This window comes from Salmo salar, chromosome 10, assembly GCF_965601325.2.
Source record: "Salmo salar chromosome 10, fSalSal1, whole genome shotgun sequence".
NCBI lineage: Eukaryota > Metazoa > Chordata > Actinopteri > Salmoniformes > Salmonidae > Salmo > Salmo salar.
This window is the reverse complement of record NC_138300.1, coordinates 65,960,344-66,104,522: the sequence shown is the minus strand read 5'-3', so window position 1 is coordinate 66,104,522 and position 144,179 is coordinate 65,960,344. Positions and strand designations below refer to the sequence as shown.

General features: G+C 42.5%; 2 protein-coding genes across 9 annotated transcripts; both read right to left on the bottom strand.

The window, feature by feature from the left end:
• Positions 1-11,655: 11,655 nt before the first annotated feature.
• phlda2 (pleckstrin homology-like domain, family A, member 2) lies at positions 11,656-13,196 on the bottom strand. 2 transcript variants are annotated; one of them, NM_001141526.2, is made up of 2 exons: positions 12,565-13,188; positions 11,656-12,000 (listed from the first exon to the last, which is right to left on the bottom strand). In NM_001141526.2, the coding sequence occupies exon 1, from the start codon at positions 13,016-13,018 to the stop codon at positions 12,602-12,604; it is 417 nt and encodes a 138-aa protein (NP_001134998.1). In that variant the 5' UTR covers positions 13,019-13,188; the 3' UTR covers positions 11,656-12,000; positions 12,565-12,601. The 2 variants fall into 2 exon arrangements, with proteins under 2 accessions (NP_001134998.1, XP_045543127.1); XM_045687171.2 differs by lacking the exon at positions 11,656-12,000 and adding an exon at positions 12,012-12,321 and having other exon boundaries at positions 12,565-13,196.
• A 49,352-nt stretch (positions 13,197-62,548) lies between these two features.
• nap1l4a (nucleosome assembly protein 1-like 4a) lies at positions 62,549-136,129 on the bottom strand. 7 transcript variants are annotated; one of them, XM_045688023.2, is made up of 15 exons: positions 131,380-131,403; positions 130,527-130,573; positions 120,247-120,319; positions 116,432-116,576; positions 112,352-112,438; positions 106,655-106,786; positions 106,419-106,490; positions 105,998-106,137; positions 104,231-104,376; positions 81,176-81,195; positions 76,553-76,672; positions 76,328-76,363; positions 76,184-76,228; positions 66,141-66,179; positions 62,549-64,325 (listed from the first exon to the last, which is right to left on the bottom strand). In XM_045688023.2, exons 1-14 carry the CDS (start codon positions 131,385-131,387, stop codon positions 66,174-66,176), a joined length of 1,077 nt encoding a protein of 358 aa, XP_045543979.1. In that variant the 5' UTR covers positions 131,388-131,403; the 3' UTR covers positions 62,549-64,325; positions 66,141-66,173. The 7 variants fall into 7 exon arrangements, with proteins under 7 accessions (XP_045543979.1, XP_045543978.1, XP_082813246.1 ...); XM_045688022.2 differs by having other exon boundaries at positions 62,549-64,295; XM_082957120.1 differs by lacking the exons at positions 66,141-66,179; positions 131,380-131,403 and adding an exon at positions 136,097-136,129.
• Between the last annotated feature and the right edge of the window lie 8,050 nt (positions 136,130-144,179).

Here is a 144,179-nt window from a genome sequence, read left to right as displayed (position 1 = left end):
AAGTGACAATGCATAGATAATAAACAGCGAGTAGCATGGGTGTTAATGCAAATAGTCCGGGTGGCCATTTGATTAATTGTTCAGCAGTCTTATGGCTTGGGGTTGAAGCTGATAAGGAGCCTTTGGGTCCTAGACTTGGCGCTCTGGTACCACTTACCGTGCAGTAGCAGAGAGAACAGTCTATGACTTGGGTGACTGGAGTCTTTGACAATTTTTTGGGCTTTCCTCTGACACCGCCTAGTTTATAGGTCCTGGATGGCAGGAAGTTTGTCCCCAGTGATGTACTGGGCCGTACGCACTACCCTCTGCAGCGCCTTACGGTCGGATGCTGAGCAGTTGCCCTACCAGGCGGTGATGCAACCGGTCAGGATTCTCCCAATGGTGCAGCTGTATAACTTTTTGAGGATCTGGGGACCCAAGCCAAATCTTTTCAGTCTACTGAGAGGGAAAAGGTGTTGTCATGCCCTCTTCACGACTGTCTTGGTGTGTTTGGACCATGATAGTTTGTTGGTGATGTGGACACCAAGGAACTTCAAGCTCTCGACCAATTCCACTACAGCCCCGTTGATGTTAATGTTTTCTTGTAGTCCATGTTCAGCTCTTTTGTCTTGCTCACATTGAGGCAGAGGTTGTTGTCCTATCACCACACTGTCAGGTCTCTGACCTCCTCCCTACAGGCTGTCTCATCATTGTCGGTGATCAGGCCTACCACTTTTATGTCATCAGCAAACTTAATGATGGTGTTGGAGTCGTGTTTGGCTACGCAGCCGTGGTGGAACAGGGAGTACAGGAGGGGACTAAGCATGCACCCCTGAGGGGCCCCAGCATTGAGGATCAGCGTGGCAGATGTGTTGTTTCCTACCCTTACCACCTGTGGGCGGGACATCAGGAAGTCCAGGATCCAGTTGCAGAGGGAGGTGTTTAGTCCCAGGGTCCTTAGCTTAGTGATGAGCTTTGTGGCCACTGTGGTGTTGAACGCTGAGCTGTTGTCAATGAACAGCATTCTCACATAGGTGTTCTTTTTGTCCAGGAGGGAAAGGGCATTGTGGAGTGCAGTTGAGACTGCGTCATCTGTGGATCTGTTGGAGCGCTATGCAAATTGGAGTGGGTCTTGGTTTTCCAGGATAATGGTGTTGATGTGAGCCATGTCCAGCCTTTTATAGCACTTCATGGCTACCAACATGAGTGCTATGGGTCGGTAATAATTTAGGCAGGTTACCTTTGCTTTCTTGGGCACAGGCACTATGGTGGTCTGCTTGAAACATGTAGGTATTACAAACTCTGTCATGGAAAGATTGAAAATGCTTTGAGTAAACGTCCTGGTAATCAGTCTGGCCCCGCGGCTTTGTGAATGTTGACATGTTTAAAGGTCTTGTTTACATCGGCTGATGCATGCTTCAGTGTTGCTTGCCTCGAAGTGAGCATAAAAAGCATTTAGTTTGTCTGGTCGGCTCACGTCACTGGGAAGCTTGTGGCTGGATTTCCCTTTGTAATCCGTAATAGTTTGCAAGCCCTGCCACATCCGAGGAGTGTCAGAGCCGGTGTAGTAGGATTCAATCTTAGTCCTGTTGCGGGACTTCTTATAAGCATCCGGATTAGTGTCCCGCTCCTTGAATGCGGCAGCTCTAGCCTTTAGCTTGGTGCGGATGTTGCCTGTAATCCATTGCTTCTGGTTGGGATATGTAGGTACGGTCACTGTGGGGATGACGTTGTCGATGCACTTATTGATGAAGCCGGTGACTGAGGTGGTATACTCCTCAATGCCATTGGATGAATCCCGGAACATATTCCAGTCTGTGCTAGCAAAACAGTCCTATAGCGTAGCATCTGTGTCATCTGACCACTTCCGTATTGAGTGAGTCACTGGTACTTCCTGCTTTAGTTTTTGCTTGTAAGCTGGAATCAGGAGGATAGAATTATGGTCAGATTTGCCAAATGGAGGGCGAGGAAGAGCTTTGTATGCGTCTCTGTGTGTGGAGTAAAGGTGGTCATGTTGGTAGAAGTTTGGTGAAACGGATTTAAGTTTGCCTGCATTAAAGTCCCCGGCCACTAGGAGCGCCACTTCTAGATGAGCATTTTCTTGTTTGCTTATGGCCTTATACAGCTTGTTGAGTGCTGTTTTAATTGGATAGTCGGTTGGTGGGTAGGATAGTCTTAATCGTAGATCATCCTGTTTTTTTTCAAATGATTGCACGTTGGCCAATAGATGGCAGTGGAATTTTACTCACTCGCCTACAATTTCTCATATGGCAGCCCGACCTCCGCCCCCTTTTTCTCTGTCTTTTCTTCACGCGGATGACGGGGATTTGGGCCTGGTCTCAAGAAAGCAGTATATCCTTTGTGTCGGATTCATTAAAGAAAAAATCTTTGTGCAGTTCGAGGTGAGAAATTGCTGTTCAGATGTCCAGATGCTCTTTTCGGTCATAAGAGACTGTAGCAGCAACATTATGTTCAAAATAAGTTACAAACAATGCGGCAAAAAAATACAAAATAGCACATTACTACTATTACTACCAGATTTAACGACATTCTAAACAATTCTGTGCTTCCAACTTTGTGGCAACAGTTTGGGGAAGGCCCTTTTCTGTTTCAGCATGACAATGCCTCCGTGCACAAAGCGAGGTCCATACAGAAATGGTTTGTCAAGATCGGTGGGGAATAACTTAACTGGCCTGCAGAGCCCTGACCTCCACCTCATCGAACACCTTTGGGATGAATTGGAATGCCGACTGTGAGCCAGGCCTAATCGCCCAACATCAGTTTCCAACCTCACTAATGCTCTTGTGGCTGAATGGAAGCAAGTCCCCGCAGCAATATTCCAACATCTAGTGGAAAGCCTTCCCAGAAAAGTGAATTTTTAAAAACTAAATATAGCTCTCTCTCTCTGTCTCGTCTCTCTCTCTCTCTCTTGCTTCTCCTTAATTTTAAATAAATGAATTTGTAAAAAAAATGCAACTCTTGCCTTTCTCTCTCTGAGTCTCTCTCCCTCTCTGAGTCAACTATTCACTTCTCTCCGAGTCAACTACTCACTGTTATAGCAGCAAAGGGGAGACAAACTCCATATCAATGCCCATGATTTTGGAATAAGATGCTTGACCAGCAGGTGTCCACATACTTTTGGTCATGTAGCACTTTTCACAAGGTCTCAAAACACTTTACAACGGGCTAACACAAAGATACAGTATATGAGGAAATCACCCCATCCACTACCCCACCCAAATTTAAAGCAGCCATTCTCTCGTCCCCCTATTTCGGTCAGTCAAGGACAGGCAGGGTTGGTAGTTGGTCCATGATGCACACGGTGATCATAACCCCAGTATCCCCCCATGGCAGTGTGCCTGCAGGGCAGAGGTGTGTGTCTGTGAGTGTGTGTGAGTCAGTGGAGGCTCCTCAGAGGAGGAAGGGGAGGACCATCATCCTCAGCAGTAGTGGTGCATTGTTTGTGCTTTAACCCATTTGTTCTTACGACACCCTGATATACAATAAGGCTGTGACAACAAAAAGACAACAGTCACACAGTGGCGGAATAAATTAAACTACACATACATTTCTTTCATCACAAAACCGGAAAGCAACATCTGTCCGGTGAAGTCCACAAAGCAAGTATTGCATGTAACAAACAGTTATATCATCTGCAGCATGGTCAAGCAAGTTATTTTTGACAGTTTACTAAGCAACTAGTGATTTAGAACCACAGAGTTACTGAAAGTCAGCGCAAAGACAACTGGAGCACTGCCTTCGCTATTCCAGCACCATTTACACTTAAACATTTAAACATCATCATATTAACAAGGCTATATACACTTAGTTAAATACACTGTAAACAAACGTAAAGATACCTAAAACGATTTAGTCCAATTAATGTTGCTAAATATCATGTGGCTGTCCCATGGTACTGATTTCTGTGTGTGTGCGTGCTCAAGTAAAAAAAAAATGTTGGGACTCACCCTACTTGTTGTTGAACGCCAAATACCATCCTCCTCTCTTTCATGTTTGGCAAAACGGTCTATGGCTCTGTCATACACTTTTAGTTTTTGTTGTCATAGGCTACCTAGCTAAAACACTTGCTAGCCTAACTTCCTCCCATGGGCATCAATGAACCAGCGAAGTTAGCTAGCCAGCTACTTAACTTGAGCATATTTGGCTACATATTGAACCTCAATCCTCTCAGGCCAGTGGCACAACATATTCATTTATGGTTAGATCAGAATTGCTGTCACAATCATTGGCGTGTAACGAGAACTAAGTCCAAATCCCCATCTCCATCCATAGCTTAGGAAAGGGCCAATTTAGCAAGCTAGTAACTGCAGGACATCAACACAAGCAGACCAGAAACAGACACATTTTTCTGAAAATGACATTTTGATTAGGAAGTGATTTGATTGGCTTGAAGCCAAATCCAATAAAACTAGACTAAATATATTTACGTCATCAAATAATTGATTAAAACACACTGTTTTGCAATGAAGGTCTACATTAGCCTCAACAGCACTCTTTTGGGTAGCACCATGGTATAGCCGGAGGACAGCTAGTTTCAGTCCTCCTCTGGGTACATCGACTTCAATATGGCAGGTACCCTAGCGGGGCAGCAGGTAGCCTAGTGGTTAGAGCATTGGGCTGGTAACCGAAAGGTTGCTCAAAAGGTTGATCGAATCCCAGAGCTGACAAGGTAAAAATCTGTCGTTCTGCTCTTGAACAAGGCTGTTAAACCAGTGTTCCCCGGTAGGGCGTCATTGTAAATAAGAATTGGTTCTTAACTGACTTGCCTAGTTAAATAAAGGTTTAAAAAAAAATACAAAACCTAGGAGGCGTATGGTTCTTACCCCCTTTTATAGACTTACACAGTAATTATAACAACTTCTGGAGGACACCCGCCAACCTATCAGAGCTCTTGCAGCATGAACTGACATGTTGTCCACACAATCAAAGGATCAGAGAATTAATCTAGTACTGAAAGCATAAGCTACAGATAGCTAGCATCGAAGCGCATAAAATGAAGTGAGTAGTTGACTCAGAGAGAGAAAGACAATAGTTGCATTTTTTTACAAATTAATTTATTTAAAAATTAAGGAGAAGCGAGAGATAGACAGAGAGAGAGAGCTATATTTAGTTTTTTTTTATTACTTTCACTTAGCTAGCGAATGCAGCTAGTTAGTTTAGCCTACTCAAACAGAGAGGGGTGCTATGGAAGCTAGCTGGCTATGACTATCCAACACTGGAACTCTTCCAAGTCACGGTAAGCTTTTGGTTTTATTAATTTATTGCCACCGTGGCCTGCCGGTGTAACTGCTAAACTGCTTGAGGACTGTACACTGTACTGCATGATTGTAGCAGGTTTACTAACGTGTTAGTTCTAGTAGCTGTGTTGACTATGACGTTACTAACACTGTTAGCTAATATTGTGACAACAATGTAGGTGGGTGTAGCGGTTAGTGGTTATGATCAGAGGTGGTACCAAGTCACAAGGTCCGAGTCTCAAGTCAAGTCCCAAGTAGAACAGGTCAAGACTCGAGTCAAGTCTAAGTCATGCATTCTAAGAGCACATCAAGTCGAGTCAAGTCACAAGTTTTCAAGTCAAGTAAAAAACGAATCTATACATGCAACTACAAATCTTTGTCTATTTATTGAGGCTACCAGATGTCCATTTTCATTATTTTGTCTACAACACATTTTGATGAGCCTATATAATTATAAAATAGGGACCTTGTAGCAGCTGTAAGGGCATGAAACCAGCAGAAGGCCAGGCAGGTTGATGTGCTCAGAGTGGATATTTATTTAATATTGATGATCGAATGGTGAAAGCACCATTTCATACAAAATAAAAAAATTGACTTAGAAAATCCACATGGGCAATTGCCCCAAAGAAATAACCTCTGTATCAGGCTTAGCCTGTACTGATAAAGGGCAAGACATTACACCCTCCTCTTGAGAAACCAAATTGAATCTAACAGGAGCTCAAACAGCTAGGCCTACTACATAATATAAACACTTGGCCCCCAGGACCATAGAATTACCCAATTGGCAATTACAACTAATAAACTGGTCCTGCAATGCAAATGGTAATTTCCACATCCATTGTTACATTGGTTCATTCGTCTTAATCAGACATCATGACTATTAATGATATTTCAACACTATTCATACATAGAACAATCCTTTTCTCTTATTCAGTGTTCTGACTCCAAAGCGTGGAGCGCAGGCCATGTAGCCCATTTCTATGCGGACTGGGTCGCGCGGCTCCTATTACACACACAAAAATGATAGAGACATAGGAGACACAGACATTACCCGGGAATTATGAACAAAGGAAACCATACATTGAATTAAATAAACAGAACTTATACCTCATGAGTCTCATCGCGCCCACTCAGAGCAGGATAATAAATGGTTGGCTAAATTAAAATGTATCTTGGGGCTATCAAACGTGAAACAGAAAGGTCTACGTGTTGCAATAAACGGTACGGGGAAGGAATGATGAAACACTAGCAAATATTGTAGTATAGGGCCTAGGCATTTAAATGTGTGAAAACAACAGCAAACATTTCAACAAGAGAATAAAAGCACCCTCCACTGGAGAGCGCAAGTAAAGAACAGTGACTGTGGTGCGTCTTCGCCACAGTAATAATTCATTATAACGACAAATTCCAAATCCTAGCTTGATAAGTAAATGATCAATTTCAAGCAATTGTTACAAACCAGAAGAACAGTAGGCCTAAGTTAGTAATTGTTGCCCCATTGCTGGTTAGCTTGCAAGTAAACAGTTAATATTCTTGATCACCTGCATATTTATTATGGCAATTTACAATTTTATGTTTGTGCTGCACCTGATCCTATAGCTGTACAGCAAATCAGCAATCTGTTCTCTAGCTCACTCGACATGTATTGATTGACAGTTTGCTGGTCCAATCAGCGTTTCACTGTTGCATGTTTTTTTACAAGGGCGATGCTGCAGCTATGGTCTCTGGTTGCGTGTAGAATAATGCACGTAGACTCAGTGCCACAAAATGAATGACAAAACATTACCAAACCTGGCCAGATTATTTCAAGTCAAAGTTGAGTTCCAAGAATCGAGGCTCCAAGTCAAGTCTCAATTTATATTATTTTCTATCAAGTCTCAAATCATCAAATTTGTGTCTTGAGTCAGACTTGAGTCCAAGTCATGTGACTCTAGTCCACAACTGGTTATGATAAGAAGGTTTGGCTTGGAAAGTATTTTTTTGCCTGGTCACAGACATCTGATGTGTTGTGCACTGAAGTCCACAAGCGAAGGGAAAATTGTGAGAGGAGGAGAGTGCAAAGATGCGAGAAGGAATTATAAAACGAGCAAAATGTTCATGCTGTTTGTATGTGGCTGATATTTTTTATTTAAGCTTTATTTTATCGGGGATCTTACTGAGATCAAGGTCACTTTAACAGATGAGCCCTGAATTACAGAAATTACAGAAAATACACACATCAATATAAGTACAAAATGCAGAAAAACACGGTCATAAAATACAAACACATTCATCAGTAATAAGGTTTTCAATCAGCTTTCTGAATTCCCCTAGAGGCACCAAAACATCAAATTTAAGAACATTTTGAAGATTTTTCCACAAAAATGATTTATCTAACTCAATAGAGACCGAAGGAATTGCCACAGTTAACTATCCCTGAGACCAGGTGTGGTAACTAGTACTGTATCTGTAAAGTTTAGTAAAAATGTTAGGTACAGTGGGATTGTTTGTAAAAAGGCTTTATAAATGAAAACAGCAATGTATCAACCTACATGACGTCAAAGAAGGCCAACCAACTTTCTGGTAGAGAATGCAGTGATGAGTACTAAAATTGTTGCCCGTAATAAAGTCTAGTGTGATATGATAAACTGCATCTAGCGGCTTATATGGCAGCAGCTGCGTTCATATAGATGATGGCGCATAGTCTAGGGCTGACAGGAAAGTCGACTATGAAAGTGAACTGTGTTTGCGCGTGACCAGGGGTGCCACCGATTCTGTTGAAAAACATTTCTTAAACAGAAGCAAACAGAACAAAACGGGGATAAACATACCTGAATTTGTCCTGTAAAAAAATTGGTTTGCAACTGTTGGACTAATGATTACACCCTAAATCAGCTAGATGCCGACGGTGTGCAAGTGTGCAAGGCGGTATTGAATGTGTCACTGCCTGTCACCTTGATTACTCAAAATGTTCTCTCGACCTGTGCACCGATGTTGTAAACTTTAATTCATAGGCTAGGTTATAGCAACCTCATGATGGGCACAGGGAAAACGAGTATCACGTAGTAGCCTAAACCTATCGATGTTACATTGAGCTGGGTGAATGGAATATAAATGACAGTCATCCAATATACTGTAATAGAAATAAGGCCACACTCATAAAAAAAAAAAACTTCCTCCCTCATCTTAAACATCACCGACTGCCACTGGTGTGAGTGAGATTAAAGTGGTGCCAATTTGTTGAGAGTGGTATATTTAGGCAGGAAGCGGCTGGTTCCTGGTAGTACTCCTTAGATCATTGTGTCCTTTGATGTGGTCATTGCAGTGTGATCTGGCTTCAAAGCCCCTGGAGGACCGACTCCACTACCAGCCATACTAGGCTCTGGGAGGCAGCGTGGCCTGGGTCTCGGCTTACACTCACCTCTGACCCCCCCCATAGACCTATGTGCTGTGGATGTACAGGGCCCGGAACTGTAGAAACAGAAGGGGTAGAATAGGCCTATATACAGTGTATTCGGAAAGTATTCAGACCCTTGACTTTTTCCACATTTTGTTACGTTACAGCCTTATTTAAAATGGATTAAATACTTATGTAAATGTGATATTCCAGTTTTTTATTTTTAATAAATTAAAACTTTCTAAAAAACAGTTTTTGCTTTGTCATTATTTGTTATTGTGTGTAGATTAATCAGGTAAAAAAACGATTTAATATATTTTAGAATAAGGCTGTAACGTAACAAAATGTGGGAAAAGTCAAGAGGTCTGAATACTTTCCGAAGGCACTGTATTACACTGAACTTCAGGGTAACACGTTACCACTTCATCCTGGTATAATTCTTTGTAAATTAGGCTCATGATGTTATGTTTCTCTAGGCATACCTTTTTCAACTGTCTCAAATTGGCTGTTATTTAGTCCTGATCATGAACAAAAAGCAGGTGCGCTTCCTGAAACAGGTGTGGTTCCTAATTACACAATTAACATATCATCATGTATAAACATACTGGGCAGGCCATTATTTTAGACCATTATTTTGGCTACCATGGCTATGCCCCCATAGGAAGACAATGCGCCTATCCACAAGGCATGAGTGGTCACTGAATGGTTTGATGAGCATGAAAACGCTGTAAGCGAAATGCCATGGCCGTTTCAGTCACCAGATCTCAACCCAATTTAACACTTATAGAGATTCTGGAGCGATGCCTGAGACAGTGTTTTCCACCACCATCAACAAAACACCAAATTATGGAATTTCTCATAGAATAATGGTGTCGCATCCCTCCAAGAGAGTTCCAGACACTTGTAGAATCTATGCCATTGTGCGTTGAAGCTGTTCTGGCTCGTGGTGGCCCAACACCCTATTAAGACACTTTATGTTGGTGTTTCCTTTATTTTGACACAGGCACACCACAAACATTTACACAAGTGTTCCAATTTACACATATAGGGTATGGGAGTTTGGATAAAGACTGAATAACTCCCCTGTTTATGGCTTCTTGTGAGTCATTGTGAGTCATTCCATAGCAGGGTGTCTAACTCAACATAATAACCATGGGCAGGTCACTTTGTGTATAGATAACAGGGCAGTAAAGTGGGCCTTGTTACACATCCCTGTGTTTGCCCTGTCCTGTGCCCATAGCTTAATGATCTGTGTGTGTGTGTGTGTGTGTGTGTGTGTGTGTGTGTGTGTGTGTGTGTGTGTGTGTGTGTGTGTGTGTGTGTGTGTGTGTGTGTGTGTGTGTGTGTGTGTGTGTGTGTGTGTGTGTGTGGTGTGTGTGTGTGTGTGTGTGTGTGTGTGTGTGTGTGTGTGTGTGTGTGTGTGTGTGTGTAGGCATGTGTTGGGTAAGGTATGGCTAGAGCAACACGAGCATCTTTGGGGAGGTTCTCTTATTACCTGTACAACATTGTCCACACGTTCAACCATTAAAACTGTAATTATTAATATTCTATATCAATATTTGCTTTGGTTTAATCATAAAAATAGAATCTCATTCTAGTTCTGAGGTTAATCCCCGGGTATGTTTGATTTCCACACATGTCGTTAGGTGATTCCACCCCCGCAGATTCCTTCAGGCTCCGGGTACAACACACCCTGGCTGTAAAGGTATGTGTTCAAAGGGCCCGTTGATACAGGTGTAGTGAAACCACAACCCTTATCAGTCATAAAGAATGTATAATAAAGCATGACAACCGGAGATGACAAACAGGGTGCAACCTGTGATAAAAGAAGAGAGGGACTTTCCTATCATACACTGCTCATAAGTGTGGTATCTCAGGAAGCCATTGTGCTGTCGGTTATGATTTGGCATAATTTAACAGCATGCTGTAACTGAAGATTTCATTGGTGGATACATAACATAAGATATAATTTCTAGATCTTTTCATTTATAGTGCTCTCATCTCAATTTGTACCTCAATACAAATTGAAATCTTCCAAAGGACTTCACGGATAAAGGCTCTGATTAATAAAGAGAATTAGAAGGGGATTAATATAAAGATCTGTATTTTTGTCAATGTAACATCACTCAAAATTTTATCTATAACATTAATTGACCAATATATGAGAGAAAAACATAGGCTATTGCAGTGGTTCCCAACATTTGTTAACCTTGGCACACCTTGATGGGTTATAAAATTGCTCCCGAGTGGCCTAAGACACTGCATCTCAGTGCAAAAGGCGTCATTACAGTACCTGGTTTGAATCCAGGCTGTTTCACATCCGGCCGTGATTGGGAGTCCCATAGGGTGGTACACAATTGGCCCAGTGTCATCCTGGTTTGGCTGGGGTAGGCCGTCATTGTAAATAAGAATTTGCCCTTAACTGACTTGCCTAGTTAAATCAAATAAAATTCAGCTGTATACCTAAAATGTCCCTCTCATCTTTTCCAAACTGAAGAATCATACATTTTCTGTGACGTGTTTTTATAGATGAATAAGGATTACTTGATAGTTAATCAAATGTTATTTGTCGCATACACATGTTTAACAGATGTTATTGCAGGTGTAGAAAAATGCTTGTGAAGTCTGATTAGGCTTAGCCAGAGTCATGTATTTCTTATGGTTCTGGGCGTAGCTATACCACTGCCTCTGCCATAGAAAGATAGCAAGATAGTTCATTTGTGTTTACCCCTTTTCACAGACAAAGTCAAATTAAACAAATGACTTTGCTTGTGATGTGCGCCCCTCAAATGATACAAATGTACCAACAGCCTGAGCACACTGGACTTGAAACAATGATGCGAATGTATTATCTATTTAATATATTATCTTGACCAGTAGTAGTGCTCCCAAGTCAAAATGCCATGTGCATTCAACAGGTTACGTTTACAAGTGAGTGTAAAAAAAAAAAAAAAATCAAGATCAGGAAAAGTTTGCGGTGTGCCTGAGAGTTCCTGTTGAACACCGGTTGGGAACCACTGGGCTATAGGACCACATTTTCTTCAAAAATGTATGAATATTTATTCAAATAAATACACACTGAAATAGTAAATAATTTAAACAACATAAGCATGTATCCAAGAAAAACATTATCTTGACAAATAAATTAACACATTTTTGCAATGTCATTCTTTAGGCATCCCTCCTCAGAAAAGCGCACTTTGAAATACTTGAAAGTTCAATGATTCAGTCTTGAGTTTTGAGCATTTTAAATTCTCTTTTAGAAGCTTATCAGGACAGAGGTCCCTAAGGGAATGCGCTGATCTGTCCCGAACAATCCTTCATCCACGGACCGGGTGACGTCTTTCTTTGGTCCAAGTTCCTGTTCTTCATGGTCCATAACTGACTCTGAAGGAGACGAAAGCAGATAGGATTAAAACAATGTTTTACCGCCCGAATTTTAGTCATTCTCAGTCAGATATCATTAACATGGCATAAGTTGTGTAAAATTGTGTAAAACTGCAAAAATGTCTCGCACTACGTGGCAGAATGCGTAGACTTGTAGGACATTTTCTGTAGAACTCCCCCAAAAATTCTCTGCCCCATCAAAATGTGTAGAATTGAAGGAAATTAACTTAACAACTGAAAATGTTCTCTTTGATGTCAAGAGGAGGGCGACTAAAATGTTTAGCCAGGGCTAGGGCTGGGCTAGGCCCTGATTGTAGGCATCTGTCAAACAGTAAAAGTAGGCAAGTCTAACATGGTTAAAACCTTTCATAGGCCTGTGTATATAAGGGAAAGATCACATGTGTTTTTTTCTTTCATGAGAGTACTTTAATAATATATCTCCACTCAGGTGTATTTCAATAATTATATAAAATAGGCTATGCTGAATCATTTTTAAACATTTATCCCCTCACCATTGTTTAAAACCGCTCTATTGTGCGTAAGGGTCCATGCTTTGCGTCTTACCATATTCGGAGTGTGGTAGCTAATCTCCCAAAGCCATTCAGGGAGCTCTGGCCATGCGGCTCTCGTGCTGTCCCGGGGACCCGCTCTCGTCGTCCTGTCGCGTTTTAAAGTCCTGAATAGCCTTTCTGTTCTGGAAGTCAATCAGTGCCATGGTGATCACTGCATTCCAGCAGTTATCGTCACCGGAGCACCGAAAATCTATCTCCTTATTGTCCGTGGTAACAATGGTGAAGTAGACAAATTTGCCGGTGCGCTCAACACAGTCCACTTTCTTGATAGACTGGAGTTTGAGCTCCTTGCTCTTGGTGCGCTTCTGTGTGTCGGCGTAGATGTTGAGGCTATCCGTGGTCAGGACACATGTCTTCCTTTTCCAGAACTGAAGGAGGTTGTCACTCCTCTTCTCCAGCTCTCCCTCTTTTAGGACCTCGGAAATCTGCTCTGCTGACATTTTCATGGTTTTAGTATCAGTGATACAATTCTGGTTGTGTTTTATATTTCTTTTGAGAGAAGCAGACGCTGGCAGAGGTGGTCGTTTCCTCAGTTGTTTCTTCCGAAGTCCTCGGAGAAGGAGCTTCTCAGCGGAGGCTTGATAATCCAGAGTTGCGTTATGAATGAACAGAGAGTGGTGGAGTTAGTTATATATATATATATATATAGCAGAGAGTCCGGGCCCTTCCCACTTGACGTCAGTCGGTTTAGGAATGCATCAACAGTTGCCTGAGTAAATCATGGTGGGCGTGGGGTCGGAAGTCCTGGCGCTGGGTTTAGCTAACTTGGAACTAATTACATCTCCAACATGTTAATTAGTAACCACGCATCCTACTTGAGTGCTGAATCCAAACATTGACCGACACAGTAATGACTTTGACTCATGCTTTGAGAAAAACGGTCTTATTACCAGAATACCAATAGGACAAGGCAATTCAGTCCATAGCAAAATCACTTCTGATCATAAACATTCTTTGTGGGATAAATGTCATTAGAAATGCAGTATTATAGCCAATCTGTATTTATGGTAAAGGTCTGTTATTAAATATATATTAATCATTTATTTGATATGTTTCCATTTTAATTCCTCCCTTGCTGACTCTGCAACATGTGTGTCTGGGTGATGGGAAAATGGCAGACAACGGATTTCCATTCTAAACAAACTGATAATAAAGTGTATTATATTATTTTCTATCAGTATTCTACCAGTTACAGTTGAAGTCAGAAGTTTACATACACCATAGCCAAATACATTTCAACTCAGTTTTTCACATATCCTGACATTTAATCCTAGTAAAAATTCCCTGTCTTAGGTCAGTTAGGATCACCACTTTATTTTAAGAATGTGAAACGTCAGAATAATAGTAGAGAAAATTATTTATTTCAGCTTTTATTTCTTTCATCACATTCCCAGTGAGTGAGAAGTTTACATACACTCAATTAGTATTTGGTAGCATTTCCTTTACATTGTTTAACTTGGGTCAAACATCGTTTTGGGTAGCCTTCCACAAGCTTCCCACAAAAAATTGGGTGCATTTTGGCCCATTCCTCCTGACAGAGCTGGTGTAACTGAGTCAGGTTTGTAGGCCTCCTTGCTCGCCCACGCTTTTTCAGCTCTGCCCACACATTTTCTATAGGATTGGAGGTCAGGGCTTTGTGATGGCCACTCCAATACCTTGGCTTTGTTGTCCTTAACCATTTTGCCACAACTTTGGAAGTATGCTTGGGGTCATTGTCCATTTGGAAGACCCATTTGCAACCAAGCTTTAACTTCCTGATTGATGTCTTGAGATGTTGCTTCAATATATCCACAAAATGTTCCTGCCTCATGATGCCATCTATTTTGTTAAGTGCACCAGTCGCTCCTGCAGCAAAGCATCCCCACAACATGATGCTGCCACCCCCATGCTTCACGGTTGGGATGGTGTTCTTCGGCTTGCAAGCCTCCCCTTTTTCCTCCAAACATAACGATGGTCGTTATGGCCAAACAGTTCTATTTTTGTTTAATCAGAACAGAGGACATTTCTCCAAAAAGGACAATCTTTGTCACCATGTGCAGTTGCAAACCGTAGTCTGTTTTTTTATGGCGGTTTTGGAGCAGTGGCTTCTTCCTTGCTGAGCGGCCTTTCAGGTTATGTCAATATAAAACTCGTTTTACTGTGGATATGGATACTTTTGTACCTGTTTCCTCCAGCATCTTCACAAGGTCCTTTGCTGTTGTTCTGGGATTGATTTGCACTTTTTGCACTGAAGTACGTTCCTCTCTATGAGACAGAAGGCATCTCCTTCCTGAGTGGTATGATGGCTGCCTGATCCCATGGTGTTTTTTCTTGCGTACTATTGTTTGTACAGATGAACATGGTACCTTCAGGCGTTTGGAAATTGCTCCCAAGGATGAACCAGACTTGTGGAGGTCTACTTTTTTTTTCTAAGGTCTTGGCTGATTTATTTTTGATTTTCCATGATGTCAATCAAACAGGCACTGAGTTTGAAGGTAGGCCTTGAAATACATCCACAGGTACACCTCCAATTGACTCAAAGGATGTCAATTAGCCTAACAGAAGCTTCTAAAGCCATGACATCATTTTCTGGAATTTTCCAAGCTGTTTAAAGGCACAGTCAACTTAAACTTCTGACCCACTGGAATTGTGATACAGTGAATTATATTATATAATCTGTCTGTAAACAATTGATGGAAAAATGACTTGTGTCATGCATAAAGTAGATGTCCTAACTGACTTGCCATAGCTATAGTTTGTTAACAAGAAATTTGTGGAGTGGTTGAAAAATGAGTTTTAATGACTCCAACCTAAGTGTATGTAAACTTCCGACTTCAACTGTATCTATTCTATGAGTATTCTACCGGAATTCTACAGGTATTCTATTCTCTGTTTCTCAAAATAAACAAACAAAACACCTATTGGACCAGCTTGTCAGACATGAGTCCTGCTATTTCAGTGGATGTCACATTTCACTGAAACACCCCCAAACATCCTCAGGGCAATATTCAACTGTAGAGGAGGACGCTTAATCAGGCCATACGTCAGCAGCTCCCCAAGCAGAATGGGTACCAAGGGTCAGCTAAAGTACCAGCAGAAACAGCAGATACTCAAAGTGTATCTCTGGTAGACACAGTTGTGTGCTGTAAGGGGAGAGTTGATGGCCCCTCTGTATCTGTGCTATGGTTTTGCTAAGATATGGTTGTGATCTAAGATAGGAGTTGTTGGTTCTGAATAGGGTTGTAAAATTCCGGTAACTTTCCCAAAGTTACCCAGGTTTCTGGAATCAGGAGGGATAAGTAAGAAATCTGTGAATCCTCTAACCAGGATTTCTGGAAACCCAGGGAATTTGAGGAAAGATAAGATGTGTTTCCTAGACCTTATCTTTGTTTGTAGCAGGCTTCAGCCCAATATATGGTAGAAAACACAAGTGTCTTCCGGGTGGGTCGCAGACAAAAGCAGAAAAAAAGACACGCATTGGCCACATGGATGTTTCTGCGCAATTCCCATTTTTTTAAATGCTGCATGAAAGTATCTGCAACCTACCAGTATGACACTTGTCTGTTGGGTTTTAGATGGATGAAGGCTTAGATTGCTGCAAATGTACCAAGTGTCTGAAGCTTCTAAAGAGTGTGTGTGTGTGTGTGTGTGTGTGTGTGTGTGTGTGTGTGTGTGTGTGTGTGTGTGTGTGTGTGTGTGTGTGTGTGTGTGTGTGTGTGTGTGTGTGTGTGTGTGTGTGTGTGTGTGTGTGTGTGTGTGTGTGTGTGTGTGTGAGGGGCAGAGGAGGAAGGATGGATGAGGCAGAGATGGGAGGATGAAGTGGGGATGTCAGCAGCTAATAACTCTCCAGGTTAGCCCTGAGGCCAATGTCACCCAAATGCTAACACCAGTGAACGAAATGTGAACCCCTGTCCAAAATCTTTGTGTGTGTGTTTGTATTTGTCTACTCAAGTGAGTATGGTGATCTTCAACCAAATGTCATTTCTTTGATGGATGTGTTCCCAGCACCCACTTCAAACTCTTGTGACCAGTGAAGAGGTTTCTCTATCAGCCTCTTTTCAGACTCCTCATGGAAACAACAGAGGCACTACTTCACCAGTCCCCTCTCTCACACATAGAAAACTGCATTCTACCTTCTAACACATACAAACACACACCAATCTTCTTAAAAGCACAACTCTCCCTCATTCCCCCACTGAAACCCAGAGAAAACTGTCCCACATACAACCTCAAAAGCACACAATTGGCTTAGGGTTGTTGAGGTCATCTTGAGTCATTCTCAACACTAAACAATTGCTTATTGACGTTCAGAACGTAATTGTGTGACTTGATCACGGTTAGGAAAAAAGACTACTATTACTTGACATAATACATAGTTGTAAAGCAATTATAGCAAATATAGTCAAACTTGAATGTAATTGTTAATTCCTTATATTGAATAGAGATGTGTGATGCACTTTTATGACCTCTGACTATACATTGCCTTCAGAAAGTATTCATACACCTTGACTTATTCCACATTTTGTTGTGTTACAGCCTGATTTCAAAATGAATTAAATATATTTTTCTCACCCATCTACACACAATACCCAATAATGACAGTGAAAACATGGTTTTAGACATTTATTGAAAATGAAATACAGAAATATCTAAATTACATATATATTCACACCCCTGAGTCAATACTTTGTAGAAGCACTTTCGGCAGCGATTACAGCTGTGAGTCTTTCTGGGTAAGTATCTAAGAGCTTTGCACACCTGGATTGTACAATATTTGCACATTATTCTTCAAAAAATTCTTCAAGCTCTGTCAAGTTGGTTGTTGATTATTGCAAAACTGTAACTAGGCCATTCAGGAACATTTGATGTCATCTTGGTAAGCAACTCCAGTGTAGATTAGGCCTTGTGTTTTAGGTTATTGTCCTGCTGAAAAGTGGATTTGTCTCCCAGTGTCTGTTGGAAATCAGACTGAACCAGGTTTTCCTCTAGGATTTTGCCTGTGCTTATTCCATTTCTTTTTATCCTAAAAAACTCCCTATTCCTTGCTGATGACAAGCATACCTATAACATGATGCAGCCACCACCATGCTTTAAAATATGAAGAGTGGAACTCAATGATGTGTTGTTTCGTATTTGCCCCAAACATAACACTTTGTATTCAGGACATAAAGTTATTTTCTTTGCCAAATGTTTTGCAGTTTTAATTTATTGCCATAGTACAAACAGGATGCATATTTTGGAATATTTTTATTCCGTACAGGCTTCCCTCTTTTAGCTCTGTCAAATAGGTTAGTATTGTGGAGTAACTACAATGTTGTTGATCCATCCTCAGTTTTCTCCTATCACAGTCATTAAACTCTGTAACTGTTTTAAAGTCACAATTGGCATCATGGTGAAATCCCTGAGTGGTGTTCTTCCTCTCCAGCAACTGAGTTAATAAGGACGTCTGTATATTTATGGTGACTGGGTGTATTGATACACCATTCAAAGTGTAAGTAATAACTTCAACATGCTCAAAGAGATATTCAATGTCTGCTTTTTTTATTTTTACTCATCTACCAATAGGTGCCCTTCTTTGCGAAGCATTGGAAAAGCTCACTGGTCTTTGTGGTTGAATATGTGTTTTAAATTCACTGCTCGACTGAGGGACCTTACAAATACGTGTACGTGTGGGCTGCAGAGATTAGGTAGTCATTCAAAAATCATGTTAAACCCCTAGAGTCAATGTCCATGCCCTCAGGAAAATCTAATTAGGAAAATCCAATTAGCATAATAAAAAATCGTCAGTTTAAGCTAGAGATATCTTTTTTTGTTGTTGCATTGGCTGCATCTCAATCTACCACATCCGCCAATGTCGCGCTTCTGCTTCTGCGATGAAAGGTGACAGAGAGTGGTGTTTGTCAGACCATGAGACATGCCGAAAAACGGTCGTCTCACAAAATCGTCTGTAGTGTCCAAACGGTTTGGAAAGATGAGACTCCCACAAACACGATATTGTTCTCCATTTTGCTCTACAACCCCCACATCCGTCTTGAGACTGGTCTCAAGTCAGTACAGCTGATCTGCCAACTTCTGTCTGTAGCATCCGAACAGTTTCGGCTACACACTATGACCCCTCTGTGGAAACGTGAGACTCTCACGAACACATACAGTACCAGTCAAAAGTTTGAATACACCTGCTCATTCAAGGGTTTTTCTTTATCATTTTTTTTTACTATTTTCTAAACTGTAGAATAATAGTGAAGACATCAAAGCTATGAAATAACACATATGGAATCATGTAGTAACCAAAAAAGTGTTAATCTTACATCTAGACGCTCCGCTAGCAGAACACCTGCTCCAATATCCAATGATGGGCGTGGCGCGAAATACAAAGTCCTCGAAAATCCGAAAACTTCAATTTTTCAAACATATGAATATTTTACACCATTTTAAAGACAAGACTCTCCTTTATCTAACCACACTGTCCGATTTCAAAAAGGCTTTACAGCGAAAGCAAAACATTAGATTATGTCAGCAGAGTACCCAGACAGAAATAATCAGACAACCATTTTTCAAGCTAGCATATAATGTCACAAAAAAGAAAACCACAGCTAAATGCAGCACTAACCTTTGATGATCTTCATCAGATGACACTCCTAGGACATTATGTTATACAATACATGCATGTTTTGTTCAATCAAGTTCATATTTATATCAAAAACCAGCTTTTTACATTAGCATGTGACGTTCAGAACTAGCATTCCCACCGAACACTTCCGGTGAATTTACTAAATTACTCACGATAAACGTTCACAAAAAACATAACAATTATTTTAAGAATTATAGATACAGAACTCCTTTATGCAATCGGGGTGTCCGATTTTAAAATAGCTTTTCGGTGAAAGCACATTTTGCAATATTCTGAGTAGATAGCCCGGCCATCATGGCTAGCTATTTTGACACCCACCAAGTTTGGTACTCACCAAACTCAGATTTACTATAAGAAAAATTGGATTACCTTTGCTGTTCTTCGTCAGAATGCACTCCCAGGACTTCTACTTCAATAACAAATGTTGGTTTGGTTCCAAATAATCCATAGTTATATCCAAATAGCGGCGTTTTGTTGTGCGTTCAAGACATTATCCGAAGGGTAAAGAAGGGTGACGCGCCCGGCGCGTTTCGTGACAAAAAAATTCTAAATATTCCATTACCGTACTTCGAAGCATGTCAAACGCTGTTTAAAATCCATTTTTATGCGATTTTTCTCGTAAAAAAGCGATAATATTCCGACCGGGAAACCCTGTTTTCGTTCAAAGACTGAAAATAAAAACATGGAGTCGTCTCGTGCACACGCGGGCCAGTCTCATTGTTCTCAGATCGACCACTTACCAAATGCGCTACTGTTTTTCAGCCATGGCCTGCAAAGTCATCATTCAACGTTCTGGCGCCTTCTGAGAGCCTATGTGAGTGTTACAAAATGTCACGTTACAGCAGAGATCCCCTGTTTTGGATAGAGATGATCAAGAAGGCCAAGAAATAGTCAGAGAGGCCGCTTCCTGTTTGGAATCTTCTCAGGTTTTGGCCTGCCAAATGAGTTCTGTTATACTCACAGACACCATTCAAACAGTTTTAGAAACTTTGGAGTGTTTTCTATCCAAAGCTAATAATTATATGCAAATTCTAGTTTCTGGGCAGGAGTAATAATCAGATTAAATCGGGTACGTTTTTTATCCGGCCATGAAAATACTGCCCCCTATCCATAACAAGTTAAACAAATCAAAAAATATTTTATATTTGAGATTCTTCAAAGTAGCCACCCTTTTCCTTGATGACAGCGTTGCACACTCTTGGCGTTCTCTCAACCAGCTTCATTAGGAACGCTTTTCCAACAGTCTTGAAGGAGTTCCTGTCACGACTTCCGCCGAAGTCGGTCCCTCTCCTTGTTCGGGCAGCGTTCAGCGGTCGACGTCACAGGTCTTCTAGCCATCGCCGATCCACCTTTCATTTTCCATTTATTTTGTCTTGTTTTCCCACACACCTGGTATTCCTTCCCTCATTACATGTTGTGTATTTAACCCTCTGTTACCCCCATGTCTGTGTGTGTAATTGTTTATTGTTGAGGTTGGCACGCTTCCGGCTGGTTTGCGCCGGGTTTATTTGATTACCCGTGCTTTGTGGCAGCCTGTACTTTGTACTTGTGTTTTTGTACTTTGTGCTGCCTCACTGGTTCGTTGGGCATTTGTTTTGTGACGCAGTTGCGTTCTGTGTAATGATTGCCTTAGTAAAGTGCTTTGTCCACTCCTCTCTGCTCGCCTGCGCCTGACTTCGATGCACCAGCTACACTCACCTCTTGACAGTTCCCACATATGCTGAGTACTTGTTGGCTGCTTTTCTTTCACTCTGCTGGTCCAACTCATCCCAAACCATCTCAATTGGGTTGAGGTCGGGTGATTGTGGAGGCCAGGTCATCTGATACAAATCTACATCACTCTCCTTCTTGGTCAAATAGCCCTTACACAGCCTGGAGGTGTGTTTTGGATCATTGTCCTGTTGAAAAACAGGACAAGTTCCGGCACCAGTTCCGGCACCTGTTCCGGCACCATCCCCCACACCACTACCTGCCTCCGTCCCATCTGAGCCGGCACTACCTGCCTCCGTCCCATCTGAGCCGGTCCGCGGAATACCCCTGTCCCTCCCGAAGAGCTTTGATGGCGCGCCAGGGAAATGCAAGGGATTACTTCTGCAATGCGACCTGTACCTAGGCCGAGGCTGTCTCCGGGAGAGACAGGGTTGCCACTGTCATCTCAACACTGACCGGACAGACCCTGGACTGGGGTGCCGCAGTCTGGGAAACGGGCGGACCCGAGGTCGAGTCCTATTCCGACTACGCCAGGGATCTAGGACCGCCTCGAAGTTCGCCCTGGAGTTCTGGACCATCGCGGCCTGCACCGGATGGAATAAGTCGGCTCTGGTCACCGTGTTCTGCAGCTGACTGCAGGAGGAGGAACAGATGGAGTTAGCCTGCCATGATAACCTGTCACTCGACCAGCTAATCAGCATGACGATTCGTTTGAACAACCTCTTGCGGTCCCGACGGAGACCTGCGTGGAATCCGGAGCCCATGGCTACACCTGCTCCATGGCCAGAGCTGATGGAGGTGGGCTCTACACGTGTGCCCGGGGCATTTGCCCTATTGTGGAGAATGGGGTCATTTCTCCCTGACCTGAGGAGGTGACAAGCCAGGGAATTCCCCTGCCTCAACCCAGGTAGGATGCAAGATCTCCCCTCCTTTTCTGTCAACTCAACCAGGGTGTTTTTCCATTAAATTCCCTGAATACCCTAGCCCCTCACTCCCATTAGCTCTGATTGATTCCGGAGCTGCCAGGAATCTTTTGGCCACTGCACTGGCCACTGCATTACGCATTCCTTTGGTTCCCCTACAGTCACCCATTCTGGTTCGAGCCCTGGAAATTCATCCAATAGGGACAGGGCTCGTACATCACATCACTGTTCCCGTTTCTCTGCTGACCTATAATACTCATTTAGAACAGATCACCTTTTTGATTATAGACACCCCCACACACCCCGTTGTTTTAGGTCTCCCCTGGTTGAGTTGACATAACCGTGTTATTTCCTGGTGTGAGAGGAGACTGCTGGGTTGGTCACAGGAGTGTCAGGGGAAGTGTCTTGCGGTGTCAACACCACTACGGTGGAAAGTCCGGACCACGCCCCTCAAGTGGAGTTACCGGAGGAATACCAAGATCTGCACCAGGTTTTATCTAAGACCCAGGCTCAGTTGTCTTTCTAGAGACTTTTCAACCTGAAGATCACTTTTCAGAGTTCCATGTTGTCTTGAAAGCACCAGCTCTTGACCGCATTACCGTTTTTTACAATCGCTAGGGCCCATTTCTCAATGCTTAGGTCACTTTTTCAAAACTCTTCACACAGTTCTCCTAACTAATTTTCAGCTTGGCACAGCAGTTAATTTCACGTTCAAAATGCCCTAAAACTAACAAAACACTTCATACATGTCTCAAATCAACTCGTTCTTCCATAACACTAGCAAAGGTTGTCACCCAACAAGCACACTTTGTCACTCATAAAACAATGACCTAAAAAAACACTAACAACAGGTAGCATTACACCATTTTTTCTTTACAAAACAAGAATGACACCTCTCTACTGCTTAGAATTCACTGCAGTATATATATCAGACATGATGCAATATGCTTCAATATGTTTTATGTCATTGAGTGATTCCAAAATACAATAATTTGTATATACACCATCTACCGATACAGATACAGTAGCAATACTAGTCAACCCTGTCTTATGCATTTAGCCACAGGTTCTCATCCACGTCACATCTTATGTCATCTTGGGCAACACACCTAGGAAATAATCTTTTGGCATGCCTGGTCCATCCCTGGCAATCTTCTGCAGATATGTCCAGGCATCCAGCATTCATTGCGTCCAGGAGGGACATTTGATCATGTGGATGGTGGTCATAAACCTTCCACCTCCATGAGGAGAATAATTCCTCTATGGGGTTGAGGAATGGAGAGTAAGGTGGGAGGAAAAGTGACACCATCCTGGGATGGGCTGCAAACCACTCTGTGACTGCACGGGAGTGGTGAAATGCCGCATTGTCCCATACAATTACAAACGTTGGCCGATTTCGCCTCATTGCACCCCTTTCCTCACCTGGCACAACCCTTCCATAGAGGTCATCTAGGAATGAAATGAGACGCTCGGTGTTGTATGGCCCAATTAGCGGTTTGTGTAACAGCAATCCATCAGAGGATACTGCTGCGCACATTGTGATGTTGGCACCCCTCTGGCCCGGGACATCCACTGTGGCTCTTTTCCCAATCCCATTCCTTCCTCGCCACCATTGAAACCAGCCTCATCCACAAAGATGAATATGTGGGGTGTTTGCCTGGCTTCAATCTCCATGACTCTTTAAAATAAATCCACAAGGCAACATAAGAGATAGGATATTACGGTAGTTTACATTATACCTAAAAACATGCCATTGTGTGCCTCTGCCCTGTTTGGTTTTGTTTAAAACCAGTTCTGTATTTTATAGTCATCTTACCTGGACTTAATGGTTTCTGAGTTGCTTGACTCGTTCAGAGTTCCTCTCAAAGGGGACAGTGTACTAAGTAACTAGGTAACTGCTTCATCCTGACTTGATTTTGTTTCAGGACTCTAGAAATATTTGTTATGCTTACATCGTCTGTCAACACTCATCCTGAATCTCTGTGAGTTTTATGCCATTGTTTCTGATGAGCATATCAATGATTGCAGTTTCCTGCACAGCAGTGAAAATCCTACCTCTCCCGCCTGTAGGAGGTAACCGTTGGGTCCTAAGCAGAAATGCAAAAACAATTACAATTACACACAAGTAGGTTTGGAGGCATTGCTCAATTTACTTCTGTAATGTACAGTTCAGTCATATGCCCTTGCAGAATGCACATCTTACCTGTTGTTTTGCCAGAAATTTCTCAGAATAGATGCCACTGTTGAGCGTTGCCAATTTGGCTGCACTCTCAGAACAGCTTCTCTCATTGATAGACCATGATTTATTACATGATCAATTATAGTAGCCCTAGTCTCATATGAGACTACAGCTCTTGATCTTCCTCTCAGTCTTCTTCCACCACGTATACGTACTCCTCTCCCTCTCCCAGCCACTCTGTTCCTCTGTCAGCCACTTCTCCATCTCTGGCTGGGTCCATGTTTACATTACAGTACAACATTATTCCTAAGATGTCCCCTTTTGTATAGATGGTAATGTAATTGAAAGACTAACACCTGGGTAGGTGTTCAGCTACAATGGGAATCAGCTGTGGTTGGTCTAATTGTTTTGATAGTATTTCATTTTTTAGATTTGGAATATATTTCAATACGGTATTACTGTAGAAATGTAGCAAATTTATGTCTTATTCAATTTTGTGTTATTTTAGGTTTTGAAGTTAAGTTTAACAGTTTTGAAAAAAGTATGTAAACGTGTGCAAATTTGCCTGTAGGTACATAGAGTTTTGGTGGTGGTCATGTCTGAGTGAGAAAGGAGTTCATGAAATTTGAAAGATGTAGTCATTGAATGCATTTTGTGCCAAAGCAATGAAAAATGATCCACAGTTTAGCCCACACAGACTGCTGTTATGCTCACTGTGTGAAGAGTTTTGAAAAAGTGACCTAAGTATTGAGAAATGGGTCCTAGCGATTGTAAAAAAAACTGTAAAACAAAATATCGATCCAGGTTGGATGTGACAGCAGAGATGAGGTGTGCACTGTGGACCACGCCCCCTTACTTTGAGAAGCTTGATGCATGTATCCAGCACACTCATCTCATTAATGGTGGTGAGATACGATACATTATGTCAGACTCATTTGAAATTGTCTATCATAGCCCCACATTAAAAGTATGTGATGGTGAGTTGAGAAGACAATCAGAAATACTGTTAGAATGTTTTTCAATTGAGTGCCATAGTCCCAAATAAAAAACTAAACATTGGCTGTTAATTACATAATTTTGTTCACGTGCAAGATCTTTCAGATATTTAAATGGAGTCGTGGGCCAAAAAAAGTTTGGGAACCCCTGACTTTTTGACTCAAGATATAACAGCTTTTAATTTTTAAATAATTTGTAACATTTCTACAAATATAATTCCACTTTGACATGATGGGGTATTGTGTGTAGGCCAGTGACACAAAACCCTTTCATGTACACCACATCTATTAACACCAAGACTGACTCAACACACCTGCCTCTGTGGCACCAGGCTCTGCTGCTGAGTAAAGAGGTGTGCCATTGCCTTCCTTACCACCCAGCCTTTCTCCCTCCCTCTTTTCCTCCTCTTTGTTTTAGCGTCCTGTCTCCCTGTTGCCTTTCAGTGTGTGTGCGGGTCTGTGTGTGCGTGCAAGGCCAGCCCTAGCCTTTTGGAGACCATAAGTCACATTTTGGTGTGGGGCCCCCCACCTCAAGGGCCATATTTGTTTTTGATGGTGGAGAGAAAGTCGTTTTATAGTTAATTTCCTGCAATTTTACACATTTTTGCCATAGGATGGAGAGAAATATTGCAGTTTTAGATTAAGTTTACTGTAATTCTACACATTTTGCCATAACTTATGCCACGTTAATATGATATCTGCATGAGAGTGACTAACCAAATCAATGGGGGCTCCGTGGAGGTCAGGGCCCCTGGGCACGTGCCCTTCATGCCCGGTCGATAATATACCATGACTACTACAAGTTAGATAGCTGGCTAGACTCATTTACCAATCTAAAACATGTTAGCTGACATGGACCGTAAGTGAATGACATAACCAGAGAAAATTTGCTAATACACAACCAAATGTTGAAATTGCACCTTGTGTATTTTACTATTCTAACCCTCCGTGTGTGTGTGTGTGTGTGTGTGTGTGTGTGTGTGTGTGTGTGTGTGTGTGTGTGTGTGTGTGTGTGTGTGTGTGTGTGTGTGTGTGTGTGTGTCTGTGTGTAGGGAAGAGACATGACTGGGCAGTGAGTCAGCTGTGTGGATTAGTGCTTTCCTGGGAGGAGGGTGTTTACAGAGGGAGGGCCAGGTGTGTGTGTGTGTGTGTGTGTGTGTGTGTGTGTGTGTGTGTGTGTGTGTGTGTGTGTGTGTGTGTGTGTGTGTGTGTGTGTGTGTGTGTGTGTGTGTGTGTGTGTGTGTGTGTGTGTGTGTGTGTGTGTGTGTGTGTGTGTGTGTGTGTGTTTGTGTGCCCTTGGGCATGTAGAACAAAATCAAAAGGTTGATTTACTCATTCCCAGTGTTTGACCTTTCTGTTCTTTCCAAATCGAAGAAATGCTAATGTTGTTGCTACGTATGCTAACCAAGGCCCATGAACGTTGGATAAACTGAAGATGAAACAATTTCTAGCAACAATGACAGGATGGAAGTTTGCTTAAAAAATGTATCTTTGTTATTAAAACCTTCCCCCTGTTGTTAACATCTTAAAACAAAATAGCTGCCTAGCGTCACCCATGCAAGAGTTACAATACTACCTAGGTGGTGGATGAGCTGATCTAGTCCCACACACACACACACACACACTCACACGCATGTCTAATTACTATAGCTGTGTAAATCCGATTTGTCATTGTTATTCCACATCCCCAGCCTTGTGGATCAGAACAGCTCATCCTCTAGGAAGCTTAAGATCTGTGGGTGTATTTTGACAACCTTGGCTCCACCGCAACCACCATTCTCATCCACTCCAAGTAGACAAAATAAAAGAAACTCAGAGAGAGAGAACGCACACTATCATGTGTCATCGACTGCTGTGTTTCAGAGAGCTCTGTTCAGTGTTGCCCACATCAGAGTTACAGGGCAACAGCTAGCCACATCAAAAAACAATCCCTCCCTTCAAATATTATTCTAATCTAAACACTACTTTTCAAATAATTTGATATTAAATTACATCAAGCTAAAATGCCTTTGAAAGAGTAATTACCACTGAGGTTATCAATGTGGTCGCCATGGACACGGTCAAAAATGTCAAGTTCCTCGGCGTACACATCTGAGCTGAAGTGGTCAAACCACATGGACACCGTAGTGAAGAAGACATGGCAGCAACTCTTCAACCTCAGGAGGTTGAAGAAATGTGGCTTGGCCCCGAGGTCCCTCACAGTGTTCTACAGGAGCCCCATCGAGAGCATACTGTCAGGCTGCATCAGGGCCGGTACGGCAACTCCACCGCCACTGACCGCAATGCTCTACAGAGGGTGGTATGCTCAGCCAAGCACACCATTGGGTAGTCACTGCCTGCCCTCCAGGACACCTACAACACTAGGTATCGCAGGAAAGCCAAGAAGATCAACAAAGACCTCAGCCACCCGAGCCATGGCCTGTTCTTCCCACTTCCATCACTCAGACGTAGACAGTACAGGAGTATCTTGGCAAAAACTGTACGACTGGCCAACAGCTTCTACCCCCAGACCATCAGGCTGACAGACAGACAGACAGACAGACAGACAGACAGACAGACAGACAGACAGACAGACAGACAGACAGACAGACAGACAGACAGACAGACAGACAGACAGACAGACAGACAGACAGACAGACAGACAGACAGACAGACAGACAGACAGACAGACAGACATGTAACAAGTTGGTGGAAAGGAAGAACAGAAAGGTACATGTCAGAACATGACCCCTTCAGTGTCTAGTCTGTCTACCTCCCTCTGTCTACCTCTATACTGGCACGCGATTCTCTGTTAATGACATGTCAGGGAAAGAAATGTTACTTCTCTGACTCAGTTCACTCTACCCAGGGGCCAAATAAAATAACCTCTTGTTTTTTTATTGTGGTGTGACAACGTTTAAAGACATGTTGCTTTTTTCTGTTAAGGTCGTGTTTGATAACAGAGTAGGAGCGATTTACAGCGCATTCGGAAAGCATTAAGACCCCTTCCCCTTTTCCACATTTTGGTACGTTAAAGCCTTATTATAAATTGGATTAAATAAAACATTTTCTTCATCAATCTACACACAATACCCCATAATGACAAAGCGAAAACAGATTTTTAGAAACTTAAATAAAAAAAATTGAAATAATTTTTTTAAAAGTATTCACGTAAGTATTCAGACCCTTTGATATGAGCCTCGAAATTGATCTCAGGTGCATCCTGTTTCCATTGATCATCCTTGAGATGTTTTTACAACTTGATTGGAGTCCACCTGTGGTAAATTCAATTGATTGGACATGATTTGGAAAGAGGCACACCTGTCTATATAAGATCCCACAGTTTACAGTGCATGTCAGAGCAAAAACCAAGCCATTAGGTCAAAGGAACTGTCCGTAGAGCTCTGAGACAGGATTGTGTTGAAGGTCCCCAAGAACACAGTGGCCTCCACCATTCTTAAATGGAAGAAGTTTGGAACCACCAAGACTCTTCCTAGAGCTGGCCGCCCCACCAAACTGAGCAATCGGGGGAGAAGGGCCTTGGTCAGGGAGGTGACCAAGAACTCAATGGTCACTCTGACAGAGCTCCAGAGTTCCTCTGTGGAGATGGGAGAACCTTCCAAAAGGACAGCCATCTCTGCAGCACTCCACCAAACAGGCTTTTATGGTAGATTGGCCAGGCAGAAGCCACTCCTCAGTAAAAGGCACATGACAGCCCGCTTGGAGTTTGCCAAAATGCACCTAAAGACTCTCAGACCATGAGAAATAAGATTCTCTGGTCTGATGAAACCAAGAATGAACTCTTTGGCCTGCATGCCAAGTTTCATGTCTGGAGGAAACTTTTCCCCATCCCTACAGTGAAGCATGGTGGTGGGAGCATCATGCTCTGGGGATATTTTTTAGCGGCAGGGACTGGGAGACTAGTCAGGATTGAGGGACAGATGAATGGAGTAAAGTACAGAGAGATCCTTGATGAAAACCTGCTCCAGAGCGCTCAGGAACTCAGACTGGGGCGAAGGTTCACCTTCCAACAGGACAACAACCCTAAGCACACAGACAACAGAAGAGTGACTTCCGGACAAGTCTCTGAATGTCCTTTAGTGGCCCAGCCAGAGCCCGGACGCTCACCATCCAACCTGACAGGACTTGAGAGGATCTGCAGAAAAGAATGGGAGAAACTCCCCAAATACAGGTGTGCCAAGCTTGTAGCGTCATACCCAAGAAGACCCGAGGCTGTAATCTCTGCCAAAGGTGCTTCAACAAAGTACTGAGTAAAGGGTCTGAATACTTATGTAAATGTGATATTCATGTTTTTTATTTTTAAAGAATAAATATATAAACCTGTTTTTGCTTTGTCATAATAGGATATTGTGTGTAGATTGATGAGAAGAAAAACAAACAATGTAATCAATTTTAGAACAAGGCTAACATAACAAAATATGGAAAAAGTCAAGGGGTCTGAATACTTTCCAAATGCGTTGTACATATCAAGGTAACATCTTTTTGCAGGTGTTTATTCATTAATTAGATAGATGTGTTTGTGTGTATGGATGTGACGTGTGTGTGACGTGTGTGTGTGTGTGTGTGTGTGTGTGTGTGTGTGTGTGTGTGTGTGTGTGTGTGTGTGTGTGTGTGTGTGTGTGTGTGTGTGTGTGTGTGTGTGTGTGTGTGTGTGTGTGTGTGTGTTAGTTGGAGAGGCATTAGGGGTCTATTTATAGACAACCTAAACAATAAGGTAGAGTATGGATGGGCTGGTGACAATGGGTTGTTGACATGTACCGCAGCCCGGGAGCCACACAGTATGTAACAGCTGCACAGTGTGACACGTTTATGACTGGGGCATGTCACATACACACATACACACACACACACACACACACACACACACACACACACACACACACACACACACACACACACACACACACACACACACACACACGCACACAGTCAGCTCTCCAGTGACATGCCCTTGTGTTGAGATGTGAAAGCTATTTGAGGCATTGTTCAGATAAGCCGTGTGTGTGTGTGTGTGTGTGTGTGTGTGTGTGTGTGTGTGTGTGTGTGTGTGTGTGTGTGTGTGTGTGTGTGTGTGTGTGTGTGTGTGTGTGTGTGTGGCCCCTCTGGCATTTACAAACGTGGGAAAAATCACAAATGGCAGAGTAGAGGAAGGGATAGAGAGATGCTCCACTGTTTTGAGCAACCATTGGGAAGAATGTTGCTGACTGTATAAAATGGAGTACACAGCCATGCAATCTCCATAGCCACATATTGGCAGTAGAATGGCCTTACTGAAGAGCTCAGTAACTTTCAACGTGGCTATGGACTTCCAACAAATACGTACGTGAAATTTCTGCCATGCTAGAGCTGCTGTTATTGTGAAGTGGAAACGTTTAGGAGCAACAACGGCTCAACCGCGAAGTGATAGGCCACACAAGCTCACAGAACGGGACCACCAAATGCTGAAGACTTTTCTCAGTTTTAACACTCACTACCGAGTTCCAAACTTTCTCTGGAAGCAACGTCAGCACAACTGTTCGTCGGGAGCTTCATGAAATGGGTTTCCATGGCCGAGCATCAGCACCCAAGCCTAAGATCACCATGTGCAATGTTAAGCATCGGCTGGAGTTATGTAAAGCTTGCGGCCATTGGACTCTGGAACAATGCCTGCCCCAATAAATAGTGCCAACTGTAAAGTTTGGTGGAGGAAGAATAATGGTCTGGGGCTGTTTTCATGGTTCAGGCTAGGCCCCTTAGTTCCAGAGAAGGGAAATCTTAAAGCTACAACATACAATGACATTCTAGATGATTCTGTGCTTCCAACTTTGTGGCAACAATTTGGGGAAGGCCCTTTCCTGTTTCAGCATGACCCTTTCCTGTTTCAGCATGACAATGCCCCGTGCACAAAGCAAAGTCCATGCAGAAATGGTTTGTTAAGATCGGTGTGGAATGAATTGGATGGGATGAATTGGAACGCCGACAGAGCCAGGCCTAATCGCCCAACATCAGTGCCCGACCTTACTAATGCTCTTGTGGTGAATGGAAGCAAAGTCCCTGCAGCAATGTTTCAACATCTAGTGGAAAGCCTTCCCAGAAGAGTGGAGGCTGTTATAGCAGCAAAAGGGGGACCAACTCCATTATAATGTCCATGATTTTGGAATGAGATGTTCGATGAGCAGGTGTCCACATGCTTTTTGGTCATGCAGTGTAGCTAAGATGTTGAGTTGACAGTTGCTGGATCCAGGTTCGAGTCCTGGTCGGCACAAACCCCTAAGTTTGGTGCAGTATGTTTTGGAAAGATATTTCAGAATAATGACATTAAATTTCATACACCTTTACTGATTCAGTGACCATGTTAGACAATCTTGATAGAGATAATCACATCATTGTTTTGGCCACCTACATTAAAATTAAAGTCAATGTCAAAATTGGCCAGGCAATAATATCAGGTGACATACTCCGTATTTGTGTCGTTCCACGAATCGCCTTTTATGTCCTTGTGACAATATGTGTTAAAATGTTGATAAAACACTACATTTAACAGTTGGATCACAGTTAGATAAAAGGGTCTGCAACTTACCATGAGGTATTCTATATCAGGTGAGCAAAAGCTAGAGATGTCTTTTACACAGGAAGCACTGCACCAGTTGTTGTTTATGAAGAGGTACACGTTCTAATTGAACTAAACCATGTTAAACATTCCAAAAGTAGTGTGTTTTCATTTAAATCAATTTTAACCTAATTAACCCCAAAGTTTTCATCATCACTCTAAAGCCCTAGTTATTTTGTTACTTTGACAAAGTCATTTTCTGAAGATTATTATTTAATTCTTGTTATTAATTATTAATTTACATTTGGCTCTCAGGTTTAAAGCTGGAATCCTTAATGCCTGAAACTTCAAAAATGTCTGTTTGGGATATTACAACAACAAACATTGCAAACAGCGAACAATGTTTTTTTCCCTCAGATATCATTCCACACGCGATAGAACAGAATAATATATACTGCAATTTATTTTACTACGCTGCTGGGTGCTCTTCACCTCGGTTTAATCAACAATGAACAAACAACAACAAAGGAACTGGGGGCGAATAATGGCACTGTTTCTCCTAATGTGCATTCGATCTTTAAAGTCTACCCTGTTAAGTGAACTGAACTCTAATTTGAATATAGTAAAGGTAAGAAACAACAGAGGGACCTGGGACTTCGTCAGTGGGCAAAGAGTCCTCAGATTCAGGGTTCTTAATGGCCACAAGGTTGGGGGACAGCTCCTCACTGACACTGTCAGAATCTGATTCCTCACTGTCATACAAAAACCTCCATAATTTCCGCATTCCTGAGTTGTCTCCTTCTGAAAGACATTGCTAATGCTACAGCTTAGCTCACTAGCTACATACATAAACAACAACACTGAATGGCTCCAAGTGTCAGGGGTGACATGATTGGCTGGCCGGTGTGGTGGCACTGATGACTTGTCTCCACAGATGGTTTGTTTACATAGCAGATTAGGATCATTAACGTGGCAGGTTAGGGGAACTAACTAAGCAGGTTAGGTGAATTAACATAGAAGGTTAAGAGAACGAGGTTAAGGTTAGGAAAACGGTTAGGATTAGGCTTAGCTACAATGATACCGTTTTCAACTGTTGTCCCCAACGCGACCTCTAGATAGAGCTGTTAGATGGCTACTCCATCTAGCCAAAACAGCAGAAACGTAAACAAATATAAACGTAAACAAACCATTTGTGGAGACAAATAATCAGGGTGTCCCAGTAAGCAAAATGACTATGAAAAGACGTCTTTTCCAGCTGTTGAAGTTAGGTTCAATTGAGGCTCTGAATTAAAGGTGAAAAGACATATTTCCGGTATGTTTAAAATACATATTTTCCAGAATGTTAAAAAGCGATCTTTTCCAGACGTTGAAAAATAATTATTTTCCGGATGTTAATAATATGTATTTTCTGGATGTTGAAATCAGGCTCATTTCCGGTTCTGAATGAACATTGAAAATCCTTATTTTCCGGATGTTGAAATCAGACTTATTTTTGTTTCTGAATGAAAGTTGAAATAACGTAATTTATAGACGCCTATGTTTGGGCAAAATCAAGGCTGGTCCAGACCGGACAAAATCGGAACCAAACATTGATGTCTATGATTGGTTCAGATTTGGTCCGGAATGGACCAAAAACCAATGTCCGTGAATGTTGAAATCAAGGCCGGTCTAGACAACACCAAATCTAAACGAAACATAGACGTCTATGATTGGTTCAGATTTGATCTGGACCGGACCAAAAACCAACGCTCGTGGATGTGGAAATAAAGGCCATCTGAACCAAAAAAAAGACGTTCAAAAGGCCTCGCTGTCGGTCCGCGTTTACTGAGGTGTAGCCTACAGTGTTGCTTGAAATATCATTTTATAAATGCCCATCTATGTGGTAAGCCTACCTTTTGTATAACACCAAAAAACGATGTATGGTCTGTACAGGATAAAAAAAAATCCAAAGACATCAGCTCATGCTTACTGTGGTGTAGCCTACCGTAGAGACGCACGCTAGAAATGGACAAGCAAAATATTTTGCACCCCTGCCTTTGATAAGGTGGGCACTGCTTATCACAGGGCGGCATCAACGCTCACCTAAAATGCCCTTATGCCACTTGTTGAGAGAAATTGGCATTGTTTTGGGGCAGAATTATGTGTTGTTGTTAGAGGTGCATCTTGGTCAGTTTAGTTCAGAAAATGCAGCCCTCGTCAATGTGCCGCCATGGGCGGCCACCAAATCCTGCCTATTGAGCAGGCCGGCCATGATAACACCGGCACATAAATCACTATCAGAAAATGGTTTGAGTGGTAATCATTTCTTTATTTACTGTTTTGTTCAAGTTTTCAAGTACTGGTGACAAATCATGCATTCCGATTCTTGCATAGATTGTAATGGAGACATATGATGTATGTAGAGTACTTTTTTGAATGTTGTACAGATTATTATGAACTAGTGCAAAGTTATTTGCCGGCTATGTGTGGAACCATGTTTGTTGACATCATTCAAAGCATTCTGGGTATCATGTAAACATATGTCAGACCAAATATGTTATAGCAAAACGAGGTGAAGGGATGGGTCACTCATCTTTTGAGTAAATTTCCAGAAGTAAATGATGGCAAGTGAATGATGGTAGATGACACCCCCTCCCCCCTTTTGCCTTCAACATACATACTGCAAACAGACCCAACTCATATTGTCACCTCTTGTCCGTGGTTGACGCAGAAAAAAACATTACTTCAGACTACTTTAGACTTAGAAAGGGTTTTACTCCATTATTTTGATCACTGGTGAGCTCACCCTTGATGTTTATTATTTATTTCACCTTTATTTAACCATGTGATGAAGTGTAAATAGTAATTGCTATTAGCTAATTCATATTATGGTTTCTATCAACTGAGAGTTAAATATGACTGCTTGTTTTACGCTTTACTAATGTAGCCAACTTTTTCAGATTTGGGTGAGAATTGTGTTATGCTGTTGCTACTTCTGTGAATGTCTGAACATTGCATTGAAAAGTAAGGACATAAAATTGTAAAGACTGTTTGTGCAAAATGTTTCTGCGGAAAAAAAACAGTGACCAGCTCAAATGCTGACTGTTGTGTCAATCGTAACTAGACATTCTAATGAAGCGATCGAATCACAACAGTTTGAGTGTACACTGCAAGGACCAATGTAGAATGATCACACCTGTGTGATCGTATGCATCATAGGGTTAATCAAGAAAATATCAATTCTACTTATGAGCTTGTCTGACCACTATTGTCAACTTCAAATTTCAGAATCTCCTAAAAGAGCCACTAGCTGGCGTTTCAACGTTTCATTACTACAAAATCCTACATTCTGTGATCGATTTGAAATTAAACTAAATGAATTCATAATTATCAATAAAAATTCAGTTGAGGACCCACGGATTCTATGGCCACCAAAGGTTTTATACATTTTTTAATGCAGATGCATTTGTATCTGGGTTGAATAAATCACAATTAAAGAAGATATCAGAATTAGAAATGTTGTTAAGTGTATTAGAGAATTCTCAAAAAGCACTATTTACAGACCAGGTATTGATAGGATAGAGAGCAGAATGTGCCATCCATCGAGTTAGGTTCAACCACTACTTTCCATGGTAATCGTCTCAGTCGTTTACTGGCCAACAAGCTGCGCAGTAATGATCAATTAGCTGATATAGAAAATACTGAATCTGAAACAGTGGAATTACTATCAGACCCCAAATTAATCAAATATTCCCCCACTTCCAAAAATAACTGTACATCTTTGATTGTAAATCAACACCAAGCCAGACTAAGTCCTTGCTAAAAGAATGAAGAACTCCTCTTCTCTCAACAGAGGAAGTCACCTTGCTGGTAGCCCAAATCTCTCTCAGTGAACTCAAAAGGGCATTGTATAACATGATTAAAGGCAAATCACCTGGATGGGACAGTATTCCTTCTGAGGTCTATTTCATTTATTTTGTACCAATTAGGTCCATTGACAGAAACTTTAACAGAACACTCAAATCAATTCAATCCGGCCTCAGTAGATGGAATAACATCCCAGTCAACATTACATTTAAAATACTCAATCAGTGTGAGGAGTGAAGTCTCTGATGGGTATTGACTAGAGCAGTGAAGTCAGGTATAGTTTCTGATGTCGCTATGTGCAGGATTGATGAGAGGTGAGAATCAGTAAGAGATGATCTGTGCCTTGACTTGTTATATTTCATCACTGAAAATGTCTGTTCGCATACATAGGTTGACCCAAACAGTACAAACGTTTTCTGAGCATGACTCCTAATCTTTGGAAAGTTTTGTTCATCGAGAGATGCATAGCACCTCGTCAGTGACATTGTTTTGAATAGTTCTCCAATCACTGCATCAGACTGAAGATCGATAAGCTCAAGTTGCAGGTCAGTGGGAGCGTTGTCCACATTGGAGGTGAAAGGAGAGGAAACCAACAGCATGTCATTTTCCAACACTTTGAAATCCTCAAAACGAAGAGAAAACTAACCGTTCAAAGCACGCAGCAGCAATGTATACTTCTCCCACTGGTCATCTGATAGGGCACAGACTAGTAGTGTCGGAAGGTGGGTGAGATTGTTGGCTTCTACTTGGTAGGTCAGGAGGAGCAATTTTCCTTTGAAGGCTTTGACAAGGCTGTACATCTGATTAGCAAAAAGGCCCTTCCCTTGTAGTTTGGAATTCAGTTCATTCATGAGGGCCATGATGCCCACGGTGAAGGCAAAATCAGCCAACCATTCTTTATCTTGCAGTTGAGGGAAATCCACATATTTTCCTTTCATTTGCAAAACCTCAGCAATCTCCGACTTCAGGTCCCACACCCTTTTAACCACCTTTCCCAAACTCAGCCATCTCATGTTTGTGTGGTAGGGATATACATGACCCGACTCTGTCTCTTCCAACAGTGAAACAAACTGCCTGTGGTTGTTCTCTTATGAAGGTTACCACTTTAGTGACTGTATCCACAACAGACATGTCCCCCTCAGAGAGAGAGAGACACAGCTGCATGTGAGCACTCACATTTTTCAACATGTTTTTCACAAAAGGCTAAATTTGGAGTTAGATGAACTTTGATTTTTTTTGGCAGGTACATATGCAGGATGCTACCTTCCACAGCATGGCCTTCACTCCAGATCAAAACTCTAAACCTACAACCTAATTTTGACCAAAATTAACCGGAGAGATTACTGCTTCCAAGGTTTCCTTTTTCCAAACTAAACGGAGGGTGCTCTAGCAAACAAACAGCAGAGACCTGAGGACACCATTCCAACCTGGAGTAGTGTTTGGACTGAAAAATGAAAAGAAAAGACAAATAAAGAACATTACAATTATATATTTTACTTAATGGGGACTGAATGCTGAGTTAAGGCTCCCAGGCTTGCAAGGACAGACCAGATGAGGTAAAAGGTGTCGAGGCCTTTGGGCCCAACAAGTGGCCGGAATCTTTGAAGCATCCTCTGAAGCCCCCTCCTGCTGTTCAAAGACCATTTTCCACAAGAAATCTGCATCCAGAAATAAAAGCTTCTCCCAAGTGGGTGTGACACCTACTCCCGTTGAACTGCTGCTTGCATTCCACCTGGCGATCTGTCCACCATCTGCCCTGTTGGGGCGAGTGACTGAACTTACGATGGCGAGCCCCAAGTCATTATATATAACTTTTTTTTCTTGTGCCTTTTGCTATTTGCCTCATGACTCCTACATACTTTGTTGACTACAAACTTTTTTTACCCAACCGTGGGACAGACTATGTTTGTTCCCACACTCGGGACTCTGACTCGCTATTGGTTACACAGACCTATGGCCTCCCATCCTATTCTAACAACTTTTGCTGGCTTTGTATTCATATTACCTGATGAAATTGCTGTGCAATATGATGTTGTTGCCATCTGATGCACATTCAGATGTCATAAATCAGCACAGCAGAGCTCTCCCTGTCCTCTGCCGTGCCCTGATTGTATTACCGTTGATGATATCTGGAAATGTGCATGTACACCCTGGCCCATCTACTGTTGCTAGCCCCAATTCTGACTTGTGCTCTGATATCTGCTTCACGGATTTCTGCTCTCGTAAAAGCCTGGGTTTCCTGCACGTTAACACTAGAAGCTTAATTCCTAAAATGGATCAAATGAAAGTGTGGGTTCACAGCTCCAATCCAGATGTTTTGGTCATTACTGAGACGTGGTTAAGGAAGAGTGTTTTGAATACTGATGTTAACCTTTCTGGTTATAACCTTTTTCGGCAAGACAGATCTTCCAGAGATGGGGTAATGGCAATCTTTACCAAGGATCACCTTCAGTGCTCGGTTGTCTCCACCAAGTCTGTCCCCAAACAATTTGATTTGCTGGTTTTAAGCATTAAAATTTCAAATAACTCTTTGTTGACTGTTGCTGGGTGTTATCGTCCTCCAACAGCACCAGCCTGTACCCTACCTGCCCTAAGCTCTCTCCTGGCCCCTTACACTAAGTGTGAATTTGTCCTGCTAGGTGACCTAAACTGGGAAATGCTTAAACCACCTGACCAAGTCCTAAAGCAATGGAACTCCCTAAATCTTTCTCAGATTATTACCAATCCCACAAGGTATGATTCCAAACACCCAGAAAAGGCTACTCTCCTCGATGTTATCCTCACAAATAATCCTGATAGGTATCAGTCTGGTGTTTTCTGTAATGACCTTCGTGATCACTGTTTTACAGCCTGTGTTTGTAATGGCTGCTCAGTGAAACGACCTGTCCTGATTTGTCATAGACGCTTGCTAAATAACTTTAATGAGCAAGCCTTCCTTCATGAACTGGCCTCTGTAAAATGGTATAGAATCAGCTTGATCACCTCTGTCAAAGATGCTTGGACCTTTTTTGATATTTTCAGTGGTATTGTTAACAAACATGCCCCCATAAAGAAAATGAGAATTAAAAACAGGTTCAGCCCCTGGTTCGACAGTGATATTGCAGAGTTACTCCACCTCAAGAATTGCATTTGGCAAAAGGCTCGGCACAGACATACTCAGGCTGACTGGCTATCATTCAGGCGAGAAATAAGTGCACTCAGGCTATCTGGAAGGACAAAGTTAGTTACTTTAAGGAGCAATTCTCTCTTTGTGCGTCTAACCCCAAGAAGTTAGACCCTAATGGACCGGATGCTGGAGTGAGTCGTCGTGCTGTACTTTGCTCCATGGGTAATATTTACATTACAACGGAACGATTTGATTTGATTAGCTAGCTAGCTAGCTACACAGTTGTCTTTGCTGTCTTTGAACCAAGGATAAAGGTGTAGCTTTGAGAAACTAACAATGTTAGCTAGCCAGCTGTATTCGTTCGCAGCAACGCAGCGACGCCGTTTTCCAAACGGCGTCAACACCACAGCCACTGCTAGCTAGCCAACTTTACCAACTAGCAGTACTGTAGAAACGAAATACATTACAATGGAGCGTTTTGATTATTGTAATGTTAGCTAGCTACATAGTTGTCTTTGTATCAAAGATAAAGGTAAGATAAAGGTAAATGCAGCCATTGCTAGCTAGCCAACTCTACCAGCTAGCAGTACTGTATCATTTTTAGTCAATAAGATTTTTGCAACGTAAGCTTAACTTTCTGAACTTTCGAGACGTGTAGTCCACTTGTGTAGCTAGCAGGACTGACTTTGTGTTAGCTAGCCAACGTTTAATTACTTCTGCGTTATGAAAGGAACTAGACACGGACACAAATGATCCATTGGTAGTTTGTTGTAACCAAGTGTAACCGATGTGAAATGGCTAGTTAGTTAGCGGTGGTGCGCGCTAATAGCATTTCAATCAGTGACGTCACTCGCTCTGAGACTTGAAGTAGGGTTTCCCCTTGCGTTGCAAGGGCCGCGGCTTTTGTGGTGCGATGGGTAACGATGCTTCGTGGGTGTCAGTTGTTGATGTGTGCAAGGGTCCCTGGTTCGAGCCCAGGTTGGGGCGAAGAGAGGGACGGAACCTACACTGTTACACAAGTATTGGTGCTAACCGTGTGTTATTGGATGCTAGCATGCTAGTTGGATACGGTGCACTGGGTGGGTTTCACAGAAGAATACTGTATCAAGTTATCTAACTGAATAAACTACGTTTGAACCTATTCCTAGAAACATTGAACCACTGTAGTTTAGATCAATTATAATTTCTAAAGTGGAAGTTGGAAAAGTTATTTGAGTGTTTCAGTGAATGGTTAGTGAGGGAGGCCCTGCGCTCTCGTTTCCCCAGTTGTTTAGTTAATTTGAATTCCAATCTCCTTTGCATTAGCGTAGCCTCTCCTGAAGCCTTTCAACTATGTGTCACTCTATCCCTGTTCTCTCCTCTCTGCACAGGCCACACAAACGCCTCACACCGCGTGGCCGCTGCCACTCTAACGTGGTGGTCCCAGCGCGCATGACCCACGTGGAGTTCCAGGTCTCCGGCAGCCTCTGGAACTGCCAGTCTGCGGCCAACAAGGCAGAGTTCATCTCAACCTATGCTACCCTCCAGTCCCTCAACTTCTTGGCGCTGACGGAAACATGGATTACCACAGAAAACACTGCTACTCCTACTGCGCTCTCCTCGTCTGACCACGTGTTCTCGCATACCCCGAGAGCATCTGGTCAGCGGGGTAGTGGCACTGGAATCCTCATCTCTCCCAAGTGGACATTCTCTCTTTCTCCCCTGACCCATCTGTTTATCTCCTCATTTGAATTCCATGCTGTCACAGTCACTAGCCCATTCAAGCGTAACATCCTTATTATTTATCGCCCTCCAGGTTCCCTTGGAGAGTTCATCAATGAGCTTGACGCCTTGATAAGTTCCTTTCCTGAGGATGGCTCACCCCTCACAGTTCTGGGTGACTTTAACCTCCCTACGTCTACCTTTGACTCATTTCTCTCTGCCTCCTTCTTTCCACTCCTCTCCTCTTTTGACCTCACCCTCTCACCGTCCCCCCTACTCACAAGGCAGGCAATACGCTTGACCTCATCTTTACTAGATGCTGTTCTTCTACTAATCTCACTGCAACTCCCCTCCAAGTCTCCGAACACTAACTTGTATCCTTTTCCCTCTCGCTCTCCTCCAACACTACTCACTCTGCCCCTACTCAGATAGTATTGCGCCGTCGCAACCTTCGCTCTCTCTCTCCTGCTACTCTCTCCTCTTCCATCCTATCATCTCTTCCCTCTGCTCAATCCTTCTCCAACCAATCTCCTGATTCTGCCTCCTCAACCTTCCTCTCCTCCTTTTCTGCATCCTTTGACTCTGTATGTCCCCTATCCTCCCGGCCGGCTCTGTCCTCCCCTCCTGCTCCGTGGCTTGATGACTCATTGCGAGCTCACAGAACAGGGCTCTGGGCAGCCTAGCGGAAATGGAGGAAAACTAGCCTCCCTGCGGACCTGGCATCTTTTCACTCCCTCCTCTCTATATTTTCTTCCTCTGTTTCTGCTGCTAAAGCCACGTCCTACCACTCTAAATTCCAAGCATCTGCCTCTAACCCTAGGAAGCTCTTTGCCACCTTCTCCTCCCTCCTGAATCCTCCTCCCCCCCTCCTCCCTCTCTGCGGATGACTTTGTCAACCATTTTGAAAAGAAGGTTGACGACATTCGATCCTCGTTTGTTAAGTCAAACGACACCGCTGGTCCTGCTCACGTTGCCCTACCCTATGCTTTGACCTCTTTCTCCCCTCTCTCTCCAGATGAAATCTTGCGACTTGTGATGGCCGGCCGCCCAACAACCTGCCCGCTTGACCCTATCCCCTCCTCTCTTCTCCAGACCATTTCCGGAGACCTTCTCCCCTACCTCACCTCGCTCATCAACTCATCCTTGACCGCTGGCTACGTCCCTTCCGTCTTCAAGAGAGCGAGAGTTGCACCCCTTCTCAAAAAACCTACACTCGATCCCTTTGATGTCAACAACTACAGACCAGTATCCCTTCTTTCTTTTCTCTCCAAAACTCTTGAGCGTGCCGTCCTTGGCCAGCTCTCTTGCTATCTCTCTCAGAATGACCTTCTTGATCCAAATCAGTCAGGTTTCAAGACTGGTCATTCAACTGAGACTGCTCTTGTCTGTGTCACGGAGGCTCTCCGCACTGCTAAAGCTAACTCTCTCTCCTCTGCTCTCATCCTTCTAGACCCATCTGCTGCCTTTGATACTGTGAACCATCAGATCCTCCTCTCCACTCTCTCCAAGTTGGGCATCTCCGGCGCGGCTCACTCTTGGATTGCGTCCTACCTGACAGGTCGCTCCTACCAGGTGGTGTGGCGAGAATCCGTCTCCGCACCACGTGCTCTCACCACTGGTGTCCCCCGGGCTCAGTTCTAGGCCCTCTCCTATTCTCGCTATACACCAAGTCACTTGTCTCTGTCATATCCTCACATGGTCTCCTATCATTGCTACGCAGACGACACACAATTAATCTTCTCCTTTCCCCCTTCTGATAACCAGGTGGCGAATCGCATAAGTGCATGTCTGGCAGACATGCATCTGCTACAAGACCATGGTGCTTGTCTACGCAGCTGTGAGGGGAACGGAACCTCCGTACCTTCAGGCTCTGATCAGTCCCTACACCCAAAGAAGGGCATTGCGTTCATCCACCTCTGGCCTGCTCGCGTCCCTACCTCTGCGGAAGCACAGTTCCCGCTCAGCCCAGTCAAAACTGTTCGCTGCTCTGGCACCCCAATGGTGGAACAAGCTCCCTCACAACGCCAGGACAGCGGAGTCAATCACCACCTTCCGGAGACACCTGAAACCCCACCTCTTTAACCTCTTACATCTAGACGTTCCGCTAGTGGAACACCGCTCCAATATCCAATGATAGGGCGTGGCGCGAAATAAAAACTCCTCGAAAATCCGAAAAATTCAATTTTTCAAACATATGACTATTTTACACCATTTTAAAGACAAGACTCTCCTTTATCTAACCACACTGTCCGATTTCAAAAAGGCTTTACAACGAAAGCAAAACATTAGATTATGTCAGGAGAGTACCCAGCCAGAAATAATCAGACACCCATTTTTCAAGCTAGCATATAATGTCACAAAAACCCAGAAGACAGCTAAATGCAGCACTAACCTTTGATGACCTTCATCAGATGACACACCTAGGACATTATGTTATACAATACATGCATGTTTTGTTCAATCAAGTTCATATTTATATCAAAACACAGCTTTTTACATTAGCATGTGACGTTCAGAACTAGCATACCCCCCGCAAACTTCCGGGGAATTTACTAACAATTTACTAAATTACTCACGATAAACGTTCACAAAAAGCATAACAATTATTTTAAGAATTATAGATACAGAACTCCTCTATGCACTCGATATGTCCGATTTTAAAATAGCTTTTTGGTGAAAGCACATTTTGCAATATTCTAAGTACATAGCCCAGCCATCACGGGCTAGCTATTTAGACACCCGGCAAGTTTAGCCTTCACCAAAATCAGATTTACTATTACAAAAGTTTGATTACCTTTTGTTGTCTTCGTCAGAATGCACTCCCAGGACTGCTACTTCAATAACAAATGTTGGTTTGGTCCCAAATAATCCATCGTTATATCCAAATAGCGGCGTTTTGTTCGTGCGTTCCAGAAACTATCCGAAATGGTAAATCAGGGTCGCGCGCATGGCGCAATTCGTGACAAAAAAAATCTAAATATTCCATTACCGTACTTTGAAGCATGTCAACCGCTGTTTAAAATCAATTTTTATGCAATTTATCTCGTAAAAAAGCGATAATATTCCGACCGGGAATCTCCTTTTCGGCAAACAGAGGAAAAATCACAAAGACAGCGGCGGCCAGGGCACGCGCCTAAGCCCACAGTCCCTTGATCGGCCACTTGAGAAAGGCGATAATGTGTTTCAGCCTGGGGCTGGGATGACGACATTCAGGTTTTTCCCGGGCTCTGAGCGCCCATGGAAGACGTAGGAAGTGTCACGTTAGAGCAGAGATCCTTTGTAAAAGATAGAGATGGCAAAGAAGTTCAAGAAATGGTCAGACAGGCCACTTCCTGTAAAGGAATCTCTCAGGTTTTGACCTGCCATTTGAGTTCTGTTATACTCACAGACACCATTCAAACAGTTTTAGAAACTTTGGAGTGTTTTCTATCCAAAGCCAATAATTATATGCATATTCTAGTTACTGGGCAGGAGTAGTAACCAGATTAAATCGGGTACGTTTTTTATCCAGCCGTGAAAATACTGCCCCCGAGCCATAACAGGTTAAAGGTCCCCAAAGCACACACATCCCTGGGTCGCTCCTCTTTTCAGTTTGCTGCAGCTAACGACTGGAACGAGCTGCAACAAACACTCAAACTGGACAGTTTTATCTCAATCTCCTCATTCAAAGACTCAATCATGGACACCCTTACTGACAGTTGTGGCTGCTTTGTGTGATGTTTTGTTGCCTCTACCTTCTTCTCCTTTCTGCTGTTGTCTGTGCCCAATAATGCTTGTACCATGTTTTGTGCTGCTACCATGTTGTGTTGCTACCATGTTGTTTTCATGTTGTGTTGCTACCATGCTGTGTTGTCATGTGTTGCTGCCTTGCTATATTGTTGTCTTAGGTCTCTCTTTATGTAGTGTTGTGTTGTCTCTCTTGTTGTGATGTGTGTTTTGTCCTATATTTATTTTTTCTTTTTAATCCCAGGCCCCCGTCCCCGCAGGAGGCCTTTTGCCTTTTATAGGCCGTCATTGTAAATAAGAATTTGTTCTTAACTGACTTGCCTAATTAAATAAAGGTTAAATAATATAAACAATGAAAAAACATGGCTCATTTTCAGAACACATTTACAGAGCACCTCCTGATGAATAATGCAATGCATGAAATAATTTTCTGAGCTGGGTTTAGCTCAGCTACTTGATCTAGTACTGAGTTTTGAAAAGTTATCCAGTGTGACCACTGATGAGTGCTCAAACTTGACAGGAAAAATCGATTGCCTTTTAATAAAGGATAGTCCCAGCTTTGCCACACACTTATTAACCTCCAATAAATCTTTCCCTGTGGTTGTGCTCTTCATTGACTGCACTGAAGCAAGCTCCTCACGTGCATCACTGCTCTCATCCAGGGCCAAGGAGAAATAGGTGAAATCCTTTACCTTGTCTTTCAACTGTTGTTACATATTCTCTGCGATGTCCTCAACAGGCCATGTCACTGTTCATCTTGACAGGGAAACATTTTCAAACAACTCTTTCTTGTAGGGGGAAAGTATTGCTGCAGAGTCAATTAAACATTATTTAATGAATTCGCCCTCAGCGAATGGATTTCTATGTTTAGAAATTTTGTGGGACAGTACATAGCTAGCTCTCGCAATTTCGTTGTTTGCTGAATGCAGTTTTGTGAAAGTCCTTGCTGCTTTTGCAACTGAGAAAGCAACTATTACGATGCACTTGCCCTCTGCTCAGAAGACATATTCCTAAATGTCTCTGCATGCTTCGTCTGGAAGTGTCGGGACAAGTTGTAGTCTTTTAAGGCAGCGATGCTCTCTTCGCACACTAAGCACACAGCTTTCCCTGATACCTCAATAAATAAATATTTCGATGTCCACTCTTGCTGGAACACCCTACATTCATTGTCTACTTTCCTTTTCCTTGAAAAATGAATTTTTGCTCAATTTCTAGCTTGCTACAATCTGGAACTGTGATGTCTGTGTCAGCCTGTCAGTCACTGTCTGTCCTCGTGCAGTTGTTCTTTATACGTGCCTTCAAAATAAATGTCCCACAAGCGGTGAGTATTCATTGCGAGTATTCATTGGGCTTTTAATCTGAATAACAAATAAGTTTTTCAAAACTTTACTATCGCAAATTCTTTATGTGATCTGAGCAGGATTCCGTGGGCAGTATTGAATCAGGTCGAGGGCTGCATACGGCCCCCGGGCCGGCCTTTGTCCAGGCCTACTATACAAACATGCCTGGTACCCAAATTGATGATGTACAGTGGTAAGAAAAAGTATGTGAACCTTTTGGAATTACCTGGATTTCTGCATAAATTTGTCGTAAAATTTGATCTGATCTTCATCTAAGTCACAACAATAGACAAACATAGTGTGCTTAAACTAATAACACACAAATTATTGTATTTTTCTTGTCTATATTGAATACATCATTTGAACATTCACAGTGTAGGTTGAAAAAAGTACAGCATATATTGGTTGGTTCCTCTGCTCAGACATTGCATGCATAAACCAATGGTTGCCTACCACGGCATCGACCGTGCAGTTGGGCACCAGATTGCTGTAACATGTCGGTCATGTTCCTCTGCTCAGACGTTGCTGACCGCTGCCAGATCTTACAACACCTGGATAAGTCGTGACCCACCAGATTCAGAAGCTCGAAACCTCGATTAAGAAACAAAAATAAAACCGAACATTATTTGTTTTGGAGTCAAAGATAATATTGATAATATTGTCGAATGGGTTTGTTGATTATTTTATTTCAGTTTACTAAATCGTTTTTTCATGACTAGTTTTGGTTTTAGTTTGTTTTAATTTACTATAAGAACCTTGGTTTAGATTATTCTGCACCCTGTCTGTGTATAGAGAGACGTATGTTGTATCCTATTGCCCTGGAAGAGGTGGTCTTCACTGATCTCTTAAACAATGTAAACTACGCTTTGGTCCTATTATTGCTCACACAAAATGTAAAAACTGTCACACCCTGATCTGTTTCACCTGTCCTCGTTATTGTCTCCACCCCCTCCAGGTGTCGCTTGTTTTCCCCAGTATATTTATCCCTGTGTTTCCTGTCTCTCTGTGCCAGTTCGTCTTGTATGTTCCAAGTCAACCAGCGGTTTTCCCGTTCTCCTGCCTTTGCTCTTCTCCTTTTTCTAGTCCTCCCGGTTTTGACCCTTGCCTGTTCTGGACTCTGTACCTGCCTGCCTGACCATTCTGCCTGCCTTGACCTCGAGCCCGTCTGCCGCTCTGTACCTCCTGGACTCTGAACTGGTTTTGACCTTTTGCCTGTCCACAACCATTCTCTTGCCTAGTCCTCTTTGAATTATTAAACATCTTGAACTCCAACCATCTGTCTCCTGTGTTTGCATCTGGGTCTCGCCTTGTGTCACGATAAAAAACAATGTAACTGGAAACCTAAATGGCATGCCCATACTCCAATATTTCACAATAATGCCTTGCGATCTGGAGGGTGGCTTTTTGCAACCCCCCCAATTGTCCAAGTGTGGCATCCGGTTGGATGTAGACATGCTGGCTGGGTGGGGTTGGGGGAACAGGATGGGACTAGAAGTTGGGTTGCCTTTTTCCACATTTTGTTACCTTACAGCCTTATTCTAAAATGGATTAAACAAATAAAAAATCCTCAGCAATCTGCACACAATACCCCTTAATGACAAAGGAAAAACAGATTTGCAAATGCAAATTTATAAAAAAGAACTGAAATATTGCATTTGCATAAGTATTCAGACCCTTTACTTAGTATTTTGTTGAAGCATCTTCGGCAGCGATTACAGCCTTGAGTCCTCTTGGGTATGACGCTACAAGCTTGGCACACCTGTATTTGGGTAGTTTCTTCCATTCTTCTCTGCAGATCCTCTCAAGCTCTATCAGATTGGATGGGGAGCATCACTGCATAGCTATTTTAGGTCTCTCCAGAGATGTTCTATTGGGTTCAAATCCGGGCTCTGGCTTGGCCACTCAAGGACATTCATAGACTTGTCACGAAGCCACGCCTGCATTGTCTTGGCTGTGTGCTTAGGGTTGTTGTCCTGTTGGAAGGTGAACCTTTGCCCAAGTCTGAGGTCCTGAGAGCTCTGGAGCAGGTATTCATCAAGGATCTCTCTGCACTTTGCGCCGTTCATCTTTCCCTCGATCCTGACTAGTTTCCCAGTCCATGCAGCTGAAAAACATCCCCACAGCATGATGCTGCCACCATCTTGCTTCACGGTAAGGATGGAGCCAGGTTTCGTCCAGACGTGGCACTTGGCATTCAGGCCAAAGAGTTCAATTTTAGTTTCATCAGACCAGAGAATCTTGTTTCTCATGGTCTGAGAGTCCTTTAGGTGCCTTTTGGCAAACTCCAAGCGTGCTGTCGTGACTCACTGAGGAGTGGCTTCTGTCTGGCCACTCTACCATAAAGCCCTGTTTGTTGGAGTGCTGCAGAGATGGGAGAACCTTCCAGAAGGACAACCATCTCCACAGAGGAACTCTGGAGCTCTGTCAGAGTGACCATTGGGTTCTTGGTCACCTTCCTGACCAAGGCCCTTCTCCTCCAATTGCTCAGTTTGGCCGGGTGGCCAGCTCTAGGAAGAGTCTTGGTGGTTCCAAACTTCTTCCATTTAAGAATGATGGAGGCCACTGTGTTCTTGGGAACCTTCAAAGCTGCAGAAATGTTTTGTTACCCTTCCCCAGATCTGTGCCACGACACAATCCTGTCACGGAGCTCTACGGACAATTCCTTCGACCTCATGGCTTGGTTTTTGCTCTGACATGCACTGTCAACTGCGGGACCTTATATAGACAGGTGTGTGCCTTTCCAAATCATGTCCAATTAATTGAATTTACCACAGGTGGACTCCAATCAGGTTGTAGAAACATCTCAAGGATGATCAATAGAAACAGGATGCGCCTGAGCTCAATTTCGAATCTCATAGCTAAGGGTCTGAATACTTATGTAAATAAGGTATTTGTTTTTTATTGCTAATAAATTAGCAAAAGTTTCTGAAAACCTGTTTTTTCTTTGTCATTATGGGGTAGTGTGTGTAGATTGAATAAGGCTGTAACGTAACAAAATGTGGAAAATGTCAAGGAGTCAGAATACTTTCCGAATGCACTGTATATTGTGGCATCCCACAGGTACAATGTATGAAATAATGAATTGAAAATATATGGAATATTAAATGATATTAATTTAAATATTGTGCCTGTAAACCCCCCCCCCCCCCATAAAAAAAATGACTACATAAATGGTCCCAGAAAAAAGTAGGCCAAGTGTGATAAGCATAACACGTAGACCTTTTTAACCATTTACATTTACATTTACATTACATTTAAGTCATTTAGCAGACGCTCTTATCCAGAGCGACTTACAAATTGGTGCATTCACCTTATGATATCCAGTGGAACAACCACTTTACAATAGTGCATCTAAATATTTTAAGGGGGGGGGGGGGGTTAGAAGGATTACTTTATCCTATCCTAGGTATTCCTTAAAGAGGTGGGGTTTCAGGTGTCTCCGGAAGGTGGTGATTGACTCCGCTGTCCTGGCGTCGTGAGGGAGCTTGTTCCACCATTGGGGTGTCAGAGAAGCGAACAGTTTTGACTGGGCTGAGCGGGAACTGTGCTTCCTCAGAGGTAGGGGGGCCAGCAGGCCAGAGGTGGATGAACGCAGTGCCCTTGTTTGGGTGTAGGGCCTGATCAGAGCCTGAAGGTATGGAGGTGCCGTTCCCTTCACAGCTCCGTAGGCAATCACCATGGTCTTGTAGCGGATGCGAGCTTCAACTGGAAGCCAGTGGAGAGAGCGGAGGAGCGGGGTGACGTGAGAGAACTTTGGAAGGTTGAACACCAGACGGGCTGCGGCGTTCTGGATGAGTTGTAGGGGTTTAATGGCACAGGCAGGGAGCCCAGCCAACAGCGAGTTGCAGTAATCCAGACGGGAGATGACAAGTGCCTGGATTAGGACCTGCGCCGCTTCCTGTGTGAGGCAGGGTCGTACTCTGCGAATGTTGTAGAGCATGAACCTACAGGATCGGGTCACCGCCTTGATGTTAGTGGAGAACGACAGGGTGTTGTCCAGGATCACGCCAAGGTTCTTAGCACTCTGGGAGGAGGACACAAGGGAGTTGTCAACCGTGATGGCGAGATCATGGAACGGGCAGTCCTTCCCCGGGAGGAAGAGCAGCTCCGTCTTGCCGAGGTTCAGCTTGAGGTGGTGATCCGTCATCCACACTGATATGTCTGACAGACATGCAGAGATGCGATTCGCCGCCTGGTTATCAGAAGGGGGAAAGGAGAAGATTAATTTTGTGTCGTCTGCATAGCAATGATAGGAGAGACCATGTGAGGATATGACAGAGCCAAGTGACTTGGTGTATAGCGAGAATAGGAGAGGGCCTAGAATAGAGCCGAAAGTTAACCGAAAGTACACTACCCAGTACCTATTGGTGGAAAAACACAATTCCTATTGGTGCTGGATTTTCGAGCTATCGGGCCATTAGGTGAGCTGCATTCAGTGAAAATCATGTTGTCCAGAGATCTTGATTTAATGAGTAAGAGTGCTAACACCTCATTCACATCAATCCAAACTGAGGAATGGCCGGTATGCTGTTCTGCAAGGCTTATGCCATCCAGGAATGCCCCATGAACTCTGCCCTCTGCATAGCTCAGTGAAGCTTTATGATAAACCAGTCTTTCCATAGACCAGGGTCAGGTAAGCAGGCATAAAACTGAAAATAATTTGAGTAATCACTGGACAAATTGATTAAGTACTAGTGTGTACCCCTTCCTTTCCAGAAGGTTATTCTCCCATACAGTTGTGCGTACTGAACATCACCCAATTGTGCCTGAATGGTGGGTCTGGACTCAGTGGTGGCTAGTGTTCTCCAACAGTTCCTTAATAAGCAATGTGAATGAGGTGTGTGTCTGTGTGCGTACGTGTGTATACTGTGCTTGTAATTCTTATATAATGACACACATTGAAACCCTGTTGTTATAAGTTAGTGGCTTGTATGAACTATGGAGAATGATGTAAACTCTGTCAATTGAGGAAAGAAATTCCCCTGCAATTATCTTGGTGAAATCTGGAGTGAATGAGTGCTATAAAAAGACCGGGAGACAAGACATTATTACACTGTATGGGCTAAATCACGGTTTGGGTTTGAATTAAAACTATGGGGTTTGGTGGCCACCCCCATAACAAATCAAGGCAGCTGCATTAGCGTCCAGAATATTATTACTGCCACCCTCGTAGTCACTCATATTTGTATGGCTAAAAGTGTTTTATTAACACTCAATTTATACTTTGACATGAAGAAACATGCACAATGTGCTTATAAAACCAGTTTCTCAGCACATGCCAATGTTGTGTTGACTTTGGTGTGATTACCCTGATTCATGTCTTATGCAACCGCATACGAGTACAGGTAGGTCAGGTCTGAAAGCTTTCTCCTTTTTCGGAAGCAGACTGGGGCATGATTCAATGTTAAACCTAGCCACACCTATTTCCCCATTCATACATCCAGATTGAGCCGGCCAGAGGAGCACCCTGATTGGGTGTGCTGCATTCTTTCCCACGCATGCCACAGGGCCACGCAATGATAATGATGTATTAAATAAGACTGGAGAAGCTTAACGATAGTAACTATAGAGTCTGTACACATAGTCACACACACAAACAGTGCACGTACACAAACAGACACGCAGACAAGCATATCCTTACACACACAGACAAGCGCACACACACAACTTTCTTATATACATTTTTACAATTAGCCCGGTGCCCAAACTTTAGATATCTCCCTACACATCCAAATGAATGCATTTATTTCCTTTCTCTCCAAAAGACTGCACATTACAAAGCTCTCATTTCCTCTCCATTCCCCCTCAGAAAGTGTTTGGAAAGAGACTCAAGCAGCACAACAAATCACCAGTGAAAGCACCCGGGAGGGGAAACACTGCCTAATAGTTCCAGAACACCGAACAGCCAATGAACAAACAATAAACATGCAAATGAGTCTGTCCCACGATTGGCCAGACTTCCACCCTTGATACTCTTCGTACATACAAACAGACCTGCTGGGTACTCATGGGAAACGCTGTCCACTTGGGTACTCGGGTAGGAGCTGGGAGAGAGGTACACAAACTACTTAAGGAGAGGGCGGGTGAGACCCAAACAATGCTCCGACTAAGACATAGGCATGGGATTTTGGGACAAATAGATTTGGAAAAGTGAAATAAACTGGATAGAGAAATGACTGTCATGGGGCCTCCAGAGAGGCGCAGTGGTCTAAGACAGTGCTAGCTGTACCACTAGAGATCCTGGGTTTGAGTCCAGGCTCTGTTGCAGCCGGCCGCGCCCGGGAGACCCATGGGGCGGCATACAATTGGTCCAGCGTCGTCCAGGTTAGGGGAGGGTTTGGCCGGCAGGGATGTCCTTGTCCCATCGCGCACTAGCGACTCCTGTGGCGGGCCGGACGCAGTGCACGCTGACACGTAGCCAGGTGTTTCCTCCGACACATTGGTGCGGCTTGGCTGGGTTATGTTTTGGAGGGAGTTGCAGTGAAGAGGCAAGACTGTAACTACCAATTGGATACCATGAAATTGGGGTAAAAAAATTATAAAGAAATGACTGACATAAATAACCGGATAACTGAAGGCCATTTTTAAATCTGGGTTCATGGGAAAAACCCTATACCATGGAAGAGAGTGTCTTTCTTCTCTATTGTTTCTTCAATATACTTCTAATATGTGAATGGTGTGAATTACTAACCCAGTGTGTTTGTACTAGTGCCTAGTGAAAGTCTACACACCTTTGCACAGTTTTCAAATTTTTGCTGCCTTAAAAAAAGAATCTGAACCCTTTTTTTCAATTTTCGCCTAAAATTACTGCCTGTAGCTCAGGACCTGAAGCAAGGATATACATATTCCTGATACCATTTGCAAATAAACACTTTGAAGTTTGTGGAAATGTTAAATTAATGTAGGAGAATGTAACACATTAGATCTGGTAAAAGATAATACAAAGAAAAAACATATTTGAAATGCAAGAGAAAGGCCATAATGTACTATTCCAGGTTAGTCGGAATTTAGATTATGTCCACTAGATGGCAGCAGTGTATGTGCGAAGTTTTAGACTGATGCAATGAACCATTGTATTTCTGTTCAAAATGTTGTATCAAGACTGCCCAAATGTGCCTAACTGGTTTATTAATACATTTTCAAGTTCATAACTGTGCTCTCTCCTCAAACAATAACATGGTATTCCTTCACTGTAATAGCTACTGTAAATTGGACAGTGCAGTTACATTAACAAGAATTTAAGCTTTCTGCCCATATCGGATATGTCTATGTCCTGGGAAATGTTCCTGTTACGTACAACCTCATGCTAATCACATTAGCCTATGTTAGCTCAACCGTCCTGTTGGGGTTAAATGTCAATCTAAAACGGAAATAAGTTGGGATTTTTTTCCACCACTGATCTACACAACCTACTCCAAAATGTATAAGTGAGAGAATTTAAAAAAAATCTGAAATGTATAAAAACAAGCCTTGATTGCAAAGGTCTGCACGCCCCTTGCAGTGTCACATCTAAATAAGTTGATTAGCAAATATTTTCATGAAAATCACACAATTTGTTGAATGAGGCCCATCTGTTTGCAAAAATAGTGGTTGTCATGATTTAATAACTACTTCCCCTGTCATTGTAAGGTAACTCAATTGGATAGGGAATGTCAAACAATGATTCAAACTCAGAGACACCAATGAGCATTAAAAGCATGTCTGGGATACATTTTTAGACAATGGTAACTAATCTGTGGATGGTGTATCATACCACCCAGATTCTACAAAGATCTGGCTAACCTTCCTAACTGAGCTGCAAGAGAGAATGGAAACTGCCAAGGGACATCACTATGAGGCTAAAGGGATAGTTTGCGATTTTGGCAATTAACTCCAGGATACCATATCTATGTCTCTGCGTGCAATTTGAAGGAAGTGGAAGGTAGTTTCTGAAGCCATTTCTAACGAGCGTAAACGCAATGACTGGAAGTCTATGGCATCAGCTAGCTAATTGCACTAACATTAGCTGATAGACTTCCAAGTCATTGTGCTTACGCTAGTTAGTTTCTGGAGCGATTGCTATCTTCAACTTCCTTCAAACTGCATGCAGAGACATAAAAATGGTATCCATGAGTTCACCTGACTCTGGGTAAGTAGAAAAAGTGGAGTTTTGTAGTGTTCCATAGGAAAACAGTAGTGTTTCCAGTAGTAATATAGTTTTTATAACTTGATGTTAGTAGAAAATAAGTAGTCAAAACACTACAGCTTTACTACACAGGCTTATCAGTAGTATTTGTTTTTAATTGTTTGTATAGTGAATAAGTAGTCAAAACACTACAGGCAGACTACACTGGCTTTTCAGTAGTGATCAGTAGAGTTATGCAGCTCGTGGCTGCACTTCCTGTGTTCATGACTGCAGAAGAAGACGAAACAGGACGTAGTTGGTTGTTGTTAGCTAGCTACTGTTTGACGTTCCCGAATGTAATCATCTTTCATCCTTTGTCATCCTGTCTTTCATAGACCTTATGCTAGCACCATCTGTATGTTTCACTTCCCTTTATGTTTTATGAATACTTTCATGTCATTGTTTAGCCGTTTTATAACTTTTTACCATGTCAAAAAGATTGTTAGCCAAAACGGTCTCAGCCGTTAGCCGTTGTCATAGAGATGTAATGTGTTTAGCCTAGTGGTGTACTTGCTAGCCCCATTGAAATGTAAGTACGTGTTTGTATGCAAAGGTAAGTATTTCATATTAGTATACTTACCCTTTCTACTTACCTCTTTTGACCTGTTGCCAAGGAGGCCATCAACATAGGACTGGAGGCCATTGTTGGTAAGATGAACATTGTTTATCAACAATGTGTATGATTTTTAATGGCTTAAGTTATCATTGGTTGTCTCTTGTGATTTTCTGAAAAAAAGTTAAGTGGTGGAGAAATGTGGCTGCAACAAAAAATAGGATCTGAAGATAGTTAGGTCAAAGCTGGATGAAGACAAGGCCTCAAATGGATTAAAAGGGTTGTAATTAATGAATTTAATAAATGTAATTAATTTAATACAAATAAATTGCACTTAAGTTTGTATAAGCTTATTTCTTGTTTGATGAACATAGAGGAATTGAGGAGCAATGTGGATGTTTTAAGTAGTCGATACCAAAAAGCTCAGTAGTTACACAGTAGTCATGAAGAAATCATTATTTCATGATTTGAGTAGGAAATATTTAGTGTTCACCAGTACTGAAATGTCCCAATTTATCACTCATTACTACTAAATTACTACAGTGCCTTCAGAGAAAGTATTCACACCCCTTTACTTTTTCCACATTTTGATGTTTTGCAGCCTGCATTTAAAAGAGATTAAATTGAGATTTTGTGTCACTGATCTACACTCAATACCCCATAATGTCAAAGTGGAATTGTGTTTGTAAAAAATGAAAATTGAAATGTCTTGAGTCAGTAAGTATTCAACCCTAAATAAGTACAGGAGTAAAAATGTGCCAAACAAATTGCATAAATTGCATGGACTAATTCCGTGTTCAATAATAGTGGTTAACATGATTTTGGAATAACTACCCCATCTCTGTACCCCACACATAAAATGATATGTAAGGTCCCTCAATCGAGTAGCATATTTCAAGCACAGATTCAACCACAAAGACCTGGGAAGTTTTTCAATGCATCGCAAAAAAAGGCACAGATTGATGTAAAAATAAAAAAGGCAGAAGCTGAATATCCCTTTGAGCATAGTGAAGTTATAAATTAGGCTTTGGATGGTGTATCAATACACTCAGTCACTACAAAGATACAGGCGTACTTCCTAACTCAGTTGCTGGAGAGGAAGAAAACTGCTCAGGGATTTCACCATGAGGCCAATGGGGATTTTAAAACAGTTACAGAGTTTAATGGTTGTGATATGAGAAAACTGAGGATGGATCAATAACATTACACAAGAAGCATTGCCTGATGTGAACCATGCCTCGAACAAAAGAGATCTCAGAAGACCTAAGATTAAGAAATGTTGACTTGCATAAAGCTGGAAAGGGTTACAAAAGTATCTCTAAAAGCCTTGATGTTCATCAGTCCATGGTAAGACAAATTGTCTATAAATGGAGAAAGTTAGGCACTGTTGCTACTCTCCCTAGGAGTGGCCGTCCTGCAAAGATGACTGCAAGAGCACAGTCAGAATGCTCAATGAGGTTAAGAAGAATCCTGGAGTGTCAGCTAAAGACTTACAGAAATCTCTGGAACATGCTAACATCTCTGTTGACGAGTCTACAATACGTAAAACACTGAATGAGAATGGTGCTCATTGGAGGACACCACGGAAGAAGCCACTGCTGTCCAAAATAACATTGCTGCATGTCTGACGTTCGCAAAAGAGCACCTGGATGTTCCACAGCGCTTCTGGCAAAATATTCTGTGGACAGATTTAACTAAAGTTGAGTTGTTTGGAAGGAACACACAACAATATGTGTAGAGAAAAAAAGGCGCAGCACAGCACACCAACATCAAAACCTCATCCCAACTGTAAAGTATGGTGGAGGGAGCATCATGGTTTGGAGCTGCTTTGCTGCCTCAGGACCTGGACACCTTGCAACCATTGACGGAAAAAATATATTCCTTAAGTTTATCAAGACATTTTGCAGGAGAATGTAAGGCTATCTGTCCGCCAATTGAAGCTCAACAGAAGTTGGGTGATGCAACAAGACAACGAGCCAAAACACAGAAGTAATTTTGACAAAAACAATGGATATACAGTATGTTGTCCTAAAGAGCCATGCAAAGTTGGTAGAATCGTATTCAAAATGATTTACAGATGTTATTGCTGCCAAAGGTGCTTCCACCAAGTATTTACTCTGAGGTGCAAAGACAAACACCATCAAGACATCTTTGTTTATTTGTAATTAATTTAAGAAATGGTATGTCAGTGTTCTTTCACTTTGAAGGTAGGTTGTGTAGATCAGTAGGAGAATGTAATCAAATGTAATTTTTTGATGTCATTTTAAGGCAGCAAAATGTGAAAACTCCGCAAGGGGTGTGTAGACTTTCACTAGGCACTGTATATGTGTATGCCTTCCTGTGTGTTAGTGTGTGTACTCATCCCTCTGAGTGTATATTCATCCCTGTGTGTGTGTCAGTGCTGCTAGTGGCGATATCTGGTCTCAGAGGTAATGGGCTCTTTAATATGCTGTCTGTTGAGGTCATTCAGATGTGAACAGAGCTGGCTTCAGTAGCATAAAGCATCTTTATACTCTATTCCCTGTCTCTCTCTTTGCTCCCCTCTGGGTCTTACCAGTTTCCGACCTCAAATACAATCCCGAGCACACACACCACCAAAGCTCAAGTGAAGCATTGCCAGATGAACCTTGCTGCCAAAAGCTGAGGCTGTACTGTGATGATGGTTGCAGCTGCAGCTGGGAGGAACACAGGAAGAATACGCCCTTACACTCTCCTGGCTGATGATGAGAGGAGGGGAAATACAGGAAAGTAAAAGAGCTAGGGTGTATCTCAATACTCTAAGAGGGCTTCCCCTCCATTTGCACTGAATTGGATGAGAAAGAACTGGAATGGTGGAAGGAAAGAAATACCTGGTATAGGCCTTCATCATATTTCCACATTGCGACAGTTAACCTGGATTGAGAAAATAGACAAGATCCCTTCAGTGTCTCTAGAGGATAAAGTGTTGAGTTAACCCCAGGATTGGCAGACAGACTGACTGCCCAGACCAATCCCAACACAATGGCCTGGGTGACCTAATAACCCTGCAATTTCTGACTAGGCCACTCCTTAAGGCTTGGCTGCGCGTGCACGCACGCACGCACGCACGCACGCACGCACGCACGCACACACACACACACACACACACACACACACACACACACACACACACACACACACACACACACACACACACACACACACACACACACACACACACACACACACACACACACAGACATGAAAATGCACACATACATAAACACTCCCCAACACAAGGAACACGTTACCACGCCCGTCCGGTGTGGTCTCACACAGACTAACTCAAACACATTTCCATTGTAACCCAAAACACACACACACACACACACACACCTGATGTGAAACCACATCATACTAGTGCATGTAAGAAGTGTGAGATGACTGATCTCCAGGAAGACAAGAACCTCTGTCCTCTTTTCTCTTTTACTGGGACTGAATGAGCTCTGGTTTTATTGGAGGCCAGCTAGACCAATGGAGCCCTGACCTGTCTCACTCCCAAATCACACCTGGCTCGTGTTCCTTAGGCACCAAACAGAGGAAAACTAACTGAAACAGGCAGGGACTAACTGGACCAAAAATGTAGAATGTTTTCCTTGCATGCTCTAATAAACACAACGGTCTAATTCATGCGATGTGAGTTCATACCATAGTTCCGGAAGCGTAGTAATGACAACATATTGTTTACCTGAAAAAGTCCTAAACTGGCAAATGTCTACTGACTAGACTAGTGCAGGCTCACGTCTATAACAAAAGCAATCACTCACACTGCAATAAGAGAAGGCAAAGATGTCTGTTTTGTCTCTAGAAGCTCCAATCAAAATCCTCAGGCAGATTCTTCATTTCCATCTCCTTGCCTGGTTAGTGACTGGACGTTATTAGTTCCGTAGCTCAGACACAATCAGGCTTCTTGTTCCGGGCCTATCTACCACCAGTCCCCCACACCATGAATAGGGCCTTGTTTACAACCTCTGATGTCAACCCAGAGAGTAGCAGTAAGAGAATGGGGGTTTCAGCTTGTGGTTGGTTGGCCTTGGAGGATTGAGGGGACGGAATGTAGAAATCCCCACTCATTCTGTCCAGGACAACAACCCTCTTACTCCCCTCCTCCCAACTGCCTCTCTTCTGGTTAGCTTATCCAATATTAATACTGTACAACAATGCAGCAGTCTATTGCTCATGGAACTTTTGACGGTAAGAATCAGACAACGGTCCAAAATAGCGTGAAACTGGGCGGTATCGGAACGTTACAATAAATGCTTGCCCGGATGATATCTTTTCTCCAAACACTTACTGTAAACTGTTACTATTCCATAGGCTACCTCAGCTTTTGTAAAGATAGCGTGCAGCACCAAACACACACACTTATGCAAAATACACAACCCCCAAAAACTTTCAGGTGTTTATTGGCAAGGCAATTATCACTTCAAGAACCAGTCCTCACTTCACCCATCCATCTTCAGATATTTCTGAGCACTCAAGCCATTATCTCCCAGAATGCAATGGTGAAGTCTCACAGAGGACCTTTCATGCCTATTTTATCAGCCAATCAGAATTAATAGATTCCTGGCATTCTAGATGCCTAGCTGTTTGCCAGACGCATGTCTAATTCATCTAGACTGGATGCCAGTCTCTTTCCGCTTTAGTCAACTCCTTTGTCCTCGGCTCTTAGGGCACATCTTGATAATCTAAAGTGGCTTCCTCTGCTAGTCTTTCTTGGGGGGTAGCTGAAATCAACATGGAGATTAACAAGCAGGTTAAAAAGCATGTTCCTTCATATTAATTCAGGCGGCAACAAATGTCTATACTGGCAACCATCCACCATATAGATTTCAGCTAGATCTTCTGCTTTCTCCAATCAGTAAAGACGACGGACAGGCAACGAGGAGAGGAAACAATTTCACACTATTGAGATGCAAACATAGTTTTGGGGGGGGGGGGAAGAGTCCAATACTTCCACAACCTTGACAGAGTCAAGACTGAGACCAGATGCGAGTGCAATTTAAGACCATGATTGTCATTTTGTCAGTTTGAGTTCAAAATGTCCAGTATTTCTGTGTTCATGTTTCAGAACAACATGTGGATTCTTTATACATTCAGAATAGTGAAAAAGTATTATTTTCAATTATGTTCAGATTAATCTCTTCAGTTTTTGTTGGAAAGGAAAGGGTTAACACCACATGGGGGGGAAAAAAAGATCTAAATCAGGAATTTTCTTAACTGGTCTCTGGGGAGATACATCTAGCTAGCTAAGTCAGGCATTGGCTGGGCCATCAGAAGCTAGACAAAGGCATGGTCACTGCGCAATAGCAAGCAATAGTTTTCCCACTGTCTATTTTTTTATTTAACTAGTCAAGTTAGTTAAGAACAAATTCTTATTTACAATGACGGCCTACCGGGGCAGTGGGTTACCTGCCTTGTTCAGGGGCAGAACAGCAGATTCTTACCCCGTCAGTCTCGGGGATTCGATCCAGCAACCTTTCGGTTACTGGCCCAACACTCTAACAACTAGGCTACCTACCGCCCAAACGATAGCTGGCTTTTGTTGTCCCTTTTCAAGAATAACTTTTAACAAGTTAAGTTTCAAATGATCATCTGTTGAGTGGAACGTTTTTAATTTTTTTTGCAGCGTGCTTGCTGTTAGCCATCTCTTTGAAAAGAACGCGTGTGTGAAACGCTGTTGCACTTAAAGTGGAACTAAAAACATTTTAGCAGCATGAAATCTTAATAGAATCTGTTCATATACACCACCAGAAAGAATGACACTTAAAAAAAAAAAAATGACAAGCGACCACTAAGATATGGCCATTTTCACAAATTCTTATGTTTGGGAATTACGTATACTAAGGCATTTAAGAAAATTCTAGAGCAATATAGAGTGGGAACAATTAATATACACGGTAGTAAATAAAAAATTGTGATGGCCTAAGTCTACAACAATGCTTAAACCTCATCAATCTGATTGGGCGAGCCTGCCAGGGCCTGTCTCTCCAGTGGGTGGGCCTATGTCCACCCATACGCCCCTGATGCAATCAGCACATGATGACCATTGCGCATCACAAATAGCCCACAAACCAAGACTTCAGACTACTTTTTCCAATACCTGGTTTGCATACCCATTGTTGCCCTAGTTAGCATTTACATTTACTTATTTCCTACCCTACCGGCTACCATGTCATTCTTCTGTGAGCTGCTCCATGCCAAAATCAGTTGAGCTGAACACTTGCTGCATGCAGATGATATTCAGTTGAAACTAGGCTGTGTGTGCAGCGCGCATGTGAATACATTTCACATTTTGCGATTGTGTAGGCTACTTTGTGCATGATTACTCTATTGTACTGCATAATTGATAAGTCGTATACCTCACCCACACTACTTTGGTAAGCATCAGTAGGGATTGAATATGCGCAATGCCCACTGAAAAAAAAGTGGGTATCCACTACACCACTGGCCCTTTGTGTTTTACAAAAAGTGTACCCTCCTACAAGTGCACTGGTAGTGGTGTCACAAACCTGTCACACACTGAAGGCCTACAGGTTCGCCACTGCATAAGCAGGTCTATAATAGTATCTTAACAGCCTTTATATCTGTTTAAAGAAAGGAGTATATATATATACTGCTCAAAAAAATAAAGGGAACACTTAAACAACACATCCTAGATCTGAATGAAAGGAATAATCTTATTAAATACTTTTTTCTTTACATAGTTGAATGTGCTGAAAACAAAATCACACAAAAAGAATCAATGGAAATCCAATTTATCAACCCATGGAGGTCTGGATTTGGAGTCACACTCAAAATTAAAGTGGAAAACCACACTACAGGCTGATCCAACTTTGATGTAATGTCCTTAAAACAAGTCAAAATGAGGCTCAGTAGTGTGTGTGGCCTCCATGTGCCTGTATGACCTCCCTACAATGCCTGGGCATGCTCCTGATGAGGTGGCGGATGGTCTCCTGAGGGATCTCCTCCCAGACCTGGACTAAAGCATCCGCCAACTCCTGGACAGTCTGTGGTGCAACGTGGCGTTGGTGGATGGAGCGAGACATGATGTCCCAGATGTGCTCAATTGGATTCAGGTCTGGGGAACGGGCGGGCCAGTCCATAGCATCAATGCCTTCCTCTTGCAGGAACTGCTGACACACTCCAGCCACATGAGGTCTAGCATTGTCTTGCATTAGGAGGAACCCAGGGCCAACCGCACCAGCATATGGTCTCACAAGGGGTCTGAGGATCTCATCTCGGTACCTGATGGCAGTCAGTCTACCTCTGGCGAGCACATGGAGGGCTGTGCGGCCCCCCAAAGAAATGCCACCCCACACCATGACTGACCCACCTGGAGGATGACCCATGCTGGAGGATGTTGCAGACAGCAGAACGTTCTCCACGGCGTCTCCAGACTCTGTCACGTCTGTCACGTGCTCAGTGTGAACCTGCTTTCATCTGTGAAGAGCACAGGGCGCCAGTGGCGAATTTGCCAATCTTGGTATTCTCTGGCAAATGCCAAACGTCCTGCACGGTGTTGGGCTGTAAGCACAACCCCCACCTGTGGACGTCGGGCCCTCATACCACCCTCATGGAGTCTGTTTCTGACCGTTTGAGCAGACACATGCACATTTGTGGCCTGCTGGAAGTCATTTTGCAGGGCTCTGGCAGTGCTTCTCCTGCTCCTCCGTGCACAAAGGCGGAGGTAGCGGTCCTGCTGCTGGGTTGTTGCCCTTCTACGGCCTCCTCCACGTCTCCTGATGTACTGGCCTGTCTCCTGGTAGCGCCTCCATGCTCTGGACACTACGCTGACAGACACAGCAAACCTTCTTGCCACAGCTCGCATTGATGTGCCATCCTGGATGAGCTGCACTACCTGAGCCACTTGTGTGGGTTGTAGACTCCGTCTCATGCTACCACTAGAGTGAAAGCACCGCCAGCATTCAAAAGTGACCAAAACATCAGCTAGGAAGCATAGGAACTGAGAAGTGGTCTGTGGTCCCCACCTGCAGAACCACTCCTTTATTGGGGGGTGTCTTGCTAATTGCCTATAATTTCCACCTGTTGTCTATTCCATTTGCACAACAGCATGTGAAATTTATTGTCAATCAGTGTTGCTTCCTAAGTGGACAGTTTGATTTCACAGAAGTGTGATTGACTTGGAGTTACATTGTGTTGTTTAAGTGTTCCCATATATATATATATATATATATATATATATATATATATATATACACACATATATATATATACACATATATATATACACACTATATATATACACATACATACAGCCTGGCAGAGCGGTTTTATGTGCTGACAATGGAAGCTGATAAGAGTTTCTTTACTCTGCTGGTCTCAGGAAGAAAGACCGAGTACAAATGTATCTGACACCGAGACACTTTACATGTGGTCTCGAGACTGGTACTACTAGTAGATCGCTACTTTATTAATCACAGAAGGGACACCTGCATGTGTAACTCAAGAGCTTAATGTAACAGTATTCAGTGGTACAATTACTTTAAATGAATATCAGATATTACCCACCCACTGCAATAAACATGGCCGGACACACAAAAACAATTACCGGAAACAGTCTGTCACACAACTTTAATAGAATATTAACTAATTCTGTACAAATTGAAAATAATATTGCGCAAGTAACAAATTGTGAGGAACCAGATAAAGCCATTTCTAGCACAAGGTCCAATTAGGTGGGGAGGTTGAAGACGTCACCGTGGCTTCTAGAGATCGGTCCTTTCAAAAACAAGGGCTCTACAATCTTTATTTTAAAAAAGGGGGGATATGTGTGGTAAAGCACTGTAACGATGACCACCATAACCAGCATCAACGTGCTGATAGGATCAAGTACATGGGCAACCGGTTGTCTCATGTTTGGGGAGACATTCTATAGACAAATAGGCATTCTTAGGAGAGTAATACATGTTTAAATGTCATTGTATGTTAGCAGGAATATGGACAGAACATGTGGTGGTGGAGGGGTTGGATTGGTAGCCTTCTGTAAAGATGGGCACCGTTTATGATGGCTGCATGAACTGCCACAACACCTCAACCTTCTCTGGCCCAATTCCAAACATCCTTATTTCCTTCCCCTAAAATATATCCGAGGACTGGATAGGTATGTTTTATGTTCTACTAATGTTAAGCTTTAACATGTTACCATCTTGTACTGCTATCCCTTTTCTTGGTTAAGTGTGGGATGTGTAAATTGCACTTTCAAACCAAATAACCCTGTACACGTATCCGCAATATGGTAATAACTCCACCTAAACCTCTAAAAGGCAGGATTGTTATAACATCAACTATATAATATCTGTTATATTGCTTAAACCTTCAAGGTCCTTTCAGATCAGCTAAAAGGGACAAATAAGGAACGATAGGTTTAGGATCATGCCATTGTTTTTCTATAAATGTATTAGAACGGCTGACCATGAGAAGTGTAGCCATATTTAGTTAAGCCCTACGAGTTCGGGCACAGTCAAAGCAGTAGTATGGCAAGAAATTCTCAAAACGCTTTAAACCATTTCACATATTAAAAAATACAATTTGGCAGTATAAACATTTTGTTAGTCTTGCAAAGCCTGGGAAAGAAGGGACAAATGTTTGTTGGGCATTTGCATGGTGAATGAGAATGGGCCTTATCTATTGTGGTTGGGGCCTAAAATACTTTCTCATTATGCACCACCTCATACAGCTGCATGAAACCAGAATAAATAGTCCAAGGACATGAACATTAGAAAAGAAAATCAAATTGAGAGTAATACACCGTGTCTATTTAAAACACCATAAAGAAAAAAATAAAAGAAAAAAAACTTGTCAGCAACCCCAGTGATGTATTAAGTCAAACCTGTTCAGCAGTTTCCTGGTAAATTAACACTTATCTTATTGGCCTTATAAAACCCTGAGTAACTGATTTTCTGTGAAAACTAAAGTTCGGGATCCATCCATTCAATATTTTTTTTATTTGAATATTCTGAGGTTCTCGGCATTAGTCACCTACTTGTGAAGTAGACTAACTCTACGTTGCCGTGGTGAATTGTTTAAAGTCCAAGTCACTTCTTAATTGGTTATGAATGAAGATAAAACAAAGAGGGCGGGGGACTGGACAGCAGAAAAATGGGCATGCATGTATTAAAAACACTGTTTGGTTGTGTTCTATTGCGTTTGTATGAGAGTTCATAAGGGGCGGAGCCAACAGGGGCGGGAAGACCTGCTGATTGGATGAGGACTGATTTGATGGACAGCAGGACCTCGGCCAAGCTCCCCTGGTCACCACGGTTACTGCTGTTTGCACTCGGCAGGCTGGGGCTCTTCTTTCTGAGGGGAGGAAGGAGAGAGAGATGAGAGCTGAGGGGAAGGGTTGAGGGAAGAAGACGGCAGAGGGGTGGATGAGGTTGAAGGAAACAGGCAGAGATAGTCAGCTAATTGAACTAGTGTCAAAAGAACAGATCAAGCCAAGAGGAGAAAAAGTTACGAAAGAGAGCTTGGAGACGAGTGAAAAGGGTGACAAGGGGAGAATCTCAATTGTGCTGGAATAAGTTTGTTTTTGACCAAGTAATGAGAAGAGGGAGTTAGCCTTTAGTGAGACATCGGGAACTACTTGAGAATAAAGGATAGAGCGGTACAACTAAAAAAAAGAAACATATTGGAAAGATTGAGTGAAAGCAACAGGCTGGGTTCTGACTGGGTTGTGAAGAGACGGGAGTTAACCCTCTAGAGTATACCCCTTTATTTGAGGCACTAAACTATATTTTACACACACACACACACACACAGAACAAAAATATAAATGCAACAATTTTACAGAGTTACGGTTCATATAAGGAAAATCAGGCAATTTAAATAAATGAAGCTCTAATCTATGGATTTCACATGACTGGGCAGGGGCGGAGCCACGGGTGGGCCTGGGAGGAAGTAGGGGTAGGTGGGCCACCCACTGGGAGCCAGGCCCAACCAATCAGAATGAGTTTATCGCCACAAAAAGTATTTATTACAGACAAACACTCAGTTTTGTCAGCTATCTGAGTGGCTGGTCTCAGACGATCCCGCAGGTGAAGAAGCCGGATGTGGAGGTCCTGGGCTGGCGTGGTTACATGTGGTCTGCGGTTGTGAGGCCAGTTGGCTGTACTGCCAAATTTTCTAAAACGACGTTGGAAGCGGCTTATGGTAGAGTAACGAACATTTATTTCTCTGGCAACAGCACTAGTGGACATTCCTGCAGTCAGCATGCCAGTTGCACGCTCCCTCAACTTGAGACATCTGTGGCATTGTGTCGTGTGACAAAACTGCACATTTTAGAGCGGCCTGTTACTATCCCAGGCACAAGGTGCACCAGTGTAATGATCATGCTGTTTTAAATTAGCTTCTTGATATGCCACACATGTCAGGTAGATGGATTATCTTGGCAAAGGAGACATGCTCACTAACAGGGATGTAAACACATTTGTGCACAAAATATTTGAGAAATAAGTTTTTGTGCATATGGAAAATGTCTGGGATCTTTAATTTCAGCTTATGAAACATGGGACCAACACTTTACATTTATATTTTTGTTCAGTATACTTCCATACATTTTTTAAACTGGTACCAGGCTGTCTTGAGGCTTTGGGCGTCCTAGAGACACATCTTCGCAGAGGGGTCACAGTGTGTAGCCCAAACGGTTCAGATGCTACAGACAGAAGTTGGCAGATCGGATGTACCACAAGACCTGCAACGCTTGTGGGGATCGTAGAGCAAAACGGAGAACACCATCGTGTTCACCATCTTTCCATAGAGGGGTCATAATAGTTTGTGGGTTAACCTTTTGGACGCTACAGACGTTTTCATGGGAAGAACGATTTTCGGGATGTCTCATGGTCTGACAAACACATGCAGAAGGGTGACGTGGATTGAGATGCAGCCCATGCAACAAACAAAAAAACATCTCCATCTTAAAATGACAGATTTTGATTGGGATTGTTTTATTATGCTAATTAGATTTCCATGGGGCAGCGGACATCGACTCTAGGGGGTTAAACTTGACAACAGAATGAAGGATGGAGTGATGGATAAAGAAATGTCTGGATAGAGAAAAGGAGAAAGGTGTGGATGGAGAGAATGAGAAGTGAGCCAAGACAGAAATACAAAGTACAGAATGCAGTGTCATTTTAATTTCTCCCTTACCTAGAAATGCATGGGGTGAGAATGATTGATTGCTTATGCCTGTAATGGGAGGAACAGGGGGAGGGGAGAGACAATAACAATGGTCAGGAACAAAACCATAGGGTTATTCAGATAGAAACGCAATATACTGACGGGGAGTGATGTTGGATCTACATTATGCTGTATTATATTCTGTAAGGCCATACACGTTTAATTTACTGTATAACAGAGACACCGCATCACATAAAATAAAAGTTAAAAAAGCCAAATCAAATGATTCACTTCATCAATGTAGTAGTTGGGGTTCGGTTTAATCGCAGTGAATCGAATCATGGTAATAAATTTAAAAAAATCATTTGTGAATCATGAACAGTAAAACATTTAGTTTTGCGTGGTGTACAGTGGACCATTATCAGCAACCATCACTCCTGTGTTCCAATGGCACGTTGTGTTCGCTAATCCCAGTTTATAATTTCAAAAGGCTAATTGATCATTAGAAAACCCTTTTGCAATTATGTTATTTCTCATGGTCTGAGTCATTTAAGTGTCTTCTGGCAAACTCCAAGCGGGCTGTCATTTGCCTTTTACTGAGGAGTGGGTTATGTCAGGCCACTTTATCATAAAGGCCTGGTTGGTGGAGTGCTGCAAAGATGGTTGTCCTTCTGGAAGGTTCTCCTATTTCCACAGAGGAACTCTGGAGCTCTGTCTGAGAGACCATGTTCTTGGTCACCTCCCTGACCAAGGCCCTTCTCCCACGATTGCTTAGTTTGTCTGGGCGGCCAACTCTACGAAGAGTCTTGGTGGTTCCAAACTTCTTCCATTTAAGCATGATGGAGACCACTGTTCTTGGGGACTTTCAATGCTGAAGACATTTTTTGGTACCCTTCCCCAGATCGGTGCCTTGACACAAACCTGTCTTGGAGCGCTACAGACATTTCCTTCGACCTCCTGGCTCGTTTTTTGCTGTGACATGCACTGTCAACTGAGACATTTTATAGACGGGTGTTTGCCTTTCCAAATCATGTCCAATCAATTGAATTTGTGCATAGGCAATATGGTAAACTATCAGACAGATAGACGAAGGTATGTGTAACGTTGTCGCTATGACAATAGACAGCGCTTAGTTTTTGTTACATTTGATTTTATGTGCCAACATGTTCCTAATTGGACAAGCTAAATGTGTACAATTTGCCAAGTGGATAGCCTAGGCCAGGGGTTCAAGCTTTTTCATGTCAAGGATCCCCAAATATGATGAATCCCTGTTCGTGGACTCCCTACAAAAAAAAAAAGTGTGAAAGCGGAGCAACTCATCCTGGGCTTAAGGCACAACACTGCACATCACAAGAACGATTTCAAAATAAAAAAAGTCATATATAGCCTCTTTGCTGTGAGACGATAGGCTTGCCATTTTTGCATATTTCAATTAAGCGCTTAATGAAAAATATACGTTCCTTGTTGGCTACAGATGCATTTTGTTGGTCCGACATTTTACCATTAGGAACGAATTTAAACTTGTTAACCGGTTAATGGTGGTCGGTTAAATTGGCAGCAAAATTGAACGAAATGTGAAACCCTATTATTCATTTGCCTGACTCGTCCTGAATTTACACTGAACAAAAACGCAACATGTAAAGTGTTGGTCCCATGTTTCATGAGCTGAAATAAAATGCCAGAAACGTTGCATATGCACAAAGAATATTTCTCAACACAGAAATGCACACATCCCTATTAGTGAGCATTTCTCCTTTGCCAAGATAATCCATCCACCTGACAGGTGTGGCATATAAAGAAATGATTAAACAGCATGATCATTACGTCTGTAATAAAGCCATTCTGTGGGGAAAAACAATTCTGATTGGGTTGGCCTGGCTCCCTATAACCCCATGCACACCCACAGCCCCCCCCCTCCCTCCTGCCGAGTCATGCGAAATACATAGATTAGGGCCTAATTTATTTATTTAAATTGACTGAATTCCTTATAGGAACTACTCAGTCAATCTTTGAAATTGTTGCATGTCGCATTTATATTTTGGTTCAGAATACGTCCATTCATTTCTTCAACTTTTACCCAAACATTAAAAAAAATAAAAGTAAAAAACATTCGCTTAAAGTTACGTTATTTTGACAGAGTTAATGAACTGTCCATTGAGCAGCACAGCAATTGATAAAACAGGACCATGTTTGAAACAAGTGGTTCTAAGCTAGGGCTGGGTGGTATACCGTATTTTATGATATACCGGTATTGATGCACGGACCGGTTTGGGTTTTTACTTTACCTTCTATAACGGTATTTGAATGTTTGGTTTGTTTAATGTGACACGCTGTGTGTAATGTAGATTTTTATAGTTTACTTCGCTACTTGAGTCATCTCTCTCCGCGCCGCTTTCCACAGACCTAGCCCCACCCCGTCACTCAAGGAATGTCCTCAACCACGAGACACTTGCGTTCAGTCTGCATGGTCAATGCAGCACATGCAACTGTGTTGATGACAATGATGCTGTTTTCACTTTGCTTAATATAAATCCACAAGCGTTCTATAATTACACCATTAGTTTGTGTTTCTTACATCTGCAAACAGCTAGTTTGCATTTTCTTAGCAAGTTGGGACTTAATCTTGTTAGCCGCTAATGCTAATCGCTACCTAGCAAATAAATGTACTGAGTCAGAGCAAACGTAGTTAGCTATACAGCCCGATAATACCAGTGATGGTGTAGACCTAAATCAGCATGTTTGTGCAACAGTATCTTCTAAATCAAAGAGGAATACGCAAAGCATGAATATGTAAGCTACAAGAAGTAGCTAAGAGAAAACATGCAATGTAGCCAAAGATTATTGGGTCCCCTAGCAAACACTTAACAATTTTGGTTTCTACCAACTGTATTCAAAGTGCCCACAATGATACTCTCATCATATTTCCATGACGCCAACAGTTCATCCAAATGTTCATATGGCAGGCGAAAACCCGAGGAAAATCCATCCGGAAATATTTGAGGTCACAGGCCATTTCAATGCTTGCCTATGGGATATACAAGTGGGTAGGACCCAGATTGCAGTTCCTATGGCTTCCACTAGATGTCAACAGTCTTAGAAAGGGTTTCAGGCTTGTTTATTGAAAAATGAGCAAGTAGTGGGAAAAACTCCAAGGTGTATCTCATTAGAAATGTAGTCTTGTTGGCTCGTGAATGAGGTGCACGCTCTTCATTATTTATCTTCCCTATTGAACATACTATTCTCCGTCTTAAATATTATCGTTTATTTAGATATTAGAATACCTGAGGATTAATTAGAAACATTGTTTGACTTGTTTGGATGAACTTTACTGGTAACTTTTTGGATTAGTTTGTATGCATGTGGAACGAGTGGATTACTGAATCAAGTGCGCCACCTAAATGGACATTTTTGGGATATAAAGGACTTTATCAAACAAAACAACAATTCATTGTGTAGCTGGGACCCTTGGGATTGCAAACAGAGGAAGACCTTCAAAAGATAAGTGATTTATTTAATCGCTATTTATGATTTTGTGACGCATGTACTGGTTGAAAAAGTATTGGCGTGGGGAGCTGTCCTCAGATAATCGCATGGTATGCTTTCGCCGTAAAGCCTTTTGAAATCTGACAAGGCGGTTGAATTAACTTCTTATGGATGGTTGCAGTATTGAATAGCTTGAATGACTGACGTGCCCAGAGTAAACTGCCTGCTACTCACACTCAGAAACTAAGAAATGCATATTATTAGTAGATTTGGATAGAAAACACTCTTAAGTTTCTAAAACGGTTTGAATGTCTGTGAGTATAACAGAACTCATATGGCAGGCAAAAACCTGAGAAAAAATCCAAACAGGAAGTGGTTGTAGTTTTTCAAGTGATTGCCTATACAAACTACAGTGTCTGTGGGGTCATTTTGCACTTCCACTAGATGTCAACAGTCTTTAGAAACTTGTTTGATGGGGATGAATAAGGGGATGAATAAGAGCTCCTGTAGTCAGATGAGTGTCATCTGATGAATATCAAAGGTTAGTGATTAATTCTCTACATTTCTGCTTTTAGTGACTCCTCTCTTTGGCTGTGTTTTTTGTGTATAGGTGCTGACCTAACATAATCATATGGTTTGCTTTCGCCGTAAAGCCTTACTGAAATCAGACACTGTGGCTGGATTAACAAGAAGTAAAGCTTTAAAATGGTGTATAATACTTGTATGTTTGAGGAACTTTATGAGATTTTTGTTGTTTTGAATTTGACACCCTGCACTTTCACTGGCTGTTGTCATATCGATCCCGCTAACGGGACTCAAGCCATAAGAAGAAGTTAAGCTTTTAAACGTGGTAAGACACTTGTATTTTCATGAATGTTTAATATTATGATTTTTGTATTTTGAATTTCACGCTCTGCAATTTCACCGGTTGTCGTCGTAGGTGTCCCGCTAGCGGTTCATGCGCCAAGAGGTTAAGTACAGTGGGGGGAAAAAGTATTTGATCCCCTGCTGATTTTGTACGTTTGCCCACTTACAAAGAAATGATCCATCTATAATTTCAATAGTAGGTTTATTTGAACAGTGAGAGACAGAATAAATATAAAAAAATCCAGAAAAACACATGTCAAAAATGTTATAAAATGATTTGCATTTTAATGAGGGAAATAAGTATTTGACCCCTCTGCAAAACATGACTGAATACTTGGTGGCAAAACCCTTGTTGGCAATCACAGAGGTCAGACGTTTCTTGTAGTTGGCCACCAGGTTTGCACACATCTCAGGAGGGATTTTGTCCCACTCCTCTTTGCAGATCTTCTCCAAGTCATTAAGGTTTCGAGGCTGACGTTTGGCAACTCGAACCTTCAGCTCCCTCCACAGATTTTCTATGGGATTAAGGTCTGGAGACTGGCTAGGCCACTCCAGGACCTTAATGTGCTTCTTCTTGAGCCACTCCTTTGTTGCCTTGGCCATGTGTTTTGGGTCATTGTCATGCTGGAATACCCATCCACGACCCATTTTCAATGCCCTGGCTGAGGGAAGGAGGTTCTCACCCAAGATTTGACGGTACATGGCCCCGTCCATCGTCCCTTTGATGTGGTGAAGTTCTCCTTAGCAGAAAAACACCCTCAAAGCATAATGTTTCCACCTCCATGTTTGACGGTGGAGATGGTGTTCTTGGGGTCATAGGCAGCATTCCTCCTCCTCCAAACACGGCGAGTTGAGTTGATGTCAGAGAGCTCCATTTTGGGCTCATCTGACCACAACACTTTCACCAGTTGTCCTCTGAGTCATTCAGATGTTCATTGGCAAACTTCAGACGGGCATGTATATGCTTTCTTGAGCAGGGGGACCTTGCGGGCGCTGCAGGATTTCAGTCCTTCACGGCGTAGTGTGTTACCAATTGTTTTCTTGGTGACTACGGTCCCAGCTGCCTTGAGATGATTGACAAGATCTTCCCGTGTAGTTCTGGGCTGATTCCTCACCGTTCTCATTATCATTGCAACTCCACGAGGTGAGATCTTGCATGGAGCCCCAGGCCAAGGGATATTGACAGTTCTTTTGTGTTTCTTCCATTTGCGAATAATCGCACCAAATGTTGTCACCTTCTCACCAAGCTGCTTGGCGATGGTCTTGTAGCCCATTCCAGCCTTGTGTAGGTCTACAATCTTGTCCCTGACATCCTTGGAGAGCTCTTTGGTCTTGGCCATGGTGGAGAGTTTGGAATCTGATTGATTGATTGCTTCTGTGGGCAGGTGTCTTTTTTTACAGGTAACAAGCTGCGGTTAGGAGCACTCCCTTTAAGAGTGTGCTCCTAATCTCAGCTCGTTACCTGTATAAAAGACACCTGGAAGCCAGAAATCTTTCTGATTGAGAGGGGGTCAAATACTTATTTCCCTCATTAAAATGCAAATAAATTTATAACATTTCTGACATGCGTTTTTCTGGATATTTTTGTTGTTATTCCGTCTCTCACTGTTCAAATAAACCTACCATTAAAATTATAGACTGATCCTTTCTTTGTCAGTGGGCAAATATACAAAATCAGCAGGGGATCAAATACTTCCCCCCCCACTGTAAATACAGGCATGCACCACATTACTACAAGACAAAACAGCTCAATCAAGCCTGATGGTCTTGTAAGTATAAAACCAAAGCTTGCAATTCATTAAATAAAAAAATAAAAACATGAAAATGTAGCGCAATGGAATGTCACTGTGGTGTGAAGAAAACAATACTTTACCCTGTATGTGGTACAAATCACATTATTGTGGAAGCACCTCTTCTAAGAGTATGAATAAAGCTGTTTGAGAAGGTTTGAATCCTAATCAACCTGCCTACACAGTCTGAAGTACAATACCAACATAGCTACTGAAGTAGGTCAAAGCTGTGTGCTGGAAAACCTTGGCAGAGCATGGGTGGAAAAGTTGCTCCTTTTTTCGGCTTCAAAGACTGTCACTTCAAACGTCGTTTTTGTTTTTTAATCCATGTTTTTTACACCGGAAGGTGATGAACAACATAATAAATCAATAAGGCCCGAGTGGGTGTGGTATATGACCAATATACCACAGCTAAGGGCTGTTCAATGCAATGCAGAGTGCCTGGATACAGCCCTTAGCCGTTGTATATTGGCCATATACCACAAACCCGAGGTGCCTTATTGCTATTATGAACTGATTACCAACGTAATTATAACAGTAAAAAGTCAAATGTTGTCAAACCCATAACACGGCATCCAGCCAATCAGCATCCAGAGCTTGAACAACAGTTTATACAGCATAACACATGCTCTCCTTGTGAACCCTCACAATGTTGTGTGTTTTATTGATTTTATTTATTGAGAAGATCCCAGCTCATAATCCTACTGATCAAAGCAAATTGGCAAGACGAGGCGTGACCGTGACTATATCATAGTCATCCACCTCGGTGGAAATGACTTGGGTACACAAAGGGGACAGTTGTCGTGAGTCAGACGCGAGCTGATTTGGAGGTAGTCATTGAATGTTGGATGTTCCAGTGGGAAGACATTAACAAGTGCATAAAGACGGCCCGGGGCCCTGTCAACTAGCTGGTGTTGGCATCTCTCAGTGACAGGCGCGTGACAGTCAAAAAATTGTCAGCTGGTGATTGTCAAGCAATAACTGACGGTCTCAAGGTAATTGATCGTTACCAAACACATTTAGCATCTCCTGGCTTCCACATATAGCCTACAATCCACTGATGCTGACGTTTGGAACATCTACATTTTGAAAAGTTAAATCCATTATGTATTTTAGACAGGTCTAAAGAAACATATGAAGAAAATATATATTTCAGAAGAACAGAATAGCATACTCTGAGTTGTCCTTATGTTAGGTCCTGATCTGGCTATGCCAAATGGCTGTGGGCTACACTAGTTCAGGATTTCCGTAGAATTCTGTGGCATTATTTTATAGTATGAAGAATACAATCGAACAAAGCTGAATAAAATAGAAAGGATATTTTCACCAAACGATTTGAGGGAGTGTGCACATGCAGCTATTCTGTGTTGAACAGTTAACAAAAAAAAAAGGTATTCCTATATGCTTAGGGTGATTAACGTAACTTTAGTTGTTCTACAAACATTGGGCTAGATGTTTTGATTTTTAATACATTGTAAGGCTGCATGATGCGACTAATGATTTGAAAAAAGTCACTTGAAAAAGGTATGAGTTCTGCTTTGTTTTTTGGGCAGGCTGTCACTCATTCACAATTTGACAAGCACTTAATAATGCCTAGAATTTCACAGTGGCATCCCCTTTGTGTGGCTGTAATGCATCCTAAAAAAAATCCATGCATTTTGCGGCCAGTGCACCCTTCTCCAGTGCTGCGCGATCCATCACGTGATCGGCTCTCCCACAGAACTACAAATGAAGACAGACACATCGGGGACACAAGTGCACACGTCCTTATCCAATTCTGAGGTGCATATTGAAGATATTGGAAGAACTGTCCACATTAACTTTGTCAGCCAACAATATGAGTAGGCCTAACGAACAGCAAAAGCACTAGACTATGTCAATCTACTATCCCCCATTGTACAAAGGTCAACCTACTCTATTCTGTGCGAGAAATAAATATTCCAAACATAGTCTGGGACAGTTGTGGGATGCGATAGATCCCAAATTAATACAACTACTAGCATCAAAAAACCTGTTTTAAGCAATGAGCCTGACTCAACAAATGAGAACATTTAGCTTAAAATGTTGATAAAAAATTAGGCTATTTCTTCACATAAGCGCAGCAATGCGTACACGGCAGTAGGATAAGCGCTAATGTCCATTTCCAATTATGCATGTAATGCTTTTACTATAAAACGTGAAAATGACCTTCCCTAAACTTGAAACTCACGCACAGCTTGAGTGGAGTTAAGATTAATGTGCTTCATTTTAAATAAGCTCTTTGGCCACTTTAGTTGTGATACAAACCTTATTGAAACATATAGGCCTATGGGCTAGGTACATGAGGTGTGAGGCTATGATTCGGCATTGTTTCTTTAGCTGGGCATCATTCACAAGTGATAATACATAATTCACAAGTGATAATACATAATTCACAAGTGATAGGTTAATATTGTCACCCATCACACTATTCTTGATGTAATCTTGTCTTTACACATACTAAATAATAAAGGGGCAAGGGGGATACCTAGTCAGTTGTACAACTGAATGCCTTCAACTGAAATGTGCCTTCAGCATTTAACCCAACCCCTCTGAATCAGAGAGGTGTGGGGGGCTGCCATAATCAACATCCATGTCTTCAGCGCCTGGGGAACAGTGTGTTAACTGCCTTGCTCAAGGGCAGAACGACAGATTTTAACCTTGTCAGTTCGGGGATTCGATCTAGCAATTTTGTATAAGCAAGCTAACATTAGCTAGTTTGCTACATCGCCAATCAACATATGTTTGCATTTATAGATTAACCTCAGCTTGAATACCACCATATAGCTAGCTATATACAGTAGCTAGGTTTGTTTGCATACATTTATGACTGGCAGCATGGTACAAGTAGCTGTGTGGTTGCTGAACAAGCGATCCCAAACTTAATTGCTAATAAAAAAATTCTGATATGTTCTGTCGCAGCCGGCTGCGACCGGGAGGTCCATGGAGCGACGCACAATTGGCCCAGCGTCGTCCGGGTTAGGGAGGGTTTGGCCGGCAGGGATATCCTTGTTTCATCGCGCACTAGCGACTCCTGTGGCGGGCCGGGCGCAGTGCACACTGACCAGGTCGCCAGGTGTACGGCGTTTCCTCCGACACATTGGTGCAGCTGGCTTCCGGGTTGGATGTGCATTGTGTCAAGAAGCAGTGCGGCTTGTTTGGGTTGTGTTTCGGAGGACGCATGGCTCTCGACCTTCGCCTCTCCCGAGTCTGTACGGGAGTTGCAGCGATGAGACAAGACTAACTACTAACAATTGGATACCACGAAATTGGGGAGAAAAAAAAGGGGGTAATTTTTCCCCCCGTTTTTTTTTTATTCTGATATGTGGTAACAGACAGACAGCTCATGACGAGAGGTGGGGAGTGTGTGGTGCACCTACAATCAATTGATTAGCGAATATTCGAGATTGGTGTCATATTGGCTTACATATGATGGTAGGGAGATTTGAATTTAACACTGAGCTTCAACTAATGCCTATAATAGATGTGACAATAATATACTATGATTATAGCAAAGTAAAATTAGAAATGTAAAATATCAAACTGTTATTAGATCTAGCCTACTTGTAAATGTTCAACAAAATATTCATAAGCTGCCTATGAACTACAATTGGGATAATTTTCTTAAAATCTATTGACCTGAGAATAACATTTTAAAAAAGTATTAAAAAAATTGAGACATGATTAAATGCAATAAAAACAATGAATGGTGCTATAAAAATGTAAGTGACCTGTAATTAACACGTTCATTTTGACAGTCCTCGTTATAAATGTTTTGTGAAGGGAAATAATATGATAAGCAGTTGGGGCTAGGAGGCTACTTCCTTTGACACACATGTACCTGGGTGAGGAGAACCATCAGTTGGGAACACACTCAAGAAGCATGTCCACTAGCAGCACTGCATAAATACTGACCTTAGGGTCAAAGTCTCCCTCGTCATCATCATCACCATCCTGCTCCTAAATCACAAGAGACAGTAAATAATGACAATTATCCATAGTATCTTCCATTTCAAACATTTAACAAATAAAGATATTCATGTCCAATCCTCTCCTTACCTCTTCATCTCCCTCCTCCAGCTCTTCCTCCTCAAACTGCACAGACAAGAGGACAACAGTGTTACACATTCTGTTACAGCTCCCGATTGCAAATACACACCACATACAAAGTTGTGGAAATGGAAAACTCTTGATTAATGAACTTATGACAGACTCAATAGTTTCGCTCATGTTATAACATGCATTTGCTGTATGCCTAAATGTGTGAGTGTGTTTGACACGTACACTTTCGTCATCCTCCAGTGCCTCTCCAGTGAAGTAGAGCACAGCTCGGGGGACTATCCTCTCACGGAAGAAATGGCCAATCTCAAAGTCTGTGGCTAAGGTGAACTCGGCGTCCTCGTCCTGGGGAGACAGTTGTTTTTTAAAAGACATCATAGGCCACTTTCCTAGACAGCCCAGACCAGGGCCAGTATTCAGAAATCTTCTCAGAGTAGGAGTGCTGATCTAGGATCCATTTCCGCTTTTATATTAATTAATGGAAAGGGGAACCTGCTCCTAGATCAGCAATCCTACTCCGAGATGTTTTGTAAATACAGGCCCTGGACAAAAAGCCATATAAATGGGAAACCATAGAAATCACTTTTTTAGTCCAGGATTAGGTGTTTGTCCAAGTTTTATTTTTTTATTTCACCCACCGGTGGCGTTGGCGTTCTCAACCGCGACCGGCCTAGCGCAGCGACCCGAGTAAAACATTGAGTAAAACATACAGTCAATAATACAGTAGAAAAATAAGTCTATATACAATGTGAGCAAATGAGGTGAGATGAGGGAGGTAAAGGCAATAAATAGGCCATGGTGGCGAAGTAAATACAATATAGCAATTAAAACTGGAATGGTAGATTTGACAGTAGATGAGTGTGCAAAGTAGAAATACTGGGGTGCAAAGGAACAAAATAAATAAATACAGTAGGGGAGGTGGTAGTTGTTTGGGCTATTTATAGATGGGCCATGTACAGGTGCAGTGATCTGTGAGCTGCTCTGACAGCTGGTGCTTAACCTGTTATGGCTAGGGGGCAGTATTTTCACGGACGGATAAAAAAACGTACCCGATTTAGTCTGATTAGTACTCCTGCCCAGAAACTAGAATATGCATATAATTATTAGCTTTGGATAGAAAACACTCCAAAGTTTCTAAAACTGTTTGAATGGTGTCTGTGTATAACAGAACTCATTTGGCAGGCCAAAACCTGAGAAGATTCCATGCAGGAAGTGCCGTGTCTGACCATTTCTTGGCCTTGTTGATTATCTCTATCTATTACAGGGGATCTCTGTTCTTACGTGACACTTTCTACGGCTCACATGGACTCTCAGAAGGCGGCAAAATGCTGAATCGTGGCTTTGCAGGCTCTGGCTGAAACAAAGTAGCGCGTTTGGATAGTGGCTGGTTACAGTACTGTGAGACTCAGGCTCGTGCCCGCGTCGACCGAAAGCTTTGTTTTCTTTCCTCTGTTTAGCTAAACGGAGATTCCCGGTCGGAATATTATCGCTTTTTTACGAGAAAAATGGCATAAAAATGGAATTTAAACAGCGGTTGACATGCTTCAAAGTACGGTAATGGAATATTTAGAAATCTTTTGTCACGAATTGCGCCATGCTCGCGACCCTGATTTACCATTTCGGATAGTGTCTTGGAACGCACGAACAAAACGCCGCAATTTGGATATAACGATGGATTATTTTGGACCAAACCAACATTTGTTATTGAAGTAGCAGTCCTGGGAGTGCATTCTGACGAAGACAACAAAGGTAATGAAACTTTTGTAATAGTAAATCGGAGTTTGATCAGGGCTAAACTTGGTCGGTGTCTAAATGGCTAGCCGTGATGGCTGGGCTATCTACTGAGAATATTGCAAAATGTGCTTTCACCGAAAAGCTATTTTAAAATCGGACATATCGAGTGCATAGAGGAGTTCTGTATCTATAATACTTAAAATAATTGTTATGTTTTTTGTGAACGTTTATCGTGAGTAATTTAGTAAATTCACCGGATGTTTGCGGGGGGTATGCTAGTTCTGAATGTCACATGCTAATATAAAAAAGCTGGTTTTTGATATATGAACTTGATTGAACAAAACATGCATGCATTGTATAACATAATGTCCTAGGGTTGTCATCTGATGAAGATCAAAGGTTAGTGCTGCATTTAGCTGTGGTTTTGTTTTTTGTGACATTATATGCTAGCTTGAAAAATGGGTGTCTGATTATTTCTGGCTGGGTACTCTGCTGACATAATCTAATGTTTTGCTTTTGTTGTAAAGCCTTTTTGAAATCGGACAGTGTGGTTAGATTAACGAGAGTCTTGTCTTTAAAATGCTGTAAAATAGTCATATGTTTGAAAAATGGAAGTTTTCGGATTTTAGAGGAATTTGTATTTCGCGCCACGCCCATCATTGGATATTGGAGCAGGTGTTCCGCTAGCGGAACGTCTAGATGTAAGAGGTTAACTTGTTATGGATAGGGGGCAGTATTTTCACGGCCGGATAAAAAATGTACCCGATTTAATCTGGTTATTACTCCTGCCCAGAAACTAGGATATGCATATAATTAGTAGCTTTGGATAGAAAACACTCCAAAGTTTCTAAAACTGTTTGAATGGTGTCTGTGTATAACAGAACTCAAATGGCAGGCTAAAACCTGAGAAGATTCTGTACAGGAAGTACCCTGTCTGACCATTTCTTGGCCTTCTTTGTCATCTCTATCCAAACCAGGGGATCTCTGCTGTAACGTGACACTTTCTAAGGCTCCCAAAGGCTCTCAGAAGGTGCCAGAACGTTGAATGATGACTTTGCAGTCTCTGGCTGAAAATCAGTAGCGCATTTCGATAGTGGTCGATCTGAGAACAATGAGACGGGTGCGCGCGTGCACGAGACGACTCCATGTTTACATTTTCAGTCTTTGAACGAAAACAGGGTTTCCCGGTCAGAATATTATCGCTATTTTACGAGAAAAAAAGCATAAAAATTGATTTTAAAGCTAGTGAGGGAGATAAGTGTTTCCAGTTTCAGAGATTTTTGTAGTTCGTTCCAGTCATTGGCAGCAGAGAACTGGAAGGAGAGGCGGCCAAAGGAGGAATTGGCTTTGGGGGTGACAAGTGAGATATACCTGCTGGAACGCGTGCTACGGGTGGGTGCAGCTATGGTGACCAGCGAGCAGAGAAGGCGGGACTTTACCTAGCAGGGTCTTGTAGATGACCTGGAGCCAGTGGGTTTGGCGGCGAGTATGAAGCGAGGGCCAGCCAACGAGAGCGTACAGGTCGCAGTGGTGGGTAGTATATGGGGCTTTGGTGACAAAACGGATGGCACTGTGATAGACTGCATCCAATTTGTTGAGTAAGGAGTTGAAGGCTATTTTGTAAATGACATCGCCAAAGTCGAGGATCGGTAAGATGGTCAGTTTTACGAGGGTATGTTTGGTAGCATGAGTGAAGGATGCTTTGTTGCGAAATAGGAAGCCAATTCTAGATTTAACTTTTGATTGGAGATGCTTAATGTGAGTCTGGAAGGAGAGTTTACAGTCTAACCAGACACCTAGGTATTTGTAGTGATGCTGGACGGGCGGGCAGGTGCGGGCAGCGATCAGTTGAAGAGCATGCATTTAGTTTTACTTGTATTTAAGAGCAGTTGGAGGCCACGGAAGGAGAGTTGTATGGCATTGAAGCTCGTCTGGAGGGTGGCTAACACAGTGTCCAAAGAAGGGCCAGAAGTATGCAGAATGGTGTCGTCGGCGTAGAGGTGGATTAGAGACTCACCAGCAGCAAGAGCGACATCATTGATATATACAGAGAAGAGAGTCGGCCCAATAATTGAACCCTGTGGCACCCCCATAGAGACTGCCAGAGGCCCGGACAACAGGCTCTCAGATTTGACACACTGAACTCTGTCAGAGAAGTAGTTGGTGAACCAGGCGAGGCAATCATTTGAGAAACCAAGGCTGTTGAGTCTGCCGATGAGGATGTGGTGACTGACAGAGTCGAAAGCCTTGGCCAGGTCAATGAATAGTACTGTTTCTTATCGATGGCGGTTAAGATATCGTTTAGGACCTTGAGCGTGGTTGAGGTGCACCCATGACCAGCTCTGAAACCAGATTGCATAGCGGAGAAGGTACGGTGGGATTCGAAATGGTCGGTGATTGTTTGTTAACTTGGCTTTCGAAGACCTTTGAAAGGCAGGGTAGGATAGATATAGGTCTGTAGCAGTTAGGGTCAAGAGTGTCCCCCCCCCCTTTGAAGAGGGGAATGACCGCATCTGCTTTCCAATCTTTGGGAATATCAGACGATACGAAAGAGAGGTTGAACAGGCTAGAAACAGGGGTTGCAACAATTTCGGCAGATAATTTTAGAAAGGGTCCAGATTGTCTAGCCCAGCTGATTTGTGGGGGTCCAGATTTTGCAGCTCTTTCAAAACATCAGCTGACTGGATTTGGGAGAAGGAGAAATGGGGAAGGCTTGGGCGAGTTGCTGTGGGGGGTGCAGTGCTGTTGACCGGGGTAGGGGTGGCCAGGTGGAAAGCATGGCCAGCCGTAGAAAAATGCTTATTGAAATTCTCAATTATAGTGGATTTATCGGTGGTGACAGAGGTTCCTATCCTCAGTGCAGTGGGCAGCTGGGAGGAGGTGCTCTTATTCTCCATGGACTTTACAATGTCCCAGAACTTTTTTGAGTTTGTGTTGCAGGAAGCAAATTTCTGCTTGAAAAAGCTAGCCTTGGCTTTTCTAACTGCCTGTGTATACTGGTTTCTAACTTCCCTAAAAAGTAACTGACCCTCTATCAATATTTCCATTAAATGTAGAAACTGATAAAAGTAATATAAATTGTAAATTGTGAAATGCAGATCAAATATTACTCACCGGATCTCCATCAGGTGACACTGGAAGAGAAAGGAAATTATTACTTCACTTTGATTTAGAAAGTTTACATTTAGCAAACAATCGTTTTACAAAGCCAATCCTGAAAGGGCAGCCCGACATAGATCAATCACTCAACAACAATCAAATTACATTCACACTGCTGATAACTTCTATACTACACCTCCATGAAATTAGTGACATCACCCAGGTGCTCTTTGATCTCGATTTCCACAGCAGTCACTCCCTGGTAAGCGACAGAGCACCACCCTCACTGACAAAAGTTTTCAAAAGGAAGGCGGAAATGTCACTGCTTTCTTTATCTTGTGTTGGGAAATCACTCCATTGCCAACCTTGGCAATGAGTGACTCAACATCAATGTCATAAGTTTTAAAAGAAATACCTAGGAGTCTTCGGGTGGTTGCACCAACAGGGATTAACGCTTAAACTAGGTTAAATCAAGGTTTATCTAAATTTTTAACTAATCCTAGTTAAATTAAATCCTTCCTGTAATTTACGTTCAGTTTTCACTTTAAGCCTGTTGCTCAATTAATTAAAATAAATTATAGCGATTCATTCTAAACTGCCACTTGAGATGGTTTAACTGATAAAATGGCAGCATATCAACTGTGGAGAGACCAAAACGAGTTCCTCAAAGAATAATTAGAGACAGGTTGAATCCTGTTGAGTTATATGATAATTAAGTCATTATTAGAAGGCTATCTGCGTGCCCATTTTGTACAACAATTGAATTGGGGCTTATGATATGCCCAGCCTTGGTTTGAATGATGATGTTACGCAACTTGCTGTAACGGGCCTGATAACAGTAACATTGTAGTGAAGTAGTATTAACGTTAGTTCTAAAGTGCATTACAGGCATTGATATTTACCAGTTATTTATGCTTACTAAATATTGGTGGGTCAAGTTTTCCATTGTCATCATAGGGGTTATGGAGAGGGGCAAACTGCTGGGGAATCATCTCGCACATCTTCTGGGTGATAGGATCAATTCCCTTGGACGGAAGCCCCCCTCCGGCTCCGGTCTGAAATAGCCCCTGCCTCTCCTCTGCCGCATCCTTTTTGGCTTAATTTTTTTCCAGCACGCTTTCATCTGATTTGGGTCCTTCTTCTCTTTAATCTGTGTCGATCCATTACATTGTTGCATAAAATGGCCCAGGTGTCTTATTTCTTGACAGTCGTGTTGTCTGTCTTTTTATCCTCCAGTATGTTACTAAATTCCTCCATCAGCTCCAACAGTTGTTTTTTTTCATAAGCGGAGAAATGTGATCTTTGACGTGCCATGATCAGGTGGCAAGCGCACAAATATAAAATGGCTATATAATGTTAAGTAACGACAATAATAAATAATATTGTATGCTAGCTATCTTGGTTTATAAACCATCTAGCTACAACAGCTAACAAATTTGTTTTCTGTCTAGTACTGGCAAATAACGGATTTAATTTCAAATCAGCCAACCCATGACAACCTTTCACGATGGAGTTAGTAGTTATAACGTTACATTGTTATTATTTTAATCAAGGAACAGCAACTTTGTGGCCTGATTTGTCAAGTAGGCTAGCTACTTCGTTTCAACTCATGAAATACCTCATATTGGTGTAACATGTCACTAATCATAGTTTAAAACCGTTAATCATAGATTTACTGATCCAGATTTAAAAAGAAGTGGTGCAACACATCTGATTAATTAAAGCTAGATTTACAAAACCTAGATTAGGTCTAATACTAGATGAATTTAAACCATGTTGGTGCGACCCACCCTTCATCCAATAATCTTGATCTACACTGAACAAAATATAAACGCAACGTGTTGGTCCCACGTTTCATGAAATAAAAAGATCCCAGAAATATTCCGTAGGCACAGAAAGCTTATTTCTCTAAAATGTTGTGCACAAATTTGTTTACATCCCGGTTAGTGAGCATTTCTCCTTTGCCAAGATAATCCATCCACCAGACAGGTGTGGCATATCAAGAAGCTGATTAAACAGCATGATCATTACAGGTGCACCTTGTGCTGAGGACAAAAAGCCCAGTCTAAAATGTCCAGTTTTGTCAACACACAATGCCAGAGATGTCTCAAGTTGAGAGAGCTTGCAATTGGATGTTCACTGTAAGATTGTCCACCAAAGCTGCCTCCAACATGTCTACCATAAGCCGCCTCCAACATAATTATAGAGAATTTGGCCTAACAATTGCAGACCACCTGTATGGCGTCATGTGGGCGAGCGGTTTGCTGATATCAATGTTGAGAACAGAGTGCCCCATGGTGGCGATGGGGTTATGGTATGGCAGGCATAAGCTATGGACAATGAACACAACTACAAAATTGACGGCAATTTGAATGCACAGAAATACTGTGACGTTATCCTGAGGCCCACTTCTTTTAATGTATCTGTGACTAACAGACGCATATCTGTATTCCCAGTCATGTGAAATCCATAGATTAGGGCTTACTGAATTTCTTTCTTCACATTGGCCGATTTCCTGATATGGATTGTAACTAAGTAAATTCTTTGAAATTGTTACATGTTGCTTTTAAATTTTTGTTTAGTATAATTCATTATTCTAAGCATACTGTATGTTGCAAAATCACAATTGGTCACCAACGTTCATGTGGGCAATGCCATACATCCACAGGCCATACCCATGGAAAACAGCCCAAAAATGTCACAACCACTACTGTACAAGCACAGTATTCATAAACTGGAGAAGAAAAAAAAAAAATCGAATGAATAATGCACCAATTTTACTAAGTTACAGCTAATAAGGAAAATCTGTCAATTGAAATAAATTCATTAGACCCTAATCTATGGATTTCACATGACTGGCAATACAGATCTGCAGAGATACCATTAAAAAATAAAGTAGGAGTGTGGATCAGAAAACCAGTCAGTATCTGGTGTGACCATGCACCTCATGCAGCGCAACATCTCCTTCGCATAGAGTTGATCAGGTTGTTGATTGTGGCCCCACTCCTCTTCAATGGCTGTGAGAAGTTGATGTATATTGGAGGGAACTGGAATACGCTGTCGTACATGTCGATCCAGAGCATCCCAAACATGCTCAATGGGTGACATGTCTGTTGAGTATGCAGGCCATGGAAGAACTAGGATATTTTCAGCCTCCACGAATTGTGTACAGATCCTTGCGACATGAGGCCGTGCATTATCATGCTGAAATATGAGGTGATGGCGGCGGATGATTAGCACAACAATTGGCCTCAGGATCTCCTTACGGTAGCTCTGTGCATTCAAATTGACACAGCCCGCTACCAAAACCTGCAGACTCTCCTTTACTGCAGCCGACGTGAGCAAAACATTTAAACGTGTCAACCATCGCAAGGCTGCAGGCCCAGACGGCATCCCCAGCCGTGTCCTCAGAGCATGCGCAGACCAGCTGGCTGGTGTGTTTACGGACATATTCAATCAATCCTTATCCCAGTCTGCTGTCCCCACATGCTTCAAGAGGGCCTCCATTGTTCCTGTTCCCAAGAAAGCTAAGGTAACTGAGCTAAATGACTACCGCCCCGTAGCACTCTCTTCTGTCATCATGAAGTGCTTTGAGAGACTAGTCAAGGAACATATCACCTCCACCCTACCCGACACCCTAGACCCACTCCAATTTGCTTACCGACCCAATAGGTCCACAGACAACGCAATCACACTACCCTAACCCATCTGGACAAGAGGAATACCTATGTAAGAATGCTGTTCATCGACTACAGCTCAGCATTTAACACCATAGCACCCTCCAAACTCGTCATCAAGCTCAAGACCCTGGGTCTCGACCCCACCCTGTGCAACTGGGTCCTGGACTTCCTGATGGGCCACCCCCAGGTGGTGAGGGTAGGTAACAACATCTCCACCCCGCTGATCCTCAACACTGGGGCCCCACAAGGGTGCGTTCTCAGCCCTCTCCTGTACTCCCTGTTCACCCACGACTGTGTGGCCATGCACGCCTCCAGCTCAATCAAGTTTGCAGACGACATTACAGTGGTAGGCTTGATTACCAACAACGACGAGACGGCCTACAGGGAGGAGGTGAGGGCCCTCGGAGTGTGGTGTCAGGAATATAACCTCACACACAACGTCAACAAAAACAAAGGAGATGATCGTGGACTTCAGGAAACAGCAGAGGGAGCACCCCCTATCCACATCGATGGGACAGTAGTGGAGAGGGTAGAAAGTTAAGTTCCTCGGCGTACACATCACGGACAAACTGAAAATGGTCCACCCACACAGACAGCGTGGTGAAGAAGGCGCAGCCACTGCCTGTTCACCCCGCTATCATCCAGAAGGCGAGGTCAGTACAGGTGCATCAAAGCAGGGACCGAGAGACAGAAGCGGTTTTTCAATCTCAAGGCCATCAGACTGCTAAACAGCCATCACCAACATTGAGTGGCTGCTGCCAACATACTGACTCAAACCTAGCCACTTTAATAATGGAAAAATTGATGTAATAAATGTATCACTAGCCACATTAAACAATGCCACTTCATATGTTTACATACACTACTCATCTCATATGTATATACTGTACTCTACTGCATCTTGCCTATGCCGCTCTATACCATCACTCATTCATATATTTTTTTATGTACATATTCTTATTCATTCCTTTACACTTGTGTGTATAAGGTAATTGTTGTGAAATTGTTAGGTTAGATTATTTGTTGGATATTACTGCATTGTCGGAACTAGAAGCACAAGCATTTCGAATACACTCGCATTAAGATCTGCTAAACATGTGTATGTGACAAACAAAATTATTTGAATTGCCATCGATAAAATGCAGTTGTGTTCGTAGCTTAAACCTTCCCATACCAAAACCGCCACCATGGGGCACTCTGTTCAAAACGTTGATATCAGCAACACACTCGCCATCTGCTCAGAACAGTTGAAACCGGGATTCATCCGTTTAGAGTACACTTCTCCAGTGTGCCAGTGGCAATCAAAAGGTGAGCATTTGAACACTGAAGTCTGGATTCTGACAGGTTGTACAAAAATTCTTTGCTTGTGCAAACCCACAGTTTCATCGGCTGTCCAGGTGACTGTTCAGACCCCCAAGTGAAGAATCCGGATCTGGAGATCCTGGGCTGGCGTGGTTACACCTGGTCTGCGTTTGTGAGGCAGAATGGACACAGTGCTAAATTCTCTAAAACGATGTTGGGGGTGGATTATGGTAGAGAAATTAACACTCAATTCTCTGGCAACAGCTCTGGTGGGCATTCCTGCAGTCAGCATGCTAATTGCACGCTCCCTCAAAACTTGAGACATCTGTGGCATTGTGTTGTGACAAAACCGGACATCTTAGAGTGGCCTTTTATTGGCCCCACCACAAGGGGGCAATAAATTATCATAATGTTTAAATCAGCTTCTTGGATGTGCCACACCGGTCAGGTGGATGGATTATTTGAGCGAAGGAGAAAAGCTCACTAACAGGGATGTAAATAAATTTGTACACAAAATTTGAGAGAAAAGCTTTTTGTGTGCATGTAAGATTCCTGGGATCTTTTATTTCAGCTCATGAAACGTGACAAACTTTACATGTTGCCTTTTTTTTTGGTTACAAAAATATAAAGTCTTAAATCAAAATATATTTTATATTTGAGATTCTTCAAAGTAGTCACCCTTCTCTCAACCAGCTTCATGGAGGTAGTCACCTGGAATGCATTTCAATTAACATGTGTGCCTTCTTAACAGTTAATTTGTGGAATTTCTTTCCTTAATGCGTTTGGGCCAATCAGTTGTGTTGTGACAAGGTAGGGGTGGTATAAAGAAGATGGTCTTTTACCAAATAGGGCTAAGTCCATATTATGGCAAGAACAACTCAAATAATTAAATAGAAAACGACAGTCCATCATTACTTTAGGAAATGAAGGTCAGTCAATAGTGAACATTTCAAGAACTTTGAAAGTTTCTTCAAATGCAGTCATCAAGCGCTATGATTACATTTTACCAGAGAGAGGGATGGAGTGCTGCATCAAATGACCTGGCCTCCACAATCCCCCGACCTCAACCAAATTGAGATGGTTTGGGATGAGTTGGACCACGGAGTGAAGGAAAAGCAGCCAACAAGTGCTCAGCATATGTGGGAACTCCTTCAAGACTGTTAGAAAAGCATTCCAGATGAAGCTGGATGAGAGAATGCCAAGAGCGTACAAAGCTGTCATCAAGGCAATGGAAAGGGGGATACCTAGTCAGTTGTACAACAATGCATTCAACTGAAATGTGTCTTGCGCATTTAACCCAACCCCTCTGAATCAGAGAGATGAAGGGGGGGGGGGTGCCTTAAATCGACAACCACGGCATCTGCGCCTGGGGAACAGTGGGTTTAACTGCCTTGCTCAGGAGCAGACGACTGATTTTTACCTCGTCAGCTCGGGGATTCGATCCAGCAACCTTCTGGTTACCGGCCCAATGCTCTAACCACTAGGCTACCTGATGCCCAAAGGGTGACTACTTTGAAGAATCTCCAATATAAAATATATTTTGATTTATTCAACGCTTTTTTGGTTACATGATTCCTTGTGTTATTTCATAGTTTTGATGTCTTCACTACTATTCTACAATGTAGAAAATAGTAAAAATAAAGAAACCCTTGAATGAGTAGGTGTTCTAAAACTTCTGACCGGTAGTGTACATACATACGATTCACTTCTCACACGCTTGTGCAATAAACAATCATTCAAACAGACAACACTCACACATAAGTATAAACCTTCTTTGACAGTAACACATGGGTGGGGGTGTGCGCACGCACGCACACATTCCCACAGTGGTACCAGGCAGGCAGGGCTGCATTCCAGGGAGTCTGCTATAGAGGGAAAGTCAGATGAGTCAAGGTTAGCCCTTAGCCAGCATTTTCCCCATTTCCCACTCACATAGCCTGAGAGACAACACTGATTGCAGGGAGATAGGAGATGATGGAATGGACTTAACTTTCTTCAAGGGAAGATAAAAATAGGAAAGAAGATTAGGTAGAGACTTACGAATGAAGTAAAAAAACAAGAGGATGGAACATAGGAGTTGAATTCATATGTCAAGACATTTTTGGCTACACTGAATTGAACTAAATGTTGGCTTACATTGAAGGGCGGGAAGTGAGTCAGAGGGTGAGGTGTACAATTTATGTCTTTTTCTTTACAAAGAAGAACTATTGTTTGAAAGATAGCGTATTCAGAGACTTGACTACGCAGGCCCCACCCTGAGGGAACACACACCTGAGCTACAGTATTAATATCTACCAATCACACGCCTCGGATACACCAAAGAGGTATTCAGAGTTTGAAGGTGAGGATTCAGGATTGGTGCATGCATGTTTGAAAGGAAGGGCTGACTAATAGATAGAAAATGTGAGTCAAGAGCTCAAATAAAAAAAGGTGCTTTTTTTACTCATTCAGATTACCTAAGATATGCAAATCACCTTGTGACAGTGATATAGACCCACTAGTTGGGGCACACTTACATGGTCCTACCACCTTTGGTTTTACACACAGTTGTGTGTGTGTTCCATTCTTCACCAAGACAATAAGAACTCCAAACTGGAGGTGTGTGTGATGTGTAAATGAGATTGTAGCTAAGTAAACAAATCAAAATCTTGGGTCGCACAAGCACACAGTTTAGTTCCGGTCTTGGCGAAGAATGGAAAGCTCACGTCTTTAACGTAAGCTAAGCTTTGAAGTCCAACGTATGTAGGACAAAAGTCTGATTCTAGTCCACAACAGAGACTGCCTACACAGACCAGGCTGTGAATAACACATCTAACCATGAATAGACAGTCATTGTGTAAGAGGCAATGTGAGCAGCCCCTGTCCTGTATATCTCTAAGTATGGACACATTCCAGATGTATAAATATAATAACACATTTAGGCGTACTTTATAAAGCACTTTATTATTACAAAGAGCATCTTAAACTCACTAATCAAATTCACATCTAGAGATATTTAAAATGCCTAAAGTGCTTGCCGTCTTAGTAACCAGATCAATATGATACATTGAAGTCTGTGCAGAATGAGTATTTGGGGGAAAGCTGTTCCACTGCCAGGATCAGGGTGCAGCGGGCAGGAGTGAGAGTCTACCGTCACCTGCTGGTTGTGTTGAACAACTGCAGAGAAACTACTGTATGCTACACATGGCCTGAAGTAAAATCTTGCTTTCTGCATGCTTAGTTACCTTTAATGGGTACCCATGCATCTTACCTTTGATGCATGGATACCTGTGTTATTTGTGTGGGTCTCATTTTTAGGAGTGGCCATCAAATCTTCTTTCCAAAGTGTGTTTTTCCCATGATTGCATGAAGAATGTTGTGCAATGACTGGGTTTATCAGAATGCATGTTTCTCTCCCTTCGGCAGTCAACTTGAACGTGCCTCGAGAGCAATATTATGTTCATTGAATGCGACAAGCTGATCAATTGAATAGTAAACTGATTTTGCTGTCAGCCGTCTTGTTGGCTGAGGAAAGCTCTAGTATCTTTAAAGAGCGCCGGTAGAAATATTTAGTTGGCGTGGTGGCAACACCTTAGCAGCAGCACAATCCCACTTCCAAATTAATATAGCAGAAACACAGAAGGGCCACTAGATTAGCTTGAAAATGGGGATGATTCTTTGACAGAGGCCTGACAGTTCAATTTGTGAAGAACGTAACATTTGGCAATGTAGAAAGCACATTTCAGATTTTTTTGCGCATAACCACAGACCGCGTGTACCCACAGACGAAACAAAGCTGTAAGTTAAGACCGCACAGAAATAAACATTTTGGCATAAATTAAACATTTTAGGTTTGGGGCAAATCCAACATCAGAGTTGACCCTACATATTTTCAAGTAATGTGGTGGCATGTTATGGGTACGCTTGTTGTCAAAGGGCCTTCCACAAACTGTTGCCACAAAGTTGCAAGCTCAGAATCATCTAGAATGTAGTTGTATGCTGTAGCATTAAGATATCCCTTCACTGGAACTTAGGGGCCTAGCCCGAACCATGAAAAATAGCCCCAGACCATTATACCTCCTCCACCAAACTTTACAGTCGGCACTATGGTAGCATTCTCCTGGCATCTGCCAAATTCAGATTCGTCTGTCAGACTGCCAGATGGTGAAGCATGATTCCTCACTACAGACAGTAGTTTCCACTGCTCTAGAGTCCAATGGCAGTGAGCTTTACACCACTCCAGCCAACGTTTGGCATTGCGCATGGTGATCTTAGGCTTGTGTGCAGGTGCATGGCCATGGAAACACAATTCATGAAGCTCTCGACGAATAATTATTGTGCTGAGGATGCTTCCAGAGGCAGTTTGGAACTCGGTAGTGAGTGTTGCAACCGAGTACAGACCATTTTTACACGTTACATTACTTGGGGGTACTGTTCTGTGAGCTTGTGTAAACTGGCAACATAGCCGTTGTTGTGAAGTAGAAATGTCTATATTACCAATAACAGCACTGAAAGTTGACCACGGGAGCTCTAGCAGGGCAGAAATTTGCCGAACAGACTTGTTGAAAAGGTGGCATCCTATGACGGTGCCACGTTGAAAGTCACTGAGCTCTTCAGTAAGGCCATTCTACGGACAATGTTTGTCTGCGGAGATTGCATGGCTGTGTGCTTGATTTTACACACCTGTCAGAAACGGGTATGGCTGAAACAGCGGAATCCACTAATTTCAAGGGATGTCTACATACTTGTGTGTACAGTCGTGGCCAAAAGTTGAGTGACAAATATTAATTTCCACAAAGTTTGCTGCTTCAGTGTCTTTAGATATTTTTGTCAGATGTTACTATGGAATACGGAAGTATAATTATAAGCATTTCATAAGGGTCAAATGCTTTTATTGACAATTACATGAAGTTGATGCAAAGAGCTCATATTTGCAGTGTTGACCCTTTTTCAAGACCTCTACAATCAGCCCTCGCATGCTGTCAATTAACTTCTGGGCCACATCCTGCCTGATGGCAGCCCATTCTTGCATAATCAATCCTTGGAGTTTGTCAGAATGTGGGTTTTTGTTTGTCCCCCCGCCTCTTGAGGGTTGACTGCAAGTTCTCAATGGGATTAAGGTCTGGGGAGTTTCCTGGCCCTGGACCCAAAATATCGATGATTTGTTCCCCGAGCCACTTAGCCTTATGGCAAGGTGCTCCATCATGCTGGAAAAGGCATTGTTCTTCACCAAACTGTTCCTGGATGGTTGGGAGAAGTTGCTCTCGGAGGATGTGTTGGTCCAATTCTTTATTCATGGCTGTGTTCTTAGGCAAAATTGTGAGTCAGCCCACTCCCTTGGCTGAGAAGCAACCCCACACATGAATGGTCTCAGGATGCTTTACTGTTGGCATGACAGAGGACTGATGGTAGCACTCACCTTGTCTTCTCCGGACAAGCTTTTTTCCGGATGCCCCAAACAATGGGAAAGGGGATTCATCAGAGAAAATGACTTTATCCCAGTCCTCAGCAGTCCAATCCCTGTACCTTTTGCAGAATATCAGTCTGTCCCTGATGTTTTTCCTGGAGAGAAGTGGCTTCTTTGCTGCTCTTCTTGACACCAGACCATCCTCCAAAAGTCTTCGCCTCACTGTGTATGCAGATGCACTCACACCTGCCTGCTGCCATTCCTGAGCAAGCTCTGTTCTGGTGGTGCTCTGATCCCGCAGCTGAATCAACTTCAGGAGTCGGTCCTGGCGCTTGCTGTACTTTCTTGGGCGCCCTGAAGCCTTCTTCGTAACAATTGAACCGCTCTCCTTGAACTTCTTGATGATCCGATAAATGGTTGATTTAGGTGCAATCTTACTGGCAGCAATATCCTTGCCTGTGAAGCCCTTTTTGTGCAAAGCAATGAGGGCATGCGTTTCCTTGCAGGTAACCATGATTGACAGAGGAAGAACAATGATTCCAAGAACCACCCTCCTTTTGAAGCTTCCAGTCTGTTATTCGAACTCAATCAGCATAACAGAATGATCTCCAGCCTTGTCCTCGTCAACACTCACACCTGTGTTAACGAGAGAATCACTGACATGTCAGCTGGTCCTTTTGTGGCAGGGCTGAAATGCAGTGGAAATGTTTTTGGGGATTCAGTTCTTTGCATGGCAAAGAGGGACTTTGCAATTAATTGCAATTCATCTGATCACTCTTCATAACATTTTGGAGTATATGTAAATTGCCATCATACAAACTGAGGCAGCAGACTGTGAAAATTTATATTTGTGTCATTCTCAAAACTTTTGGCCACGACTGTATGTATGTATGTATGTATGTATGTATGTATGTATAGTACCAGTCAAAGGTTTGGGCACCTACTCATTCCAGGGTTTCTCTATTTTTTACATTGTAGAATAATAGTGAAGACATCAAAACTATGAAATAACACATTGGAAAATAATCGAATAAAAATAAATGTTATACTGCCTTGATGACAGCTTTGCACACTCTCGGCATTCGCTCAACAAGCTTCATGAGATAGTCACCTGGATTGCATTTCAATTAACAGGTGTGCTTTAATAAAAATGTATTTGTGGAATTTCTTTCCTTCTAACATGCTGACCAAACCAGACACACGTGTTCGCAGGTTGAAATATCAAAACTCTGAACCAATTATATTAATTTGGGGACTGGTCGAAAATGTTTAATGTTTTATGGCAATTTAGCTAGTTTGCTGTTAGCTAATATGTCCTGAGATAAACATTGGGTTGTTATTTTACCTGAAATACTGATCCAATCCACAGAAGAGAATGGAATTTGGTTGACCTTTTTGTCACCTCTCCTCCTTCCTCAGGCTTCTAATTTACTTCTTTGAACTTTATATGGCGGTTGGCAAAAAACTTTACGGTGCATTACTACAACCGACTGGAGTGTGGACGTCAGTTCATCTTTCAATCACACACACGAGGGTATATGCTCCTAAACACCAATGAGGAGATGGGAGAGGCGGACTTGCAGCACAACTGAGCGTCACAAATAGAACCTTTTTCAATTTGAGCGCCTGGCCACGCAGATGCTCGTTGAGGCGCGAGAGCAGCGTGGGTGCAATGATTGAATAACATTTGTGTACATTTATTTTGCATGTACACATGCGGTCAAGATGTTAATGCGTTTGAGCCAATCAGTTGTGTTGTAACAAGCTAAGGGTGGTATACAGAAGATAGGGCTATTTGGTAAAAGACCAAGTCCATATTATGGCAAGAACAGCAAAGAGCAACGACAGTCCATTACTTTCAGACATGAAGGTGAGTCAATAGTGAACATTTCAAGAACTTTGAAAGTTTCTTCAAGTGCAGTCGTAAAAACCATCAAGATCTATGATGAAACTGGCTCTCATGAGGACCGCCACAGGAAAGGAAGATCGAGTTCTCTGCTGCAGAGGATAAGTTCATTAGAGTTAGCAGCCTAAGAAATTGCAGCCCAAATGAATGCTTCAGAGCTCAAGTAACAGACATCTAAAAATCAACAGTTCAGAGATTACACGAATCAGGCCTTCATAGACTAATTGCTGCAAAGAAACCACTACTAAAGGACACCAATAATAAGAAGAGACTTGCTTGGGCCAAGAAACACGAGCAACGGACATCAGACTAGTGGAAATCTGTCCTTTGGTCTGAAGAGTCCAAATGTAAAAAAAAAAAATGTTTCCAACCGCCGTGTCTTTATGAGACACGGAGTAGGTGAATAGATGATCTGCATGTGTGGTTCCCACAGTGAAGCATGGAGGAGGTGGTGTGATTGTACTTTACTGGTGACACTTATTTAATTAGAATTCAAGGCACATTTAACCAGCATGGCTACCACAGCATTCTGCAGCGATACACCATCCCATCTGGTTGTCACTTAGTGGGACTATCATTTGTTTTTCAACAGGACAATGACCCAACACACCTCCAGGCTGTGTAAGGGTTATTTGACCAAAAAGGAGAGTGATGGAGTGCTGTATCAGATGACCTGGCCTCCACAATCACCTGACCTCAACCCAATTGAGATGGTTCCGGGTGAGTTGGACCGCAGAGTGAAGGAAACTCAGCCAACAAGTGCTCAGCATGTGGGATCTACTTCAAGACTGTTGGAAAAGCATTCCAGGTGAAGCTGGTTGAGAGAATGCCAAGAGTGTGCAAAGCTGTCATCAAGGAATAGGGTGGCTACTTTGAAGAATCTCAAATATATTTTGATTTGTTAAACACTTTTTTGGACACTACATGATTCCATGTGTAATTTCATAGTTTTGATGTCTTCACTATTCTACAATGTAGAAAAAAAGCATTAAATAAAAACCATTGAATGAGTACGTGTCCAAACTTGACTGGTACTGTACATACAGTGCATTTGGAAAGTATTCAGACCTTGACTTTTTCCACATTTTGTTACATTACAGCCTTATTCTAAAACAGATTAAATAGTTCACCCCCAATCTACACACAATAAAAGCAAAAACAGGTTTTTAGAAATTGTAGCAACTGTATAAAAAAAAAAAAAAGTAAAACAACATATACATACATACTCTTTACTCAGCACTTTGTTGAAGCAACTTTGTCAGCGTTTAAAGCCTCAAGTCTTCTTGGGCATGACGCTACAAGTTTGGCACACCTGTATTTGGGGAGTTTCAGATCCCATGTATCGCGTCCTGAGGGCGAGCGGTTTGCTCACATCAACAATGTGAACAGAGTGCCCCATGGTGGCGGGGGGGGGGGATTTTGGTATGGGCAGGAATAAGCTACAGACAACGAACACAATTGCATTTTATCGGTGGCAATTTGAATGCACAGAGCTACCGTAAGGAGATACTGAGGCCAATTGTTGTGCTATTCCTCTGCTGCCATCACCTCATATTTCAGCATGATAATGCACGGCCCCATGTCGCAAGGATCTGTACACAATTCGTGGAAGCTGAAAATGTCCCAATTCTTCCGTGGCCTTAATACTCAGACATGTCACCCGATGAACATGTTTGGGATGGTCTGGACCGACGTGTACAACAGTGTGTTCCAGTTCCCTCCAATATCCAGCCATTGAAGAGTGGAACAACATTCTACAGGCCACAATCAACAGCCTGAACAACTCTATGCGAAGGAGATGTTGCACTGCATGATGGTGGCCACACCAGATACTGACTGGTTTTCTGATCCACACCCTAACTTTTTTTGAAGGCATATTTTTTCCCAGTTATGTGGAATACATAGATTCGGGCGTAAGGAACATATTCATTTATATGAACTGTAACTCAATAAAATCTTAGAAATTGTTGCGTTTAGATTTTTGTTAAGCGTATTTTTTACTCAGTCGGGGTCTCAACTCACTGTTGCGAGTTCGAATAAAAGTTAATCTAGCGGCCAGATAAATTACCGCACGGGGGTCACCCACTGATTTCGCTAGTCATTCTCACTCTGATGTCATATTTAAAACTGCACCATGGAAAAATTTGCAGAATTGCATTCAATTAGTTATACATGTCATGATGTTGGCCTGTTGGGGGGGGTTTATGACCCCCATAAGTACCTTTCCCCTTTTTCCTCTCTCTACCGATGTGACGATTGAAAATCCCTTTGTTAACATGGAGAGTCTAGTAACATCAAAAGGTGGGAAACTTAACTATATTTCCGTAATCCAACCAGATGAAAATATGCGTTGGTACTTAATGAATATGATGTCAGATCAGTTGGCGTCTGAGACATTATTACTGATGATAGTTTGTCGTCCTATCAGATTCACATGGAATTGTGCGATTTAAATGTTTAAATATGAAACTATGTGAAAAGATCAAATGTAATTTCAGCTTCTAAAATGAGAGAATTGGTTTTCATGAGTGAAATATGCTCAACTCAGTGTCCCCGCCCATGTGAACAGACACTGGTAGTAAACTATGAAACACGGCCCTCTCCCAACCCTATATAAGCCCTTTTACGAAAATGTAACTTCCTGTTCCAAGGACGTGAGGACTTACCATCCCCACGTTGAAAGGACAAAGACCACCTACAGAACTAAGCCAACCTCAGCAAGAACCTAACGAAATTAGCATCGAATTTCAATGTGAAGGTGACGACCTACACGTCGGAAGGATGAATTTCGACTATACCAGCCAGGATATAGCATGAGCTTAAAGTATGGCAACTTGGTATGAACTTTGAACTCTTATTCACTAAAGTGATACCTCCTAGCCGTTGCGTTAGCGCAGCAACTGTAGACGGACAGAGTATCTATTCTACCCTACCACACGACGACGGTACTTCCAAGTATACGTTCTACCACCAGACATTCTTCAAAGGACAACCCGGCCTACTATCTATGACCAATCTACCGAAGCGCAGCTCAGAGTAAATATTTATTCCATTTTCCAAACGGGCGGTTATTTTGAATGTATAAGACACTGTACTTACGACAGCATAGCTGCCTACGGCCCAATAGACAATATCTCTTTGTTCCTCAGTCTTCCCGCTCTTTCATTCAAAACCCAACCCCCTTTCTTTGTGTAACCAGCCGTCATATCTGTTCCGTCCGCTAGGGACGTTTCCTTTATGACATAATTTGTAATCAATGTATGATCCATTCTGTGTAGATGAAATTGTGTGTGATTATTTAGGTATTTAGTAAATTAATACAACCAAATTTTGTATTGCTGATTCAACTTGTTAGCCAGGGTTTGTGAAAATAACCAAGAATTAACAACTTTCAGATGAGACTAAATAAGGTGACGATTAAATATTGACTGCTATTGAGGTAAAAGATTACCAGGTCTTTAACTTCTTTGGGATAGGTGGCAGTATTTTCACGGCCGGATAAAAAACGTACCCGATTTAATCTGGTTACTACTCCTGCCCAGAAACTAGAATATGCATATTTAGTAGATTTGGATAGAAAAAAATTCAAAAGTTTCTAAAACTGTTTGAATGGTGTCTGAGTATAACAGAACTCTCATGGCAGGCCAAAACCTGAGAAGATTCCACACAGGAAGTGCCCTGTCTGACAATGTGTTCTCCTTCTGTTGCATCTCTATCGAAAATACAGCATCTGTGCTGTAATGTGACATTTTCTAAGGCTTCCATTGGCTCTCTAAAGCCGCCAGAAAGTGGAATGAGGTGTCTGCTGTCTCTGGGCGAAGAACAGCAGGAAAATTTGTAAGTGGTCAGCCTGGGGACAGTGACACTGGTGATGTGCGTCCACGAGACTACTCCATTTTTTTCTTTCAGCCTTTGAATGAATACAACGTTGCCCGGTTGGAATATTATCGCTATTTTACGAGAAGAATAGCATAAAAATTGATTTTAAACAGCGTTTGACATGCCTCTAAGTACGGTAATGGAATATTTTGAAATGTTTTGTCACGAAATGCGCTCGCGCGTCACCCTTCGGATAGTGACCTGAACGCACGAACAAACAAAACGGCGCTATTTGAATATAACTATGGATTATTTGGAACCAAAACATTTGTTGTTGAAGTAGAAGTCCTGGGAGTGCATTCTGACGAAGAACAGCTAAGGTAATCCAATTTTTCTAATAGTAATTCTGAGTTTAGGTTGTCCCAAACTTGGTGGGTGTCAAAATAGCTAGCCCGTGATGGCGGGCTATCTACTCAGAATATTGCAAAATGTGCTTTCGCCGAAAAGCTATTTTAAAATCTGACACCGCGATTGCATAAAGGAGTTCTGTATCTATAATTCTTAAAATAATTCTGTTTTTTGTGAACGTTTATCATGAGTAATTTAGTAATTTCACCGAAGTTTTCGGTGGGTATGCTAGTTCTGAACATAACATGCTAATGTAAAAAGCTGGTTTTTGATATAAATATGAACTTCCTTGAACAAAACATGCATGTATTGTATAACATAATGTCCTAGGAGTGTCATCTGATGAAGATCAAAGGTTAGTGCTGCATTTAGCTGTGGTTTGGGTTTATGTGACATATATGCTTGCTTGGAAAATGGCTGTGTGATTATTTGTGTCTATGTACTCTAACATAATCTAAATGTTTTGCTTTCGCTGTAAAGCCTTTTTGAAATCAGACAATGTGGTTAGATTAACGAGAGTCTTGTCTTTAAAATGGTGTAAAATAGTTGATTGTTTGAGAAATTTGAATTGTGGTATTTTAGTTGGTTTTGTATTTCACGCCGTGCGATGCCATTGGCTGTTGGCTAGGGGTTCCGCAGGCGGAACGTCTGTCCTCAACAGGTTAAGAGTTTATTCGGAAGATAACTCTAAAAACATTCTTTCGTGGTGCCCCGACTTTCTAGTTAATTACATTTACCTGATTAGCTTAATCAGGTAATATTGATTACAGAGAAATGATTTTATAGAATAGCTTGTCATACAACATAATCCGGCATAGCCAAAGATAAGACATACAATTCCAAAATCTCTCCACTCCATGGCAAAATGTGTAAAATGGCAGCAAACTTGCTTTAAAACAAACATTCTCTACTCCGCATGGCAAAATGTGTATTATTGGTGTGCAACTGCAGCCCCTCGACTAGTTGAAATTTGTTTGTTGCCCCCACTCCCATCAAAGTTGCCAATCCCTGCCTTAAAAGAAAACCTACCTCTGTCTTTAAAGACTTTACATTTGGATTGAGTTTTATTTTTCAGGATGACATTTACCCGAATTATAAGGCCAAAGACACACCAGAATGGATTTCCACAAAGTGTTGAGTGTTTATTGGTCCAATCTCAGCTAGGGCTGTTACGGTGACCACATTTCTGCCACGTCGGCAGTCACGGGTCATGACCGTCAAGTTCCACGTGACCTTTGAGTCACGGTAACTAGGCTTCTCCAAATCTGCGCTCTAATGCCGCTGATGGTCATTAGTCAGTCGCTAATGGCCTGGTACTCAGTGCTCTATTGTCCCTCTAATCACTCTGACATCAATGCAAATGCAATGGATAAGCACATCAAACACTTCATGATAGCCCTAACATTCAGAGTTTGTTGTGCAGCTGGTTGATGCATGGAATGAAATAAGTGTTCCTATTAGCCCATGTTGCGTAACATGTATTACAGGCTATGGAATTGTGTGAGAAAATAGTTGATAGCCCATCAACTTTCTATTCTGCTCTAAAAAGGCAAAACACTAACTACGTAAATCATTTTTACTGCAAAATCTGACTTCAAAGTTTCTGTCTAGACAGACAGCAATTCCTGATACTCCATGATACAGTTGAAGTCGGAAATATACTTGATGCTAGGCGGGGTGGGATGTTTCTGGTTGGGGAGGGAAGATGGGGACTGAGGGGTGGAATGGCTTGGGTTATCTTTGATGGGGGTTTTTTTAACCAAAAAAAAAAAATAATGACTAAATGAAATAAAAAGTTGGTCACAAAAAAAACGTCCTCTACAGTACAATCAGTAGGGCTGTGTCTCCATGTGATGTGTATGTGTGTGCAGATGGGATCATGTAGCAGTTCATGTGTTCTTGGTTGAAATATTACTAAATTCCTGTACAGTGTATCTAGAGGATCTACAGTGGAAGTTGGAAGTTTACATACACTTAGGTTGGAGTCATTAAAACTCGTTTTTCAACCACTCCACAAATATCTTGTTAATTAACAAACTCTAGTTTTGGCAAGTCAGTTAGAACATCTACTTGGTGCATGACACAAGTAATTTTTCCAACAATTGTTTAGACAGATTATTTAAAATATGATTCACTGTATCACAATTCCAGTGGGTTAAACATCTACATACATTAAGTTGACTGTGCCTTTAAACAGCTTGGAAAATTCCAGAAAATGATGGCATGGCTTTAGAAGCTTCTGTTAGGCTAATTGACATCCTTTGAGTCAATTGGAGGTGTACCTGTTGATGTATTTCAAGGCATACCTTTAAACTCAGTACCTCTTTGCTTGACATCATGGGAAAATCAAAAGAAAATCAGCCAAGACCTCAGAAAAAAAATTGTAGACCTCCACAAGTCTGGTTCATCCTTGGAAGACATTTCCAAACGCCTGAAGGCACCACATTCATCTGTACAAAAAATAGTATGCAAGTATAAACACCATGGGACCATGCAACCGTCATACCGCTCAGAAATGAGACGCGTTCTGTCTCCTAGAGATGAACGTACTTTGGTGCGAAAATTGCAAATCAATCCTACGGTTCAAGACTACGTTTTGAAACTGCACATGGGTACTTTTTGGAGAAATGTCCTCTGGTTTGATGAAACAAAAATAGAACCGTTTGGCCATAATGACTATTGTTATGTTTGGAGGAAAAAGGGGGAGTCTTGCAAGCCGAAGAACACCATCCCAACTGTGAAGCACGTGGGTGGCAGCATCATGTTGTGGGGGTGCTTTGCTGCAGGAGGGAGTGGTGCACTTCACAAAATAGATGGCATCATGAGGGAAGAAAATTATGTGGATATATTGAAGCAACATCTCAAGACATCAGTCAGGAAGTTAAAGCTTGGTCGCAAATGTGTCTTCCAAATGGACAATGACCCCAAGCATACTTACAAAGTCCTGGAAAACCAGAGACAATACTCAAACATTGCGGTTCATCAGTCTGAGCTGTGGACTCGAGTCACCTGACTTGGACTTGAGTACTACTCGACTTGGCAAAAAATAATAAAACACTTGACATATGAATTTAGCGTCTACAAACTCTGGACTTAACTTGAACTGTAACACTCGAGACTTGGATTTCCCAAAAGAGCAGCACCACCTTCCTCTCCTGTTAAATTCTGTCATTACAGTGAACATGCAATTCCGTTGTTCAAAACCGAGAATCACATTGAGTTATATGGGAAATGACCATTACATTTGGCTCTGCCTAGTGCCACTGCGCCAGAAGGTGCAGAAAGGCAAGGGGGAAAAAAATAGAACACTATCCTATATTTTCAACGCTTGTCGCTTGAAAATATGCGCTCTGAGCAAGAGTCTCCGTGAATGTGTCTTCTCAGCCAACCACAGACCTCAACACGCATGTAGTGGTCAGGGGGTAAATAAGAACACTTCGTTCAAATTGGAGATTTCATAATGTCAGTCAAAATGTGACTGTACAGTGCCTGCAAAAGTATTCATCCCCCTTGGCGTTTTTCCTGTTTTGTTGCGTTACAACCTGTAATTTAAATGGAGTTTTATTTGGATTTCATGTAATGGACATACACAAAATAGTCCAAATTGGTGAAGTGAAAAATTACTTGTTTCAAAAAAGCCCCTAAATAAGATCTGGTGCAACCAATTACCTTCAGAAGTCACATAATTAGTTAAATAAAGTCCACCTGTGTGCAATCTACCGTAATTTCCGGACTATTGAACGCACCTGAATATAAACCGCACCCACTGAATTAAAAAAAATATATTATTTTGAACATAAATAAGCCGCACATGTCTATAAGCCGCAGGTGCCTACCGGTACATTGAAACAAATGAACTTTACACAGGCTTTAACGAAACACGGCTTGTAACAATTTTTTTTTTAATTAGGAGTAAGCTTTAGTTGTCTTTTTGCACTGAGTCAATTCCTCACGCTGCCGTTTCCAACGTCTTATCGACTCATTAAGACCAAGCTCCCGTGCAGCAGCTTTATTTCCTTTTCCAACAGCCAGATCAATCGCCTTCAACTTGAAAGCTGCATCATATGCATTTCTCCGTGTCTTTACCATGATGAGGGTGACAAAATGACTACCGTAATCAGAATGATAGGAAGTTTGAGAGCGCTCGATTTAATCTAAACAGTAAACAAAAAAGTTGTTTGACCTTAACCCGTTCGGCAATTTCATTGGTCTAATGAAAGCTTCATGCCGCCCAAAAACTGAGCACGTCACAGAATGTGGTTTTTTTTTAAAAAAACATTTGAAAGCGGGAAAAATCCATATATTAGCCGCATCATTGTTTAAGCCGCGAGGTTCAAAGCGTGGGAAAAAAGTTGCGGCTTATAGTCCGGAAATTACGGTAAGTGTCACACGAACTCATATATATATATATATATATATATATCACACACACACTTGTTCTGAAAGGCCCGAGAGTCTGCAACACCACTAAGCAAGGGGCACCACCAAGCAAACGGAACCATGAAGACCAAGGAGCTCAAACAGGGCAGGGACGAAGTTGTGGAGAAGTACAGATCACGGTTGGGTTATAAAAAAATCTGAAACTTTGAACATCCCACGGAGCACCATTAAATCCATTATACATTTTTTTTTAAGAATACGGCACCACAGCAAACCTGCCATGAGCGGGCCGCCCACCAAAACTCACAGACCAGGCAAGGAGGTCATTAATCAGAGAGGCAACAAAGAGACCAAAGTAAACCCTGATGGAGCTGCAAAGCTCCACAGCGGAGATTGGAGTATCTGTCCATAGGACCACTTTAAGTCATACATTCCACAGAGCTGGGCTTTAGAGAAGAGTGGCCAGAAAAGAGCCATTGCTTATAGAAAAAAATAAGCAAACATGTTTGGTGGGAGACTTCCCAAACATATGAAAGAAGGTACTCTGATCAGATGAGACTAAAATTGAACTTTTTGGCCATCAAGGAAAACGCTATGTCTGGCGCAAACCCAACACCTCTCATACATTTACATTACATTTACGTCATTTAGCAGACGCTCTTATCCAGAGCGACTTACAAATTGGTGCATTCAATTTTTTTTTGGGGGGGGGGGGGGGGGGGGGGTTAGAAGGATTACTATATCCTATCCCAGGTATTCCTTAAAGAGGTGGGGTTTCAGGTGTCTACGGAAGGTGGTGATTGACTCCGCTGTCCTGGCTTCGTGAGGGAGCTTGTTCCACCATTGGGGTGCCAGGGCCACGGTGGTGGCAGCATCATGCTGTGGGGATGTTTTTCATCAGCAGGGCCTGGGAAACTGATCAGAATTGAAGGAATGATGGATGGCGCTAAATACAGGGAAATTCTTGAGGGAAACTGGTTTCAGTCTTCCAGAGATTTGAGACTGGGAGGCAGGTTCACCTTCCAGCAGGACAATGACCCTAAGCATACTGCCAAAGAAACACTCGAGTGGTTTAAGGGGAAACATTTAAATGTCTTGGAATGGCCTAGTCAAAGCCCAGACCTCAATCTAATTGAGAATGTGTGGTGTGACTTAAGATTGTTGTACACCAGCAGAACCCATCCAACTTGAAGGAGCTGAAGCAGTTTCGCCTTGAAGAATGGGCAAAAATACCAGTGGCTATTCGTGCCACGCTTATAGAGACATACCCCAAGAGACTTGCAGCTGTAATTGCTGCAAAAGGTGGCTCTACAAAAGTATAGGCTTTGGGGGGTGAATGGTCATGCACGCTCAAGACTTATTTCTTGTTTGTTTCACAAGAAAAAATATTTTGCATCTTCAAAGTGGTAGACATGTTGTGTAAATCAAATGATACAAACCCCCCCCCCCCATTTTTTTTTTTTTATTCCAGGTTGTAAGGCAACAAAATAGGAAAATGCCAAGGGGGTGAATACCTTTGCAAGCCACTGTACTATCAACACTAGCTGTAAATATTTGGATGGGCTTTCTATTAGTAATGATGATTCAAGGAAACATTTATTTCATGATCTATGGAGTTTATTACGTAAGCCTATGTATTGTACTAGTAGGCTAGTATAAGGAAAAGAGAAAATATTACTTACATTTCTTGAAAATGGCATTGAAATTAGTATAAAACACTGAACCATTGACTCAAAAACCCCAAATTAGGGACTTGAGTCTGGAACTTGAGACTTGCCTATTATTACATGGGATTTAATACGAGACTTGAAGGTTAAGACTTGCAAAATTGTGACTTGTTCCCCTCTCTGCCATCAATGATCTTCAACCAACTTGAATGAGCTTGAGCAATTTTGCCAAGAACAATAGATAGATGGGGCCCCAAGTGTTTTGCAAAGTTGGAGGAAACGTATTCAAAATGATTTGTAATTGCTGTCAAAGGTGCTTCTACCAAGGGGTGTGAAGACCTATGTATAGACGTTTTTGAAAATGAAGACAAATGTTTTTTTCACTTTGAAAGTGTGGAGTAGGTCATGTAGATCAGTGGGGGGGAAAATCCCAATTTAATCCATTGTTATATTTAAATTGAAGGGAGCAAAATGTAACAACTGTGAAAAGGGTGTAAAGACTAGTTTGTGGTGTGTTCTCACCTTTGATGGGGTTGAAGAAGTTGAAGAAGGAGTCGTTGGGCACCTGCTTGGTAACTGTGCGGACAGTGCCACGGCCTTTGTGCTTCTGCTTCTTCTTAATGGTCTTCACCGTCACATCTTTCCCCTTATGCCAGTCTATCTGACAACTACAGGGGAGGGCAGGGAGAGAAAGGAGAAATTATACAATTGAATGGACTTTGCTCTATGTGCTGACTGACATGACGAGTAAAACTTTGAGGGCTGGTTTCTGCAAAATCTCCATTGAAATAGCTTTTCAGTCCAGGACTGACCTTAAAACACTAGTCAATGTCCGCACCCCATAAAAACCTGTCAGTTTAAGCTAGAGATAGTCCCCAACAAAAAACAGTGGTTTCCCGTAGTGAACCTTTTTTTTTATGCGTTTGTATGGAAAATTATTTACATTTTAGTCATTTAGCAGAAGCTCTTATCTAGAGCGACTTACAGTAGTGAATGCATACATTTCATACATTCTTTTTTCGGTGCAGGCCCCCGTGGGAATCGAACCCACAACCCTGGCATTGCAAACACCATGCTCTACCAACTGAGCTACAGGGAATTTTAAAATCTGACACCGCGATTGCATAAGGGAGGTCTGTATCTATAATTCTTAAAATAATTATGTATTTTCTGAACGTTAATCGTGAGTAATTAAGTAAATTCACCGGAAGTTTGCGGTGGGTATGCTAGTTCTGAACATCACATGCTAATGTAAAAAGCTGGTTTTTGATATAAATATGAACTTGATTGAACAAAACATGCATGTATTGTATAACATAATGTCCTAGGAGTGTCATCTGATGAAGATCAAAGGTTAGTGCTGCATTTAGCTGTGGTTTTGGTTTTTGTGACATATAGGCTTGCTTTGAAAATGGCTGTGTGTGTGTGATTATTTTTGGCAGGGTACTCTCCTGACATAATCTAATGTTTTGCTTTCGCTGTAAAGCCTTTTTGAAATAGGACAGTGTGGTTAGATTAACGAGAGTTGTCTTTAAAATGGTGTAAAATAGTACACCAAAATGTTTGAGAAATTGAAGTTATAGCATTTACGCAAGCGTCCCACCTTGCCCACGGAGGTTAAAATAATCCTTTTAACACCCCCCCCCCCCCCCCAAAAAAAAGATATAGATGTACGATTGTAAAGTGGTTGTTCCACTGGATATCATAAGGTGATTGCACCAATTTGTAAGTCGCTCTGGATAAGAGCGTCTGCTAAATGACGTGAAAGTAAATGTAGAACCCACCTCCACAGGCTTAGACAGTTATGGGTTAATCTATGTGCGGGAAAACGTCCCTTGAGGTTTTGGTTTATTATTGTCACAATACCATGATACACAATTTTCCATGGCAAAAAAGAAAAACACTTAACTCTATGGTCTTTTAAACAGAGATATGACATGTAACAGATGAGCGATGCGTTACAATGCACTCAGAGTAGATGCGCATTAAACAGCTACAACTTGATAGCTGCGGGTCTGGAAACAGCTGGGAAGTTAAGCCTAGCATTTCAATTAGTTGTTGCAGAAATTGACCCGGTATTGCCATTCACTTCGTGCATTGCTGACTACCTTTAAGAACCTGTCATGTAAAATATGTGCAATAGCTTAGAAAATATAGACATTTGACTCTTGATGGAAACATTATTTGTTTACAACATTAGGACCGCTTTACTGAGGAAATGTTTTGTTTCCTTGCTATGAGTATTGAGACAGAGAATCGTGATAATCTCCTAATGTCATTGACCCTCACCCTTCACAGTCGATAATTTCCGGGCCCTCAAATGAGAAGGGTTCATCGTCATCAGGCTCCGACTTCATCTTGTAGACTTTAGAGAGCACAGCGTTGTTGAAGAAGCCGTTTGGCTCAAAGTGGAACTCTAGTGTGAAACTCTGCCAAGGGGAAACAATAGAGGGACAAATTACTAAATTACACAGACAATACCTTCACAAAAACCACTGTCTCACACACACAGAAGTCATTTGATCAGCTATGTGATCAGTTTATTGTACGAAATGTATTCATTCTATGAATAAAGGGATGTGATCTGAAAAAAACAAGTCAGAAGAGGAACTCAATTATCAATATCAACTTTCTATGTTCAGACACAGATAAAGGATTCAATGATGGAAAAAAAGATGGATCCCAGACTCAGTTGGATTGTAATACCTACCATAGGTTGTCCAGGCTCAGAGAACTTGACTTGGATGTCCTGAAGGTGCTTCAGGATAGGCTCATCGTGTTCCTGATGGGACAGAAACTGCTTCAATGCAGTACTCCACTCCAATGTGTTTACATTGTAGCATATCATTCAGATGTAGCATATCACTCACCACTCCGCTGTGTGTGCGCTAGTTAGGAGAGAAATCACACACTGACTAGGCCCCACATGAAAGTAAGACAGTCTACCTGCAGCATGTCACTAAGCATGTCCACGCTCTTGAAGATGGTGAGCCAGAACTCAGGTATGCCTTTGGGGTCTTCCTCTGGGGCGGCATCCTCTTTCTTCTCCTCAACAGCAGCCTTCTTCTTCAGCTCCTCCTACAGGCAGACAATTGTTACAACACTTTGATTTCTCATGTATTCCCCATCCGTGCATGTACTATGCAATTGTCAGTTACCAACAGTTGTGCTGGAGAGCTATCCTTTTGTTCAAGTGCAGCACATTTTAACCTCTTGACGGTCGCCTAGGATAGGGGGCGCTAAAGCGATTTTTGAAAAAAAAATCGTGCCCATTTTAAACGGCCTCCTACTCAAACTCAGAAGCTAGGATATGCATATAATTAATACTTGTGGATAGAAAACACCCTAAAGTTTCTAAAACTGTTTGAATGGTGTCTGTGAGTATAACAGAACTCATATGGCAGTCAAAACCCCGAGACCGATCGTAACAGGATGTGGAATTCTGAATTGCGGACTCAACTTCACCACTTTGCATGTAATTCACACAGTGAGCTATGGTTCATTGAGCACTTCCTATTGCTTCCACTAGATGTCCCCAGTCTTTACAAAGTGGTTTGAGTCTCCTACTGTGAAAACTGACTGAATGACACGCTGTGGAACGTGGTCACACGGAGAGGGCCATCACCATTATGACGCCGGCGCCCCTGGCTACCCTCCCCTTTCGAAACGTTTTGAAAGACAATGCAATCTTCCCCCTTGAATCTTATTGGAGCTCTGGTTGAAAAAGGCCCTAAAGATTTATGTTATACAACGTTTGACATGAACGAACCTAAATAAAAAAAAAATGCATTTTTTCGAAAGAGGTGTCCCGCGCACGACGGAAGTTTAGGAGCAGCCTTCAGAACGCGCTAACAAGAACAACTCCTAATGTTGAACTAATGTCGAACTCCTACTGCTCTCTCTTCGTCTGCCCATGTGTTCTCGCATACCCCTAGAGCATCGAGCCAGCGGGGTGGTGGCACTGGAATCCTCATCTCTCCCAAGTGGACATTCTCTCTTTCTCCCCTGACCCATCTGTCTATCTCCTCATTTGAATTCCATGCTGTCACAGTTACCAGCCCTTTCAAGCTTAACATCCTTATCATTTATCGCCCTCCAGGTTCCCTTGGAGAGTTCATCAATGAGCTTGACGCCTTGATAAGTTCCTTTCCTGAGGATGGCTCACCTCTCACAGTTCTGGGTGACTTTAACCTCCCCACGTCTACCTTTGACTCATTCCTCTCTGCCTCCTTCTTTCCACTCCTCTCCTCTTTTGACCTCACCCTCTCACCTTCCCCCCCTACTCACAAGGCAGGCAATACGCTTGACCTCATCTTTACTAGATGCTGTTCTTCCACTAATCTCATTGCTACTCCCCTCCAAATCTCCGACCACTACCTTGTATCCTTTTCCCTCTTGCTCTCATCCAACACTTCTCACTCTGCCCCTACTCTGATGGTATTGCGCCGTCCCAACCTTCGCTCTCTCTCTCCCGCTACTCTCTCCTCTTCCATCCTATCATCTCTTCCCTCTGCTCAAACCTTCTCCAACCCATCTCCTGATTCTGCCTCCTCAACCCTCCTCTCCTCCCTTTCTGCATCCTTTGATTTTCTCTGTCCCCTATCCTCCAGGCCGGCTCGGTCCTCCCTCCTGCTCCGTGGCTCGACGACTCACTACGAGCTCACAGAACAAGGCTCCGGGCAGCCGAGCGGAAATGGAGGAAAACTCGCCTCCCTGCGGACCTGGCATCCTTTCACTCACTCCTCTCTACATTCTCCTCTTCTGTCTCTGCTGCTGAAGCCACTTTCTACCACTCTAAATTCCAAGCATCTGCCTCTAACCCTAGGAAGCTCTTTGCTACCTTCTCCTCCCTCCTGAATCCTCCTCCCCCCCCCCCCCTCCTCCCTCTCTGCAGATGACTTCGTCAACCATTTTGAAAAGAAGGTTGACGATATCCGATCCTCGTTTGCTAAGTCAAACGACACCGCTGGTCCTGCTCACACTGCCCTACCCTGTGCTTTGACCTCTTTCTCCCCTCTCTCTCCAGATGAAATCTCGCGTCTTGTGACGGCCGGCCGCCCAACAACCTGCCCACTTGACCCTATCCCCTCCTCTCTTCTCCAGACCATTTCCGGAGACCTTCTCCCCTTCCTCACCTCGCTCATCAACTCATCCTTGACCGCTGGCTACGTCCCTTCCGTCTTCAAGAGAGCGAGAGTTGCACCCCTTCTGAAAAAACCTACACTCGATCCCTCCGATGTCAACAACTACAGACCAGTATCCCTTCTTTCTTTTCTCTCCAAAACTCTTGAACGTGCCATCCTTGGCCAGCTCTCCTGCTATCTCTCTCAGAATGACCTTCTTGATCCTAATCAGTCAGGTTTAAAGACTGGGCATTCAACTGAGACTGTTCTTCTCTGTGTCACGGAGGCTCTCCGCACTGCTAAAGCTAACTCTCTCTCCTCTGCTCTCATCCTTCTAGACCTATCTGCTGCCTTTGATACTGTGAACCATCAGATCCTCCTCTCCACCCTCTCCGAGTTGGGCATCTCCGGCGCGGCCCACGCTTGGATTGCGTCCTACCTGACAGGTCGCTCCTACCAGGTGGCGTGGCGAGAATCTGTCTCCGCACCATGCGCTCTCACCACTGGTGTCCCCCAGGGCTCTGTTCTAGGCCCTCTCCTATTCTCGCTATACACCAAGTCACTTGGCTCTGTCATATCCTCACATGGTCTCTCCTATCATTGCTATGCAGACGACACACAATTAATCTTCTCCTTTCCCCCTTCTGATAACCAGGCGCCGAATCGCATCTCTGCATGTCTGTCAGACATATCAGTGTGGATGACGGATCACCAGCTCAAGCTGAACCTCGGCAAGACGGAGCTGCTCTTCCTCCCGGGGAAGAACTGCCCGTTCCATGATCTCGCCATCACGGTTGACAACTCCCTTGTGTCCTCCTCCCAGAGTGCTAAGAACCTTGGCGTGATCCTGGACAACAACCTGTCGTTCTCCACTAACATCAAGGCGGTGACCCGATCCTGTAGGTTCATGCTCTACAACATTCGCAGAGTACGACCCTGCCTCACACAGGAAGCGGCGCAGGTCCTAATCCAGGCACTTGTCATCTCCCGTCTGGATTACTGCAACTCGCTGTTGGCTGGGCTCCCTGCCTGTGCCATTAAACCCCTACAACTCATCCAGAACGCCGCAGCCCGTCTGGTGTTCAACCGTCCCAAGTTCTCTCACGTCACCCCGCTCCTCCGCTCTCTCCACTGGCTTCCAGTTGAAGCTCGCATCCGCTACAAGACCATGGTGATTGCCTACGGAGCTGTGAAGGGAACGGCACCTCCATACCTTCAGGCTCTGATCAGGCCCTACACCCAAACAAGGGCACTGCGTTCATCCACCACTGGCCTGCTGGCCCCCCTACCTCTAAGGAAGCACAGTTCCCGCTCAGCCCAGTCAAAACTGTTCGCTTCTCTGGCACCCCAATGGTGGAACAAGCTCCCTCACGACGCCAGGACAGCGGAGTCAATCACCACCTTCCGGAGACACCTGAAACCCCACCTCTTTAAGGAATACCTAGGATAGGATAAAGTAATCCTTCTAACCCCCCCCCCCCTTAAAAGATTTAGATGCACTATTGTAAAGTGGTTGTTCCACTGGATATCATAAGGTGAATGCACCATTTTGTAAGTCGCTCTGGATAAGAGCGTCTGCTAAATGACTTAAATGTAATGTAATGTAACAAGCTATTGGAATATAAAGGATTAATTTTTTCGAATGAAAATACATTTGTTGTGGACCTGGGATTCCTAGAAGTGCTTTCTGATGAAGATGATCAAAGGTAAGGGATTATTGACAATAGTATACAAGATTAGATTTGATATGTGATTGTTCCAAGATGGCGCTGACCTGTATTGCTAGCCTATTTTTCTTAGTATCGCATCCCCTTTTATCGCAAAGTGTGATTACCCAGTAAAGTTATTTTTAAATCTGGCATTACAGGTGCTTTCAAGAGATATTCATCTATAAATCTTAGAATGACAATATTACATTTTGAAAATGTTTTCGAATAGTAATTTAGTAAATTGTAGGGCTGTTTCACCGGAGGCATTTGAGGGAAAATAGTTAGTCAACGTCACGCGCCGATGTAAAATGCTGTTTTTATATGTAAATATGAACTTTATCGAACAAAAGAATACATGCATTGTGTAACATGATGTCCTAGGTGTGTCATCTGATGAAGATTGTCAAAGGTTAGTGCTGCATTTAGCTGTCATAATGGTGATGGCCCTCTCCGTGTGACCACGTTCCACAGCGTCTCATTCATTCAGTTTTAACAGTAGGAGACTCAAACCACTTTGTAAAGACTGGGGACATCTAGTGGAAGCAATAGGAAGTGCTCAATGAACCATAGCTCACGGTGTGATTAATAGGCAACATGATGAAGTTGAGTTCGCAATTCAGAATTCCACTTCCTGTTACGATCTGTCTCGGGGTTTTGACTGCCATATGAGTTCTGTTATACTCACAGACACCATTCAAACAGTTTTAGAAACTTTAGGGTGTTTTCTATCCACAAGTATTAATTATATGCATATCCTAGCTTCTGAGTTTGAGTAGGAGGCCGTTTAAAATGGGCACAATTTTTTTTTCAAAAATCGCTTTAGCGCCCCCTATCCTAGGGGAACGCCAAGAGGTTAAGGCTCTTGGAGCAGGTACATACAAATCATCCAACAAGATGCTGAACCAGGCTCAAAGTAAATAATAAATATAAAGATTGAAGATCAGTCTGACTAGCCCCAGGACTCCGAACACCACCAACTAACCCCTGCAGAGACAGGCAGCCATCTTACTCTCCCATAAGGCACCAGGTGACAGGAAACACTTGTAATTGAATGCACGTTGTCAACTAAGCCAATAAACACCTCTACAGTTAAGTTACTATAACCTGTACGATACAGACATATTTGGAATACTTTGAAAGAGCTGGACTAGAACAGAAACTTTCCCTCAATTAGGAATGGTGTGTCCCTTCTTAATAAGCAAACTATGGTCACCTGTGTGCTTGGTGGCCATGCCCCTCCATATTCTACAAGACAGATCTCACACACAAACATTTGTAAGTACTGCTTTAGACTGGCAAATAGTACTGCTTTAGACTAGCAACAAACTTTATCCGATTTACTTCTCATGTCTTCTGTAATTTATATTCAATGTTTAGTAATGATTTAAACTAGATCTAACACAATATACCATAATGAATATTTGTTGAGGTGACCAAGCACCATGTATAATTTGAAATGGGAGTAATGAGGAAGAACAGAGTTAGCTTTCTCATTTGGAACTGTTAAGTTCATGTTTTAAGTATCCCTATATTTCTGTTATTACGGGGCTATCACTCAGTCAAGAGTGCGCCTGCGCAGGAAATTAGTTTGTGGATGGACCTAGCCGTGAGTGTAATGGCTACCTTGTAGTGTGTTCATACAGTATAGTAAACTTTGTTAAACTGGAACCTTGTCGTTGTGTCATTTCGAGTTAACAGGAACAGAATTGTATACTCTGGTTCCTAGTTTGAAGGTTTCATCTGAACTGAGCTGTGACTGGCTACAAGGCATTTGAGGGGCATGATACATTTGAGCCAATCAGTTCACTAACCGCTAGCTCTTCCTCCTCCTCTCTGTCGTTGTGCCACTCACAGTCTTCGTCTGTGGGTTCCACTGTGGCTGTCACCACGTCTCGTCTCTGTGGGTAGAACACACACACACACTATTCAAAAAACAAATAAAAAAATAAAATGGGGTGACTGGCAACAGCATACACTAACTTTTTAAAAGAGCCAACCACTATTAACTACTAGGGATGTGACAAAGTGACAATTTATCGGTTTTCCATTAAAATAAGAAATGTATTAAAATCAACGTGAATTCACAATGTAGCGGCATTGGTGCCAGTAATTGTTAAAGTCTCATGGTGCATCCCTTTCAGATGGTTAAACATTGCAACTCCATTCCACCTCGCAAAGTTGGCATTTCCTTCTCATTTAACTTCTCAAAAGTATTGCCATACAGATATTTCTCTGCCATTTTCCCAATTGTTAAAGACGATGACTTAGCGGTGGAGTCGACTCTAAAATAATTTATTCCTCGACTCCTTGCACGCCGACTCCCGGTGTTGACTCCCATTTCTGTGTGTCAAGATTAGATTGCACTAGGAACCGATTTAAGATTAAGTATTTTTGGATTTACTATCAGTACAGGTAGGTCAGCCACCAGGCACACAGTCATAACCGTGCACTAGTCCCATCTATCAGTACAGGCAGGTCTGCCACCAGGCATACAGTCATAACCGTGCACTAGGCCCATCTATCAGTAAAGGCAGGTCGGCCACCAGGCATATAGTCTGAACCGTGCACTAGGCCTGTCTATCGGCAATCAAAAGCCGTATCTCGCAATGAAAAGCTGTATCTTGTAATGTCTCGCAACTTCAGCAAAGCGGGGCCAATCAATGAATAGACTAGGACATTCTACACGCAATAGATCAAAGACTGAGAAAGAGCAGGGGTGTGTAATCATTAGTCCAAACATTTGTAAAACAGAAACTAAAACGAGTTTCTATTGGACAAAAATCAGGTAGGTCCCTCCCCATTTCATTGTTTGCTTCCGTTTAAGAAACATTTTGTAACAGGATCAGCATAATGAATATGCCCCCCAGGCAGTGTTTCCACTAGCCACTAAATTGAAAAGCCGATAAATAAAAAATGGTGGCGGTATATTATCCGGGAGGAGAAAAAAAATCGAATTGAGAAATAATGAATATTAGCCTATTCATTGATGGAAATACTAGTCAAATACATTTGACTGGTCATGCTTAGTCTACAGGTTATTTTGTGAAATTAAATTGGCACGTGTGTAAGCTACAGTATATTCATCTTATTTATCACACCCATACCAGCATACAGATTCAGAGCCTTTAAGCGGAAAAAAAATCAGATTGAGATGCAGCAGCAGCTCAAACATCAACAGAATTAATCAGCACGTCACACAACACTTTGCAATGAGCTGGAGGCAGTATGCATTTTCAAACCTGAACTTTTAATACGAGGCATGTCTTACCTTGTTTCAAATTAGACCATTAGATTTTTCTACATTTCAAGCTGATATTAACATCACATTGGCTGCAATGAACTTGAAACATTGCATCAACTATTCTAGGCCCTCAGTTTCCATAATAGTGAGCTCCTGACAGACATCTGTATTTGCGCAAGGGATAAGAAGTAACCAGGTATTTTAAGACATTTCTACAGGATCAGAGAATAAAATGTTTCCCCTTTCATGTCGAGGCTCGGTGGTTATCAAAAGAGAGAGCGCTGGAAATATTTTTCAAATACATTGAGGAACTATTGTCATTCTCAACGGACGAAAAAAAAAAAGTTGTTTACTTGCTGTTTGAGGTGAAATGTTTTCTTTAAGAAGCTACACAGCTCATTAGGAATAGCAAGTTTAGACAGAAATACTATCAGACATGCCCAAATGGGCACATTTCTACATTTGCGCTCAGGCCAGGTAGCCTAGGCCTACTTCTATGTGTACACAGGCACACGTCCTTACGCAACATAGAAAGGAACGCTCCAAACAAAAAGACAATGAATAAATTAAGAACTCCTAAATGGAATGAAATAAACCAAAACTTGCTTCTCACAAGTGTAGCATGGGTTTGTGAGCTCCGCAAACAAAATGTCCAATCTGACAATGAGAAGAGTAAACTAATAATAAATTGAATGCATTAACAGAAAATAGCGTAACCAAACATTGCAGATTATAAACAAATGGAGATTAAGGGTAAATGTACTACTGGTGATATTACAGTGCCTTCGGAAAGTATTCAGTTCTTGACTTTTTCCACGTTTTTCCACGTTAAGGCCTTATTCTAAAATGGATTCAATTGTTTCCCACCCCTCATTAACCTACACACAATACCCCATAATGACAAAGCAAAAACAGGTTATACATTTTTGCTAATTTATAAAAAATAAACTTAAATCACTTTTACATACATTTTTCAGCATTTACTCAGGACTTTGTTGAAGCACCTTTGGCAGTGATTACAGCATTGAGTCGTCTTGGGTATGATGCCACAAGCTTGGCACACCTGTATTTGGGGAGTTTCTCCCCTTCTGCTCTGCAGAGCCTCTCAAGCGCTGTCAGGTTGGATGGGGAGCGTCGCTGCATAGCTATTTTCAGGTCCCTCCAGAGATGCTCTGGCTGGGCACTCAAGGACATTCAGACTTGTCCCCAAGCCACTCCCACGTTGTCTTGGCTGTGTGCTTAGGGTCGTTGTCCTGTTGGAAGGTGAACTGTCGCCACAGTCTGAGGTCCTGAGCAGGTTTTCATCAAGGATCTCTACTTTGCACAGTTCATATTATCTTAGATCTTGACTAGTCTTCCAGTCCCTGCTGCTGAAAAACCTCCCCACAGCATGATGCTGCCACCACCATGCTTCACCGCAGGGATGGTGCCAGGTTTCCTCCACATGTGACACTTGACATTCAGGCCCAAGAGTTCAATCTTGTTATCATCAGATCAGAGAAACTTGTTTCTCATGGTCAGAGTCCTTTGGTGCCTTTTGCAAACTCCAAGCTGGATGTCATGTGCCTTTTACTGAGGAGTGGCTTCCATCTGGCCACTCCACCATAAAGGGTTGATTGGTGGAGTGCTGCAGAGATGGATGTCCTTCTGGAAGGTTCTCCCATCTCCACAGAGGAACTCTGTCAGTGACCGTCGGGTTCTTGGTCACCTCCCTGACCAAGGCCCTTCTCCCCCGATTGATCAGTTTGGCCGGGCAGCCAGCTCTAGGAAGAGTCTTGGTGGTTCCAAACTTCTTCCATTTGGGAATGATGGAGGCCACTGTGTTCTTGGGGACCTTCAATGCTGCAGAAATATGTTAGTACCCTTCCCCAAATCTGTGCCTCGACCCAATCCTGTCTTGAAGGTCTACAGACAATTCCTTCGACCTCATGGCTTGGTTTTTGCTCTGACATGCACTGTCAACTGTGGGACCTTATATAGACAGGTGTGTGCCTTTCCAAATCATGTCCAATGAATTTAATTTACCACAGGTGGACTCCAAGTTTTAGATACATCTCAAGGATGATTAATGGAAACATGAGGCACTTGAGCTCAATTTCAAGACTAATAGCAAAGGGTCAGAATACTTATGTAAATCAAGGTGTTTTTTTTATTATTAATATATTTGCAAAAAAAATAGCTTTGTCATTATGGGGTATTATGTGTAGATTACTGAGTTTATATATATTTTTAATCAATTCTAGTATCAAGATGTAAAGTAACAAAATCTGGACAAAGTCAAGGGCTCTGAATACTTTCAGAAGGCATTATACGTAAATGGCAGCTGCAACTTCATTTGGTCGCTATAAATTATAACCGGTTGTCCGAAGAGCACCTGTTTTCATACTTGATACCAAAGCAGCGCGCCCTCTTTTTTGCATTGAGTAGTGAGTCACTGTTGGAAGAGTCCACCTCTTACCCTTCCTGTGGGGCGTCATTATCTAAAAGTGGTTTCCTGTCGTTAGTCTGTACAAATTGTTAAGAAATTCCTAGTATATGTCCTTCATTTGCTTTCACTATTCCTGTTATTAGCTCAGTGCATAGGAGAGGAAAGGGCACAAGAAGAGGAAGCCACAGAGGTAGCACCTGTAGTCGTGGGGTGTGACTGTACCTTGTCGAAGAGGGGCTGGTAGAGGCCAGCGTACTTCCTCTCCAGCTCATGGACTTCCTCATAGAACTTTGCTTCTATGTTGGCACATTGCACCTGTAGCTTCTTCAGGGCGTAGACTCGCCTCTTCACAGCCTTAGGGAGCAGGCTGGGGAAGAGCGGGAGAGGCATAATCATACACACTCATCACAAAATGGTAAATCCAAATAGCAAAGTGAACAAGTGCACACATAAGGAGAAAGGACAGATTGAGTGAATATACAACATCCCAGAACCATGCATGTCTAAAATAAAGTATAGTAGCATGTATCTATGAGGGCAATTCTGTGGGAAAGTCAATCGGAGCATGGAAAATAAAGTTTGTCATTTATAAATGGGGCTGTGTCAACAAAGTCTCTCAGAGAAGAAAATTGGTTGTAAGTGCTCAGAATATACATTTGACTTGGGGGTTCAAATCAAAAGCAATGCATGAAGCCTCTTTAGTCATAAGATTCCTACCTAGTCAGATATTTAGGAGACCTCATGAGCTGTCCTAACCAGTTAAACGTTACATTTATTTAACTAGGCAAGTCAGTTAAGAACTAATTCTTATCTACAATGACGGCCTCCCCGGCCAAACCCGGACGACGCTGGGCCAATTGTGCGCCGCCCTATGGGACTCTCAATCACGGTCCGTTGTGATACAGCCTCGATTCGAACCAGGGACTGTAGTGACGCCTCTTGCATTGAGATGCAGTGCCTTAGGCCCGCTGCACCACTCAGAAACCCATTATCCAGTAATAACCGTATTTTTTTCTGATATTTGCATAATTAAGTGCAATTAAATTTGGACTGTACAGGATATTTGTTATACATCTCACATCCGTACAGCATACAGATCGAGCCTTTGAGTGGAAAATCTGTCACAGCACAAGAGCTGCTGCTGGAGCATGTTGTGCTTTCAAGACAACTGGGAAGTCTGAAAAATACAGAGGTAAAAACATGACGTATTCAGGTTGATAAGTCGGAGCTCTAGAAAAGAGGCCCCGAGTTGTATTTCCGAGTTCGACTAACATTCAAAAGAATTTCTCCCCAGTTGTCTTGAACTCACAAGTCATAAGTCTGAGATTTCAGAGTTGCCAGTTCAGTCGTTTTCAACACGGCGTCAAACGGCAACAGAAGGCAGGCTTCATCAGCGCGTCACACAACACTTTACAGTGAGATGGAGGCAGTATGCATTTTCAAAACATACACTTCATTGTTTGAAACGTGAACGTTTTAATACGAGGCATGTCTTACCTTGCTTCCAAGCAGCCTATTAGATCATTCTTCTAAAATTCTAATGGACAGTTTCATCTATCACATCAAACTGCTCACATGTGCACTGATATTTTGACAATGGTGGTTTCCCGCTAATAGCACGAAGAGTCGCAAGTAGCCTACTGCCTTGTGCACATTGCTGCGCTTATAATGTATAGAAATAATGGTTTGTCAACGTTAAGCTAAATGTTCTCATCTGCTGCATCAGACATTGCTTTTTAATGTCATTTTATTTTAAATTTTATGTAGCCTAGGCATACTGGTTGTAGAAATTTGGGATCTATCGTCCCGCAACTGTCCCAGAGTGTTTGGAATAGGTAATTTCTTTCGACAAGCTGACAAATAGAACTTTTAAACTTTTCTACTATTCGTCTTGTTGGCCGAGGAAAAGTAAATGTGGACAGTTATTCTGAAATGTTCAAAGTGCACATCAGAATTCGGTAAGGACTGCACATCATTGCAATCTCGACTTGCATGTTCTGTTAATATGAATGAGCGTATTCAAAATGTGATTTCTGTCATTCTGAGCACTGTGGGTGGACGCCCTACAGGTTACATACCCAATGCATACGGGTCCAGTAAATCTCTAAAATGTCTGGTCAATTAAACGTTACATTAGCTGGCTAGCCATTTCAAATAATGACCATACACTATACAAAAAAAGTATGTGGACACCCTTTGAAATTAGTGGATTTGACTATTTCAGCCACACCGGTTGCAGACCAGCATAAACAATTGAGCACACAGCCATGCAATCTCCAGGCAAACATTGGCAGTAGAATGGCCTCACTGAAGAGCTCAGTGACTTTCAACATGGAACCATCATAGGATGCCACCTTTCCAACAAATCAGTTCGTCAAATTTCTGCCCTGCTGTTATTATGAAGTGGAAACATCTAGCAGCAACAACAGCTCAGCTGCAAAGTGGTAAGCCACACAAGTTCACAGAACGGGAGCGCAACACTCAGAGTTCCAAACTGCCTCTGGAAGCAACGTCAGCACAAGAAGTGTTCATCGGGAGATTCATGAAATGGGTTCCGATGGCCGAGCAGCCACACACAAGCCCAAGTTCACCATGCACAATTCAAAGCGTTGGCTGGTGTGGTGTAAAGCTCGCCGCCATTGGACTACAGAGCAGTGGAAACGCGTTCTCTGGAGTGATGAATCACGCTTCACCATCTAGCAGTCCAACAGACAAATCTGGATTTGGAGGAGGCCAAGAGAGCGCAACCTGCCCCAATGCATAGTGCCAACTGTAAAGTTTGGTGGAGGAGTGTAAAGTTCCAGTGAAGGGAAATCTTAACACTACAGCATACATTCTAAACGATTCTGTGCTTCCAACTTCGTGACAACAGTGTGAGGAAGGTCCTGTTTCAGCAATGCCCCCATGCACAAAGCGAGGTCCAAATAGAAATGGTTTGTCAAGATCGGTGTGGAAGAACTTGTTTGGCCTGCAGAGCCCTGACCTCAACCCCATCGAACACCATTCATGAATTGAACGCCGACTACGAGCAAGGCCTAAACGCCCAATATCAGTGCCCGACCGCACTAATGCTCGTGGCTGAATGGAAGCAAGTCCCCGGCCATGTTCCAACACCTAGTGGAAAGTCTTCCTAGAAGCGTGGAGGCTGTTATAGAAGCAAAGGGGGGACCAACTCCATATTAATGCCCATGATTTTGGAATGGGATGGTCAACGAGCAGATGTCCATATACTTTCAAGCTCTAAATAGCAGCATACCTGTTGGCTTTTGGTCGTTGTACCTAGGGTTGCAAAATTCTGGAAACTTTCAATAAACTCCCTAGGTTTCCCAAAATCCCAGTTGGAGGTTTTCCAAGAATCAGGAGGGAATAAACAGGAAATCCATAATTCTCCAACCAGGATTTATGGAAAACCAGGGAATTTTTAGAAAGTTTCCAGAATTTTTGCAACCCTAGTTGTAGCCTCTTTCATTTCACCTTTAATTATGTCATTTTAATTCCATCTTCCATCGATTAGATCTCTTAACTGGCTTTACGACCAGCGGAGCATCAATTGCAACTGCCTCTCCACAGCAAGCACATTGAAAGGATCAGAAAGCATGCCATTTTTTGCAAACTTTTCCAGATCATCAATATTTTATGTTTTGATTTCTAAGACATTCTCAGGTTTATAGGCCTATCACATCAAAATAAATAGATTTATTGTGATGGTGTAGGCTATATTACATGGATTTATTCAACTTTCTAAAATGTAGATGTTCCAAAGCACAGCAGCAGCAGCTTGTACGCGTATAAGCGCGGTGATGCTAAACACCTTTACGTTAGGTAACGGTCAATTACAGTCTGTTGCATGACAATTACCGACTGACAAAATTTCATGACCACCACAGCCTAGGCACCCCCTACTATAGACACACATCAAAAGTTTGGTTTATATTTGGTTAGTCCATTACGCAGGACCTGAAAACATTTATTTTGCGTGAATACTTAACTTATATAGTGCTGGAATCGCCCATAAAAGATCTGTGACCAGTGCTCACCTCTCCATGTTGTGGAGGCTGTCCTGTCTGTCCAACGGTCCTCCTGGGATCTGCATGCCATGGTCTCCCTTACCTGTCAATCAATCAGAGCACACACACACACACACTGACTCACACTTGAGCACTACTACTCACCAATTCACTGTGTGAATCATGCTGGCCACGTTCCAATCTGCACATTTAGACTGAATCTAAATTGTATTTCCATGATTCCTCATGTCCCATCTCCTCCTCCAATGTGCTTTGAGAAGGAGGCAAGGAGGTCAGGTGTGCTGTAACTATATGAAGAAATATCATAACCTGTGAGCAAGAGAATATTTTCAGGACCACAGCGAGTGATCGCAACCAAGAGAAACCGCTCTGACTTCAACAACATGGCAGTGGAGAGCGCCACTGGGCTGCGCTCAACCCCCCCCCCACCAGAGCTCTTAATGAGAAGATTCTACAGAATTGTTTATTATCCTACCTTGGCAAACACTACATTGATCTGTATTATTATTCCCCCAAAGTTTAGATTTGTAAAACAATAGGAAATAAAACCCGATTTATTTTCATCCGCAAGTACTGTGTTGGGACTCCTGATTATACGCCACAAATTACTGCCGAAACCCAGGAGGGAGGGATTCCTCAATGGAAAAATGACAAGGGATATTGAGGATTATATTGGAAATGTGGAGTTCAGAAACCATGGCCGAGCAACTTGCACGATGAAATACGGATTAGGGAACGACAAGGACGGCAACTCCAAGGCTGTTAATCAGAATTGATCAGGTACTGGGAGAAGAAATTCCTCCAAGACACTAAAATGAGGGTTATGGAACAAACATTGAATGAGTATGAACGGGACATTGAAAATGAAACTCGCATGGACTTAAAACAAGAAGTGAACAGTGAAATGAGTTATATGGACTAAAGGGTCAGTAAAACACTTAAACGGTTTATGAAAAATGCAAATGAGGACAATACAAGCTCTACTTCCGTTCATTTGAACAATGTGTGAAATCAGTGAAACTACCCAAACTGGTTATTAAAAAGTTCTCTGGGGACATAAGCCAATGGCAAACGTTTGAGTCAATGACAACAATTGAAAATAACCCAAATCTCAATAAGTCAGAATACTGTAAATTCAACTAACTGGTACAGCTGCAAATGTAGTTGCAGGTCTAGCATTATCTGATGAGATGAAAACGCAATCCAAATTCTAATGAAAACCGATTTGGAAGTAAAGATCTAGGTCATTAATGCGCACATGAACAAGCTCTTTGAACTTGACTTCAGAGACATTGTAGCATAGCGCAAACTACATGACGATATTGAACTGCTGTTCATTGACTACAACTCAGCGTTCAACACCATAGTGTCCACACAGCTCATCACTAAGCTAAGGACCCTGGGACTAAACACCTCCCTCTGCAACTGGACCCTGGACTTCCTGACGGGCCAACCCCAGCTGGTAAAGGTAGGCAAAAACACATCTGCCATGCTGATCCTCATCACAGGGGCCCCTCAGGGGTGCGTGCTTAGTCCCCTCATGTACTCCCGGTTCACCCACGGCTGCGTGGCCAAACACGACTCCAACACCATCACTAAGTTTGCTGACGACACAACAGTGGTAGGCCTGATCACAGACAACGATGAGACCGCCTATAGGGAAGGGTTCAGAGACAACATCTCCCTCAACGCGAGCAAGACAAAAGGAGATGATAGTGGACTACAAGAAAAGGAGGACCGAACACACCCCCATACGGGGCTGTAGTGGAACAGGTTGACAGCATCAAGTTTCTTGGTGACCACATCAAACTATCACGGTCTAAACACACCAAGAAAGTTGTAAAGAGGGCACGACAACACCTTTTCTCCCTGAGATTTTGCATGGGTCCCCAGATTCAAAAATAAATTCTACAGCCGCACCATCGAGAGCATCCTGACTGGTTGCATCAGCATCTGGTATGGCAACTGCTTGGCATCCGACCGTAAGACGCTACAGAGGGTAGTGCATACGGCCCAGTATATCACCAGGGCCAAGTTTCCTGCCATCCAGGACCTCTATACTAGGCTGAGTCAGAGGAAGTCGCAAAAAAATTGTCAAAGGCTCCAGTCACAGACTTCTCTCTGCTACAGCATGGCAAGCGGTACCGGCACGCCAAGTCTAGGTCCAAAAGGCTCATTAACAGCTTCTACACCCAAGCCACAAGACTGCTGAACATTTAATTAAATGGCCACCCGGACTATTTGCATTGACACCACCCCCTGTTTTTACACTGCTGCTACTCGCTGTTTATCTATGCATAGTCACTTTACCCCTACCTACATGTACAAACGTTAAAAGCAACCACCAGCTTTCATATGTTCTCATGTTCTGAGCAATGAACTTAAACGTTAGCTTTTTTTTTTTTTTACATGGCACATATTGCACTTTTACTTTCTTCAACACTGTTTTTGCATTATTTAAACCAAATTGAACATGTTTCATTACTTAATTTGAGACTAAATAGATTTTATTGATGTATTATATTAAGTGTTCATTCAGTATTGTTGTAATTGTCATTATTATACAAACAATTTGTGTGTATATATATATATATCAATTATTGGAGGACAAAAAAAAAAAAGCCGTTGCCGATTGTATTTGTATTTAAAAAAATTAAATATATATATATATATATATAAAAGTTTTTTTATAAAATCGGCATCGGCTTTTTTTGGTCCTCCAATAATTGGGATCGGCGTTGAAAAATCATAAATCGGTCGACCTCTAGTCACAATGCATACTGTGACAAAATGGATCACAAATCCAAAGACTAACGAGTTAACGGTTGAAATGAGAGAAAAATCAGAGGAGAAAAGGCAGGTGTTGCGCATTCCTGCAGAGCGCAAGACAGTTCCCTCAGAAAGTATTTGGACAACTTGACTTTTTCCACATTGTTACATTATCCCATTGTTCTCTGCAGGTCCTCAAGCTTTGCGAGGTTGGGTGGGGAGCGTCGCTGCACAGCTATTTTCATGTCTCTCCAGAGGTGTTCGATCAGGTTCAAGTTTGGGCTCTGGCTGGGCCACTCAAGGACAGTCAGACTTGTCCCGAAGCCACTCCTGCATTATCATGGCTGTGTGCTTAGGGTCTACGTCCTGTTGGACGGTGAACCTTCGCCCCAGTCCGAGGTCCTGAGAGCTCTGGAGCAGGTTTTCATCAAGGCTCTCTGTACTTTACTCCATCTTTGCTTCAATCCTGACACGTCTCCCAGTCCCTGCCTCTGAAAAACATCCCCAAAGCAGGTTTCCTCCAGATGTGATACATGGCATTCAGGCCAAAGTGTTCAATCTTGGTTTTATCAGGTTCTTTTGGAAAACTCCAAGCGTGCTGTCATGTAGCTTTTACTGAGGAATAGCTAAGGTTTGGCCACTCTACCATTAAGGCCTGTTTGTTGGAGTGCTGCAGAGATGGTTGTCCTTCTGGAAGGTTCTCCCATCTACACAGAGGAACTCTAGAGCTCTGTCAGAGTGACCATCGAGTTCTTGGTCACTTCCCTGACCAAAGCCCTTCTCCCCCGATTGCTCAGTTTAGCCGGGCGGCCAGCTCTAGGAAGAGTCTTGGTGGTTCCAAACTTATTTGAGAATGATGGAGGCCACGATTCTTGGGGACCTTCAACGCTGCAGACATTTTCTGGTACCCTTCCCCAGATCTGTACCTTGACACAATCCTGTCTCGGAGCTCTAAGGACAATTCCTTCAACCTCATGGCTTGGTTTTTGCTCTGACATGCACGGGCAACTGTGGGACCTTAGACAGGTGTGTGCCTTTCCAAATCATGTCCAATCAATGGAATTTACCACAGGTGGACTCCAATCAAGTTGCAGAAACATCTCAAGGATGATCAATGGAAAAAGGATGCACCTGAGCTCAATTTCGAGTCTCATTGCATAAGATATTGTTTTGTTATAAATTCACAAAAATGCCAAAAAATAACTATTTTCGCTTTGTCATTATGAGGTAGTGTGTAGTTTGCTGAGGATTATAATATTTTTTTTAAATCCATTTTAGAATAAGGCTGTAACGTAACAAAATGTGTAAAAAGTAATGGGGTCTGAATGCACTGTATATCATGTGTAGAATGCGCGGAAGACACCACTGAACAATCCTGCACTCAGCCAATGAGTACCCAGATATGCCACGAAGAGCACATAAACACAAGATGCTGTAGTTTATATTTCACCAGGTAACAGTGAAGGTAGCACGGTTTAACTGCAAACAGATAGGTATTTCTATAAACACTAAACAGAGTGTCAAGTAGCCAGGTGTTTACTAGATGGGGGCAGCCAACACAGTTTTATTAGCAAAGACATTTCAAGCGCTTAACTTACCTATAGTAGGACAGGAAGTGTTGAATTTGCATACATTTGGCTCAATTACATCCAAGAACATAACCTGCATTAGAGTAAGGGTCCCTCGCTAGTTCACATGAAAGACGTGTTTATTCTCAAAAGCACGGCAACTAATCAGTCTCCTCTGTTCCAAAAATACTGAATCTTAGGAGTTGATTCAGTATTTTTGGAACAGAGGAGACTGATTAGTTGCCACAGCAGGAGTCTGACACTCAGAAATGGGAGTAGACACCAGGAGTCGATGTGCAAAGAATCTAGAAATCAGTTACTTCGGAGTTCACTCTCCACTACGTCATCGTTAACAGTTGAAAAATGGGAGAGAAAAGGCAAGTGACAGCAATGAAGTCCTGTAAGCAATACATTATAGAGTCCCTATGGGACTCCCAATCATGGATTTTCTGCCTTGGATGCGTCTCAGTCTACTGCAAACGCCAGTGTTTCACTTCCGCATCTGCAGTGAAAGATGGCAAAGCTTCTCAAAGACGTCTGTAGCGTCCAAATGGGTTGACCTAGAAACTACGATCCCTCTATTGAAAGATGACACTCACGAACACTATGGTGTTCTCCCTTTTGTTCTACGACACCCACAAGTGTCAGGAGACTCGTCTGAAGTCGCTACCGCTGAGATGCCAACTTGTTTGGTAGCGTCCAAACCGTTTAGGCTACAAATTAATGGGACCCCACGAAGGTGTTCTTCATTTTGCACTACAACCCCCATAAGTGTCATGTGACTGGTCTAAAGGTAACCGGTACCAGTATTTAAATAACAAATGTAAGAATTAAGTAAGTTTTGGGACAACACCAAAAAAGGACTTAAATGTGTGTAAAATAAATGTATATCCACTGAGGTTAAAAACTTTTTTTTTTAATATATAGCTCCTAGATTTGGGACAGACTTCAAAACCTTATTTCTTGACTGTCCATTTTGCCATTAATAAAAGGTGTTATTCAATGCGTTTCTATAGGCTTTAACAGTAAAAGCCAAAATCTATATTTTATCAAATCATTCAAAAATATTAGGGGGATACCTAAAGGGGTAATAAAATTCAAAATCAAATAGCTGAATCTACAGTATGACCATCTTAAAACAATTCCATATGTCAGCGTAGCACAACCTCCCCCAACCTCTTAAACTAAGGTATTAAAAGGCCCTAGCCCAGTCTAAAAACGTGATTGACTTATGTTTTATATATACAGACACACTACATGATCAAAAGTACATGGACACCTGCTCATTAACATTTATTTCCAAAATCATGGGAATTAATATGGAGTTGGTCCACACTTTGCAGCTTTAAATGCCTCCACTCTTCTGGGAAGGCTTTCCACTAGATGTTGGAAAGGGGACTTGTTTCCAATCAGCCACAAGAGCATTAGTGAGGTCAAGCACAGATGTTGGGCAATCAGGCTTGGCTCGCAGTCAGCGTTCCATTTCATCCCAAAGGTGTTTGATGGGGTTGAGGTCAGGGCTCTGTGCAAGCTAGTCAATTTCTTCCAAACCGATCTCAACAAACAATTTCTTTATGGACCTTGCTTTGTGCACAGGGGCTTTGTCATGGTGAAACAGGAAAGGGCCTTCCCCAAACTGTTGTCACAAAGTCATCTAGAATGTCAATGTATGCTGCAGCTTTTAGATTTCCCTTCACTGGAACTAAAGGGCCTGGCATCCACCAAACACAGATTTGTCCGTACGGTGAAGTGTGATTCATCACTCCAGAGAAAGTGTTTCCACTGCTCCAGAGTTCAATGGGGCGAGCTTTACACAAGTCCAGTCAATGCTTGGCATTGCAATCTTATGCTAGTCTGCGGCTGCTCTGCAATGGAAACACATTTCATGAAGTTCCTATCGAACAGTTATTGTGCCAACGTTGCTTCCAGAGGCAGTTTGGAACTTGGTAGGGAGTATTACAACTGAGCACAGATGATTTATACCCCCTACAGCACTCGGCAGTCCAGTTCTGTGAGGTTGTGTGGCCTACCACTTCGCAGCTGAGACGTTGTTGCTCCTAGATGTTTCCACTTCACAATAACAGCACTTACAGTTGACTGGGGCAACTCTAGCAGGGCAGAAATTTGAATAACTGACTAGAATGAAAGGTAGCATTCCATGACGGTGTCACGTTGAAAATCACAGAGCTCTCCAACAAGGCCACTCTACCGCCAATGTTAGTCTATAGAGATTGCATGGCTGTATAGATTGCTGTCAGCAACAGGTGTGGCTAAAATAGCCAAATCCACTAATTTCAAGGGATGTCCACATACATACACAGTTGAAGTCGGAAGTTTCCATACACATAGGTTGGAGTCATTAAAACTTGTTTTTCAACCACTCGACAAATTTCTTGTTAAACTATAGTTTTGGCAAGTCGGTTAGGACATCTACTTTGTGCATGACAAGTAATATTTCCAACAATTGTGTACAGACAGATTATTTCACTTAATCACAATTCCAGTGGGTCAGAAGTTTATATACATTAAGTTGACTGTGCCTTTAAACAGCTTGGAAAATTCCAGAAAATTATGCCATGGCTTTAGAAGCTTCTGATAGGGTAATTGACATCATTTGAGTCAATTGGAGGTGTACCTGTGGATGTATTTCAAGGCCTACCTTCAAACTCAGTGCCTCTTCGCTTGACATCATGGGAAAATCAAAAGAAGTCAGCCAAGACCTCAGAAAAAAAAAATGGTAGACCTCCACAAGTCTGGTTCATCCTTGGGAGCAATTTCCAAATGCCTGAAGGTACCACGTTCATCTGTACAAACAATATTACGCAAGCATAAACACCATTGGACCACACAGCAGTGATACCACTCAGGAAGGAGACGCCTTCTGTCTCCTAGAGATGAACGTACTTTGGTGCGAAAATTGCCCTGCTCATCTGCGTGAACATGCCTTAGGCATGCTGCAAGGAGGCATGAGGACTGCAGATGTGGCCAGGGCAATAAATTGCAATGTCCGTACTGTGAGACGCCTAAGACAGCGCTACAGGGAGACAGGATGGACAGCTGATTGTTACACGTGGTCTGCCACTGCAAGGACAACCCCTGCACAGGATCGGTACATCCAAATATCACACCTGCGGGACAGGTACAGGATGGCAACAACAACTGCCCGAGTTACACCAGGAACGCACAATCCCTCCATCAGTGCTCAGACTATATGCAATAGGCTGAGAGAGGCTGGACTGAGGGCTTGTAAGCCTGTTGTAAAGAAAGGTCCTCACCAGACATCACCATCAACAATATCGCCTATGGGCACAAACCCACCGTCGCTGGAACAGATAGGACTGGCAAAAAGTGCTCTTCACTGACGAGTCGCAGTTTTGTCTCACCAGGGGTGAAGGTCAGATTCGCGTTTATCGTTGAAGGAATGAGCGTTACACCGAGGCCTGTACTCTGGAGCGGGATCGATGTGGAGGTTGATGGTCCGTCATGGTCTGGGGCGGTGTGTAACAGCATCATCGGACTGAGCTTGTTGTCATTGCAGGCAATCTCAACGCTGTGCTTTACAGGGAAGACATCCTCCTCCCACGTGGTACCCTTCCTGCAGGCTCATCCTGACATAACCCTCCAGCATGACAATGCCACCAGCCATACTGCTCATTCTGTGCGTGATTTCCTGCAAGACAGGAATGTCAGTGTTCTACCAAGGCTAGCGAAGAGCCCGGATCTCAATCCCATTGAGCACGTCTGGGACCTGTTGGATCGGAGGGTGAGGGCTAGGGCCATTACCCCCAGAAATGTCCAGGAACTTGCAGGTGCCTTGGTGGAAGAGTGGGGTAACATCTCACAGCAAGAACTGGCAAATCTGGTGCAGTCCATGAGGAGATGCACTGCATTACTTAATGCAGCTGGTGGCCACACCAGACACTGACTGTTACTTTTTGATTTTGACCCCCCCATTTGTTCAGGGACACATTCAATTTCTGTTAGTCACATGCCTGTGGAACTTTTTCAGTTTATGTCTCAGTTGTTGAATCTTATGTTCATACACATTTTTAAGTTAAGTATGCTAATAAACACAGTTGACAGTGAGAGGACGTTTCTTTTTTTGCTGAGATAGATAGATAGATAGATAGATAGATAGATAGATAGATAGATAGATAGATAGATAGATAGATAGATAGATAGATAGATAGATAGATAGATAGATAGATAGATAGATAGAGCGTACGTTTTCACACTGAGGTTGGAATAATACTGTGAAAATGACAATTTATTTAAAAAATGTCATTTGACCTTTATTTAACTAAGCAAGTCAGTTAAGAACAAGGTCTTATTTACAATGACGGCCTAGGCCTAGGAACAGTTATACCCCTGAACACTGCCTTGTTCAGGGGTAGAACAACAGATTTTTACCTTGTCAGCTCAGGGATTCGCTCTAACCACTCTTCGCTCTTCCCAATGCTCTAACCACTTGGCTACCTGCCACCCCTTTTAGGCTGGCAGGTAGCCCTTTTAGTGTAAGAGCTGTTTGAAAAGACCGCCTGGAATTTCAGCCTGTTTAGGTGGGATGGTTAATAGACCAATAAGAGAGAGTTCCAAACCTCTGCCAATAACAGCTAGTTCTCAGTTTTACCCTCCCAGACAGTACTATCCAAATTCTTACTTGAGAAATTGCTATTTTCTAAAGATACTGTATTTCTTTTTGGCCATTTGAATTGAAAACAATCACAATACGGTACTTAATTCTCACCCAGAAATGATTTGATATTGGGATAAAAACAGCTGCATTGGACCTTTACAAATGTTCCATTAGTCATATCCCTAGATGCTAGATATCAAGATAAGAACATGTCAGCAGCTCTGTGACCAGGGTCATGTTCATCATGTCCCACAATGGAAAACATTTGTAAATATTTTGCGATGGAAAAAGAAAACGGTGTTTCAAATCCGACAGGTCTAGGCAGTCCCACCCTGTTTCATTCCGTTTTCTTCTGTTCGTTGCCTAGGACGAATGACTGGCAGTTTGTGCTGATCCAACAGGCTTTTGCTTCCCATTTATATTAATAAATGCCCTCTTTATGATAGCAAAGAATGATTGTTCATACCTCTTTCAATCCTATCATAGCCCTGCTCATGACTTCTGTATAAGGCTGTGAGATGCTACATGCAAAATAGTCTGTTGTGAAATAATGAGCTGAGGCTTAGAAGGAGTGATCTAATGGTGGGGCAAGGAGGCACTTGAGTTAAAACAATAGCTCAGTTCGTGTTGTTAACTTTTTGCAAAGCACACACACATACATACAAATAAACACAGGGCACCAAGTTCCTGTTTACTCTGACAAAGAGGGAGTCTTATGTTCCTGAAGAAGGGTTGAGTGTACAAACCAATCTCACAAAGTAAGACTTATTGTGGCAATGTTCACATCCTAGGGGATCTGAAAAGCTATTATCAAAAGTTAGAAAATACAAAGTATTTCCACAGCATCCAACTTAGAGGCATGTTATGCACATATAACATTGAATGATGCTTTTAAAATGTATTTGTCTTCAAGAGGTGACAGATAATTGGCACGATGCAGAGGTTAGGTACAGTGCAGGAAAATCAGTGACCCTATGACAGCCTTGATCAGAGGCTGTCATAAAACAGATGGCAAAATGAGACATTGTTCCATAACCGGCCATCAGAGTCGAGATAAGAGGTTCAACTAACTCAGCCGGATGGCTGGCTGCATTCTTACTAAATACATTTCATTCCTACATGTTCATTTCATCATTTTAAAATCAGATTTTGTATCCTCCTCAAATCTTCACTAGGAAACAGCTGTCTTCCATAGAATTGAAAATCTGATTTGAGACACTTGATGTAAACTGACTATGAGTAATATAATTGGTCTTTCACGGGCAAAGCAGATACTTGCCATATTCCTTCACCACATTAGATCACACAGAACATACCTCTGCCTTCAGCTTTGTTGGCCTCCATCGTAACAGCTCCTTCTGCTCTGTAGCAAAATAGATACAGGGGTCAATCTGGGAATTAAGTGACTTATGCTCTTAATAAACGAGGCATGCTTGTGTACAACATAACTGGAATGATAGGTAGTTAATACTAAGTTCATAGGCAGTGCAACAGTGGTGGTTAGGTAACTTTGCTAGTATTATGTTAAATTAACGAAGCTACTACCAAGAGTTCCTGGCAAGCCTATTGTCAGTAAACAAACAAGCCTGTCAGTTGACTAGCTAACTTAGCTACGATCTGCTGTTTGGCTGGATATCGAATATGTAAAGTGACGGCCTTAATAGGTATTGTGAAATCAAAATGAACTAGCTTGCTACAGTAACCGGAACACAACAAGCCCCAAGAGCGCAGTTAGATCACGCATTATGCTTGCCTTTGGCATGAATGATACATTGACATGCTACGTTGCTAGCGTGCCTACAATAGATAGCTAAGATTATTCGCGACACGGTCCGACGTAAACAGAGAAATGTCGTATTACCAGATCCTAAAACAACGAAATTTACATGTTCTGTCTGTACGCATTAGTTGCCTACCTGTTAGCTTAACTAGACAATTCTAGCATCCACACATAACTCTGGGCGGTGCCACAATTATTTGACAGTAAACGATAGCTAGCAGTAACGTTAGCGTGTTAGCTGATAGCATGTTCGCATGCTGCCCCTCAGAAAACAATTTTATGGCCAACAAAAAACAGATAACACGACAGCAAGTAGTTAGTCAGCTAACGTCACACACAGAAAACACTACCAAACGATGAATATTAATGGTCGTCCACGACGGAAAAACCTGTTCATATAAGCTTGTTTCTCCTTTAGTCAAATGCCCCCACTCAACGAGCCAAATGACATGTGGGAATCTCGCTAGCTAGCCAGGCATTTGTTGCTAACAATCAAATGTCACAAACAGTAGCTTCTCTAACACTAGCAACACGCCTCTGACAGTTTCTACCATTTCACTGTTCAATACCTCCTGTTGAAACACAAACAATGTAACAAAATCCAATGATAATAGCTACGTAGCTATCTGGCGAATTCTGCCCCTTACCTCAGAGTCTTCTTCTTCTTCTTGAATGTTTTATGGCAGACTACACATATTGACGTATTGCCGCCACCTACTGTACAGGGTTTTGAAACGAAACAAAAATATTATATTCCATTGCGGGGAAGGGGGACCCGAGATTTGTAATTTTTTTACCCTTATTTTACCAGGTAAGTTGACTGAGAACGCATTCTCATTTACAGCAACGACCTGAGGAATAGTTACAGGGGGGATGAATGAGCCAATTGTAAACTGGGGATGATTAGGTGACCGTGATGGTATGGGGGCCAGATTGGGAATTTAGCCAGGACACCGGGGTTAACACCCCTACTCTTACGATAAGTGCCAAGGGATCTTTAGTGATCACAGAGAGTCAGGACACCCATTTAACATCCCATCCAAAAGACAGCACCCTACACAAGGCAATGTCCCCAATCACTGCCCTGGGGATTGAGATATATCTTTTTTTAGACCAGAGGAAAGGGTGCCTCCTACTGGCCCTTCAACACCACTTCCAGCAGCATCTGGTCTCCCATCCAGGGACCAACACTGCTTAGCTTCAGAAGCAAGCCAGCAGTGGGATGCAGGGGGGTATGCTGCTGGCGAGATAATACAAGAAGAAATCAAAACAATCAACTCCTTTGGTCACATCCCTACACAGGCTCAAGTACCTGTGAGGGTGGAGCATTCATCAACAAAATTCCTTGCAATGCCGCTGTATTGACAAGGAACATCAACTTGTGTCTCTACACCTTTTTTGCACTCTTCTCATTGCCTCCGGATAGGAGACATTCTGGACAGCACTTATTCTTGCCACATCAGTATCCTTCACCCTAACAGGACACTTCAGAAATTCGGGTGCATGTTCACCACCACAATTGAAGTTTTTAGGCTCAGCTGGCATATAATACTCCTCTCATCTACATACACTTGACACATTACGGAATAATTGACATTTATCACACTGCATTGGTTTGGGCATGAAGGCAATCTCATTTAACCCAAATACATGTGAGAAGGGAGAGACTCTTCTTCAGGAAACAGAATGGATGGTGGGCTTCCGCACTCCATCTACTATGCGGGTCAGTCGTTTTGCACCAACCACTTTATCAAAATCTTCATGTATATCCTTTGCATTTACTTCTAGCACCACCCCAGAGATAACACCCTTGATAAGCGCCCTGCTTCGAAGATCCACACACATTCCAATCGGACAACTTTGAGGCGCAAAGCACGCTCCTTCTTTTCCATAGAAACACAAAAAACAAAATAAGCCCACTTCTCATTATTCTCATCGACACCACCTCATCCAACGCATCCATCATTTTAACAGAGACTTCAAACAAATCTCCCAGGTAACACTACTGACCCCACACCCTTATTCCAACCAAAAAAAGACTCAGAACTAGGTTTGGATTTATTAGTTTCCACTACCACTTTACTTCTCTTATTTCCTTTTGCATTCGCCACTGTAATCCAATTCTTATCACTCTCATCTCCACTCGACACGGCATCCAATTCAAACAGAATATTCGCTTCCTCCATTTTCCCCAAAACCCCCCAACTCTTCTTCTTCGATGAGGTTTAAAACAGCGGTTGGCATCCAATAAATGTTGCATTTCTGCCACCTACTAGACTGGAGTACAACTCTTTAAAAAAAGCAAAGTATTTTTTTTTGCAAATAAAATCAACAAATACCCTACCATCTAAACCTACACTCACTAAAAACCCACCACTCTACTCCACTATTTAAATATATCAAGTTCTACTGGAGGCCAACACCAACCCTCAACACAACCTGTAACTCTTCTGATGTCAAGTCTCACACATTCAAATACCTCTCTGCAGCTGTCACCACAACCTCAATTTTCTACGACTTACGTTCTATCCCTGCAGTACAGTTGATAACCATTGCTATAAACGCAAAAAAAATCCAATCTTACTGAAGCATATATCAGTTGTTGGCCTATCCTTCTGTACTGACTACTCACACCACTTCTCTCAGTATCCCTCCCCCATCTTCCTCTACTCTAATCACTGCCTCTGCATACGACAACTTCTGCACTACTCTAACCCTGGAAACCTCAAACTGCCTCTCTCTCACCGGACATTTCTGATCCTCAGCCCCATGGGCACCCCTACAATTAACACATACCACTACCTTCCCCAATGCCACACATTCCTTCGTCTCATGCTCTTCTGCACATTTCTCACACCTAGGAACCTCCCTCCTACACACTGCTGCCACATGCCCATAAGCTTGACACCTGTAAGAACGTAATGTATTCGGCACAAAAGCTTGAACAGTATACGTTATATACCCTAACATAACTGTCAGGAGGACTCAACATCAAAACTCAAAAGAACAGACAACAACTCTTCTGTTTCACCAATCACGTCACCTTGTCTGCGTTGCACCAAACAACAAGCATCACAAACACTGAATCCTCCCCCTTCAGTTGGTCAACTTTCACACCTACAGTTACCCCAGTAATCACTCCTTTCAATGGCGCCCTTTTCTTGAGAGCAAAACAATTCACACCTCTTGTCCCCATTTATTTAACACGGAGTGCCTGCTCCCTCTGGCCAGCAAAATCACAAACAGTTATCATAAGACCACTTCTGGATACCTTCACCGATTCCACAGCACCCAACTCTGTTTTCACCAGCCCTGAAACTACAAATGGATCAGCCAAAAGGCAAGGGTTCACTTTTTCCAAAAAATGCACTCCTACCGTCACAGACTCCTCTTTATCCTGACTCTCGGTGCAAACCTCAGGCTTTGAGAACTTCACCACATCTACCACCTCCAATACTTCGCCCTCATACACTTCCATTTCTCCTCCTGTCTTCAATCCAGCGTACAGCTCACTCTGCTTACACTTCCTACCATTCTTCTTTAACAAAACATATCCCTTTTTTCCTCCATATTTAACCGATTCAAGCTCACTATCTTTCTTCGACCTCCTCTGCCTCTCGTTTTCCCTCCATTCCTCCTCCATATTCCAAGTACACTATGATAATACTGCCCTTCTCCTGACATACTGTACACCTTGTTCTTGCCCTCTCAAGGGCAGTCATTTTCCCCTTCTTCAATCACTCTGGATGTGCATTGGGATTCTGAGAACTTCAACGTTGCCTTCAGCTGAACTTGCAAAGAGAGATGGTTGATCTTTAGCCCAGCTAGGTCTTCTTCTTCGGTAAATTGGCGATCGCACAATTTTATGTGCATCCTGCCACCTACTGTGCAGGATGGAAACAAGATTCACAAAAAAACTAAACAAACTAACAAAAAACTACCAAACTACAAAAAACCTACCAAACTATCAAAAAATAAATGAACTAAAACAGATCTGATCCCTACATAGGTTCAAGGGGAACCTGGGAGGGGGGGTCTTCTGATGCCCGTACTCTTCGCAAGTCTTCAAATGTAAAATCCTTAAGTCCCAAAAGATTTTCTGCCACAGCCACAACAATGTCCAGTTTCTTAGACTTCTTTGAGACTTCTGCTGTACAGTTTATAACTGTGGCAATGAATGCCACAAAATCCATATTTTTAACACACAGGGTATCTTTTGACTGGCAGCAAACATTTACTGCAGGCTGTGGTGCGTCCACAACCATATCGTCACTAGCTTCACTTGTTTTCTCAATTATTTTAAATCGCCTTCCCATAGGAGATTCGATTGACCAATCTAACTTTTGTCACTTCAATCTCCTTCACCCTTACAGGGCACTCCAGGAACTCGGGATCATGAGCCCCACCACAATTGCAACACCGTCATCCTTATACACACCATTCTTCAGTATACTCTGTCCGTCTGCACATACTTGAAACAAGGTCAAATTCTTTACAATTCTTGCACTGCAATGGTTTTGGGAAGAAAGCTCTTACAGCATATCTTACATAACCAAGCTTCACATGCGTTGGTATTTGCTCTTTATCAAAAAACAACAGGACCGACAGACTTTCTTATTTTTCTCCATTCACCCAGAGGGTCAGAGGTCAGGCACCACTACACCGGGAATTCTCTTCAGCTATTCAACCTGAACATCTGTCATCACCCCTGAGATGACTCTGATGGGTGCTCTACTCTGAAGTTCAAAACACAAAACTTCTGTTGCTCGTATTCTTTTGAGGCTCACTGCAATCTTCCTCTGTTCTTTAGAATTACAATTCATCTAAATAAGACCACTCTTGGTCACTGACAGACTTTTCCCAGTGCATACTTCACCATTTTCAACACCTGAAACGGGTCTCCCACATATGCATCCTTACTCAACAAATGCATCCCAACAAGAAGCGATTCATTATCCTGCACTCCAATTTTAGACAATTTCCTTTTTGTTCCAGTTTTTGATACTCCTGTTGTCCATTCAGAACATTTGTCTTCACGAACTTTGCTCAACGTGCTGTTTGATTCAAACCCAACATCCACTTTCGCTATCTTTCTTTCCATTTTACCTCAGGGTCCGTGCTGCTCTTGCTTCTTCTTCTTCTTTGGGATTGGGATGGCGGATCGCATCCAACTTTAAAGTGCATACACCGCCACCTACTGTACTGGAGTGTGAGGCCAGTAATTAAATTAGCTTAATTATTCCTGTTCCTCTGAGAAGTTGAAATAGAGCCCAAGACTCCCCTTCCCTTCCCCCACCAACGTTCCCTCTAAACTGCAGGCGCAGTCCCCGGGACTGCCACACAGAAGAAACCACGCAGAGAACCACAAGATTGAACATCACTCAACTTTGTAGAGTTTTCCCTCTTAGTTATTAACACTAAAACTTGTTAAAAACATTTCCCTTTACTGTGGGAATTGTGATGAATCAACACAATATTAGCAACTTTCAATGTAACATACCTAAACAAACTATCCAAGACTTAGTATGCAAAACGAACTATGTAAGAGATTTTGTAGTAGGCATAACGCATTTGGAGGATGATTCTAATGCATTGACAAGCCCCATTCAGCCAGTGTGGAGCTTCAGTAGGCCTATAAGCAAATAGACCATTGCCATATCAGGATCTGTGCCATTCACTTTGAACTGGACTGTTTACGGCATGAGTGGTCGCGAGTAAACGAGCTGCTTATAGCCACATGTGCACATTTGTTCATATTCTTTGCTAGTTAATGAGTTATTAGCCCATCTAAAAATAATTTGTAGTCAGCAATTGGGGAGTGATTGCTTCCTACAACAGCACAAAATGTTAGCATTGCTAGACATTTTTTAAAGCCAGTCAGGTAAACCACTGTTTTTGTCTTAAAGGGGCAGTGTTGTATTTTGAGAAAGCATTGAATATGCTAAATAGCCAATAGGCAGAGGGTAGCATAATTTGTCTGATTCTCTGTAATAATGGTATGGGAATAATAATGCATTTTATTTTGTAAAGTGGTTTCTTGCATCAAACAACACAACAACATTTTCAGTCACCTCCTTGTCTGAAGGACAAGTGAATAAACAGGTTAATGTCAAGCCCTGCATGTTGCTTTTCTTTTCAAAAGTCTCATGGAATGTAGACCTACATTGAACACCATACTTTGGTTGCTACTGTAGGCTGAATGATAGAACAGCTATTTCCATGTTAAAATGTTATGGGATGTATTTTCTCCATTGTTTGTGATGGTAGGCCACTCTGGTAGGCCTAAATTATGATCAAGTAGCCTACTTAACCACTGTCTGAAACTGTAACAAAGTGGGTAAACCTCAGTGTTCATAGTAAACAGATGTTGGAAGTTGCACAGAATTTTTACAACCTGGAAGTTGGCACTCAGCAGACCTTAAATTTGCTCAGTGCCCAAACAAATGTGTGGAAACATTGCTCATGAGGAGCTGAATGGCAGTTTTATCATGACAACATGCCTCCCACACCTTTACAAGTATTCCCTGAACTTACTATATGTTTCTTTAGAATGAAAAAAAATGCATCATGGCCACCTCTCACATCATCTGCTGATCACCAGTTCTCTTAGCTACGGATTGTTACACCAGATAATGTGATTTAGCCAAAGATTTCTGGTATCCATTATTGGGAGTTACAGGATAGGTACTGTTTGGTGTAGAACTGATCATTTTCGACCAACCTTGGATATCTGAATGTCTAGCATCTGTTTGATGCTACAGAGCCCCGTACAGCTTATATAAACAGGGAATACATGTTTCAAAGATTGATAGAAAAGTAGCATATTTATTTTATGGTGGTTCTATGTCATGGCTCTCCAACCCTGATCCTGGAGAGCAACAGTCCTGTAGGTTTTCACTCTAACCCTAATCTAGCACACCTGGTTTTAATTAGCTGGTTGATAAGCTGAACCAGGTTAGTTACAATTGGAGTTGGAACAAAAACCTAGAGGAAAATATCCAGGAACAGGATTGGAGACCCCTGTTCTACCACAGAAAGTTGGTGGCAGCTAATTGGGGAGGACGGGCTCGTGGTAACGACTGGAGCGGAATTAGTCTAACGGTATTAAATACATCAAACACATGGTTTCCATGTGTTTGATGCCATTCTATTCGCTTCGTTCCAGCCATTATTATGTGCCGCCCTCCTCTCAGCAGCCTCCTGTGTCTTTTACATGGGCTTATGCTGAGCCACACTGGCTGTGTTAACACAGGCAGCACAATTCTGATATTAGACTAGCTAATTCATAAGGATAAGTAATTGATAAGTAAACATGTCCTGGTTTCAGGAGAAATGGTTATTTCACTTACACCTCCCTAATTCTCCCGATTTTCAGGAAAAAGTAGACATTTCGCCTAGATATCCCTAATATGATAACTGCGGTGTACAACATAGAAGCTTATCAGGTTCTGATCGACTTACTATGCTTTTTCATCCGAGATCGGCCCCCGATTGCTAATCAATCAGTTCTTTATTCTCCAGGCTCCGCTTTGTCGTCAAAATGGACAACCTTGCAATGAATGACATATATCCATCGTGATTTGCCCTGGACTTTCACTGCTGACCTCATTACAGTATGAGCAAAATTTGATAAGTACATTCCCATTTTGGCCCTGTGTAACCTTTATTTAACTAGACAAGTCAGTTAAGAACAAATTCTTATTTACAATGACAGCCTACCCTGGCCAAACCCAGACGATGCTGTGTCAATTGTGCGCCGCCCTATGGGACTCCCAATCACGGCCGGATGTGAAACAGCCTGGATTCTAACCAGGGACTGTAATGCCTCTTGCACTGAGATGCAGTGCCTTAGGGCCCATCCCAACGCCACATCATCTAGTTTCTTCTAATTGTAGCCTACAGGTTTCTGACAATCACCATGGTGTTGTGTCAGCACTGAGGTCATGTGCCATCTTTTTCAGCCACAAAGAGTGTGAACGGTTGGCCTGAGTCCGGAATGCCTAAAGCCAGAACTGATGACAGAGCTAGTTTAAGCTTGCCAAAAACCTCTTTCTGTTCTTCCGTGAAGACTACAAGGTCTTTTGAATCGGGGTCTCCCTTGAGGAGGTCGTTAAGGGGTTGTGCAATTTTGGAAAAGGAGTTCACGCAGCATTTGTTGTAGTTGCACAAGCCCATGAAGGAGCTGAGTTCTTTAATAGTAGTGGGTTCCTTGGCGGCTTGTATGGCGGCAGTAAGACTTTGTGTCAGCTATCTTTTTCCCTGCAAGACCAGTTGACCGAGGTAGATAACCTGTGATTGCATGAGTTGGGCTTTATCAGGGCTAGCTTTATGGTCTTTGGCATGCAAGTGGTCAAACAGGGATTTTAGGTCCTTGGCATGTGTTGCCTCATCTTGTGATGCCGACAATATATCATCAACCTATAGTATGAAAACAGATGACATCGGAGGGAGATCTTGGAGATGTCGATGCAATGCTTGATGGTAAATCGAAGGACTATTATGAAGGCCCATAGGAGTCCTAGTCCACTGATATGGTTGACTATCCACAGAAAAAGAAAGCCATATCAATGACCGAGAACACACAGTGACCAGGTGACAAAGAGGAAAAAATGGTTGAGGGGTTAGCCACCATTGGAGTGAACTTGGAGATTAATTTGCATTCCTGTAGTCCAGTGTCACCCGCCAGTCACCATTTGATTTCCTCACTGGCCATACCGGACTATTAGAGGCAGAGTGTGTCTTTTCAACAATACCCATGTCACATAGATCTCTAATCACTACTTTAGTAGTGGCCATAGCTTCCCTGATGATGGGATATTGTTTTGTGCACGATGGGGCAACACCTGTCAAGCGCCCTGATTCCATGTCCAAAATTCCACACAACTTTTTCTTTGTAGTCCAAATAGGATGGTTCTGAACTGTAGAGCCCTGCAGTTATCTAAATCGCCACGTCACCTTTCCTTCATAGATGTGTAGAGTAAAGTTGCATAATAACATCAAGGCCTAAAATAGGTTGTTCAAATGAGCCTATTCACACCCCTGCATCAATCTTCATTGGATCAATAGAAATTGATAATGGTTTGGTCTGTTTCATATCTGTCTCCACCAGCCCCCCACCCCCGTTGCTCTCATCTTCTTGCCAGTGTACTCAGTAAATATATGATTTGCATAAGAAGTGGGTAATGCAGTGACTTCAGCACCCGTATCTACAAAACAAATCTACTGCAAAGTTGTTAACAAGCATGTCCACATACAGTACATTCGTAAAGTTTTCAGACCGCATGCCTTTTCCATATTTGTTGTTACAGGCTTTTTCTAAAATTGATTAAATTGTTTTTTTTCTCCCGTCATCACTCTACACACAATAGCCCATAATGACAAAGCAAAAACAGTTTTGGGAATTTTTTTGCAAATGTAAAAAAATTAAAACAGTTACATACAGTAAATATTCAGACCCTTTACTCAGTACTTTGTTGAAGCACCTTTGGCAGCGATTACAGCCTTGAGTCTTCTTGGGTATGATGCTACAAGCTTGGAACACCTGTATTTGGGGAGTTTCTCCCATTCTTCTCTGCAAATCCTCTCAAAGTCTGCCAGGTTAGATGGAGAGCGTCGCTGCACAGCTATTTTCATGTCTCTCCTGAGGTGTTCGATCGGGTTCAAGTCCGGGCTCAAGGACATTCAGAGACTTGTCCCGAAGCCACTCCTTCATTGTCTTGGCTTTTGTGTTTATGGTCGTTGTCCTGTTGGAAGGTCCTGAGTTCTCTGGAGCAGGTTTTCATCAAGGATCTCTCTGTACTTTGCACAGTTCATCTTTGCCTTGATCCTAACTAGTATCCCAGTCCTTGCTGCTAAAAAACATCCCCACAGTATGATGCTGCCACCACCAAGCTTCACCATAGGGATGGTGCCAGGTTTCCTCCAGACGTGACGCTTGGCATTCAGGCCAAAGAGTTCAATCTTGGGGGCCTTAGGGGCCTTTTGGCAAACTCAAAGTGGGCTGTCATGTGCCTTTTACTGAGGAGTGGCTTCCTTCTGGCCACTCTACCATAAAGGCCTGATTGTTGGAGTGCTGCAGAGATGGTTGTCCTTCTGGAAGGTTCTCTCATCTCCACAGAAGAACTCTAGAGCTCTGTCAGAGTGACCATCGGGTTCTTGGTCACCTCCCTGACCAAGGCCCTTATCCCCCGATTGCTCAGTTTGGCCGGGCGGCCAGCTCTAGGAAGAGTCTTGGTGGTTCCAAACTTCTTCCATTTAAGAATAATGGAGACCACTGTGTTTTTGGGGACCTTCAATGCTGCAGACATTTGATGGTACCCTTCCCCAGATCTGTGCATCAACACAAGCCAGTCTCTGAGCTCTACGGACAATTCCTTCGACCACATGGCTTGATATTTTTGCTCTGACATGCACTGTCAACTGTGGGACCTTATATAGACAGGTGTGTGCCTTTCCAAATCATGTCCAATCAATGGAATTACCACAGGTGGACTCCAATCTCAAGGATGATGGAAACAGGATGCACCTGAGCTCAATTTCAAGTCTCATAGCAAAGGGTCTGAATACTTATAATAAATAATGTTTTTCTGTTTATTATTCTTAATACATTCGCAAAAAAAAATGTTTTCACTTTGTCATTATGGAGTATTGTGTGTAAATTGATGAGGGAATTGTTTTATTTAATCAATTTTAGAATAAGGCTGTAACGAAACAAAATGTGGAAAAAGTAAAGGGATCTGAATACTTTCCGACTACACTGTATAAAGTGTAATATTGGGATGCAAACTCTAAATTGAATACATTTCAACTCTATATCTGACATGGTACCGGCACAGATAGAACAATAAGAAAGATCTTTCACCAGATGTATAAATGTAAAGCATCTGGTTGGCATTACCACTCACTTTCAAATATGGTGGTGAGAGGTAGCGCATTGGCCGGCAGTGGGAGAAGATGGAGGTGTCATAATACCAATAAAACCTAGCTGTCAAACAGGGAAATGGTTCCAATCATTTTTTCACCATTCATTTTTCCCATAGGGGATTTAAAATAAAAACAAAATAAGGGCTATGTTTTGTGTAAGCTTACCCTGGTGTGACGTTTCGATAACCATGTAAATCTCTCTTGGACAAGGTGACTTTTAGCGATATATCCAGAGTCTTACCTTTGCCTCGATTCGGCAGTCTCGTCCAGATCATTTGTAGTTCTATATGATAGCAAACATTTTTGGGGGGTAAATACAGGTGAATGTATTGATAAAAGTCACCTTGTCTTAGAGAGATTTACACGGTTATCAAAACCTCACTCCATGGTAAGCCTACACAAAACACAGCCCTTATTTAAAGTGGAACTAACAGCGTTTTAACTACTTTGCAGATATGAAACAAACAGACAATATCCGTAAAAAATATCAAATTCTCAGTTTATGCTACAAAACCAGAGGTTTTAAAAATAGGTTCTTTTTGACTCAACATTCCATGATGTACAGTAAGGCATTGTTGGCAAAATAGATGGATGCAGTTCAATGCATGGTTAATATAATTAACCAATACATCAGGTTGTAAATCACAGCTGGCCTGGTACATTGTTTGCTGCCTCCATTGGGGATGCACTGTTTTAGTTTCAATGACTCAATATTTTGGAAAAAACAAAAGAATGTAACTAAGGCTGGGAATGTCAATACAATCAAACTAGCCAGGGCAATGATCACAAGTCAGTCATAACGTTGGTAATAGGCTAGCCTATCCATTTATGTAGCAAGCATGTAGCAATTTGGTAAGCTAGCAAGAAATGTAAATCGCTTTGCTAGCTAGCTAGCTATGCTGAACGACTGTTATCCAGTTAGCATATCTCTTGCGTTCGCAAATTCACTCTGGCTAGCTATATACTCCGATTTCAGAGCACTCGTCTGACTGTATTGATCTTGTTGTTGATGATGGGCATATAGAGAAAGATAGCACACTTTTTTATTGTTGTTTGATCAATAGGACTGTAAAGTTCCCAAATGTAAGAGGGTATTTAGCATACATTTGCAGAAATCCATTCAAGTGTATTTTGTTTTTATTAGGTTTTATTTAATTCAGTGCCTATTAACTGTCCAAACCCACGGCCGCTTTCCCACTCTATATTGCTCTAGAATTTTCATAAATGCCTTAGTATATGGACCGGTGGAAATCTGTTCTTTGGTCTGATGAGTCCAAATTTGAGATTTTTGGTTCCAACCGCCATGTCTTTGTGAGACGCAGAGTAGGTGAACGGATGATCTCCGCAAGTGTAGTTCCCACCATGAAGCATGGAGAAGGAGGTGTGATGGGATGGGGGTGCTTTGCTGGTGACACGGAACCCGGGTGGCTCAGTTGGTAGAGCATGGTGTTTGTAACACCAGGGTTGTGGGTTCAATTCCCATGGGGGGCCAGTACGGAGAAAAAAATGCATGAAATGTATGCATTTACTACTGTAAGTTGCTCTGGATAAGAGTGTCTGCTAAATGACTAAAATGTCAACAAAAATTATTTAGAATTCAAGGCTTACTTAACCAGCATGGCTACCACCACATTCTGCAGCAATACGCCATCTGGTTTGCACTTAGTGGGATTATCATTTGTTTTTCAACAGGACAATGACCCAACACACTTCCAGGCTGTGTAAGGGCTATTTGACCTAGAATGAGAGTGATGGAGTGCTGCATCAGATGACCTGGCCTCTGCAATCACCCGATCTCAACCCAAATGAGATGATTTGGGATGATTTGGACCGCAGAGTGAAGGAAAAGCAGCCAACAATTGCTCATCATGTGGGAAATCCATTCCAGGTGAAGCTGGTTGAGAAAATGCCAAGAGTGTGCAAAGCTGTCATCAAGGCAAAGGGTGGCTACTTTGAAGAATCTTAAATATAAAATATGTTTTTATTTGTTTAACACTTCAAAAAAAAAACATTTTTGGCTTACTACATGATTCCATATGTGCAATTTCATAGTTTTGATGTCTTCACTATTATTCTATAAGGAAGAAAACAGTAAAAATAAAGAAAAACCCTTGAATCAGTAGGTGTGTCCAAACTTTTGACTGGTGGTGTGTTTCAGTAAGATTGGATTTTTGGCATTTATGGTAATGGTCATCAACTGTACTGCAGGGATGGAACATAAGTTGCAGAAAATAGAGGTCGTGGTGGCAACTGCAGAGAGGTGTTT

Bases quoted from the DNA above. Each gene is read 5' to 3' on its own strand.
- nap1l4a (XM_082957117.1), bottom strand. The intron at 76,364-76,552 runs GTACGTGTCAAA...TTGTCTGTGCAG, and splicing joins CACTGGAGGATGACGAAAGT to TTTGAGGAGGAAGAGCTGGA. The intron at 64,326-76,183 runs GTCAGTATTTAT...CCTTCCCCTCAG, and splicing joins AGGGAGACTTTGACCCTAAG to CTCTCATCTCTCTCTCCTTC.
- phlda2 (XM_045687171.2), bottom strand. From the start codon at position 13,018: ATGAAAATGTCAGCAGAGCAGATTTCCGAGGTCCTAAAAGAGGGAGAG.